The 138,154-nt window shown below is 49.8% G+C and overlaps 7 protein-coding genes, 2 long non-coding RNA genes, 2 other non-coding genes and 1 pseudogene across 20 annotated transcripts; 4 read left to right on the top strand and 8 right to left on the bottom strand.

Annotated features, from left to right (window-relative positions):
* Positions 1-1,879: 1,879 nt before the first annotated feature.
* LOC148118680 (uncharacterized) lies at positions 1,880-6,473 on the bottom strand. The gene is made up of 2 exons (XR_015735847.1): positions 5,683-6,473; positions 1,880-3,629 (listed from the first exon to the last, which is right to left on the bottom strand). It is a non-coding gene; the product is annotated as an uncharacterized LOC148118680 (long non-coding RNA).
* Positions 6,474-9,127: 2,654 nt separating this feature from the next.
* Egfl7 (EGF like domain multiple 7) lies at positions 9,128-20,646 on the top strand. Of its 6 annotated transcripts, none has more exons than XM_048452749.3 (10): positions 9,128-9,339; positions 13,677-13,767; positions 17,003-17,121; positions 17,338-17,463; positions 18,340-18,458; positions 18,638-18,733; positions 18,897-19,061; positions 19,622-19,686; positions 20,119-20,281; positions 20,396-20,646. In XM_048452749.3, the coding sequence occupies exons 3-10, from the start codon at positions 17,042-17,044 to the stop codon at positions 20,416-20,418; spliced, it is 837 nt and encodes a 278-aa protein (XP_048308706.3). In that variant the 5' UTR covers positions 9,128-9,339; positions 13,677-13,767; positions 17,003-17,041; the 3' UTR covers positions 20,419-20,646. The 6 variants fall into 6 exon arrangements, with proteins under 6 accessions (XP_048308706.3, XP_085537631.2, XP_048308705.3 ...); XM_048452748.3 differs by lacking the exon at positions 9,128-9,339 and adding an exon at positions 12,040-12,224; XM_085681502.2 differs by lacking the exon at positions 9,128-9,339 and adding an exon at positions 12,045-12,164.
* A 256-nt stretch (positions 20,647-20,902) lies between these two features.
* Positions 20,903-32,448, bottom strand: Agpat2 (1-acylglycerol-3-phosphate O-acyltransferase 2). The gene is made up of 6 exons (XM_087899839.1): positions 32,207-32,448; positions 24,985-25,118; positions 24,071-24,246; positions 23,861-23,956; positions 22,545-22,617; positions 20,903-21,734 (listed from the first exon to the last, which is right to left on the bottom strand). Exons 1-6 carry the CDS (start codon positions 32,386-32,388, stop codon positions 21,562-21,564), a joined length of 834 nt encoding a protein of 277 aa, XP_087755965.1. The 5' UTR covers positions 32,389-32,448; the 3' UTR covers positions 20,903-21,561.
* A 2,068-nt stretch (positions 32,449-34,516) lies between these two features.
* LOC146890508 (uncharacterized) lies at positions 34,517-36,462 on the bottom strand. Its single transcript, XR_014998765.2, has 2 exons — positions 36,335-36,462; positions 34,517-36,141 (listed from the first exon to the last, which is right to left on the bottom strand). It is a non-coding gene; the product is annotated as an uncharacterized LOC146890508 (long non-coding RNA).
* Positions 36,463-68,688: 32,226 nt separating this feature from the next.
* Positions 68,689-76,392, top strand: Dipk1b (divergent protein kinase domain 1B). Of its 2 annotated transcripts, none has more exons than XM_048452751.3 (5): positions 68,689-69,106; positions 72,364-72,501; positions 74,664-74,771; positions 74,865-75,041; positions 75,462-76,392. In XM_048452751.3, exons 1-5 carry the CDS (start codon positions 69,044-69,046, stop codon positions 76,269-76,271), a joined length of 1,296 nt encoding a protein of 431 aa, XP_048308708.1. In that variant the 5' UTR covers positions 68,689-69,043; the 3' UTR covers positions 76,272-76,392. The 2 variants fall into 2 exon arrangements, with proteins under 2 accessions (XP_048308708.1, XP_048308709.1); XM_048452752.3 differs by having other exon boundaries at positions 68,690-69,106; positions 72,367-72,501.
* A 568-nt stretch (positions 76,393-76,960) lies between these two features.
* Positions 76,961-79,618, bottom strand: LOC146890507 (uncharacterized). 2 transcript variants are annotated; one of them, XR_014998923.2, is made up of 4 exons: positions 79,333-79,616; positions 78,829-79,001; positions 77,709-77,774; positions 76,961-77,295 (listed from the first exon to the last, which is right to left on the bottom strand). XR_014998923.2 is itself a non-coding variant. In XM_085681500.2 (4 exons), the coding sequence occupies exons 1-4, from the start codon at positions 79,387-79,389 to the stop codon at positions 77,172-77,174; spliced, it is 327 nt and encodes a 108-aa protein (XP_085537626.2). In that variant the 5' UTR covers positions 79,390-79,618; the 3' UTR covers positions 76,961-77,171. The 2 variants fall into 2 exon arrangements, 1 of the variants encoding a protein (XP_085537626.2); XM_085681500.2 differs by having other exon boundaries at positions 78,829-78,908; positions 79,333-79,618.
* Positions 77,502-77,644, bottom strand: LOC125412185 (small nucleolar RNA SNORA43). The gene has a single exon (XR_007235513.1). It is a non-coding gene; the product is annotated as a small nucleolar RNA SNORA43 (small nucleolar RNA).
* Positions 78,651-78,782, bottom strand: LOC125412186 (small nucleolar RNA SNORA17). Its single transcript, XR_007235515.1, has one exon. It is a non-coding gene; the product is annotated as a small nucleolar RNA SNORA17 (small nucleolar RNA).
* Positions 79,619-85,067: 5,449 nt separating the features above from the next.
* Positions 85,068-90,248, top strand: LOC146890506 (major allergen Can f 1-like). 2 transcript variants are annotated; one of them, XM_085681487.2, is made up of 6 exons: positions 85,068-85,319; positions 87,025-87,158; positions 87,756-87,826; positions 87,907-88,014; positions 89,810-89,911; positions 90,015-90,248. In XM_085681487.2, exons 1-6 carry the CDS (start codon positions 85,230-85,232, stop codon positions 90,143-90,145), a joined length of 636 nt encoding a protein of 211 aa, XP_085537613.2. In that variant the 5' UTR covers positions 85,068-85,229; the 3' UTR covers positions 90,146-90,248. The 2 variants fall into 2 exon arrangements, with proteins under 2 accessions (XP_085537613.2, XP_085537615.2); XM_085681489.2 differs by having other exon boundaries at positions 85,087-85,319; positions 90,059-90,248.
* Positions 90,249-93,192: 2,944 nt separating this feature from the next.
* Positions 93,193-96,889, top strand: LOC146890505 (major allergen Can f 1-like). Of its 2 annotated transcripts, XM_085681492.2 has the most exons (6): positions 93,193-93,373; positions 94,290-94,423; positions 94,745-94,815; positions 94,896-95,003; positions 96,467-96,568; positions 96,677-96,889. In XM_085681492.2, exons 1-6 carry the CDS (start codon positions 93,284-93,286, stop codon positions 96,703-96,705), a joined length of 534 nt encoding a protein of 177 aa, XP_085537618.2. In that variant the 5' UTR covers positions 93,193-93,283; the 3' UTR covers positions 96,706-96,889. The 2 variants fall into 2 exon arrangements, with proteins under 2 accessions (XP_085537618.2, XP_085537617.2); XM_085681491.2 differs by having other exon boundaries at positions 96,467-96,889.
* Positions 96,890-120,966: 24,077 nt separating this feature from the next.
* On the bottom strand, positions 120,967-126,429 carry LOC148118679 (von Ebner gland protein 1-like). Its single transcript, XM_087900149.1, has 6 exons — positions 126,312-126,429; positions 125,730-125,866; positions 124,550-124,620; positions 122,996-123,106; positions 122,344-122,445; positions 120,967-121,022 (listed from the first exon to the last, which is right to left on the bottom strand). Exons 1-6 carry the CDS (start codon positions 126,396-126,398, stop codon positions 120,967-120,969), a joined length of 564 nt encoding a protein of 187 aa, XP_087756275.1. The 5' UTR covers positions 126,399-126,429.
* Positions 126,430-129,906: 3,477 nt separating this feature from the next.
* Positions 129,907-130,054, bottom strand: LOC148118678 (U1 spliceosomal RNA; annotated as a pseudogene).
* Between the last annotated feature and the right edge of the window lie 8,100 nt (positions 130,055-138,154).

Raw genomic sequence — 138,154 nt, 5'->3', positions numbered from 1 at the left:
CTACCTGGTCATTACGTGCTCACTACATGCTCTTTGGACTGTGCGGCCATTCCCTGAATGGTCATTCTCGTTTCTCTGGACAACACTGTGCAGTCACTGTAGCGACAATGACAACGTGGTTCCTGCCAGCATGTGCTCACTCTGGTCACTGAGGGGTCACTGCATAGATGCTGAGATCATCACGAGATCACGACACAGTCCCTGCGGTCACTGGGTAGCCACCATATACTCCTGCATGGTCATCACGCGGTCGCTACGTGCCGAGTGACCACTGTGACAGCCGCAGTCACTGTGGGCGTTCTGCCTCTCTCAGGCTGTGCCTTGTGTGAGCAAGGTCACGGAACTGCCTTCTCTGCCTGGTTTATTCTGGTGGTGTGGACGGCAGGGACTCTCTCTTCCGGGCGGTGCTCCAATGCAAGTGCGTGTCCTCACCATCCGTCACGGATGGACAGTTGGGCTGACAGCTGTGCTGGCTGCTGTCACCGTTCCACAGTGAACACGGGAGGGTGGATGTCCCTTCCAACACTGACCTCGTGTTCTTTCCCACACCCTGGAAGGGGGCTGCTGACCTCATGGTGCCCCTGCTTTGATGTCTAGAGGAGCCCCGCACTCCTTTCAGCCTGCTTCTCACCATCTCTAAGTGTCTTCCGATAGGATAAATGTGGTCATCATAACCACTCTTTCCAAAACCTTTTCTTGCCTCAAGATGAGACTTTCCCCATTAGCAGTCACCTACCATGCTCCATGCCTGTTGTAAGGAAGCTGCTTGTGGTTCCCAGTCGCCTGGCTAGTCTAGACCTGAAATAATCACGGCGATATACAGAGTAATAGGAATGAGCTAAATTAACATAAGAGCTAGCCAATAAGAAGGTAGAGCTAGGGGCTGGAGAGATGGCTCAGTGGTTAAGAGCATTGCCTGTTCTTCCAAAGGTCCTGAGTTCAATTCCCAGCAACCACATGGTGGCTCACAACCATCTGTAATCAGGTCTGGTGCCCTCTTCTGGTCTGCAGACATACACACAGACAGAATATTGTATACTAAATAAATAAATAAATAAATAAATAAATAAATAAATAAATAAGGTAGAGCTAATGGGCCACTCAGTGATTTAATTAACACAGTTTCTGTGTGATTATTTCGGGTCTAAGCTAGCCAGTTGGCCAGGCACCAACAAGCAGCAGTCCCCCTACTACACATGCCCAACGCCCAGGACTACAGAGAAGCTTTTCATGCTTCCCACACTGGACACTTCAGGCAATGGAATCACCTAGTGTGTGTCCTACACCCCTGGCTTCCTCCCCTGCCCAATTCCTCCACACTAGAGCAAAAACCAGAACTCTGATCCTTTATTTTATTTATTTAGTTTTGGTTTTCTGAGACCAAGTCCTCACTCTGTAGCTCTGGTTGGCCTGGAACTGGAAATGTAGACCAGGCTGGCCTCAAACTCACAGAAATCCTCCTGCCTCTGCCTCCCAAGTGCTGGGATGAAAGGCTTGCACTGCTATGCCTGGGCTGTTCCTTTATTTTTTTTTATTTACTTGTTCTATTCTGGGGATGAAAGCCAGGGCCTCCCATATGTTCCATAAGCCCTGCCCTGGGCCACCCAGCTGGAGTAGCAATTCTTCATCTGTTTCTGCTACACACTGTTTATCTTCCATCTGCGGGGTCCCCATCCTGGCTCTTGTGAACACTAATCTAGACCTTGGAGATGTGAGAATTCTTCCAGTCTTTTCGGAGGCTACCTGGAATCAGAGCTGCTGAGTTCCTTTAGCTCCCTCTTCCTCTTGCCTCCCCCACACATGCTGGAATCACAAATATGTTGTCCTGCAGTGTCCCGCGCTACGTCTCGCCAGCAAGAACCACGCGGTACACATAGGATCCTTCTGCAGAAAAGCTTTATGTCTCTTGGGAGCTAGAGCATAAGCCACATGGCGGAGACCCAGATAAGATGGAACCCATCCCTTATAAAGGAAACAGACCCTGCTTTGGACGTGTCATTCTTGGATTGGTCAACTGCTCCCAGTCCCAGGTGAAACCTTGGGAGTAGTGGAAAAATACCAACACGTGTGAGCTTTCTAGCTCACCTGGCGGTGCAGTGCCATCTATGGTGGAGAGTGTGGTTGCGGCCTTCTACACTGCAGCACTAGAGACAGAAGCCAGGGCTTTGTGGTCACTAGGCAAGCTCTCTGTCAACTGAGTCACATCCCTAACCACAGTCTCTTCCTTTTCATATGTGTTTGTGGGAGACAACGGCCCCTCGAACCATGGACTCCCATTCAGAAGTAACAAGGAGCACACCATGGGCACACTTGTACCATGCGCCATTTCAAAGGAGCCTTCATTGGACAGCTCTGGGGACATGAAGGTCCGCGGAGTAGAAGAGACATTTTAGGGGTTTCCTAGGGATCGAGTGGGGCATGATGGTGTTTCTGTGGAACAGAAAAAAATGTTCCACAACAGGTCCATGGTGGTGGATTACCCAAACCCAACTTCCCAGTGCTGGACCTGCCGCCAGTGCTCTTGGGACAGTGAACCCCTTTACTTGGTGCCCTGGAGTGGACATGGATCATCACACCTGTCCAAATCCAAGGATGCTCAGCACCTAGGCAATCCTCAAGCACAAAGTAGGTTCCGCATTGTGATGACCAAGTTCCTGTGGTGAGGGGCAGACACACAGAAATCTCTCCACTTGGCTCAGTTCTGCTGTGAACCTCAGTGAGGCTGATCTGTAGCCTGGGTGCCTCTCCCTGGGAGGTGGCTTGGAATGGAGCTTGCTGGTCTGTCAGTCTTCCAGACCCCCTGTCTGCAACCAAGGTATGTGTGACCGGCACCAGAGCTCCACAAATGCCAGATTTGGGGGCACCCTTTTTTATGTTTGTGAACATTAATCCAGCTGTGTCTTCCGAAGGCCAAACTCCTTCACAACCCAATCAATAAACAAACATTGATTCCAATTTTCATTGAAGAGGAAAATAAACAAGCTGTCCGTATCCTAGAGCAGCTTTCTCCAGCCACCTCTGGTCACAGGCTGGGCGCTTCTCCCAGAAGGAAGCAGCTGTGTCTCCCACCACACTCTCTCCAGGAACAGGGCAGAAATAGCTTATGACTCCGAAGGCCTTGCTGGGCTGGGACCTGGGCTTTGCATTGGGGCTCAGTGTTCCTGTGGCTGGTGAGGCTGGACAGTGGCCACTTTTCTCAAATGTAGTGTGGGCAGAACTCTGGAAGTGAACATTCTTCCCTTTTGTTGGATGATGTTTCTTCTCTCTCTTTTCTTTTAGGGTGAAAGGTCATTTATTTTTAAAAAAATTTTTAAAATTTTATGTGCGTTGGTGTTTTGCATGGGTGTCCCCTGGAACTGGAGTTACAGATAGTTATGAGCTGCCATGAGGGTGCTGGGAATTGAACCCAAGTCCTCTGGAAGAACAGTCTTCGCTCTTAACTGCTGAGCCATCGCTCCAGCCCCAGGATGTTGTTTTTTAAAAATTTACCTCTGTGTCTATGGCTAGGGACTATGGCCCTTCTACTGTGTAACAGAGACCCAGAGGAAGTCAGGAGAAGGTCAGGGGTCATTTCTGAGCCTGGCAGCCTGCTTCTGAATACCTTGCTTTCCTTGGTTTCCATATTTGGCCTGGACACACAGGAGAAAGGCCCTTTAGAGGCAACTGGGAGGGCCAGGATAGCTCACTCAAGCCACTGATTACCAGTTCCTCCCCATAGCTAATCAGTGTCCCAGTCAGCCTTCCACCAGCCCCCGCCACCCTCCAGCCCCCGCCACCCTCCAGCCCCCGCCACCCTCCAGTCCCCGCCACCCTCCAGCCCCCGCCACCCCCAGCCCCCGCCAGCCCCCGCCACCCACCAGCCTCTATCATTCACCAGCCCCTATCATTCACCAACATACTCTCACCGCCCCCCCCCCCCGCCCGCCTACTCACCAGCCAGACTCATCACCCTCTACCCACTCCACCAGCCTCCACCCACCAGTCCCCCACAGCTCCTGGACCACACGTGCCTGGCCCTGAAGCCTGAGCCAGGGGTTTCCGGCCATTGTCCAGACCAGAGCTGGCTCAGGAAGCTGCAATCCTCCGAAAAGGATGATAGTGGGGGAAGGGCTTGGGGACATCCTGACTGAGTCCAGAAGGGGCCATGTGGGATGGAATGGGGCTTGAGGGTGACTGTTCCTTGCTCACAGTGACTGCCAAGGGCTTAAAAAGGCTGGGTTTGCCACTTTTGCCTGGCAAAGCCCAGGCCCATCTCCATGTGATCGCCCTCAGGGCAAGTGAAGAGGGAAAAAGCAGGACCTAGGAGGACACTGGGGGAGCCCAGGAAGTCAGGCTGGAGGCGGCGAAGAGACCTGGCCTCAAGGCTTCTGGCTTGAGATCCTAGCACTTGAATCCTAGAATGGGGGGGGGGGGCGATGGCAGGGGCTTGGAGTGAGCAGAGGCCAACACTAGCCACACACAGCTCGGGGGACTTGTGTTCTATACAACGGTATGGCTGTATACACAAAGCAGTGGCTTGTTTCAGCCACGGGCCCCACCTGGCATGACGAGGGTTGGGAGAGCACCAACATCCACGTGATACAAAGACTGGGTGAATGGAGCTTGGCATTCCCTAAGATGAAGAAACGGGACTGGAAAGGGTGGGGTTGTGGCTGAGACTACACAGGGACCTGGGGTTCTCAGGACCCTAGCGGAACCCTGAGCACAGGCCTGACTGGAACTGGTGTTGTCCCCACACAAGGTCTGCTCCCCAACCCTCACCCATCCCGGATAAGGAGAACGTGGTCCCCAGGGCCGCAGCTGCCCTGGAGTACAGCAGCAGAACAGCAAGAAATTCTTAAAGGCAAAAATTCCGGGAATCATCCTTGGGGGTTGATGGTAGGTCCTAGTCTGGCCAGCTTACTAACCACAGTAGGCCCCTGCTAGGATTTGCTCCCCTGGGGTCTGCAGAAGGACACCCTATGTATTTGGCCCTTGGAGGTATGGCAGAGGCTGGTTCTAGGACCCAGCAGAGCCTGTGCCCGCTTCTAGTCCACTCAGCCAGGGCTCTGACCTTGGCTCCTTACCCAGCCCTGATACCCTGTCCAGTCAGAACTGTCACTCCTACCAGGACTTTGGATGCTGGGATTCCTTGCTCCACTGGCCACCTCTCCTGTAGGTGAACTTGATAGTGGGGCCCACAGTCACTGCCAGTTCACTTTGCCCGCCCCAGGGCAGGGACTTGGGCCAGTTTCTCTCTAGGTCTCGGTGCCCCAGCTACAGCAAGGTGTGATGTTATTCCTCAAGAGCATTACAGGGAGTGTGGTGGTGTGCATGGTTGTATCTGTGCCTGGCCCAGAGGAGGTCACAGCAGCAGCAGCAGCAGCGGTGGTAACTCCCTCACTTTAACCCCTGTACAGTCATCCTGACGGAATGGCGCACTGTCTCTACCAGCTGCCTCAGCCTCACTAGCTCCTCCAGATCCCCTCGAGATGGCCAGAGGCTGTGGATCGTAGATGGGGCAATGCTATGGAAAACAGCTGGGACTAGCCCTTTAAGAGAATCAGATACAGACTGGCGTTTGACCCCTGGCCTCCCAGCCCAGATGCATGGTCACAAAAGGTTGTCTGTGGTCTGAAAAACCACCGACGCCAGGTTCAGAACAACTAAAGGAGGCCATGGTCCATAGGTAAATGGACTCACCGTGTGCTCTAGCCGTTTAATGGAATGTGGCTCAACCAGAACGAAGCTATGATTCATGCTGCAACCTGGAAGAAACGGAAAAACTGTGATAGCAAAGAGGGTAGACACAATAAGTACTGTCCCGGTGGGGCTACTCTCTAGAGACAGAGACTGTATTAGAGGGTTACCTGGGGCCTGGGGATGGCCTGGCAGAACAACTGGAGCTCTCTTAAGGTGGGGACAGTACTCTAGTACTCTAGAATTGCCTATGATAACGGTCACACAAGCTCCGATTGTCCCCAGCACATTGGATCTTACACGCTAATGGGTGGACCATGCTTGTGAACATCCTCTTGATAAATTTGCTGTGCTACAAAGAGGAACCCATCTGCTAGCCCCAGCCTGGCCCCTTGTGAGCTCTCTTCCCGGGCTGCCTAGGGCTGTGAACCAGTGTTACAAGGAGCCCAGGGCTCTCTCTTTGTCAGTGGTGTCCACCCTCAACAGCCCTGCCACACCATGGGCAGCCAGAGTCAACATCCTTGAGGAATTAGGAAAGTGGGATTGGGAGGTGACACACGCTGCCTGTAGCCAGAGCCAGGGCTGGGCGCAGCATTTCCAGGAGACCCTGTTTGCTGTCTGCAGGCAAAGCGCTAGCGGAGAGTTGGAGTGGGGGAGTAGTCGATGCCTCAGGACCCAGAAACCTCCGCTTCTGCTCTCCCCCATCCTCAGTTTACCCACAGATGAAGAAAACCCTGACCCGCCAAGGACTGAGATCAGACTCTGCACCCCTGCTTCCCACCATGGAGCTTTGGGCTTTTCCTCAGGAAAAGAACTCAAGCTAAATTTATGTCAAAGACCCCTCAGGCTCACAGAAGGAGAGGTCAGGCTTCCTGCAGCCCCAGGCCCTGACGTAGTTCCCTTTCCCCCTCAATGGTGCTTCCATTGTTCTCAGGGGCCCAGATTCCCCATCACCCAACACACACACTTCCTGTTTCCTGGCCCAGAGGAAACAGAGATTTCTGGCGGGCCACAGATACAGCCCCCCCCCTCCAACTTTTAAAGGATATTAAAAATAACAAGAATAGACAGCTTGAAGCTGAGTGGCATGGGTGCTGGAGGCGAGAGGAATCTTAGGGCCGACATCCAGCCTTTGAATTTGGGACCCTGGGTCTGTAATCATAGTAGCGGGGCTGAAGATTCCCCACCCTCCCCAATACTCCTGATACTCTCCACACTCCGACCTGGTGTATGGGGAAACCTCCGTGGCCCACAATAGTCTCACAAGATGGACACTGACTCATCCCTGCCTCCCCTGACCGCTGTGGCCAACTGGCTGTCACCAGGTAGAGAGTTCTCTACCCCCTCCCCATGCTGGCAGAGACTGGGGAAGCTTCAGCCCTGGCATCCTAGACCCAGTAGTGGCAGGCTTTGTGGCCTTGAACAGCCTTTCCCTTGGGGCTTTGGTGTGAGACAGCTCCTCCCCTCCAGACGTGGCCAGCAGCACAGAGCCTGCCTGTAGGCCTGACCTTCTAGTTTCTCTCTCACCCTGCTTCTGAGTGTCCACTCTGGTTCCCTCTACCAGGGTGAGAAGAAAAGCACAGGATGGCCCTAAATGGGGGCTGGGATGCTGACCCAACTGCTAGTTCCATTGACGTGACCCAGGACCTGAGTTCTTGGGTACTTCCCTTTCTACCCTGGAGATAGAGTATTTTTTCCCTGTGGTTAAGGTCTGGGTTGCCCATCCATGAAGGTCAGCAAATTGGGGTAGGAGGAGCCTAGATCCTAGAAGAAGCTGACATAGTCAGAGACATCTCCTGCCTCTTCACAGCACAGTCCACGACACTTCTCTCTCTCTTTCCTTCCTCCGTTCCTTCATGATGTTTCTGTCACAGAGCTGCAGACTCTGGCCTGCTCCTCCTGAGTCCCCAGCACTGAGTGAGGAGCGTGGGGATCTTCTTGGGGAAATGAATCTCTTCTTAGGGTGGGATTCTGTGACTCAAGTCCCGACACGAACGAAGCAATAGTATGCACTTCCACTGTAAACTCAGCAGAACAGCTAAGAGGACTGCAGAGGGGCCCCGGCACTCCTAACGGTACAGGGAGCGCCGCCCCACAGTTTCTGCCTTTCCTGGAACCAATAACCTCCCAGTGACGGCCTAGGTGCGGAGAATACACAGATACTCAGGTCTGGGGAAAGTCTGGGCTCGGGAAGAGGCCCCACAAATCATAGCAGTGCGTGTGGGTAAACGCTGGGCTATGCCGCCACGGGCTGCAGTGTGACCCGAGTGGGGAGTGAACACGCTGACCGAGTGAGCATGGCACCTGTGGGTCTCGTGACACACCACAGGCCTATAGGGGTCAGGCCGGTGGGCAACCTTGACTGTGGCAGTGGGGGTTCTGTCTCCAGCCTGGGTCACTGGCAACAGGGCTGTGTTTGTAAAAGCACTCATGCCTGCCCTTGCTATAGTACCGATACCCGGTAACGTCAAGTGGCCACCAGCCCGGTGGGGCTTTCACTCTTTCCGTATCTGCACTGCACTGCTTTTGTTCCCCCAAGCACCCCGGTCCCTATCCTGCTCCTTGGAGGGTGGGACAGGACCCACGCAAGTAGCCCATGCACCTTCGTCCTGAATGTGGAGTGTGGAGAGAAGCTTTAGCAGAGTAGAGGAAGTAGCTCTGCTTCCGGCCCTCTGAAGCCTTGTGAGACATGAGCATGATGGGCAGGGAATCTACCGAGGCCCAGGAGGGCCTTGGTGACTTGCAGGTCGGGGACAGTGACAGGTGGAGGATGGCAGTTCCTGGCACTCTTTCCAGGGAAAGATGATGGGGAAATAGTGTAGGCCGAATGGGGAGCGGTTGTGGACACCTCCCAGCCATGGGACACTTGGAGGGCCAAACAGGGAGCCCATGGACAGTTCTCAGCCTCTGGCCTACACACGAGTGCAGAGCATGAGAAAGGTCGCCATGGATGTATGGCGGTCTCCAGGAAAGGAGCTATGAGGAGGCAGGACCAAGCGTCCCCCAACAACCGCCACTATTTATGCTTGTTCCCTACGTGCAGGGCTTGTTCCCATCTCCTGGTTCACTTCTGTGAGCTTCTGCAGTCTCAGCTGACTGGGGGAATTTTCAAGAAAGAATCCTGGACCCAACAGGACCCATGCCTGATGGCGGGCTAGCGCTGGGAGGGGTAGGGAATGGAAGCTCAGGTCGTGCCACAGACTCCATTTCTGTTTATCTAAGCCCTTTCTTCCCTCTGTTTAGCTCAACGGTGGACTAACTATTGGTCCATGCGGCACCTTACCCGGCCATGTCCTTTCCAGCCCTCAGTGAGGACTGACCATTCAGCATCCTTTGATGGGAAGTTGGGCCTAGGCTTGGCTGACAGAGCCATCCTGTCCCTAGGCCAGCCACCAAGCGGGGAGATAAACAGGAAGCCCCATTTCTCTTCTGTGCAGTATGCTGGTCTTTCCTTCCTGAGGTGCAGCTGGCTCATACGTCTGTTCCTGCTGCCCCTCGGTCTTGTACTCTCCAAGATGCCCATGCAGGCCTCTGCCGAGACCTAGGTCCTCCCTCTCCTGGGGCCAGACATTCAGCGGTGAGGAGTCCAAGGAGAGTCCTGGGAGACCAGAAAGCCTCTGTTCAGTCCCTGTCCCTGCACCCTACCTGGCCTGTGGGAAGGTAAGGCAACCATGGTCCTGGTAACCATCAACCTCAGAGCATGAACAGGTAGGCTAGGAGGTAGTTGAGATACGCGGGGAAACTGAGGCACAGTGTGGGGGAGTAGTTTCCTGACTATAGCAGTTCCTGCCTTCAGTGACGCTTTAAACAGGGTTGGGCTCCTGGCCCAGGGCTTTAGGCCCAGATATGGGCTGTGCCCATCTGGTCTCCAGTCTGCAGGAGCTGTGGGAGACGGGTGTGTGGGTGTGGGTGCCCTAGTGGCAGTGGGTGATGGCAGACCTGAGTAGGAGGTGCTTCTGGCTCCTTCCAGCCTGTGTGACTATAAACAAGCTTCACCGTGAAAAGAGAGGCCTGAAGCAGTAGGCACTCCGGGGTGAAGAGGGGAGTCCCTGATCTCCCTAGAGAGCTCCTTCTGCAGCTCCAGGGGCCTGTCAATCTACTCTTACTCCTCTCCTTGTATCCACTCCTTTTTCTGTCCCTGCCGTGCCCAGTGTCCAGGTGAGACTCCAGCCTGCCCTCTCGATCTGTCCCTGGGATTGAGGGATGTCTGTGAGTCATCACCCATGCTGGGATTCAGGTGACAGTGTGGGGGCAAAGCTGGCACACTGGGACTCTGAACCAAGGATCTCTTTTCTTGGTCATCCGTCTTGACCAGTTTGAGATAGGGGAAGGCAGAGTAGTCAGGAGAGGAAGGCGGACACACAGACAACAGACTAGCAAGACCACCCCCACTGGCTTGCGGTCCTTCACAGGTCTCCACAGGCAGACCCACGGGACTGGTTTGGAGCCTGTCTCCACACCTGTAAGTTCGGCAGTTTCCCTAAGCACTGAGCACCAGTAGGAGGGTGGATCACAACTCTGCAACCTCAGCCACTGCTGGCCCAGCCAAGTCTGATGACGAGGGAAGGAGGGAAGGAGGGAAGGAGGGAAGGAGGGGGCTGCTCCTGAGCTAACCTGTTTCATCTCTGGTCCACTTCAGTGCTCACCTGGCCAAGTCTCTTTCCTCTATGAGCCTCAGTTTCCCTTTCAGTACACAAAGCATCTGGACCTAACCAGTCCAATGTTCACTGATCCTTTTGTGGACGAGGGAAAGGCAGATGGCTCAGCACACAAGCTGGGATACAGAGGGGCAGGCCCAGGTGACGTGAGAGAGGGATACTCTGGCCCTTGTGGACAGTATGAGCCCTTGGGTGAACGGAGAGTCCAAGAAGAGCAAGGCAGTGGAGGGCTGAGGGTGGGACCAGTGTGTGTGCTTGGAGGAGGAGGTGGGAACGGGGTCTTCATTTTGCAGGTCTGAATTTAAGACAAGAACACTTTCTAAAATCTATCTCTAGACATTCAGACCAGCAACATTTGGATGCCATGAGCCCCTTTAACCATCATGACTCTGTTGTTGACCAACACCTCTCCTGTCCCTTTGGGACAAATGGGGAAACTGAGCTCTGGGAGAAGTGTATCATCCTAATTGACTGGAGCTCTGTTCCCTGCCCACAGGCTGAGTCCTTCAGCAGTCTCCTCCCCTGGCCGGGTTAGAGGGAGGGTGCTGATGGTGCAGGGTGGGGGCAGCATCTCCAACCCAACACTCCACCAGGAAGCCCCCAGGCTTTCCCTACCTCCATCCTAGCCCAAGGTGTCCGCTGGGTGGGGTGGGAGAGTGTTAACACAGAGAAAAGATGCCCTGACATCATCGGGCAGGCTGGTACCATTAGGGACCGTCAGGGGTGAAAAAGTTTCACTCTGGGTGCCCTCAGTTACCAAGATCTGGGCTTGTTCTTGGCAGCTGCCCAGCCCTTGGCACCGCATTCCTCCCATCCACTTCCACAGGGCCTCTGTGCCTGACGCGAGTCTTCCACTGCTGAGTGTCACACTGGGAACCGGGACCCTAGGGAATGACGGAGCCTCACTTTTGCCACCAAACGACCTCTCTCCCTCTCACAGCCTGCTGGGGCTAAGGGAGGGGAGGAGAGGCTAAGAGCACCCTTTGCTCCCCAGGTCGTAGGGATAGTCATCCCAGAGCCCCCGTGTCAACTGGGCCTGGAGGCTTTCAGCTACATCTGCCTGCACACCTCTGGAGACAGGGGGCTGGCTCACTGTCAGCCTGGGCAGCTCTCCTGGAAAGAAAGCCTGGGACCTAGGAGAGTCTGAGCTGAGTCTGAGCCGGTGTTTGACCCAGTCCTGGGCCTTGGGAGCCACAGAACAAGCTCTTCTCAGACCATCTGCCTGGCCTACTTCCAATTCCCATCCAACTGTACACCCCCAGCATGTGTCCTGGTCACGCTCCAGTGGGGGCAGGCTTCCCCTTTCAGGTACCTACTCGGTGTCACATCCATTTAGGGAGCAACCAAGCTCCTGTGTCCCAAAGGACCATGGAGTCTTATGGTCCTGCTACCTCTGTGTAATGGGAAGGACCTGGTCACATTTTCTGTTTCACACCTTCACTAGCCAGGTTGTCCCTGAACACAGGCTGGGTCTCTGGCTGCTTCAGGGCTAGACCCTGGAGTCCCAGGGGAACAACAACCCCCTCCTCCACAGTTTGGTCAGTCCCCCTCCCTTAATGCCCCCCTCAGCCCCTTGGCCTCCTGTTTGTTCGCTGACGGATCCCTGTTATCAGCAGAGAACACACACAGGAAGTCCGGCGGGAAGGGCCCATCCCAATCCCGATTTACACGGGATGGAGCATAAAAAGCCACCCTTCCTTGCTCGGGAGGAGCCTCTGGGCACCAGCAGGCTGCTGTGCGGGCCACGAGGAAGGCTGAAGCTGACAGGACAAGGAAGGCAGACCTTAAGAGGGGTCTTGGGCAGCAGACGCTCCCTTGAAGGGCAGGGTGCGTGACTGACTCATGGAGGCAGCAGAGATGGCCAAGGCCAGGCCTGGGCGGCATCAGGTATGCAGGATGGCCCTGCAGGGTAGAAAGTGGGTGGTGTGGGTCTTGAGTGTCCCAGGACCCAAATGAGATGGCTGTAGTACCCATCAGCTGGGTCCGCTCAACTGTGAGGTATGCTCTCCTCACTGTTAGCCGTTCCCATCTAGCTGAGGAGACCTTACGGCCTGTCAGCCCAGCACTTGTTCTGGGTGGCTCAGCCAGGACTCCACACCTCAGCCCTGGATGCCCAGCAGCATGAAACCAACCCATGCAAGAATAAGTTGAGAGCAGCTTGGCACCCCACCCACCTGCCTCCTGGCCCCACTCTTTCTCTTGAGAGGATCCCCTGGCTAGGCGTCAGAGCTCAGCCCCGTAGGACCCTCTGGTCAAGGCTTATGTCCTCTACTCAGCTAAGACAGGGCTGTGATCTCTTAAGCTTGCACTCTTGGGGAATGGGGATGCTGGCCAGGAAATTAGTCTCTAGAGTGGGAACCCAAAAGCCACGTTGTAACCAGGATGAGCTATGCACATCAAGGGGCACAGAATGGGGCGAGGATGAGCCCATCTCTTTTGGGCTTCAGGCTTAGGGACAGCTTTATGAGGTGCAGTTGGGGTCACCTGGGTGATCTTATCGGTCCATCTTGGCTCCTGGTGAAGCCTCTTGTGCTCCCTCTGCCTAGGGCCCCCCAAACCATAGAGGGGCTTCTTGGACCTTCCCTCCAGTCAGGGGCATCTCTGGGAAGCACACCTTTTTCAGACTAGAAGATGGTTAGGTCTCCGCCTAGGTAAATTCAGGCAGAGAAGACCACTAAGAGCTACCTAAGTTGCCCTCTGCCAACAGACAGTGGAGAGAGACCCGCTGGCCAAAGGTTCAGATGACGACAGCTCCAGGAACCAAAATGGGGCGAGGGCAAAAGCTGCGCAGGGTTCTCCCCGCCTTGGCATCAGGTGCAGGTGTTTACTGCTGAGACTGAGGGATAAATGTCTGTATGGGTTTGGGGGGCAGGAGACCCAGGAACCCCATTTAGAACAATAGTCCCATTTGACAGGAGGAGTTCTAGAGCAGGGTGGTAGCCAATGAACAGAGGCGAGACCTTGTTCAGAAATCCCTCCCTTCGGCTCCTGTGCACCAACCAAGGCGGGCCAGACCAGAACTCTGAGCTGCCGGGCCTTTCCTGTTAGTGTATAGTCTGCACACTGCACTCGGCTTCTTGAGGGGAAGGGGTCACCCGTTCTACTCAGCAGGGTCACATTTGACCGATGGTGGGGAGCTCGGTAGATCAAGCCCATGCTTTCTGTGGTCAGGGGCTGCTTCTGCGAACCAGGCCAGATTAACCTGGGACATGATGGGTAAACAGAAGGGTTTGCAGGTCGAAACATAGCTATACGGAAGCTTGGACTCCAAGCTTCTTCCCAGGCCCTGGACACGAGAGTAAGCAAGGCCCCAATTTGTTCTCCATTTCCGACCCACAGCCTCCAGAAGTGGCAAGACGCTGGCTGTTCCATCTGCTCATAAGAACAGCTGCCACCGGTGCCCAGGGGATGACTGGAGGCCGGACCACAGGTGAGTCCCCCGCTCTTCTGGACAGCAGTCAGGAGCCCTGCTTTGCAGGGAGCATGTCCAGAAAAATATGTTAACCCAGACATGGCTGGGGTTGGAAAAACTGACTAGGTTTATGCACCTTCAGAGCTAGGATAATCCCAAAGGTAATAGAATTGCAGAAGGAATTCAGAAATGGAGACTGGGAAAGAGGAAAAATGACCAATTCAGAAGTCTGGGGGGCAGAGGGAGGGCCTCTGTCAGCTTATAGGAGGAGCATCAGGGCTGGTTCTGACTATCTTGAATAAGGCAGTGACAAGGGGTGTCAAGAGAGATCCCTGGCAGGTCTCCCCACGTAAAGGCCCATGGCTGCCAAGGAGGCTTGTGGTTCTCATCTGGGCTCTGCCCAGTGATCTCAGACTAGTACTGGGGCTGGGTGTGTCATGATGCCCACCCTTTGCAGGGCTGCAGGACTAGTCTGACTTCACCTCTTGTCTGGCATCTAGTTGCCTGGTCAGCTGTAGTTTTTTTAATACCACCCAGGAGCATCAGTCAGGAGAGTTAGCCAAGTCCTTGTGGGAGACATTCACGACTTCCTGACTCCTAGGACCTATTTAGTCCTATGTCCCCAGAAGCCACTCGATCCTGCTGCAGGGCTGGGGACAGTCAGGATGCACAAAGGGGGCTCGAGTGACAGCACTCAGAGGCTGGATTGTATTTAGACCACTAGGGTCTGGTTTACTCGCTACAAAGCTCTTGGGATCCTCTGCTGCTGAGACTCAGTTTTCCCATCTGCTAAATGGGGACTAACGGAACTGGGAGCCCATGGGGAGGGGGTAGGGCTCCCGCTAAGGCAGCAGGTGGGGCGGGGCCGAGGGCGGGGCTGGGCGGGACTGGGGGCCCCCAACAGCGCGGCGGCTGCGGCGGCGCGTGCGCGCCCCGGACCGCGCGGTGAGTGCGGAGGGAGCCGGGGGATCGGGGCGCTGGGGGCAGGGGTACGGAGGCAGCCCAGGCGGACCTGGGGTGACCGGGACTGTCGGGTGCCAAGCTCGGGGTAGGTCACCCAGGCGACGCCGAGCGATCGCTGGGACCCGAGAGGTGAGCGCGCCGGAGCTGCGGCTGGGCCGCGCACGGACCCCACGCCCCAGCCCGGGTCCTGCAGCCTCCAGAAAAATGAGCCCAGGGGCCTTGAGAAATGGCGACCCCTGCTGGCTGCCGAAGCGCCTTTCCCCCTTACCCATCCTGGCCATGCGACCTCCACCATGGTTGCAGTACCCCCACAGTTTAGCTCAGGGGTCGTCCTAGGGGGTTGTCACACTCTGCCCCTACCGCCAAGGAGCCTGGAAAGGGGCAGGGGCAAGGCCGTGGAGAGGACGCCCCCATCGAGTCTCTCTGGTCTCTCCACACCAATCCGTGGGTGCTGATGTCCAGACACTTGTCCCCTCTTCCTACGGTGTCCAAGTCCCTCTTCTGGTTAATCTCCGCCATTGGGGGCTGCTGAGCGGTAGGTGGAGAGGGAAGATGGCTGCTAGAGTCCATGGTGATACTTGAGGGTTCATGATTACTTGTCAACTTGAAGGCCACACCACAGCCTGTGCCTGATTCATGGCAGGGGGCACATAGTGGCTGAACACCAAAGGAAATGAGCTGCCGGCCCAGTGTTGTGCTGACCTCTTCTGGCCTTGGGCAAAACATGACTTTTCAAAATTGCTTCTCTTGTTTTAAAACACAGTTCTCTTTCTAGACAGCCTATCCTAGGAAGGTGCTGTGGACTAAGATTTGTGGGGGCAATAACATCTGGAGAGGAACCCTCCGGGCCCCAGGGGCTAGGCACACAGGGATTGGAAACGTCTGACCCCCTCTCGCCCATGTCATATACTGGCTTATATCTCTTTCTAGGCACCATTCCCCAGGGCCATCCCATATTTGCTTGGCATGATAATGCCTGCCCCCTGAGGGTGCTCTCCCTTCAGGGTTAATTTTCCCAAGCTGGTTCAGATAGACTGCAGGACACACACCTGCCACGATATTTCCCTATAGTCTTCTTGCCCCCACGTTAAGTCTCCATGACTCATCTGGAAGCTCTCTGCCCTCCTTCAACGGATAGGGGGTACAGAAAGCAGGCTCCCTATCACTTTCCTGCCTATGACTGTGGTGTAGGACCGAGTGGACTCGGAGTAGCCCTGAGAAGTAGGCAGGGGCTTGCTCTCCCCATGAAGAGGGGCTGAGCTAGCGACCAGAGCTCAGTAATCATTTAATACCATCACTGATGGGGACAGAGGGGCCTCAGATATCCGAGGGGTGCTCATAGAAAGGGATTACCTCAGGCGCCTTCCCACCTGTCTCCTGGCCCATTCCTTTGGGGTAGGGGGTCTCTAGGGCCGTGCTGGGCCTGGGGAGGGGGGAGCTGCCCCTTTAGGAAGCACCTTGAGCTGAGCCCTGCCAGCCTCCCACACTCTTGACTCTGTTCTGGACAGTGGGACAGCTGCCCCTCCCCCTTTGCACAGGGCTGACTCAGTCCCTTTGGCATTGTCACAGACCATTAAATCTGGGCTTGGGGTTTCTTGCATTCCTCACCAGCCTTCCTGCTCCCTAACACACAGCCGGAAGAAGGCTGGAGATGAGCTCTGAAGACATGCTGGGGGGGGGGGGGATCCCATTATGCCCCAGATGTGAGCACAATAGAGCCACTGCCCTGGCAGCTGGGAGGTGTTTATACGCATACTCTATCCAAGAGTGCTATCCCCTGCAAGCTGTTAACCCCCTCGCTGGCCAGAACATGCACACCTACAGGTAGTAGATATTATGAAATCCAGACTGCCTTGGGGGCTTGCTGAGCATTTCACAAAAAAAACCCTAAGTCCAAAAGGACCACAAGGGATTGGAAGTCTCTTCCACAGATGGTGGAAGATACAGGAAAAACCCTCAGTCCAACTTGAGGTCTAGGTAGGGGAGGACTGGCTTAGTTGCCAAGGCCCCACCCAGAACCTGGCTTCTGGGTTTTGCACCTAATCCTAGCAGGATTCAGGTTCCTCCTGCCCTAAGAGTCCTGGTCAGCAGGCCTAGTTCTCCGTGTTTGGTGAGGGGCCAACTTGACTGGTAGAGATGGGCCAGAGGCAGGAGAGAGCTGGCATTGCCTTTGGATGCTGTCCCCTGGAGTAATGGTGGCTTCAGCACCCAGTAAGTGGGTACAGACTCTGCTGGAAGCCTGGGATGAGAGTACCATAGGGGATTGACAGGACCCAACCTTTTTCCTTAGGCCGCCAAAAGAAGGCTACTCCGCTTAGAGACGCAGACCATGTGGGGCTCCCAACAGCTGCTTGTGGCATGGTGTCTAGTGTTGGCAGCAGGTGGTACTGAGCATGTCTACAGGCCCAGGTGAGCAAGGGCTTGGGTCTTGGGGTGCTGGAGTCATGTCCAGAGCCCCTCAACCCTGCCCAAGGTGGGCCCCAATCCTTGGAGATAACTCCCTGTGGGCTCCAGCTGAAGATCCTGGTCACAGCAACATTGGGAAGCCCCCATGCCTCATGTTTCCATGTACCTGGGCTTGGAGCGTCCTAGCTCTGGTCCCCCTCCTGACCCCATCCCCTATAGCCGCAGAGTGTGTGCCGTGGGAGTTCCCGGAGGCCCTGTCTTGCCTGTCTTGGAGTCCTTTGTGCAACGTGTCTATCAGCCTTTCCTCACCACTTGTGATGGGCACCGAGCTTGCAGCACTTACCGGTGAGTGCCCATTGCCCATCCCCCTATCGCCACACAGGAGCAATCAGTCCTTGGAGCCCAAGAGCCTGCCTCACCCTGAGCCGGGGAGCTGAGGCCAAAGCAGTAAGGCATTCTTGACATCAGCGATCAAGGTGGCCTCTCAGCTTTGGAGGCTGGTACCCAAGGATGCCCAGCATTGTCCTCTGAGAGGATGCCGCCTCAAAGGGCATCCCCCACATGTATAGGGGCTTCTCATCACATCTGTACTCTACTTTCAGAGTTTACGCTTTCCTTCCCAGCATTGCTAGCTAGAAGTCCTTATTCACAGGGTCACTGTCCATGTGGGCAATCCGATGTCCCATCAGGCTAACAGAACAACCTGAGCAGCACAGGACACAGCCAAGAGGGCAGGTCCTTGTTCTGATGTGGGCAACTCAGCCTCCTCCCTGAGGAGGAGCACCCAAGGAAGGCCTAGGTGCATGAGCTCCGCCTCTGGCTCAAGATGGCGAGATTTCAGAGACTTCTGGACCTCCAAAATTACGGGAGTGCTGGAGTCAGAGAGCAACTTTAGCACCAGGGGCCCAGAGCCCAGGAAGCAAAGCAAGCCAGGTTCTAGCCAGCTCTGAAGTGGCTACTGCAGGGGCCAGCCCTGTGCTACTTCCTGGGCCTGTATGTCTGTCATCAGAAGCTTGGTGGATCGAGTGGCACACACAGGTGTATGCTGACCCTGTCTGTGCCAAGCGAGCTGGGCCTTGGAAAGGGAACCTCTGAGACCCTGGGAGTGATGCTGGCTAGATATCCCCCAAAGATGAGGGGGACAGGGTTCATTGTACCTAAAGAAGGCCTGGCCTGGACCACCCATGTTGGGCCCCTCTGAACCACATCTGTTCACCACAGAACCGTCTACCGGACTGCCTATCGCCGCCGCAGCCCTGGGCCGACTCCCGCCAGGCCTCGCTATGCCTGCTGCCCCGGTTGGAAGAGGACCAGCGGGCTCCCTGGGGCTTGTGGAGCAGGTGAGGGCAGTGTGCAGTGTCTGATGTGTGAGACCCCGCTTCCAACTGCCCAGCAGAAGCCCTGCTGCCTTCTGCCCCCACAAGCAGTGCATTCTTGCTGTAGGGTAACCCTTCCCTTGCTGCCATAGGCTCTGGAGACCCTCCAGAGCTGGTGACAGACTGGCCTCTTCTACCCACAGCCATATGCCAGCCTCCATGTGGGAATGGAGGGAGTTGCATCCGCCCAGGCCACTGCCGCTGCCCTGTGGGATGGCAGGGAGATACTTGCCAGATAGGTAAGCCCCACTCGTCTTGAAGGAGAGGTCTTCTTAGTGCCTTGTGGATCCTAGGTTACTGCTGTCTGGCGTGGGTTTCCGCTGATAGGTGGGTCTTAACAGGGGTCTGTGGCCAGGCCCTTGCCTTCTGAAGACACTAGATCGACACCTTCATTTCCCACAGATGTGGATGAATGCAGTACCGGAGAGGCCAGTTGTCCCCAGCGTTGTGTCAATACCGTGGGCAGTTACTGGTGCCAGTGCTGGGAGGGGCAAAGCCCATCTGCAGATGGAATGCATTGCCTGCCCAAGGAGGGGCCCTCTCTGGTGGCCCCAAACCCCACAACAGGTAATCTTGCTTTTCCACCCTGCTGCGACAGACTCGGGTGGTTATTAGGTTTTGAGCGCCGTTCTGTGGTTGAGCTGAGCGTGGGGGACACAGAGGGCAGCTAGCCCTGCATGGAGGTCAGCACTATGCTGTGAGGCAGGAAGGAGGTTCCTTGTCTGGGTGGAAGGGGCCACTTCCCTCCGAAGAGGTTTCTAGAAGGTACTGTAGGGGAGATAAGGCACACCTGGAGCCTCCTCTCAGCCAGTTGCATGAAAGAGAGCCTGGAGACCCCGTCTTTGCTGGTGACGGCACATTATTACTTTTGGTACGCGCTGTGACACTTCAAACTCGTACCGTGAGTAATAATGCGTTGTCAGCAGCCCAGCACCAGGAGCGCGGCGGACCTGGGTAAGGACCACCATTGGCATGTGAGACCCAAGACCTCAGCGCCCAGAGACCTCGCATCCCCAGGCTCTGCTCCCACAGCCGTGGCAGCAGACATAGGTCTTCCTAAAGCTAAAGAGCTCATTGGGGGCAGGGGCAGGAAACTCCCCTGATCAGCACCCGGATCTGCCCCCCAGGAGTGGACAGCATGGTGAGGGAGGAGGTGCACAGGCTGCGGTCCCGGGTTGATGTCCTGGAGCAGGTGAGGCTTTGTTGGGAGTGGCTCTCGCTGTTGTCCAGACCCCATAGTCTCTGGGGCTGTGGTTCCAAACCATGGGGTGGTTGGAGGTTCTACGGGGGAAGGGCTGTAGGGGTTCTGGCTTTCTTACCACGCTAGGCAGCACTGTGTGGGATTCGCCAGCCTGGAAGGAACTGAGGTTCAGAGCCCACTTAGCCGGTTATACTTGCTGTCTTGCAAGTCTCATCAAGCCACAGGCCCCATGACCCTCCAAGCTTATCTCTGGGGTCCCAGGACCTTTTAGCTAGGTTGTGGGTATGTTGTACACCTGTGTCTGCTTAGCCTTTGGGCTCCCTCTATTACAGGGCCCCTGCTGCTACAGCTTAGTAGCAGCTTACATTCTCATGGAATAGAGGTTAAGAGGGGTCACCTGGCTTTTTGCAACTTCCTTTACAGAAACTGCAGTTGGTGCTGGCCCCACTGCACAGCCTGGCCTCTCGGGCCACAGAGCATGGGCTGCAAGACCCTGGCAGCCTGCTGACCCACTCCTTCCAGCAGCTGGACCGCATTGATTCACTGAGTGAGCAGGTCTCCTTCTTGGAGGAGCAGCTGGGGTCCTGTGAGTGCCACACCTCCCCGCCCAGAGATCCCAGGGAACCCATGGGGTGGATGGAACTACCGCTGGGGGTGGGCAGATTTGCAAATTTGCACCCTCCTTCCTTTCCTGCTCTAGGTTCTTGCAAAAAAGATCTGTGATGGTATCTCACCTCCCAGGCTGGACTGAGCTGCCGCCGCTACGTCCCCTTCCAGTCAGACTTCAGGTGCTATTTGGTGGTGCCTGTGAGCAAAAGGCCCTCTTTCTCAGGAGGTTCCTAGGACAGGTGCATGGGGAGTGGGGTCTTTCCAGAAAAGGTACGAGAGCACCCTGTCCAGAGGTGAGGTCAGGATTGTCCCCATCTTTGTCATAATAAAGTTGGGACTTAAGCTGCTGTTGGTGGGTGAATTGGGACTGGGCGTGCCCTGTACTCCTCCTGCCCTGGAGGCTTCAGGTAAAGCGAACTGCCTGTCTGTGAAAAGGAGCTTCAGCAGGAAGGTACTGGGGCCCCAGTTTTCCCTTGGTGACTTGCTGGTTCCACACACAGCCTGAGGCTAAAAGGCAGGTCATGCCATCAGGCCCACGGCCTGCCCACCCTTCAGTTCTGTGAACCCCACACCTCCCCTGAGAAAAGCACCAGTGGCCGATCACAACTCATCTCTTCCAGGCCATTTGTGGGGAGCAGGGACCTTACACACTGCGGCCCCAGAGAAGGACTTGTGGGTGGTTATATAACCCCCTTATTCTGTATCCCTGGATGGAGGTCGGGTGGGGGGCACTTGCCCATCCTCTGAAAGAGACCCCTGGTCTCAAGGCACTTCTCAGAGTTCATTTATACAAAAAAAAAAAAAAAAGAACTGAGTACACCAGTGACGTGTGACTGAGACTGGACAGTGAGGATGGCAGGCTCTGCCCTCTGGTGCTGTGGGACCCAGGTTTTCTTGAGACTGGGAGACCAAGTTCCTCCTCTTCCTGATGGCCTGATGCAGGCCATGACCCAGTTCCTGAGTGTTGATCCTGCTCCGTGTTGCCCACTGCTGGCTACCTTGTGGTCTTGCGGGTCAGCCCACCTGCCGAATGGCCACATTCAGGAGACACAGGCATGAAGTGGGAAGTTACATAGGGTCCTGGGTCTAAGGCCTGTGACAGAAAGGGTTTCCTGTTTCCAGGCCCCAATGAGAGCCAGGCCAGCAGGGGAGCATGACAAGATGTTTGGTAGGTGGGAGGAAAGGGTCTTCTGTCCATCCTCCAAGCCTCTGCTTCCCACCTGCCTTCCCCCAGCTCTCCTGCCCCTGTGGCCTGGGCTACTGGGCTGGCACAACCCCAGCCTCCTTAATGGCAGAGTTCTGTGGCATCTGGGAAATCTGTAGAAAGGTGTCCCTCATGGACTGGTAGCAAGTGTCCACAAGCGTGGTGACATCGGCTTCTGTAAGGCCACTGGTAGGAACAGCATCCAACACTTGTACCCTGATTGTTCCTGGGGAGGAAGCAGCAGATGTCAGGGACATAGAGACCCCACTTCCTGCCACCCACCCTCGTCGCCTGGCCTCCTACTGCCCACCCTCTCTTCTCAGCATCCTCAGCTCCTGGGCAGGGCACATATGCTTGTAATCAAGGCAACATGGAAATGTTTCAGGAACTCCACCCTGCCCTGTAGCCACTGCCAGTGACTCAGGACATCTCTGCCCCTGAAAGGGCACTCAGTAACCCCTGAGTGTCCCTTGTCACACTTGCTCCTCTAGTCCTCCATGGTGCTGAGCAGCAGGGGCTCAGAGGCTGGAGACCTCTGACCCTGCTCTGACTCCCAAGGCAGGGTCATATAACCCACATGCAGGGTCAGGGTACAGTCAGAGAAGCCAGTGACCTAAAGGAAGAGCCAGAGGCTGTGTATGTGAGCATAGGGGAGCCCAGACGGCTTACAATTCCCATCCCTCACCAGCAGAGGTCACTACAGGTCCCTATTTGTGTTGCACAGCCTGGACCCACAGTTATCTCAGGAACTCAATTATGCTTGGAACCTGTTTTTCAGTCGCAAAAATTGAAAAACCCACTTAGAGCAATGCGATGATGCAATGCTGGGCCGATATTCATTCATTCATTCATTCATTCACCACCCAGACGTGGGAACTCCACTACTAGGGGTCCAGGACTCTGTCTGCTAAATTAGTCATCCTCTGCCACATCAGGAGTTGCAGGCCAACCGGGGGCACATGAACCCGTCTCAAAATAAATAAAAAGAGAGACCACGACAGACTGGTGAGCCCCTGTGCGGCTCTGGCGGGCTCACCTGAGGTGAAGAGTTTCGTCTTGACGTTGTAGAAGGAAGAAAAGGAGGAGTACACGACAGGGATGATGGGCACCTGTGGAGAGGGACACGTGCTGAGGGACATCACTCGGCTGCGGCTAGGCGTCCTTGTGGCTGCCCCCTCCATCCAGGTGGCCTGGTGTTTCACAGACTCCCCCTGTGTCGGAAGCTCTCGGGGCTAAGGTTGTCAGTCCCCCTCACCCCCCCCCCCCTTACGCTGGGACATAAAAGATCCTAGAAGTGGAAGGGTGGGATTCCATTTAGCACTGCGGAGGTGCGTGATGTTGATCCTCCCCTCCCCTCCCACTCTGTCTCTCATTCCCAGGAAACTAGGGGAGGGGGTTGGAGCCTGTTGGTATTTCTGGAAGGCCCAAGGGTCAACTCCAATGATGACAGATGGCACTGGGGTAATCATTAACCCTGGGTGCCAGAGCAGGAAGGTAGGTAGGCTGCACCCTAGACAGGCCCTGGGGGAGGGGCAGGACACGATATCTCTGGATTCTCCTGCCCCTACCATAGCCCCCAGTCTCTCTCTCTTTTCCCAAGATCAGAGGTCACAGTGCAGTCTACGGATCCAGCCTGGGCTTCCCAACCCCTTGGGGACTTCAGGGAAAGGGTACATGCCATCTTGTATGGGGTTGGGCCTAGGGGCCCAGGAGGCTGCCTGCTACAGGGGCAGAGGGGGCTGAGGTTTGCCGGGCAGCAAACGATAAAGCAGGATAAAGATCCCTGTCTCTGTTCCCCAGTGGTGGCTTTCCCACAGCAAGGACCCGCTGATCCTTGGCAGGCGCTCAGCTCAGCGACACTCCTGATACCCACTGTCTTCTCCCACCCCAGGCTGAGGGGCAAGGGAAGTCCAGGGTCCAGGACAGAGCTCACTTGTGCTGCTCAGGACTGGGTTTGCCACTAGCCTGTGCCTGCCCCTCAAGCCTCATCGTGATCAAGCCAGGGCCTGGGGCATCAGGGGAATTTCTAGGCACAGTCTGCCTTATTATGCTGAGCAAACTGCCTACTCACTGGCCCCACCCCTACTTTTCATGAAATCCCAAATGAAGAAGACCCCCCACCTGGCTAGCTAGGGTGTGGGGAGGCTGCTGTTCAAACTCTCGGAGCTGTCAAGGGTCACCAACCTGCTCAGGTGCTAGGGGCTGAGCTGGTGGAGAGGCCCTTTCCCAATATGGTGGAGGAGATCCCTGAAGGCCAGCAGTCCCCAGTCTGTCTGGGATATCATCTTTAACCTTAAACCATCCTGACCCATATCCCGACCCCCTACCCCAGAAGGGCACGGCTTGGCCTACCTGGGCCTGGATGGCCAAATAGAAGGCACCCTTTTTAAAGGGCAGCAGGTCCCCATTGTCGTTGCGTGTACCCTCTGGGTAGATCCACACTTTGAGCTGCCAGCAGAAAGGAGAAAGCTGCTTAGGCTGCCCCTCACCCTGCTTAGCCACCCCAGAGAGCTGGGCTGCCCTCCCCCGAAGCCCACCTTGCCGTGCTGTGCCTATACTCACATTGTCCTTGACCATGAGGTCACCCAGGTCGGCCATCAGGCTCATGGCGGTTCTGGCGCGCTGGCGGTTGATGAAGTAGACGCCCCCGAGGTACATGATGAGGCCCACGGGTCCTGTGAACAGCAGCTCACGCTTGGCGATCTGTACACAGCGCTTAGGGAGTATCTCCATGAGGCCTACATGGAAGGAAGGGGGAGAGAGAAACAGCGAGAGACAGAAACGGAAGAGAGACAACACATGGAGACAGAGACGTGGGAACAGTGAGAGAGGATGGGAAACGTAGGAGAGAGAGAGAAACATAGTGAGAGACGGAAGCAGGCAGGGGAGACCAAGGAAGCAGAAACGAGAGGGAGAGAGAGAGGGAGAAAGAGAGAGAGAGAGAGAGAAAGAGAGAGAGAGAGAGAGAGAGAGAGAGAGAGAGAGAGAGAGAGATAGAAAGACCCAGGGATGGAGAAAGACCCAGAGAGGAGAGAAAATAAGTCAGCAGTGGAGAGGCAGAAATGGAGATTGAGAGACAGAGAAAGAGATGGAGAAAAGGGGAAATGAGACACAAGAGAGAGAGAAGGGGATACAGAGGCCGAGAATGGGGGAAAAAAAAAGATAAGAAGAGAGACACAGACAAAGGGGGCGGGGTACGGGGAACAAGAGAACAGTTTCAGAGCCCAGTTTGGTACTCCCTGGGAAGGAGGGGCTGGGGGCCCACCTGTCAAGCCCCTGTCTCTAATGCAGTCCTGTGCCCCGTGTCTGGCACAGCCTGCTGCTTCTACAGCCCAGCTTGAGTGAAGCCTGTGGTTAGAGAGATGCATAGGTCTTCTTCTGCAAATCAGCTCCGGCAAGAGGACCACCCAGCCCACCCCGGGACCTGTGATGAAAAAGGCCACCATCTCTGTGGCCAAGCCTTGATGACAGCCTACCCATCATGTCGAGGATACTCTGGTGATTAGAAATGATGACACAGGGACCATCCACCTCCAGTTTCTTCTGGCCTCTGACCTCAAAGCGAAGGCCATACATGTACTTGAAGGACCGCACGAACCAGCTGATGATGCTGTGGGCAGAGATACCAGTAATCAGAATGAGCCAAGGGAGGGGTCCTAGAGGGGCAAGCTGGGGAGAGGGTACAGCAGGGAGCACAGGACAGGAGACTTGGGCAGACAGAGTCCTGGGGGTCAATTAGCCCTGCTGCCTATCCCCAAAGGGTGCTCTTTCATTCAAGAGAGACCTACAGGCACTGATTACAGGGTGGCCTGTCTCCTGCTTTGCCTACTAGAACAGGGGGATCAGAGGTGCCAACATACAGACCCCAGCACAGTCCATTCTACATGTACATTAGTAGATGCCATCACTGGGTCCCCAGCAGTCCTGAGGGAAGAGGTCCTTACAGTCTGCTGAGTACCTGCCGGGTCCCCAACAGTCCTGAGGGAAGGGGTCCCTTACAGTCTGCTGAGTGCCTGCCGGGTCCCCAGCAGTCCTGAGGGAAGGGGTCCCTTACAGGTTATAGAGCTATCTCTAGACAGTTCAACCAATTCGAAGCTGGTTCTTTACTCTTAGTTTTTAAAAAAGTATGGGGCCAGGTAGTGGTGGCAGCGCACACCTTTAATCTCAGCGCTCAGGAGGTGGAGGCAGGCGGATATCTGTCAGTTGGAGGCCAGCCTGGAGAAGAAAGCGAGTTCCAGGACAGGCCCCAAAGCTACACAGAGAAACTTTGTCTTGAAAAAAACCAAAAATAAGTAAATAAATAAATAAGTAAAGTAAAAGATGCGTGCGGTAAAAATTTCCATTTTAACCGCCTTCATGCACACAGCTTAGGATGTTAAGGTGTTAGACTGCTACCGCCACAGCCTGTCCGCGGAACTTTCTCTTTCCAAACTAATACGATGTCCCCATCACCTCCCGCTGTCTATGTCCCCCCAGAGCGACTGACTCTGGGACCTCAAACAAGCCTGCAAGGCTTATCCTCATCAAGAACCTAGCAGTGGGGAGAGCAACTCTCACCGATGGGGAAACTGAGTCTTAGGAAGGCAAAAATGCTAATCCAGATGATGCGAGTCATGACCCTAGGCCTGGAAACCTGGAACGCCTCCTCCCGGTCTCAGCCGGCTCAGCCCATCTTGTTTCCAGGCCAGACCCTCCCAACTACTGCAGGGGCAGGTAGGCTGGTTATAGACCCTCCTGAGAGAGTGGTCAGGGCTCCTCACCCATTTCCTCATTGTACGTCACAGTGGCTGGGATCCCTGGGAGGCTTCAAAGGGACAGGGAGGGCGACTTAGAGAAGGAAATGTGTCAACGCAGGAGCACCCTCCAGTCTCTCCAGCCATCAAAGGCACAGAGAAGCAGGAAGGATCCTGGCCCTTTACTCAGATGCACACTAGGAAGGCTAACAGGCGATTGCTCTCTGGGCTATAGCCAGATGTATCTGGAGGGCGGGTTGGTGGCTAGCCAGGTTCTTAGGAAGTCTCCCTAAGGCACTGCCACAGAGGTGTGGGGATAATCAGGATGTGAATCAGGGAATCTGGGAACACCAACACCACAAGGCAGAGGACGTGCAACAGTATTAAAATTGACTTTCTGAAAAGAACACATGATTTCTTGGAGAAGGTGTGTGTGCTGGGGGTGGAACCCAAAGCCTCTGGCAGCCAGCCACACCCCAGACGCAAGATGAAAGCTGAGCATCCCTAAAGCTGCATCTGAAAGGCTTCGAAGTTTCAAACTTTCCAGACAGTGTGTCACAAGTGGAAAGTCCCACACCTGAGCTCACGTGAGGGACCACAGTCAAAGGCAGGCGCCATACAGATGTGCTAGGAACTTACCTCTGGGCATGTACAGGGCACATCACACACACACACACACACACACACACACACACACACACACACACACGGTTCAAGTCCAAGATACCTCGTCAGAAATGAATAAATTCTCCCAAACCTCAAATCATCCAAAATCTAAACTTTATTTCCAAGTTTTCTTTACCCCTCCTCCTGGCCCTTTTTGAGACAGGGTTTCTCTGTATAACAGTCCTGGCTGTCCTGGAACTCACTCTGTAGACCAGGCTGGCCTTGAACTCTTGAACTCACTGAGCTCCTCCTGCCTCTGCCTCCCAAGTGCTGGGATTAAAGGTGTGTGCTACCATCGTCCAGCCTCTTTTACTCTTTAAAAAAAAAAAAGATTAATTTTTTTTTTGAGCTAGGGTCTCACGTAGCCTAGGCTTCCTAAGTAGCCAAGGATGGCCTTGAACTCTTGCTCCTCTGGCCTCTACAGCTACAATACTGGACTTACAGGAATGCAGACCACACACGGCTTTATGCATTGGTGACTTCACACATGCTTGGCAAGTGCTCTACCTGCTGCACTATCTTCCCCGTGAGTACCTTAGGTAAGGGACAGCCAGGCAGCCTGCAGTTGTCACTACAGACCCCTGTGCAGCAAGGGAAGTCTCCAGTCACCTCCAGACTGTGCCCTCTGGTAGTGGCACACACATGGACCTCTGTCTGTCTGTCTCTCTCTCTCTTTCATACTGGGTGGTGGCGGGGCGGGGAGGGGTGCAAGGCTTCCTGCAATACTAAGCAAGCATGCTACCACTGAGTTACATCCCTCAACAGCCCTCTCCAGTTTTGGAGACAAAACAGACATGGCATTTATCATTATGGGCTGGGAGCATGGCTCAGTGGCAGAAAACTGGACCAGACTGCATAAGGCCCTGGGTTCTATCCATCTATCAGTTAACAAATAAACGAGTTTTTCCCAGATGAAGGGGCCAGCTAAGTTCTATAGAGACAGTGTAGCTGGTGGACATTAGAAGTTTAGGCTGGAACTCTTATTCTAACAGGGGAGAGACACCATCAAGTACCACACCTAGGACTTCAGGCCCATCATCCTGCTCTGCTAGGACACAGGCACTGGGCAGGCCCATACACCCACTCTACAAAGGCTGCACAACAAACTCAGGTCAGCAAGGTTAGTGACCTATCCCCAGGAATGAAGAAGCCAAGTGGACCCAAGTCCACCTCTTAACACTGCTTCCAGCCAGGTGAGGTGTACGGTCAGAGGGCACTCTGGGGCAGGGCCATGGCTGCCCACATACCAATTGGATTTGTTGAGTTCCAGAAGTCCATCCTGAGGCTCTCTCTGTCCTGTCTGCTTGCTTTGCTGGCTAGGCCCCACTCAGCTATAGAGTGGCTCCCCTGAAGGGATGTGTCATTCCCAGCAGGACAAACTGAGTTGCCAGCCTAGTCTAGACTAGAACCACCCTTCTCCTTTCCCCTAAAGGAGCTACAATCCCCAAGCCCTGTACCTAGGATGAGATGCAAGGTCCTTCAATGAGCCCTGCTGCCTCTCAGCAAGGGCAGAGTCAAAGCCATTGGAAGCCCAAGTGCCTGGGGGCAGAGTGAGTGCCCAGGCTGTTGCCTTGGAAGCATGGCATCCCGGATGTCAGGCAGTGTCTCCTTAGACAACTCAGTCTGTAATTCAGAGCCTGGCTCACCGCATTCCATTTGTGACCGTACTTCCCTGAGTTTACATCACCACCTGTGTAAGGGGAAGGACGCAAGGAGCCACCTTCCACGGAGCTGACTGATGTTGTCACTCCATACTGTGGACCTTTGTCAACAGTGATTTGGTGACTGGACAAGGGCAGAGTAATTCCAAGACAGGAGCCCTCTGACCTCCTTGGGCCCCTCCCCCAGGCAGGCTGGGAAGCAGTTCAAGGTTAGGGCCCAGCTGTCCTGACCCTTGCCCTCACTTCTGGTCCTTGAGTATGATGGGTGGGGACTCGCTAGACGGTTAGATGGGAGCTTCATGGGCCAGCCAGGCCTGCATTGCTGGGAATGGGCATGTGGGGAACCACGGTTGGAAGATCCGGGTAAGGACACTTGGCAGAGCAGTTTTCTGGCAAATGTCACAGAAATGAAGTACAAGATGGGGACAGGAGCTTGGGGCTAGGGTAGGACGTCTAACCCGGGCAAACACCCAAGAGAATGAAGGCAGTAGGAGCTAGGAATCAAGAGGAGAGAGTGCAGAGAAAGCAGGAGTGGGAACTGACCTATTACCCACAGGCAGCCAGAGCTGGGCTTCAATGTCCTCAAAAAGACAAGGTGCCACCATTGCTTCAGGGGAGGAAGGGACCCTTCCTGTTGACAATGTTCTATAGAATCCTACTACGCTGCTGTTTGCCTCCAAATGGCCAAGACTTGCCAAAACGATGCTGGCTCTTATGTCCTATGCTGGAGCTAGGCAGTAGAGAAGGCGCCACATTTATTGCGGTCACTAGGGTAGTCAGTGCTCAAATTTAAGAGTTCTGCCTAAAAAGCAAGACCAGTTCCTGCAGGTCCTAGATATCCATCGTCCCCATGCCCATCCTTACCCCCAACAGGACACAATGCAGCCACAGGCTGCATCACTGCAGTTCTGGGTGGCTATCCAGGACTGGGAAGAGAGGCTTGCTTGCCCTTGTTTTACTAGGGCTGTGTGTGTGTGTGTGTGTGTGTGTGTGTGTGTGTGTGTAAATTGTTCTTGTTTAGGTGACCCAACTTTGCAGCCGAGCAAAATTCTATACACACACACACACACACACACACACACACACACACACACATCAAATGGTATAATCAAGGTCTCTGCCTCCTGTCTCCCACTCTGGTCTACACACAGCAAAGGGCTTCACGTGCGTGCACAGCCCTTCCTTGGTCTCAGTCCCTAAGCCATGTCTGACGTCAGATGTAGCTTCTGTGTTCCTAATGCTCTGTTCCTTGCATCTCAGAACTCTAGACAAATGACAAAAGGCTTCCTCTAAAATCCAGGTGCAGAGTGGGATGCCCCTCCAGGAACTTGGGATCTGGCATACAGCCCTATAATGCCCTCAGATTGTACCCACAGCCCTTAACACAACGGTTAAGTGTATGTGTGTGTGTGTGTGTGGGGTTTGAAACACCCTTTCTCAAGGGTTGCATATCAACTATTTTTAATAGTTGCTTCATAACAGTAGCAAAATTGCAATTATGAAGTAGCCATGAAATAATTTTATACTTGGGGTCACCACAACATGAGCAACTATATACTACAGGGTCGCAGCATTAGGAAGATTGAAAACCACTGCCTTAGTGTGACTGTGTCCAGCCATGGGGGCAGCAACATCACAGCTGAGCTGGCACTGAGGGATGATAACAGAATTTATTATAGAATTGCCTTCTGGGGTTTGACTCCCAGTGCTCCTTGTCCTGGCTGGGGAAGCTTGGGCCCTCACTTCCCTTCCTGCTAGCTTGCTTACTACTCAGCCTTACTCTCAAGTGGCTTTTCCCAACCTCAGTCTCATCTGTTGCCCAGGCAGACCAACACCTGCAGCCCAAAGTTGACTGACCCCGGCCAGGGAGGCCCGAGATGGGGATGGGAGCCTCTACCTCCTAGACACCCAGTCCCTTTCCCTGGCACTCACCCCTCTCTGTGGTCACACCTGGAAGATGGCATGCTCACAGGTACCCACTGTTTCTACCTCAACTCATTGCCATTATGAGGATTTAAGACCGGAACCCTGAGACAGGGTAGGGAAGTGGGGAGCAGGCTATCCACCCTGTCCTCTGGTCTTCCCTTCCTGCCAGCAAGGGCAGAACATCTGCTGTTACCCAGCCAATGTCCCAGGGCCCTAGGGTACCAACTGGGAGAGTATGCTGGAAGGTCCACAGAACCCCAGAGGAATCTGGCAGAGGGCTAGGGGCTGGGGAGGCACAAGACACTCCATTCTGGTTTGATCAGCCTGCCACATTCAGTCACCACCTCAGAAAGGCTGCCTGGATTTGACTCCTGGGCAACCATGGTAGACCACCAGGGCAGGCCACACAAGAGCACGAGGAGGGACCAACTGCAGATCTTTCAAGTCAGAGGCTGATGAAAAAAAAAAAAGGCTTAGATCAACCCCACAGCTGCAACCTGATGTTACAGGCTCAGGACCTGCTGGCCTTAGGATCAAACATGGCTTTCTGTGATCTGGTTCAGCGAGAGCAGCAGCTCCTCCAGATAAACACATACCTGGTGCTCCCCAAGCCCACCAGGTCCCGGCTGTTCTCAAGTGCCCCGGGGGGGAGACCTTCCGCTCACTTACAGCACCCCTTTACAGCACCCCCGCTCCCGCCGCCCCGCTTTAATCTCAGGCCAAGCAACAGGAAATGTAAGGGGCTCCCTGCCCGTTCCTGCAGCCTGCTCCCTGGGACACTGGATGGAGGTGATAGATCACTCCAAACCCCTGAAAAAATGAGGACCGGAACTCACAGAACATGACTGGTCAGAACAGCGTCATAACGCCAAAGACTAGCTAGGCCAGGTACAGCACAGTGTCAGAAAATAGTCCCTATAACCACCGCAGGGGAGGTGGGGCGTCAGGGGCCACAAGTCCGAAACACCCAGCCAAGGCCAAGGCCAGGACATTGCAAAACCCACCAGCTCAACAGTCCAAACGGGGCAGAGTGAAATGTAGCAACAGTCTCCTAGGAGTGTGGGCAGGGAGAAAGGACCGGAGGCCGTTTCTCTCAGGCAGCCCCTATTGGCAGGTTAACTAACTCAGCTTGATCCCCTTATATGTACCCTCTGCCTATCTACTAAGCTATCCTTCTCTGGGAGATGACCAGAGGAGGATTTGGTCACAGTCTGTCCCTTCTTCCTTCTTCGCTAGCAACCCTGGCCCAAAGGCAGCTCACCTCCGCCCCCCCCCCCCCAGCCGCCAGAAGTTAGGACAAGGACAAGGGGAACCTGTGGCTGCACCTGGGCGCAGGTGTCTTCTCACCTGCGGAGAGGTGGGAGAATGGACCGGAAGCCCGGCACCAGGTCTGGGTTTCCATGCTGGTGAAGCGGGATTGGGCCTGTCCCACCTTCGCTCGGCCCCCTCCCTCTCCCAAAGCTAGCGGCGCGCGCGCCACCCACCACCACACGTTGCGCGCAGGGGTCGCCGGAGGGCTGAGCCCCTCTGCCATGCCAAGCACGGGCGCATTGTGACGCGCGTTCCTGGGGACCCGGGACGGGAAGCCGCGGCGTCGGAGGCTAGGGATCGTGAGGACAGCGGGGCGGGCGGGGCAGGAAGGAAAGAACGCGAGGAGCACAGAAGTTAGGGAAGCGGAAGCGCGCGCCCATCCCGGCGTCCGGCCCTCTTGCCTCATGTTATCCACGGTGCGGCCGCCGTGGCGCAGCAGGCAGACGATCGAGGCCACGGCGGAGAAGGACAGGCAGAGCACGCAGTAGAGGCCGATCTTGACGTAGAACCTGGCGGTGCGGCTCAGCTGCACAAGTAGTAGCAGCAGCAGCAGCGCCGCCGTCAGCCACGGCCACAGATCCATGGTGGCCGCACCCCAGCCCCGACGGCGCCGCCGTCCGCCGCCCGCTGGCCGCCTGTGTCCCTTTTGAGGAGCCCAGAGGGTGGAGGGCGGGCCGGGCTCGCAGCAGGAGTTAGGTGCGGCCGCCCCGCCCCGTCCCGTCCCCGCCCCGCCCCTCCGGTACTGGCCCTGCCGGGGGGCACCGCGCCCCACTCCGCCCCGCCGCGTCCCAGGCGCGGACCCCGCCTCCTGCTACCCGCCGGGTGTTGCCCTCTCCGCCCCGCCCCGCCACCCTGCCACCCTGCCCCTTGTGTCCGGTCATTGAGTTTCCCTCACTCGTCCGGCGGCTCCCATCTCTGAGCAGCCGGGTGGCCTGGGCTCCGGCGCTGCCTCCCACGCCCCTGCACCGCCGCCCAGAACCGCAGCTCCCCAAGGGCGTGCTGCCGGCTCTAAGACGTGCCCATTATGCCAATCTTGTCACTACACAAAGGACTATTGAACGGCTACTGAGTGACCAATGGTGACCTGGCTGGGTCACCTGGCTGGCAGCCTTGGCCCTTTAGGTCGCCTTGAGCAGGGAGACTGAAGCCCATGATGCAACAAGCTGGGGGAGGCGGGATTAATGAGAGTTTTGGAGCTGGAGCTGGGGCAGTGTGTCACTGGGGACCTTCTGGTTCTGGGCCAGATCAGCAGAACCAGTAGCCTAGCAGGGCCTCTTGTGGATGGTGCTCACTGGGACACTTGTCTCTCTCCTCTCAGTCCTTATAGTAAGAGATCTGCCTTGGGGTTGCAGGCCAGGCATACACACCCTTCCCAAACATTCTTCAAGCAGACAACAGTGACAAAGTGCATCTAGCTTTCTTCCTGGAGAGGTCAGCCTGCCCCTGGGAGTGAGGCTCAGGACAGCTGCAGATTGCGATGTGCCCATGGGCTCACCCGTGCCCAGGCAGTCTGAGGGCATCTCTGGCCCCTGGTTTTTCTCAGATACGGAGATGATAGTTGTGACATCCACCCACGGAACTCTGCTGCGCTTTCAAAGCTGTGCCAGCTTGAAGGGTGGCTAAGGAACCACCGTGTAAGTTTCCCCCTAGTGGTGGTCTCCATTTTTCAAAAAAGAGATGAGCACAGTGCCCTCTTCATCACACCTGTGGGCATTTTGTGCCTAAACCTATCAGAGTAATCTCCCCTTGCTGTGCTCCAATCCAGCCCTTGGCTATCATTCCATCAGCCGGGGCAGCTGAGCTTGTCATTCTCCACTCGATACTACCCCGGATCCAGGCCTGAGATGGGGCTCCTGGGCTCGTGAGGCTGCTGGGAGGGCAAGCCCAGGATTCTCAGCTTCTTGGGGAAAAGACCTGGAGATGCTCAGAGAGACCTCTGGGGAGCTGATGAGCTGCTGCTAGGATCCCAGCCTGGAGGGCTGAGTCCTGAGATCCCCAAGGGCATCCAGTCCTCACAGCTCGGGAAGGGTAGGGGGCTGCTTCCTTCTTGCTCTTTTAATTCTAACCCACCAATGTGTCTTTTTATTTATTGATCTATCGTAGTTATGTGTTTTAAGTTTTTAAAGATGTATGAGTATGAGCGTCTGGTGTGTATGTATGTATGTATATATCGTCTGCATGCTTGGTACCTGAGGAAGTCAGAAGACAAGCATGCTGGGAACTAAAACTGGGTCCACAATAAAAGCAGCAAGTGCTCCTAACCACTGAGCCATCTCTCCAGCCCAGTTTGTTTCTGGGGCAAGGTAGACCAGGCAGGCTTCAAAGGCCCTACCTCGCTGAGGATGACCTGGAATTTCTAAATCTCCTGCTTCCACCTCTCAAGGACATTTGCCACCATACAGGGGGTCCCACCTGGGGCTTCGAACATTCATGCATGCCAGGCAACATGTTATTGATTAAGCTATAGCCTCAACCCTGATCATGATTTATTGTTTTGAGGCAAGATCTTACTATGTTCCCAGCTGTCCTTCTGAAGCTCCTGGTCCTTCCCTTAGCCCCCCAGATAGTCCTCCACACCTTAATGTGGCCCTTCCGTTCTTCCTGGCCCTTTATTCCACCTCGTGTTTTTTTTTTTTTTTTTTTCTTTCTCCATCCCTCTGTGCTGTTATGCCCTAGCACGTGCAACGATTCTCAGCAAAACTCACAAGAGCTAAGGTATGGCCCCATTTACTGATGTGTAACTGAGACCCGGAGGTAAGTCACCAGTCAGGGAGTGATGAGGGAGGAGTCTGGCTCCACAGACCTCCCAGCGTTTGGGGTTTGCCCTGCTCTTCTGGCTCCAGGGGAAAGAGTGGCAGCTTGAGGTGGAGGCTTTGGCTGAGGCTGAGGCTGGCGTCCCCAGAGGCAAGGCAGTTTGCCCCTCAGAGACGCAGTCTTCTGACTTCTCTCCAGTCTCTTCCCCCGGTTAGCCCACTAAATGTTGAAAGCCGCTTTCCAGCTTTTCTCCTATGCAAGGGGAAGGGTTGTTGCAAGAAAGCTTTCAACAGAGTCACATTCAAAGGCTGTCGAAACACTTTGCTTTTGGGAATGAAGTCTAAAACAAGTGCTTCTCAGCCACTGGGGGTTGGGGGGGGGGGCGTTCTTGGAGGTTCTACTCTGTCTACCCAAGAGAAGAATAGACAGGAACCCCCGGTTGGGTTGGGTAGGGAAGGTGGCCCCCACTACCCTGGAGGTGCTGGGGGTGTGTCAAGCAGTCTGTGCCAGGCAACTCTGTGTCCCAGCCTGATGACAGCTGAGAGCCCTCCTGGGCATTTGCTGGGAGGCAGCCAGCCAACACATGACACCAAGTGGCATTGTCAGGGCTGAGCTGCCTTCCTTCCTAGAGCTCGGGGCCCAGAAGGGGAGCCACTGTGACAAGAGGACACTGTGGCAAGCAAGCCTGGACTCTGGGTGGGAGGTATGCTTGTCCAGAGAGTAGACAGACAACCAAAAGCTTAGCCCAACCCCTCGTTTCCTGACAGTGTCCTTCTCAGGACCACGGAGGTCTTTATGTCTCTCTTGGGGAGCAGGGGGAGGAAAGGGCCATACGCAGGCAGAGCTCCTTACTTCCTGGAAGCTGAGGTAAAAGGCTGGGTGACTCCTGACTGTGGCATACCAGGCAGGAAGGGCAGGGTGGGGTACCCACTTTGAAGTCCTGTTGACCTGCCTGCCAGCTCCAGGCTACTTGTTTATACACACATGCAGTTTCCTCCTGTGTAAAATGGAGACGCTAGCCTCAACTAGGGGGTTGAAAGAAAACATGTTGCCCTGTGCTTCTGAAGCATCAGGTGGGGGTGCAGGTACATGCAGGGGGCCCTCATGACCTTGCCCAGGAGAGAGAAGAGACAAGACAGTTGTAGCCTTGGGTGGGATTGGAAGCAGAGTAGGAATGCCCTCTTTGAGTCCAGTTCTCTCTGGTGGGAGACTCCGGGGGATTTTGCTTCTTATGGGGAACTCAGAAGTAGAGGAAGCTGGAGGATAAAGAAGAAGAAGGAAGAAGAGGAGAAGGAGAAGGAAAGCAAAGAAAGGGGGAGGAGGAGGATGGGGAAAAGGAGGGGGAAAAGGGAGAGAAGGAGAGGAAGGAGGAGAGGAAGGAGGAGAAAGGGCATGGGAGAAGGAGAAGAGGGGGAGGGAAAGAGAAAGAGGAGGTGGAGGAACAGAGATCCGAGGAGGAGAGACGGCAGAGCCCAGAGCTCTGCAGAGGAATTGACTGCAGCCTCTCTCCTTTGGGTTCTCTTGGAGAGCTCGGGGCCCCTTGGTGGATGTGTCGTAGGAACACTGATGCCTTCCCTGCCACCTGTAAATAAAGCAGCCTGTGAATGTTTCATGGGCTGGTGCTTAAAAATGAATGAAGCGGGGAGGTATAGGGGGTTCCTGTCTGGGCAGGGAAAGGGGTATCCACGAATTCCCACGGGAACAGAGAGAGCAAGGGAGCTTCAGGGCCGGGTTCCCTCAGGCCTAGGGATATGTCCACATCTGGGAGATCATACCTCGGGAAGTACTGTCCCAAGTTCTGGGTCTCCAGGCTTGGAATGTGCTACTTTTCCCAACGCTGTGGCCATGGTACCTGAAAAGAAGTAATTTAAGGAGGGGAGGGTTTATTTGATTTACAGCGGCATCAGGGGCTTCAGGCAGCTGGTCACACTGCTCCTCCGGCAGGCGACTGGAAGCACAAAGAGTATTGATGCTCCTCTCTCTCTCTCTCTCTCTCTCTCTCTCTCTCCTCTCCTCTCCTCTCCTCTCTTTTTTACTCAGGTTGGAGTCAAGCCTGCCGGGTGGGTCTTCCCACCTCATTTAACTTAATCTAGATAAGCCCTCACAGAAGCCTAGAGGCTTCTCCCCTCAGTGGTTTTAGATTCTGTCAGGTTGGCAATCAGTACTGGTCATGGGGGTAGAGCAGAGCTACACCCAGTGTGAAGGATGCTGAGGGATTGGAGAAAGGGGGTGGGCCCAAAGAGCCAAGAGCTGGCCTGGGAGTCTAAGAGGACCTTTCTGTAAAAGTTATCCCCTGCTCAGAAGAGATGGATTCTCCCCACTGACCCCAACTTGCATCTAAGCGATACACTCAGGTGGCTAACAGGAGCTGGAGAGGGGCCCCTGGCCAGCATCAGAAAATACACTTTGTTAGTCCTTGAACCAGCAGCCCTGGTGGCTCACTCACCCAGCCCCACACTTGGACAGGTAAAGGAGGCCTGGAAAATTGAGTAGACATCCCCAGGGACCCCAACAAGTTAAGAGAACTTGTTTCATGGTACAGACCCTAAGCCCAAAGCCAAGCAATCCAGCCCTGCCACCCGTCCCCCAGGTCACCTCAGCCAGTCCCTCCTCTCTTGGTCTGTCTGTGTAAAGGGGACAGGGGCATAGATGCTTTGGGACATTGCTCTGGACAAGACGTGACTTAGGAGGGTTCCAGCATATGAGGAGGAGGCAATGACAGATGTGCCAAGCCCTTGGCAGACCATGTAAGGTCCTTAGACCACCTGACCTCTGGCCCAGCTGGCATTCCCAATGCAGTCAGCTGCGCTGGCTGTTCCGCAGGCCAGCTGGAGAGGGACAGGAAGGGAGCCCAAGCAGGCAGTGCTATCTCCCCCCATGCTGCCCATTAGGGAGGGGCTGCCTCTGTGTGGATAGTCCTGGGGTGCCTGGCTTTGACAGTTGTCACCTGATGGGAGCCCTGTCCTCTCTCCTCTATGCAGGTGGCACCCTGCCTGGTGGGCTCTGGTCTTCTGCCTCCCTGTTGTCTGGATTCTAGAGGTCACAGTGGGTGTTACCCAAGGTCAGGTCTCATTTTGTGACTGAGGTGGGGATGAGAATGGCTGGAGGGCCCTGGTCTGGTCAGCATGTAAGCCTGTGACCGCTCCCCTCCAATCCCCTCTACCTTCCCAACAACCCTCAGGGACAGACAGCTGGCTGTTTCCCACTCTCTAGCTACAACCGGCATCTCCAACTGGTCTGCTCAGGAGCCTTGTCAAAAGACTCATGAGCTCCATGGGAACCACCATCCGGCTTTCAGCTTCTCAGCTTGGGTCCTGTGTGCCTCTTCTTCTTCTTCTTTTTTTTTTTAAAGGTTTATTTATTCATTATGTATACAATATTCTCAGTACTCTGCTTGCAGGTCAGAACAGGGCACCAGATCTCATTACAGATGGTTGTGAACCACCATGTGGTTGCTGGGAATCGAATTCATGACCTTTGGAAGAGCAGACGGTGCTCTCTTAACCACTGAGCCATCTCTCCAGCCCCCTATGTGCCTCTTCTGACTAGAAGTCTAGGTAGGCCCTTTTCCCACCCAGGCCTTTGTGGCCTCCTCTGTCATGTGAAAGGAAGGACAATACTGTCCTGGCCTCGGTAAAAAGAGACTCTCCTTGAGTGAGCTGTTATTCTGGCCTTTTCCCAGATCCCCACTTCCAGTGTGACCCCCAAGTGGCCCTTACAGGCCTTCCATGGAGTTCAGAGAAGGCAGAGTAGACCTTTGTTCCTTTTGTAAGCTAAGTCAGGCTTCGGGCTGTGGGACCCATGTTTGCCTGTGTGGGCAGGGGGAGGGGGTAGCATTCATTCTCAGGGTCCTGTTGTTAGGGGCATGTGGCTTCTTGTCTACTCCTTCCCAGCCCTGGCTTAGCCCACCATCTCTCTTTCTCCATCTGGTTCAAACAGCTGCTCTGTGCCTCCCCCAAGAAGCACTCCATGAATACCCTGAGTTTGCAGAAGAATTGAATGGAGGATCCTGCCTCCCTATAGAACAGTGAGGTTGTGGGCCTGGGTGAACCTGGGAATGTGGGAGTGTCCAGAATGGCAGACCTGAGGCCAGGGTTCACAGAAAAGGATGGCTGAGGGATCTGAGGCCACATGGAGGAAGTATGGCTGGTGTTCCTCTTGGATCAGACAAGTATCCCAGCATGCTGATGCGATATTCTCTAAGGAGGCGGGGCACAGAGGTTGTGCAGGACTTCAGGGTCTCTGTCATTCTTGTCTGATCCCCCACTTCATTCTTTTTTCTTCTTTGTTCTATAGAGACCCCTTCTTCCAACCTCCGCCCCCCATGTGATTGTTCTTAGGCAAGTAGCAACTCCCAAAGGCTGTAATGGTGATTCATAGCTCCTGACTCATATTAGAAACCCAGTTAAATTCCACATGGATTCACGACACAAAGGACCCAGGGAGATTCTAACCAGAGGACACACACACACACACACACACACTCCCCATGTTGGTTTTAGAAGCCCAGGCAGGCACAGATGAGGGCAGGTGTCTGGAAGGAGAAGGAAGCTGTCTAGCCTCAGCTATACAAGCTGTGTGCTTGTATAGGGCTTGTCAACAACATGGAGTAAGAACGCAGCGGTCCCAGAGCCAGCAGGCCCACTTGTCTGGTCTTTGACCGGCACCACACCCTTCATAGCATGGAGGCCTCAACCTCAGAGTCCTAAGTGGAAGCCAATGAGCCAGGTCCTCTCCTGGTTAAGATGTGAGAGGCAAGGTCCAGGAACTCAACCCTCACACCACCTTGCCCCACCTTGCCCCGCCTTGCCCCGCCCCTCCTAAGCAAGTTCAAGAGTCAGGGCTGGGCTGCAGCATCTTCCTCCTGCTGCTCCTGCCCTGATTTCTGAGAAGCACCTTCAGTCTTCAGGGTGGCCTGTGCTGTGTCTAGGAAGCCCGCTGGAGTAAGAAAAGCCAGACCTGGTCTGGCTTTCGTTTCAGATGAGCACACATTATTGTGTTTATCTGAAATCCTGAAATTCAAATCCAGCCTGTACTTACTCTTGGTTGGAGCCAGAGTCAGGGCTAAAGGCACAGCACACTGCCCTCTATTGGATAGGTGTAGGACAGCAGGCACAGAGTATCGTGTCCCCCTCCCTCCCCCCACCGGTCCTCCAGAGCCCACTGGTCCTGGACTCTCTCCATGTCCAGAAACAGAGGGGCATCCAGAGTTCAGCAGTATCTTGCAGTGAGTGGGCTTGGGTTCTTGGTGACTGCCCTGGAGACAGTGACTAGCAGTCACTATATAGATCAGGCTGGCTTTGAACTCACTGAGTCCAGGCAGCTCTGTCTATCTCACAAAGCTACAGAGGTGGCTCCAATGGTTTTGGGTGCACTGGACTGCAGAAGGCCTCTGCTCTAACCCGTGGGTGTGCTTTATTTCCCGATTGAACTCTTAACCCTACACCCGCGGTTCTTAGCTGCTTCTAAGCAGTTCGAGCCCCCTGCCTGTGGACAGAAAGCCCATCCTGATGTCCACACAGAGGAGGATAAAGCACTGCTGCCCAGGGCAGTGCCCTCCACCTCTGCCCTCCCTCAGTCTGCTCTGGGGACACTGAGCATGACCTCTGCCCTAGTTTTCACAGCTCCTAGGAATCGCTTTCCCTCTTCCCCCCTCCCTCCTCCTTCCTTGCCTTTACCCCGCATGGCCAGTGCTCCCCTGAGGAGGCCAGAACTGTGGTGTGTCTTCAGGGGTCCTGGGTCTCTACCTCCACAGAATAGCAAGAGTGCTCCCTGACCACACAGGTGCCAAAGTGGACAAATCTTCAACTCTATGTAGCCCTGACTGACTTAGAATTCACTATGTAGATCAGGCTGGCCTGGAACTCACAGAGATTCTCCTGCCTCTGCCTTACAAGTGTTGGGATTAAAGGCATGCGCCACCACCGCCTGACCTTTTTTCTTTGATTTTAAGAGATGAAACAGTTCCATCATTCATTCTGGGTTGGAATACAGCTTAAAAATCACTAAGGTCCCTGGCATCAATCCAGGTTATTCCCCGCCAGGCTCCACAGGTGACTGTGTGTGCCTCTGAGATGCTGTGCAGTACCCCTGCGCCTGGGTATCTGGTGGGCAAGTCACTCTGTCTAGGATCCTCACCTAGTCTGAAGCTCTGGCTCCATTCCTCTCACTGGGTAGGTAAGAACAACTCTCCACTTCCCGTGCCCCTCAGATAGGCATCTCTACAACCCCGTGGGGGGTGTTAGGAACCTCAGTAGATCTCCCAACCTCTGCCCTAGCCTTGAGTACCTGGGGGAGAAAGTTGAGTGGCCCCTACACCTGTCCCTACTCCTAAAGTCCTGCTGGAGGGGATGGCATCTCACAGTGCCAGTCTGCTGCTTAGGGATGGTGTTCACCACCTTAGTGGAATTTACCTAGTCCAGGTTTGCTGGTCTACAGCTCCCAAGGATACTGGCTCCCTGGTAGCCAAGCAGTCCTGGCTCAAGAGTGGGCTCAAGAGTCAATCTCATAAGACTGTTAGACCCGGGGCTCTGCATATGACTCCAGACAGCTGCTACCTGCTGCCTGTGAGTCCTGGTCTCCTTATCTGCACAACTGTAGGCCAGTAGACCTGAGACTGGTCACTTTTCTGTAAGCGACTTTCCCAGTCACAAGAGGTCAGTCTCTTAGCTACACTCAATGGTCAGATTCCTTATAGGACTAACAGGGGAGGCCTATAGGCTTATTCTCCAGGGATTGCATTCTTTCTTTGTTCCTTTCCTTTCCTTCTTATTTGTTTGTCTATTTACTTTTTGAGGCAGGATCTCACTATGTAGCTCTGGCTGCCCCAGAACTGTCACTATATAGACCAGGTTGGCCTCAGCGATCTGCCTGCCTCTGCCTCTATTCACTTTTGTTGACATTAAAGGCGAGCACCACCACACCAAGCTGTCCAAGGCTTTCTTGCCCGCTTCCTGGCCCAAAGGTCCTGTGTATTCCCCTGGCCTGTATTAAAAAGTTGTTCAGTGCCAGGCGGCGGTGGTGCAAGCCTTTCATCTCAGTACTCGGGAGGTAGAGGCCAGCCTGGTCTACAGAGCTAGTTCCAGGACAGTCAGAGCTGTCTGGAACACCCCAGAACAAACAAATTAATTAATAGTTGTTCAACTGGACAAGATGGCTCACACCTTTAATAATATTGCTTGAGAGGCAGAAGAGGCAGGCAAACCTCTGTGGGCTCAAGCTAGGTCAGCCTGGTCTGCAGGTGAGTTCCAGGTTAGCCAGGCCTACATAGTAAGACCTTGTCTCATAAACAAAATCAACCTGTTTTGGGGGTTAGGGCTGCAGTTCCACGGGCCAGAGCATGAAGGCCTGGCTTTGATTCCCAGAACTGCAAAAACAAGATGTGATGGTGCACATTCGGGATGTGGAGGCAGGAAGATTAGAAGTTCAAGATTATTCTTGGCTACACAGAAAGTTTGAGACCAGCCTGGGATACATGAGACCATGTCTCAAAACTGAACCTTTTTAATCGGGCTAACCATGTCTTTGCTTCCTCTCCTGGAAGAGGAAGTGTCGGGCATTCATGACCAAAAAGAGAATGCTCATGAAATGAACGTTTGTCTTTGACTTGGGGACATCGGTCCTGGGACCTGCGCTGACATGACTGTGCCCTGTGTGGGCACAGGGGTCCTGACTTCTGGGTGGGCTCTTAACACTTTTCATCTTTCTCCCTGGGTCCTGAGTTTGTCAATGTTATAGATCACTAGAGCCATGATTGGCTTTTAAGAAATACTGTCATTTAGCAGAGGATGGTCCCTCACAGTGCTAAGGACTGCACCTAGTGTGATGGTCTGGGCCAGGCACCAAGGGTCCCTTCTATTATTCCTCCATCTGGGCCAGGACATCATTTTTGTGCAGAGAGACAGAGAGGTGGGGTTGGGGAAAGAGACAGGAGAGGTACTGAGACCCCCTGTGTCTCAGGATGCTTGCTGATCACTCCTAGGACTGAAATGACATCTTTCTGCTGAGGACCTCAACTTGGTTGCCTTCCTACCCCCACCTCCCTCCCCAAACCACCACCCATACCTACCCATTGTCTCCTGTGGCTTCTTCATGACTTACTGATTAGAATTCCAAGAACAAGAAAAAATTCCTGTTTGCTGCTGGGACTCAGGAGCAGGCCAGACTAGAGCTGCTCCTCACCACTGTTCTTCACAACCCTTCCACAGGCTGGTCCTCAGCCATTCCTAGCCTTCCTGGACACTCCCACTGCCTGCTGGGAAAAGGTGGACTCCTGATTTCCAGCTCCTGCCAGGGCTAAGAGACCAGTGCATCTCTGCAGAAGGTACCCTGGGTTGAAGGATGTTGGGATGCAGGGGACTGGAATGGCTTATCTCAAGGAATGGAGACAGGCCAGCTGGCAACTGCTGTATACAGCCCACTACCAGGAACACAGGCCTTGCAGAGGTACCCTAAAGAGCTGGGTTATCTGATCCCACCTCTCCTGCCTACTTCCCTTTCCTCTCCTCTGCTTCTGCCCCCTCCCTCTCTTCCCCCCTCATCTTTTCCTCCCCCACCCTGCATTCTTATGCTCCATGACTTCTGCCTCCAGAGACAAAATCCAAATCCTTTATCTTTCTAGACTTGGGTGCTCAGGGTTCTGATCACCTGCCAGTTCCTTATCACCAATCCATCCCTGTTGCCTCCACACCCTGTATTCCAGCCTGGGGTGACTGATCATGGGCTAGTCCTCAGCTTCCTTCTTGGCAGGGAGACTCTCACCTTCATCAGGCAGGGACACCTAGTATGTTGACAATGTGTATCTTCCATCCACTGCAGAGTTCTTGTCTCTCTGTGCCACAGTGAAGCCATCTGATCTGATCTCCTTGCTACCTTGTGAGGTTCTGCCTACTCATCTTCCCAGCCCAGCTGCTGAGTTATAGAAAGAGTGAATGAATGAGTGAATGAATGAATGAGTGAGTGAATGAGTGAGTGAATGAGTGAGTGAATGAATGAGTGAATGAGTGAGTGAGTGAGTAAATGAGTGAGTGAGTGAATGAATGAGTGAGTGAATGAATGGATGAATGAATGAACAGATGAGGGAAACCAAGGAACAGTGCTGATGCTTCCGGAACTGGAGGGTCAGAGGATCTGCCAAGGTCACTCACCAAGCACATGTTGCCACCCACCTGCTTCCTTGCCAGGGCAGCATGCTCTGATTAAACACACGGAGAGACTGCTGCCACTCAGGACCAGCACATGCCTTTGTCCATGCAATACACAGCTTTGTTCCAAAGGGACAGAGGTCACTTATTCTGTGCCAGATATGAATGACTATGACCCCTAACATGGATTCAGATTGCCCTGAGCATTTCAACATGGAAGAGGAAGTGTCACATTTGTTGCCACAGAATAGAAGAAAGTGACTGATGTAAGTGGCTATTGTAAGTGGCTAAAGACAGCCAGAGGTGATTTGGCTTCTCAGTCTGGCACGTTCCAGCTCTCCACAGTCACAAACTTCAACAGAGTTGTGACTTCTCTTCCCCCTGTATGTATGTGTGTGTGCCTGTGTACATGTATGAGTGGATGCGTGTGTGTGCACATACAGAGGTCAAAAAAGATGTTAATATAAGTAAAGAAGAGGGCACCAGATCTCATTATAGACGTTTGTGAGCTACCATGTGGTTGCTGGGAATTGAACTCAGGACCTCTGGAAGAACAGTCAATGCTCTTAACCTCTGAGCCATCTCTCAGCCCAATAATGGGTTTCATTATGAAATTGCTGTGCTGGTTGAGTTTTGTCCCTGGCACAAGGGACATCTGGGAAGAGGGACCCTCAACTGAGGAAATTCCTCTATTAGGACGGCCTGTAGGCAAGTCTGTGTAGCATTTTCTTTTTCTTTCTTTCTTTCTTTCTTTCTTTCTTTCTTTCTTCCTTCCTTCCTTCCTTCCTTCCTTCCTTCCTTCCTTCCTTCTTTCCTTCCTTCCTTTTATTTTTTCTTGTTTTCTTTGTTTTTCTTTTCGGTTTTTTGAGACAGTATTTCTCTGTAGCTTTGGAGCCTGTCCTGCAACTAGCTCTTGTAGACCAGGCTGGCCTTGAACTCACAGAGATCCACCTGCTTCTGCCTCCCGAGTGCTGGGATTAAAGGCGTGTGCCACCACCACCTGGTTTGTGTAGCATTTTCTTTCTTTCTCATTTTTTTTATTAATTGTGTATACAGTGGATCTATGTGTATACAGTCTGCATTTATGCCTGCAGGCCAGAAGGGGCTCCAGATCTTATTATAGCTGATTGTGTGCCACCATGTGGTTTCTGGGAATTGAACTCAGAATCTTTGGAAGAACAGCCAGTGCTCTTAACTGCTGAGCCATCTCTCCAGCACCGCATTTTCTTAATTAATGATTGAGGTAGGAGGGCCCGGTCCCAATATGAGTGGAGCAACCCCTGGACAGGAGGCCCTGGTTTATATAAAAACAAAAACAAAACAGGCTGAGCAAGCTGTGGAGAGCAGGTCAGTAAGCAGCATTCCTCCATGACTTCTGCTTTAGCTTCTTCCTCCAGGTTCTTGCCTTGAGTTCCTGCCTCGACTTCCCTTTGTGACGGACTGTAAGCTGTGAGATGAAATAGCACCTTTCCTCCCCAGGTTGCCTTTGGTTCTATCTTTGGTTCTATCACAGCAACAGAAACATGTGCCAAGGGGTTTATGTATGCAGTCCCCATTACCCTCTCCGGTCCCCATTCTCTTTCCTGTTGCATCCTTTTTCTCTTCCCACGCAGACTCACTTCTGTGTTCATGCCTGCGTGTAAAGTCTCATGGGGGTGGGGCTCTAGGAGCTCCCTCTACCTTTTTTTTAATTTTTTTTTTTGACATGGTCTCCTACTGAACTTTAAGTTCAGCAATTTGGTAAACTTGACTGGCTAGAGAGTCCCGGGGATCCTCCTGTCTCTTTTTCCCCAGTGCTGGCATTACAGGCGGGTGCCCTACTCCTGGTTATTTCCCTGGGTGCTGGAGATCTTGGCTCAGGTCTTCAAACTTGTGTGGCAAGAAGCATTTAATCGTTTCTTTCTTTCTTTCTTTCTTTCTTTCTTTCTTTCTTTCTTTCTTTCTTTCTTTCTTTCTTTCTTTCTTTCTGTCTCTCTCTCTCTTTCTCTTTTTTTCTTCTCTCTCTCTCTCTCTCTCTCTCTCTCTCTCTCTCCTTTCTTTTTATTTTTTCGAGACAAGGTTTCTTAGTATAACAATTCTGACAGTCCTGGAACTTGCTCTGTAGACCAGTCTGACCTTGAATTCACAGAGATTCACCTGCCTCTGCCTCTTGAGTGCTAGGATTTAAGGCATGAGCCACCACTGCCCGGTGTTTTTGTTTTTTTACCTTTTCAACTGAGCCAGCTCCTCAGTTCCTCTTCGTGTGTGTGTGTGTGTGTGTGTGTGTGTGTGTGTTGTGTTATCTGTAGCTCTGGAGCCCAGGTGATGAGGAAGGGAACTGGAGGCTCCAGGTCCATTGGGAAGGCCAGAATTGGAAGATCTTGAGTGACCTGTTGGATCTGTTGGATGGAAGGCCTCCAAGTGAGAGGTCCCAACTAGGACTTTTGGGAGCAGAGATACTCGTGGGGGAGGTGGCCCCAATAGTATCTAAAGGTAGTATCTGAGGCAGGTGAAACCATGCCTTCCATATAGGTTGGGGAGCGGTGGCATACCCTGAGCCTGTGATCAGAGTTCCAGAATGCGGACCCACTGGGTGTGAGCCGAGCAGTTCCTGGACTGTGCTCCAAAGTCAGCTGTGACCCCGATGGACTGGACAGGGGTGCCTGGAGTCAAATAGTTTCTTTTGAGACAAAGCCCAATTATGTCACCTCAAACTGTCCACAGTTCTCCTGCCCCAGGCTCCTGAGTGCTGAGGTTAGAGGTGTGTGTCAGCATGCCCAGCTCAAAACACAGCTTGCAATCCTTGCTTTAGAATTTGTGGCTCTCCAAGAATAAGGTTGTGGCCCCCCTGTTCTGTTACAAACAAACAACACCTACAAAACCTGAGTCAAAGAAGGGGGAAACTAGACGTAGCTCCTGCCTTCAGGAGTCTGAGGCAGGAAGATGGCGACTTTGAGGCCATCCTGGACTACAGAAAGAGAGCTCATCTGAAGTCCAGCCCTGGGGGAAGGGAGAATAGGGTCCACTCTGTGTAGTCGCACATCCATAGTAACTGTCTGCAATGTCCTGCGCCTGGGGCCACCGCGACACCACTTGTCAGATTGTGGAATTACAAGTGACTTGATCCTTTTTTTTTTTCTTCCCCCAGACAGAGTTTCTCTGTGTAGCTTTAGCTGTTCTTAGCTGTCCCGGAACTCATTCTGTAGACCAGACTGGCTTTGCACTTACAGAGATCCTCCTGCCTCTACCTCTTGAGTGCTGCTGGGTTTAAAGGTGTGTGTCATCACAGCTTGGTTAATCGTTTTACTTAAAAAAAAGATTGAGGTCCAATTTGCAAACACACAAGTGACATTAGGATCCTATTACATGTATTTATTTGCTTGTGAATGTGTATATGTGTGGGCACGCACGCGACACAGCACCCTGTGGAAATCAGAGGACATCTTGTCAGTGTTAGTTCTTGCCTTCTGTGGGTTCTAGGGATGAAGTTCACCTTGTTCACCTCACCAATCCAATCTTCATAAAAGTGACACTTTGGAGTGTCACTCGGGGGAGATCCAGAACTGACATCACTTTGCTGCCGAGCGCTGTCCTCTCGAATAACGGCCATTGTCATCCTCATCACAGAGGCTGTAGTTACTTGCAAGAGCCCCTGCCATCAAGGTGGTTGGCCTTCCCTCGTGGAAGGAGGAAGCAGAGAGGGGTCCCTCCCTCCTGCATCTCCCTGCCAGCTGTGTAATGCTACCCCAGCTGCATGTGGTATGGGCGGTGCTAGGACCTGTGGACTGAGGAAAGTTAACTGAAGAGGTAACACTCCATCTATGCAGCTATGAAGATGCACCATTATCCTGGAGCCTTTCTAACCAGTCATGTGCCTGCTTGGGAGTGTGTGTCACCTGTGAGTCTCTGAGCATGCCTAATAGACTCCACTGGTTCACCACACCAGGCTTGGGTGCAGCTGCTGCTCTGGTCTTTCCTGATGCTGATTGCTCATGTCCGCAGGAAAAGTTCACGCGACACACCCCAATCTGCACCCACTAGGCATCCCTCTTCCTGACGTTGTCCCGGTGCCTGGCTCCTGACTGCCAGTCTGTCTTGTGTCTGGGTCTGCCCATCCTGGATATATTTCACAGCAGTGGAACCCCACAGCTCCTGACCTTTTATGTCTAGCTTCTTTCCTTCAAAGTGGCCTTTGTGCGGCCCACTGGTATGTGGCGCGTGCCAGTGTGCCAACCTTCCCGTGGCTGAACCGCATTCCACTGCAGGTACAGACAGAACACTCCTTATTCGTCACCCAACGCTTGGTGGACAACGAGACTGATTTCACAGTGGAAGGAAGTGGCGGGGGGTTGAGGAAGGCTGCCGGTCCAAGTCACACCCTCCTAGGGTCCCTACCTACTTTTCCACCCTCAACTCCGGCTCCCATCACCTCCACTTGCTTCCCATCAGCATCATCCCACCACAGGCAGTAGAATTTGCGAGAAAGTCAGAGGTTAAAACTGTGCACTGGGCCAGGTGGTGGTGGTGGCAGCAGCGGCCGCACAGGCCTTTAATCCCAGCACTCAGGAGGCAGAGACAGGAGGATCTCTGTGAGTTTGAGGCCAGCCTGGTCTATAGAGTGAGATCCAGGATAGTCAGAGCTACACAGAGAAATCCTATCTCAAAAAAACCAACCAACCAACCAACGAACCAACCAACCAACCAACAGCAACAACAAAAAAACCCATACAAAAAACAAACTCTAAAAACACCCCCAAAAGATTTATTTTATTATATATGTATGTGATATATATATGCATAAGTTTAATATATATATAAAACATATATACATATATATGCAACAAATTCCTGAAACTGGAGTTATGGATGATTGTGAGCTCCTAATATGATGTTGAGAACCAAACTCAGGTCCTTGGCAAGGACAGCAAATGCTCTTAACCACTGAGTGCCCCCTCCGATCCACTCCTTATTTGTTTATTTGATTGTTTTTTTTTTTTTTTTTAGTGTTTGTTTTTTGAGACAGTTTCACTATGTAGCTGTGGCTGTCCTGGAACTCACTACAGAGATCAGGCTGGCCTCAAACCCACAGAGATCACCCGCCTCTGTCTTTATTCCCAAGTGCTGGGATTAAAGGGTGCGCCACTGCTTCTGTCTCCACCCTAAAGCAATGTTTAGAGAGAACCGTTTAGTGGTAGGCAAGCGCTCTACCACTGAGCTCCACCCCCAGACCCAGACCGAGCTCTTCATGGTCAGGGGACCAGGACACCTGATTACCCCAGGCTGCCTCCTTGCATAAAAGCAGAAGGAACTTTTTATTCAGGAAGGGCTGTTTGGGAAATATGTGGATATAACATAAGTTATATCACTAAAATCTTGATTTCCAACTGAGACAAACACCTCTGGAGTTTCCTTGTTGGCCAGGAGTGTTGGAATAGACATTCCATTTTGACTTTTAGCCTGGCCTGCAGGGCTCAGTGCAGGATCCTAGACCCAAACACTGGCCTTGTTTTAATTTAGCAGGAGGAAGGGAGGGCCTGAGTCACCACAGGTGGGGCCACCTCACAACCCCCTTCATTTACCACCCAAGGTCCTACCAGTGAACTGAGACACGATCCCCCCCCCCCCGCACCCCACCCACCGTTTTTGAGACAAGCTTGTATATAGTTCAGGCTGGCCTGGAACTCAGATATCTACCTGCCTACCCACCCCGCAAGTGCTGGAATTAAAGGTGGGTTCCACCATGCCCTTCAGACTTTGGGTCTTCCTGCTCCCACCTACCAAGTACTGAGATTACGGGTGTGCACCTGACAGTGGCCTCATAATCTGCTTTAAATCTAAGGAAAAGACAAAATCTTTGGATAACAGTAAATATGCAGAACCATTTAACTCAATCTTTTTTTTTCTTTTTTTTTTTAACTTTTATTGATTCTCTGTGGATTTCACAACATGCAATCTGACCCCATTTATCTCCCTGCTCCCTTGCATCCACCCTCTGCCCCTGCAACCTCCCCCAAAACAAAACCAAATTTAAAAGAAAACCCCAAAAACCAAACCAAACAAAAAAGGAATCCTGTGGAAGCTATAGTGTGGCCCGTTGAGTCACACAGTCTACCCTTTGGTCCATTCATCTTTTCTTGCGAGTATTTATTGCTGTGAGTCATTGGCCTGGCTGGAGGCCTCTGGCTTCTACACCACCACCTCCACCGATAATGGGCTCTCTCTGGGGCTCCTCTTGGCTATCTTGTTGTTGTCCTGTGTCATGGAGATCCTGCTGTTTTGAATCTGTAGGTTCTGAAAAGTTTTTGCATCCCAATAAACCTCTCTGCTGCTGCAATAATCCAAATCAGACCAAATCAAACCGAATTAGAAAAAGCCCAGGTTTAATGGATACCAGCACTCCTGTGGCAAATGTTTTTTTTTTTCTTCTCAGTTTTTTTTATTGATATTTATTGAGCTCTACAGTTTTCTCTGCTCCCCTCCCTGCCTCTCCCCTCCCCACCTTCAACCCTTCCCCAAGGTTCCCATGCTCCCAATTTACTCAGGAGATTTTGTCTTTTTCTACTTTCTAACTTCCCATGTAGATTAGATCTATGTAAATCTCTCTTAGTATCCTCATTGTTGTCTAAATTCTCTGGGATTGTGGTTTGTAGGCTGGTTTTCTTTGCTTTATGTTTAAAAGAGTACATGTGATAATTATCTTTCTGTGTCTGGGTTACCTCACTCAAAATAATGTTTTCTAGCTCCAGTCATTTTCCTGCAAAATTCAAGCTGTCGTTATTTTTTCTGCTGTGTAGTACTCCATTGTGTAAATGTACCACATTTTTCTTATCCATTCTTCGTTTAAGGTGCATTTAGATTGTTTCCAGGTTCTGGCTATGACAAACAAAACTGCTATGAACATAGTTGAGCACATGTTCTTGTGGCACAATTGAGCATCCTTTGGATATACACCCAAAAGTGGTATTACCAGATCTTGAGGAAGGCTGTTTCCTAATTTTCTGAGAAATCACCACACTGACATCCAAAGGGGCTGTACCAGCTTGCATTCCCACCAGCAATGCAGAAGTGTTCCCTTTTCCCCACAACCTCTCCAGCATAAGTTGTCATCAGTGTTTTTGATCTTGGTCATTCTTACAGGTGTAAGATGGAATCTCAGAGTTGTTTTGATTTGCATTTCTCTGATAAGTAAGGATGTTGAACAGTTCCTTAAGTGTCTTTCAGCCATTTTAGATTCCTCTGTTGAGAGTTCTCTGTTTAGGTCTGTACCCCATTTTTTTATTGGATTATTTGTTCTTTTGATGTCAAGTTTCTTGAGTTCTTTGTATATTTTGGAGATCAGTTCTCTATATGATGTGGGGTTGATCTTTTCCCATTCTGTAGGCTGCCTTTTTGTCTTGTTGACCATGTCCTTTGCTTTACAGAAGCTTTTCAGTTTCAGAAGGTCCCATTTATTAATTGTTTCTCTCAGTGTCTGTGCTGCTGGGGTTCTATTTAGGAAGTGGTTCCCTGTGCCAATGCGTTCAAGTGTACTTCCCACTTTCTCTTCTATAAAGTTCAGTGTGGCTGGCTTTATGTTGAGGTCTTTGATCCATTTGGACTTAAGTTTTGTGCATGGTGATAGATATGGGTCTATTTTCATTCTTCTACATGCTGATATCCAGTTATGCCAGCAGAGTACAGTTCTTTTGAGGACTTTGAAGAATTTTGCTGGGATTTTGATGGGCATTGCATTGCATCTGTTGTGGCAAGTGTTTTACCAACCAAGAAACTGAGCCATTTCCCAGGTCAAGGAGAAGGTTTTGAGATGAGCTCAGACAGGGTGAATTTCACCCTAAATCCAATGTCCTTGAGGAGAGAAGACAGAGGCAGATACTGGGGAGCTGTGGCCAGGGGACACTAGAAGCCACTAGGCCCTGAATAAGTAGGAAGGGCCCTCTTCTAGGGCACCAGTGTGAATATAATCCTGAACACACCTGACTTCTGACTTCTGGCATGAACCCTTTTCCCAAATGAATCCACAGCTCAGATCCTAGGGACTAGGGTGTAGGAGAGACTTTTGGAAGGGCAGCCATTGGATCATTCCATCTGCCTAAGGGGCTGAGGGTATGGCTCAGGGGAGACCATTTGTCTAGCATGCACAGGATCATGGATCCCATCCTCAGCACCACACATGTACATATGTAAACACACACATACATGCATATATGTACATGCACATACATGTACACACAAACACACATATACACGTACACCCACATAAATCACATAGCTGAGATGAACTAGATATTTGTGAAAGCTCATTGCAGACAGGGAATAATAGAAGGGCAAGCACATAGCACATGCAGGCACTTGACATGCAGTGGGTACCAGTGCAAAGGCCCTGCTAATGTGGGCATGCCATCTAGAACCATAGTCCATATTTCAATCATGATGTTGAGCTGCCATCCACCCACCCCTTCGCTGAAGGGGACTTGCAGGCTGAGATCCCAAGACCTTAGAGTCTGTGGATTCTTTTTCCCAGAGTTTCTCCTTGTCATTGACTATCTTGACAGTCAGTTCTTGGGATAGGGTGGGATTCTACTTGGTTTCAACCAAATTCCTTCCCAATATATGTGGAGATATTTATTATCAATGTACACGACATTTAGTTGAACCATGCAGTTACCATAACAACTACAACTCAAGTACAACAGCCTGGGTGAGGCCCTTCAGGAGACCTGCCCACGGTGCTGTCATCTTCAAAAGCCTACGGACTTTGGACAGTAGCTGTACAGTTGGAACAGGAGCAGCAAAGACACTTGGCTGGGGAAGGGAGAAGTCTGATTCTGAATCAGTCTGTTATTTCACTAACAGAGGTAAGTTATTTCCTAGTTTTGGGAGGAAGTATTTTCATCTTGTGGAGGAGGCTGGAGGCTCATCAGTTAGGAAATCTACAGATGACCAGTCATCCCAGAGTCAGGCCTGGAGTGCAGGATGCAGTGGTCCACACCTCTCAGCACTTGGGAGGTAGAGGCTGGAGGATCGGGAGTCAAGGGCAGCCTTAGCTACATCTGGAATTTGAGCCCAGACGGGACCTTGTGAAGACCTGCTTTAGACTTCCACCTCCCTGAAAGGTTTTTTCCATAACGTGATGAACTCAGGAAGAGTTCCCTTGTTCTCCCAGCACCCTCATAATGGTTCACAACCATCTGAAACTCTAGTTCCAGGGGATCTGTTGCATTCTGACATCTGTGAAAACCAATCATATGTGCAAACAGACAAAACCCACACAGGAAATAATGCAAAGGACTCATAGTTTTGTTTAAAGCAAGATCTCATTTAAAAAAAAGATTAACTTTTATTTTATGAGTATGGGCGTTTCACCTGCTTGTAATGCAAATATACTGTGTGTGTAGCACTGTCTGAGGTCACAAGTGGTGTTGGATCCCTTGGTGCCGGAGTAAAGGGGTGGTTGTGAGCCACCTTGTGGGTACTGGGAACCAAGCCCAAGTTCTCTGGAAGGGCAGCAAGTGCTCTTAAATGCTGAGTCATGTCTTCAGTCCCAAGTGCTCATTTTTAGCCCATGTGGCCTTGGACTTGCAGCCTCCTGGGATTACAGATTATGTGTCATCAATCTGGCCAACTGTTATGTTTCTATCCAACATCAGTGAAAGATAAGAATCCAGATAAACAGATGTCTCCTGTAGGTACCCAGGTCTTTCCCCCTTTTCTTCTTGCGATTTGCAGGGCTGTTTGACCTCTGGCTCCCTGGCTCTCCTGCACTAGCACCAGCCTGAGGGTATAGCTTAGAAAGAACTTGGCTCTCTTTTGTTATGGTAATTCCACCTGTGAACAAGGTTCCAGCAGAGGGCCCTATATGCCTGCCACGCCTGCCTCCCCCAGCTGCTTCTGGCCTGAGGTGCCGGGCACCTGTCATTTTCTCCCACTGCTCCTGATGGGAGGGGGCCTTGCCGTTTTGCCCCCTTTGCCCACTAATATAAATACCCAACTTGAGTTTAATAAAGTTGCCATTTGCTCTTTGGTGAATGAGCAGGTCTCTTTGTGTCTGTGTGTTTAAACCCTTAGGACAGTCGTCCATTCTCGTGGACTCAAGTCAGGAAAGCGCGCGCCTGTTTCGAGGTCTGGGTATTCACAGAAAAGTGCGGAGGATAACAGTCTCCAAGTCCTGCTCTGGTGTGAAAGACAGGCAGAGTGTCCATTCCTCAAAACCAAACAGACTTAGCAACAATTACACGTCACAATCTGGGTATAGAGTGAAAAGAACATAATGGGTGGTGGTGGCGCACGCCTGTAATCCCAGCACTTGGGGGCAGAGGCAGGTGGATCTCTGAGTTCAAGGCCAGCCTGGTCAATGGAGTTGAGTGCCAGAGAAGCCAGGACTAGATAGAGAAACTCTGACTTGAACCCCCCTCTCCCAAAAAGAGCACTTATTGCTCTTCAGGAGGATCTGGGTTCAATTCCCAGCACCCTCATAATGGTTCACAACCATCTGAAACTCTAGTTCCAGGGGATCTGTTGCGTTCTGACATCTGTGAAAACCAATCATATGTGCAAACAGACAAAACCCACACAGGAAATAAATCTAAAAAAAATTTTTTTAAAAAGGAATTTCTGACACATGCCACAATCTAAACATCAGGATTCAGACGCTCAGTAAAAGAATCAGTGCTCCCCTGCTGTGGGACAATGGTTTTTACCCTGTAAAGATTTGTTTCTTGTACTTGTTTAATAAAATGCTGATTGGCCAGTAGCTAGGCAGAAAGTATAGGCAGGGCGACCAGGAAAGAAGAAGAGGCAGGGCAATGAGAACAAGGGAATACTGGGAGGGGGAAAGATTCAGTCTGCAGTTGTCACCCAGACACAAAGGAAGCAAAATGAAAACGTCTCGCTGATGAAAGGTACCAAGTCACATGGCTAACACAGACAAGAATGCTGTAGGAAATCCTACAGCCAGTAGCCTTTAAGTTACCTGCCCACTTGGTCGTGGCCTCTTATACCATTTATGCCCATGTAAAGCTCTTTTGGCCTCTTTTCTGACTGTGGGATTTGGTTGCTGTTCTCCATGCCAGCAGAGGATATTGATTTGTGAGTCTACCCCTAAATAAATAACCCTCTATTATTCTCAATTCTGAGCTAGTGTGTAACATGAAGGGGCCTGCTTGTTGGGGTATCTGTCCCACGCAGTACCCCACAACCAGCAAGCCCCAAAGAAAATCACACACAGGACTCCATAAGATTATAAACTGATTGGCCCATTAGCTCAGTCTTCTTATTAACTAATTCTTACATCTTACGGTAACCCATAATTCTTGTCTGTGTTAGCCATGTGGCTCAGTACCTTTTCCAGCTCTCAGCTCACATGTTGCTTCTTCAGTGATCTGGGCAGGAGTGGAGGAGGGCTTCCTGCTTTCCAGAATTCTCCTGTTCTCATTGCATCACCTCTACTTCCTGTCTGTTTTTCCTACCTATACTTCCTGCCTGGCCAATCAGCATTTTTTAAAAATACGATTAACAGATTACAGACAATTCTCCCGCACCATTAGTGTGGGATTTCTTTTAAGCATCCTTCTTCATCTGGCACCCATGTAGAGTCAGACTCCACACCTACTGGGTGGATGGCCTAAAGGCCTAATTGGTCCATGGCCCAGAAAGTCTCTCAATCCTGCCAGCTTGGCTTGCTTTTACCTAAGCTTTTTTTTTTTTTTTTTTTTTTTTTTTTTTGTAGAGACCCCATCACAGTGGCGCTTACTGTATGTGGCAACTTGGAAATTTCCCAAGTGCACGTATGCCTGCACCTCACCCCACTGCCGCCTTCCCTGGGGTGGTTCCCTGGCGCAGTTCTTTGCCACGTGGCGTCTCTTATACAGCTTCTGGTTTATGCTCCCTGACCGTGAATTCTGGGTTTCTTGCTCCATGTATGGAATTGATTTAATCGCTTTTAATTTTTCAAGAAAAGCATATTTCTCAGTATTTAACCAGTGCCAAGGCAGGAAACTAAAGCGGCTCAGGACCGTTCCTGATGCCACCAGTTGCCTTGCTTCTAGTCGCAACTCTGCAACCATGACACCTGCTGGACAATAAAGATTATCGCACCTAAACAATTTACCAGATTGTTATTAAACAATTAATAACAAGCAATTAGTAAATTAACATGGCAGACTCCATTAATATTGAAACTTTTAGTAACTTTTTTGCTAATACTATAAATTGTATTCTGCGAGGCTTATATGGTTATGGTGATACATCAATTTATTGTATATTGGGATTCATTTTTTTCCCTCATATTATATCATTAAGAAAGAATGTAGTGCTTTTAGGAATGATACAGTCTTTACAGACTAATAATGAACAGCTAGTTAACAGGATTAATACCATCAAAAATCAAAAGTTACCTGAAAAAATTAATAGTATTGAAAAGGGTAACATTAATCTGACAGACAAAATTGAATCCATACCTAAGGTTGAGAAATTATTTGAAAGAATTCATACTGTTGAATTTGGTAATCAAAATTTGTTAAAAAGTTATAATAGGCTAGCAGATAGAGTATCTCTCCAGGATGGCAATCTGCACGCTATCCAAATAATGTCCAAGGATGAGGAGTTATCTTTAAAGGGGAAACTTCAGATCTTGGAATCACATGTGTAGGATGAGGATCAGAGGCTAGGTGCCTCAATGAAAGCACTAGAAATATATATAGACCAGGAGATTCAGGATTTACAAAAGACAATAGTAAAAAGATTTGAAATGATTGAGGAAATTATTGGAGCTGATGAACAGGGAAAGAAGGCACAAGGGCAGGATTCAACATTGCCAGTACCTGTCAGAGATGATTTACCCAGGGTTTTAGCTTCCTACCCTGTAATCTACTCTGACAAAGCATCAATTTCTAAAGGCCCAAAAGGATCCAAAGAAGGAGAATGGATACCTATAGAAATGAATGATCTAAAAGAAATTAAGCAAACTGTCATAACTTATGGCTTGCATTCCACATTTGTTAGGGAGATGATAAAGTCTTGGGCTTCTAACATTAAAGTAACACCACATTACTGGCTTCAGTTAGTTTCAGCAGTCCTGGATTATGTGCCCCAGTTGATGTTTAGATGTTATTTCAAGGAAGATGCTAAAATTCTAGAGCAACAGGGAAAATCAGAAGGACTTGAGACTTTCCAAGATCAAATTCTTGGTGAGGGCACTTATGCTAACCCACAGGCTCAAGCTCTTTACAATGAACAAATCTTGTCCCTATGCCACAAAGCAGCCTTAAATGCTTGAGACAGGATTCAAGAACTAGGAAGATAAATTGAACCATATACCAGGGTTAAACAGGGCCAAAGAGAACACTTTAGTGACTTTTTACAAAGATTAACTAAGACTGTACAAATAGGAGTAACAAACCCAGATGCAAGATGAATACTTATTGAGTCTCTGTCTTTTAAAAATGTCAACTCAGAATGTAAAAAGATACTTGGGCCTTTCAAGATTAGATCAGCACCAATGGATGAATGGATCCTGCATACAATGAACATTGAGACATTTGACGATAATACTGAGTCTTGGGTAGGAGAAGCAATTTCCAAAGGAATGAGAAGACATCAAAATGTCAAATGTTTTAATTGTGGTAGAATAAAACATCTGAGAAGGAATTGTAGACAAGGAATTTCCAGGAATAATATCTCCTCTGGGAGCTGGGTGGTGGTGGCGCACACCTTTAATTCCAGCACTCGGGAGACAGAGGCAGGTGGATCTCTGTGAGTTCGAGGCTAGCCTGGTCTACAAGAGCTAGTTCCAGGACAGGCTCCAAAACCACAGAGAAACCCTGTCTTGAAAAACCAAAAAAACAAAAACAAACAAACAAACAAAAACTCCTCTGGGAATGGCAAGAATAGGAGAACTCAGCCTTCAGGTAGATGTAGAGGGTGTGGCAAAGGCTGGCATTTGACCAAAGAATGCAGATCAACAAAAAAAAAGACAAGGCAACCTGATACCATCAGGAAACTCCTTAAGGGGCCTGTCACAGGCCCCCAAGCCAAAAGTGGCCCAGTCATTCCCAATCATTGTGGAAGACATGTCTCACCAGGAAAATTAAAAAATCCAGAGCCTTCTGTAAAAGACCATACCATTCTAGATGATGGGATAAACTTGGGGGATAAATAAAAAAAATTCCAATGGGAAACAGGAAATGCATAATCTGGCAGACTTCCATAAATGATCAAAGACCAAAGCTAAGAGTACATATAAACGGCATTGTAATTGTGGGTTTGATAGGCACAGGTGCAGATGTGAGTATCATTACTCCAGAATCTTGGCATCCAAATTGATCTTCAAGAGGCAGATTTTCAATTACTAGGCATTGGAACCATATCTCAAGTTAGACATAACATGAGTTGGATTGATTGCCTAGGGCCAGAAGGTCATAGAGGGAAGCTGAGGCCATATGTGGCTAATATTGCAATAAATTTATGGTGCCATGACCTGCTGCAGCAATGAAATACCAAAATTAACATTCCTGCAGTTCCAGGAACTCATAATTCTGGGAAGGATAGTATAAGGTACTATACACAAAGGTCATCAGCTTTTCAGGCTGTACAAGAACATAAAGTAACTAGCAAACCTTTTAGAGGTACCAACAGCCCTACCTTTAAAAGGGTTAACTGAGAAACCAATAAGGGTTAAACAATGGCCACTAACTGAAGAAAAGCTGCAGGCTTTAGAACAGTTGCTACAAGAACAACTAAATGCTCACCATATTGAAGAATCAACCAGCCCTTGGAATTCTCCTGTATTTGTTGTTAAAAAGAAATCTGATAACTGGAGAATGATGACAGATCTAAGAGCTGTCAATAAGGTGATTCAACCTATGGGCCCTCTGCAATCTGGAATTCCTCTGCCTTCTCTGTTACCAAAGGGATGGCCTCTTATAGTTATTGATTTAAAAGATTGTTTCTTCACTATACCTTGACAAGAAAAGGACAGAGAAAAATTTGCTTTCCCAGTGCCTACTTATAATAATTCTCAGCCTACTAGGAGATATCAATGGACCATCCTCCCACAGGGAATGCTCAATATCCCCACCTTGTGTCAATATTTTGTAAGTCAGCCATTGGAAATAATACATAAGCAATTTCCTAAGTCTGTAATTTACCAATACCTGGATGACATTTTGCTATCTGATTCAAACATAGATACTTTAGAAAGAAGTTTGAAGAAGGAAAGAAAGTTTTGCCAAAATGGGGATTACGAATTGTTCCTGAAAAAATACAGAAAGGAGATTCTGTCAATAACCTAGGATATAAAATAGGTTTACAGAAAATTAAAACACATAAAGTACAAATTAGGAGAGACCTGTTGCAGACTCTTAAAGACTTTCTTTTATATACATATATATTATAATTATATTATTACATTATAATATATATATACATATACATATATATGTATACATATATATATAGGCACCAGATACCATTACAGATGGTTGTGAGCCAACATGTGGTTGCTGGGAATTAAACTCATGACCTCTGGAAGAACAGCCAGTGTTCTTATCCTCTGAGCCATCTCTCCAGCCCCCTCTTAATGACTTTCAAAGACTGTTAGGAAACATTTCTAGTCTACGACTGACTGTTTGGATAACACCTGATCTAATAATTCATTTAAAAAAAATTAGATGGTGATAAAGACTTGAATAGTCCCATAGAATTAATAGCTGAAGCAGAAAAGGAATTGACAACTGTTGAGGGGAAATTACAGGAGGCACATATGGATAGGGTGAATCCAAATTTTGGTTGTATTCTAGTCATATTGCCTTCCAGAATTTCTCCTACAGGAATTTTAATGCAGGGACGATATTATCTTAGAATGAATCTTTTTTTTTTACCACATAAACCAAGTAAAAAATTAAAAATTTATTTGAAAACAGTCTCTGAATTAATTATAAAAGGTAAACTGAGACTTTGTCAATTAGCAGGTATAGATCGAGCAGAGATTACAGTGCCTTTTATTGCTGATGAACTAAAAAAGTTATGGGAAGACAATGAACCCTGGCAAAGGGCTTGCACTAATTTTTTTTGGAGAAATTAATAGCAACTATCCCCAAAGCGATAGACTTAACCTTATAAAGAGAACTTCTTGGATTCTTCCCTGAATTGTATGTGATGAACCAATAGCAGAAGTCCGTACATTTTATTTTTTATACATTTTCTATTGATATTTATTGAGCTCTACATTTTTCTCCGCTCTCCTTCCTGCCTCTCCCCTGCTACCTTCAATCCTTCTCCAAGGTCCCCATGTTCCCAATTGACTCAGGAGATCTTGTCTTTTTCTACTTTTTACTTCCCAGGTAGATTAGATCTATGTAAGTCTCTCTTAGTGTCCACATTGTTGTCTAAGTTCTCTGGGATTGTGGTTTGTAGGCTGGCTTTCTTTGCTTTATGTTTAAAAGCCCGTACATTTTATACTGATGCAAATAAAACAGGGAAGGCAAGTTACAAATCAGAAGAATTAAGTAAGGTGGAACAAAGCCCTTATAATTCTGTCCAGGAGGCAGAATTATATGCTATTCTTATGGTACTAAAGGATTTTTAAAGAACCTCTCAATATAGTTATTGATTCATAATATGCAGAAAGAGTTGTCTTACATATTTAAACTGCTGGATTTATACCAGATGATACAGAATTGACTTCATTGTTCATCCAGGTGCAAGACATAATCAGGAATAGGCTTTGTCCTATATACGTAACACACATCCGATCCCATACAGGTCTGCCAGATCCTCTAGCACAAGGTAATGTAGAAATTGATCAATTATTGATTGGAAGTGTGTTGTAGATCTCTCAACTTCATAAAAAATATTATGTCAATAGCAAAGGTTTAAAGAAAGAGTTTTCTATTACACGGCAACAAACTAAAGAGATTATAAAGAGGTGTCCTACTTGCTCTTTCTATAACCAAACACCATTGCCTTCGGGGAGTAACCCTAAGGGTATCTAAAGGAATAAAATCTGGCAGATGGATGTGTTCCACTTTATGGAATTTGGTAAATTAAAATATGTACAACACACCATAGACACATATTCCAGTTTTTAATGGGCAACTGCCTTGAGCTTAGAAAAGGCTGATTCAGTAATCACACATTTACTAGAAGTTATGGGCATCATGGACATTCCTGCACAAATAAAGACAGACAATGGTCCAGCATATGTATCTAAGAAAATTAAAGCTTTTCTTTGCTTATTATAATATTACAGAACTCCTCAAACTCCAGATCTGCCCGCCTCTCCCTTCTTCAGCAAATTCTACCGGCCCACACCACCAGAACCAGCACCTTGACTTTTCTTAACGCTAATGAGAAAGGGACAACAGCAGCAGAGAGACATTGGATAATAGAAAAGTCTTCTGTATTAAATCAGCTGGTTTATTTCAAGGATGTGTTGACCTCACAGTGGAAACCAGGAGATGTGCTACGTTGGGGAAGGGGTTTTGCTCTTGTTTCCACAGGAGAAGAAAAATTATGGATACCATCAAAATTAATAAAGATTCATTTTGAAGAGGAGAAACCTCTTGAAAAAGAGAAATGACAGCTCATCCACAATGTGATAACCATACAGGTTGGGTAAGGAAAGCCATATAGGGCTGAGGCAGGGTTCTGCTCTTATCTTTGCAGGAAAATTACCCGCCATCAAAAATTCAAGAGACCCTGGATGTTTTTCTTTTAATATTTATTTATTTATTATGTACACAGTATTCTGTCTGCGTGTATGTCTGCATGCCAGAAGAGGGCACCAGACCTCATTACAGATTGTTGTGAGCCACCACCATGTGGATGCTGGGAATTGAACTCAGGACCTTTGGAGGAGCAGGCAATGCTCTTAAACATTTAGCCATCTCTCTAGCCCCGACCCTGGATGTTTGAATGCTGACAGAATGAAAAATAACTATCCACTAAGGATCATCTAGAAAACAGAATATGGATTATGTGTAATGGTACTGGTTACACTTACATTTACACACACACACATACATGCATATATATATATATATATATTAATATATTCAGCTGGTTTTGGAGTTGGGAAACGGCTCTGTACTTCTCTAAATCCAAGTTTGTTGTTAAAAGAAACATTCAGAGTTTCTGTCTCATATCGGGGGCCATCTGGTATGGGACAGAAGAGAGGCTTTAGGAAAAAATTTATCTTCTCCATGCCTATTTTGTCTATATCATAGTCTTCATTGTAGATATGTTTATATGAATGATGTTTAAGTTTCCATGATGAACAATAGATTTTCCTACAGATTCTTCTCCTGCAATAACCTTTGAAGTTTACAGGAAGAAGATGAGGCCCCACAGCAAGCACTCCACCTAATTGAGATGACATCGTGATGCAGAAAGTTCTAATATAAGACCACTTTTTTGGGTACCAGCTGCTGAAATGGTGCACCTTCTCATATTCTGGCCAGAACTCCAAATGAGAACTTTGAAAACAAAACTTATTGGGCTGGAGAGATGGCTCAGAGGTTAAGAGCACTGCCTGCTCTTCCTGAGGTCCTGAGTTCAATTCCCAGCAACCACATGGTGGCTCACAACCATCTATAATGAGATCTGGTACCCTCTCCAGGCCTGCAAACATACAGATAGACAGAATACTATATACATACATACATAAATAAATCTTAAAAAACCCTATTGACTGATCTGAAATTGTTTGCAACTATACTAGACAGTAATTTTGGAACTTAACCACCACTTAATTTTTGCAGGATCCCATTTAGGAGAATATCACCCCATGACAGTGGGAAGCAATTCTAGAAGGCAACACCCCCATCCCAAAAAAGTTTATCCATAGGGTTGGAAATACTGTTTAGGGGTTGTTGATTATTACTTGTACTAGATAGAGGATTGTGGTGAAAATTATGTTTATTCAAAAAAAGGCGGGGAATAGTAATATTGGGTAATAGAGTGAATACTTGTGAGCTATTATTTATGGATAATTTATATTGGTATAGTTTTTGTATACTGATACAAGTTCAAATTATATTTGTTACTTTTGTTTACATTATTTGTACATATATACAAAGTTATATACAAAGTTATTTTGTCAGATTGTATATATGCAAGTTTCTACCTTGGTTTAGAACATTTTGTATATTGATACAACTTTCAGGGTATATTTTCATATTATAGGTCAATAGTTGTTCATGTTTGTTGTACATACAGTTAGATCAATTAGGTTTTTTTTTTAGATACATAGAGATTGTATTCTGTCTAGATAGGTATTCTTCAATCACTTCAAGGATCTGTGGAACATGGCATTTAAATAATTTAGGATTCTGTTGACATGAGACATGATTGCTAGTTCCAGGACAGGCACCAAAAACTACAGAGAAACTCTGTCTCGAAAGTCAAAAAAAAAAAATTTCCTGCCTCTGAAAATGGTCTGTCAGTTAGTTACACTAGGCCTTAGCCAAAGTTGGTTGCTTCAACATTGCACAATGAGATTTTGGGTGATTGCTCAGGTAGCTAATTGTCTCCTTCATATATTGCTCACTTTGGAAGCTACTTGATTGTACTTCCTGCCTGCTCAAGTAATATTATCTCTCTTCTCAGGCCTTTGATGGGGTTGAAGATTAGATAGTCGTAGTTACTGTACTCTTATGAATTAGCCAAGCCATTTCCTATACAAGACTTAGACTCCATAGGATAGAATGTTTATTAAAATATTTAGCATATGTTCTTTGCTTAATATTGCTTATGCCTGATGTAATTCTAATTATACTTGATATCTGTTCCTAATGTATATTGTTTTGTATTGGGTTTGGAACGCTCTTATTTAAAAAAAAGGAGAGGTGCTGCGGGAGCACATTCTGCTCCTTCAATCAATAGCCTTTAAGATACTAGCCCACTGGGGCGTGGTCTCTTATACTTTAAAAAGCAGTGGGAACTGGGAGCTCTCTCTCTTGCTTCTAGGCTCCCATTCTGGCTGCTAGACTCTCTGTTTCCTGTTTGCACCAAGAGGACTATTGTTTGGGACGGTGATCTATAAGTTTTTCCCCTTAAATAAATAACCCTTTTTATTATCCATAATTCTTAACTGGTGTGGGATTGTTTTGGGCTTCATTTCATTGAATATATATGTCTGTACATGTGTATATAAATAATGTTTAAGTTTTCTACAATGAACAATGAATTTTCCTGCACTAATCTTTGAAGTTTCCAGGAAGAAGATGGGGCTCCACAACAACAACTCCACCTGGTTGATATGACATCATGATGCTGATAGTGCTACTATAAGACCTGTTTTGGGTACCAACTGCTCAAGATGGTTCCAACTTGGTTTGTTGAAATGGTGCACTATTTTTACAGTGTTCTGGCCAGAACTCCAAATAAGAACCTTTGCAATTATACCAGACAGTAATCTTGAAACTTAACCATCATTTTACTTTCACAGGATCCCATAGAAAGAGCATTGCCCCCATGACAGCTGAAAGTAATTTTCTAAGACGACGTCTCCTCTCCCAACAAAGTTTTTCCTTAGGGTTAGGGACATCATTTAAGAGTTGATTATAATTGGTATAGGGTTGGAGGTTGTATACATGCATGCTTCTATCTCTGCTTAAAACATTTTTGTATATTGATACAATTTCAGGATATATTTATCATATTGCAATGCACAGTTCTACCTCTGATCAAGATATTTATACATTGTTTACATTTTGAGGTCATTGTCCTCATTTGTTGTATGGTTGTTTGTTATATAATATTCTAATATGAAGTCTTAGTCTTTAAGTTATATAGGTATTAAAAATTATAGATCAATAGTCATCTGTGCTTGCCATACTTATAGTAAGACTAATCAGGTTCTTTAGATACATAGAGATTTTCTGCATAGATAGGTAATCTTCAACCACTTCAAAGAGCTGTAGAATATGGCATTTAAATAACTTAGGGTTCTGTCGAAATGAGACACTATTGCTCCTGGCAGCACTGATCTATTCCCATGAGAATGTTGAGCACTGAAGACACTCCACTCGGAGTTTAAAAATTGGCCTTTGGGCAAGGAACTGCCCATGCCTCAACCACTGGTAAGGTACATGGTATCCGGAAATGGATATGCAGGACACAAGGAAAAAGACTGTTGAATCTTGCCAAGACAGGGTAAAATGGCTTTGAAAAATTTCCTCCCTCTGAAAATGGTCTGTCAGTTACTCTAGGCCTTAGCCAAAGTTGGTTACTTCAAAGTTGCAAATGAGACTTTGGGTGATTGCCCAGGTAGCCAGTTGTCTCTATCATTTGTTGCATATTTTGGAAGTTGCTTGATTGCACTTCTTGAATACTCAAGTAATATTATTTCCCTTCTCGGATCATTGATGGGGTTGAAGACCAGATAGTTGTAGTTACTTTCCTCTCATGACTTGGCCAAATTATTTATTATACAAGACTTAAACTCATTAGTGTAGGATAATTATTGAATATATTTGTTCTTATTGTATATAATTTTGTATTAGGCTTAAAACTCTCTTATTTAAACAAAAGGGGGAGGTATTGTAGGAAATCCTACAGCCAGTAGCTTTTAAGTTACCCGCCCACTTGGATGTGGCCCCTTATACCATTTATGCCAATGTAAAGCGTGTCTGGCTGTGGGGTTTGTTTGCTGTTCTCCGTTCCAGCAGAGAATTCTGATTTGTGAGTCTACCCCTAAATCAATAACACTCTATTATTCTCAATTCTGAGCTAGTGTGGGATTTCTTTTACGCGACCTTCTTCACAAGAATTACGGGCTAATATAAGTTATAAGAGTTATAAGAAGCCTGAGCTAATAGGCCAACCAGTTTATAATTAATGTAGACTTCTGTGTGTTTCTTTGGGGCTGAACGACTGCAGGACTAGGCGGGACAGAAACCTCTGTCAACACTCTCCTTCTGGGAGGTCCTTTGCTGTGGAACAATCTTTTTGTACACTGTGAATATCTACACAGTAGCTAATAAAAGACTGACTGGCCAATAGCTGGGCAGGGAGAGGTTTGGCAGGATTTATAGACAAAAGGGGAGGGGAGAAGTGTGGAGTCACAGAAGTCACCAGGAGACTGGGAGAGAAACAAGATGAATATACCATGCTGGAAAAAGGTACTGCCACATGGTAACATGTAGATAAGAAATATAATTTCTGTTGAAAGAGCCAGTTTGTAACAAGTATAAGCTATTGGCTGAGCCTTTTTAATTAATATTAAGTCTCTGTGTGGTTATTTGGGGAGCAGGCTGGCAGGACAGAGATGACCAGTGATCTCCAATGAAAAACTCTGTCTACAGTCCTTAGAGGTATCAGCAACTGAGAGAAAGTAGCGGAGTGGGTGTCAGGGACTGGGAATGAGGCAGGCAAGAGGCAAGGAATAGTCTCAGTAGGAGATGAGAATGTTGGTAACCACAGGGATGGGAGTAATGTCTGCTGTGCTCCCTTATCACAATAGAAAAAGTAAAGGGAAACAGACAGACTTCAGTGTATCCAAAGACCATACTGTGCAATCAGCAGTTTCAAGCAAGAGTCCAGTGGATGCCTTGTGAGAAGGTAAACAGAGGTCAAGGAACACGGCATGACCATGACCACAGTGTCACTTCTGAGATCCATATCAATTACAGAAGGAAGCACAGTGACTTCATAGTTGGAAGACCTGACAGTCCTCGCCCGAGGGACAAAGGAGTGAGTGATGGCCAAACCAGATGGCTCCACTCTGAGCACCGAGTACTCTCTCCTCCTTTCAGATCTCATGGAGCCCAGGCTGCCTTTGAGCTCCCTTTGTAGTTGAAGATGCCCTTGAACACTGATCCTACTGCCTCTACCTCTGGGATATTGGGTTTACAGGTATCTACTACAATGCTCATTTTATATGGTACAGGGATGGAACTCAGGCTCCTTGCCAGGCAAGCACTCTACCCACCGAATGACATTCCCAGCCCTTTCACTCCGTGGTCTCTAAATTTTCTGCCAGACAAACACACTTGTGTCGTAAACAGGTTTGAAATCCCAGCAACTGGGGGGTGGAGGCAAGATGATCAGGAGTTCAAATTCATCCTTGGCTACACAGGGAGTTTAAGGCCAGCCGAACGACATAAGATCCTGTCTCACAACAACACAGTAAAAGGCACAGTTGGTATTGCATCCAATCTATCTGATCATCACTTAGACACCAATTCCCAGGAGCCATGAGGTGGTGGGCAGGAGGTAGAGTTTACTCAAGAATGGGTACCTTGAGAGACTGGAAAGCAATCTTCCCTCAAGGGTGGGGTGGGGGCAGAGCCTGGGGAAATGACTCAGTGGTTAAGAGCACTTGTTCTTGTAGAGGGCCTACGTTCAGTTCTCAGTACTCATGTGGCAATTCACATCCATCCATAACTACATTCCAGGGGATCCAAAGCCTTCTTCTGATCCCTAGGCCACCAGATATACATGTGGCACACATAAGTGCAGGCAAAAGTCTCAGATGCATGAAATAAAAATGAAATAAAAAACCTTATAAAAATAAAATGGAGAGGGAGAAACACATAACACAGATCTTTGGCTTCCACACATATATGCATGCACACATGAACACGTATGTGTCTATGCATATCACAGACAATACAGATGGCCAGACTTGTACCCCAGAAGACCAGACTGAGAAATAAAAATAGTTAACCCACGACACAAGTCCGTGTCACCAAGCTTAATGTTTTACCTAAAAAAAAAGATTTATACATTTATGGGGTGGTAGTCATGCATCTTTGTGTGCACATGGAGGCCAGAAGTGGGTGTTGGGTGCTTTATTCTATCAGGCTCCATCTTTTCCTTTGAGGCAGGGTCCCCTTGACCTAGGGCTGGGTTTCCCCAGCTAGACTGGAAGCCAGCAAGTTCCAGCAACTATCCTGAACCTGCTCCCATTAAGCTGGGGTTACAGGTGTGAATAGGATGCCTGACTCACTACCTGGGTGCTGGCATTGGAACTTCAATTTTACGATTTTACAATAAGTGATTTTAGCTGCTGAACCATTTCTCCAGCCTCCTTGCTACCAAACTTAAACTACACTGTTTATTTGACCTGAGAAATTAAGATTAGAGACATAATAGGCAAACCTTCTAAACAGGGAGAGTATAATTGGTGCAGTAATGAAATAATCCTTCTTTTCCACTTGTTCTCTCTCCCCTTCCTTCCCTCAGTCCCTTCCTTGAGGCAGGGTCTTCCTTTGTAGTTCTGGCTAGCCTGGAAGTTGTAACATAGGCCAGACTGGTCTTGAACTCATATTGATCCCTCTGTTTCTGCTTCTTGGGTTTTGGGATACAGATCTGATGTTATTTTCCTATTGTTTTGTGACCTGCTCTTGGCTCCAGCTCTCTTTAGCCTTTCTTGCCTGTAAATCCAAACTCTTCAGCAGGGCTCATGGGACACTTGCTCCACTTTATGAAAAGAAAATTGACTTGGTCCAGTAATTGCGAAGTAATTAGCATCCTTAAACTAAAACTGTCTTTTAACACTATTTTGCAAAGCATGTATATGGGCAGCCCTGAAGCACAAGGGAAGTCGTTCAACCTCCTTATTCCCTAGAGTGCAAACGACAACGCCATAGAACCCCTACCAAAGGTGTGGGTGAGTATTCAGGTCAGCTGGTGCGCTTGCGGGCGGGGGAGAGTAATGAAGCAGGCATTCTGGCCATTGTTAAGTTCAACAAGCCCCTTACCCTGGGGTCAGCCCTCCTAATCACCCTAAATGGGAGTCACATGAGAGGGACGCGTCTGTTGGTGGGCAGAAACCAGAAAAGACTGACTCTGCTGACCGCGGGGGCTGTGGGTCCTTTCCCACGCCCCGGTGCAGCCAGGACTGCAGACGCTGGGTGCCAGAGAGCGGTGGTGGCCTCCCTACTGACCGCACGTGCAAACACGGAAGGACTGGGGGCAGAGCCCTGTCTTTTACCCTTGAAAAGGTGTACGAAACGCGCAAGCGCAGGCCGGGCCCCCCGCAGGTCTTCGGCGTCAGCCCTGCTCCTGCGCTCCACGCTCAGTCCCGGTCGCCTTAGCGGGTCGCGGAGCCCGCAGGGGCGAGGTCCCCAGCGGGAGGGCGAGCCTGGACCCCCTGCGCGCGCACGCTCTTTTCATTTATCTCTGCGCGCGTGCACGCCCCCTCTCGTCTGTCTCCCGGCGCGTGCACGCCCTTCCTCTCCGCCGGCTCCCCGCGCGTGCGTCCCGGTCGGCCGTCAGAAAGGCACGCGCCTCGCCTTTAACGCGGGCCGAAGGCGCGCCGCCGCCCGTATGGCTTGCGAGCCGCGGCCGGTGTGGGCCTGGCCGGGCCTGGGCTGAGGCCGAGCCAGCCGCGGGGTTCCGCAGCCCCGGACGGCGCCCATCATGCGGCGGCTGCGGCGCCTGGTGCACCTGGTGCTCCTCTGTCCCTTCTCCAAAGGCCTGCAGGTAAGCGGTGGCAGGCCATGTGCGGCCACACGGGGAGGGGCTGGGCGTGGGATGGCGAGGGTCGATGGGCGCGTTGCGCACCCAAGTCTTTCCTTTCTTTCACTACTTCAAAATTAGGCTTGTTTTTCTGGGGTAGCAAACTTGGGACATACCCTGCCCATGGCCATCCCATGAGCCGGCTGAAACCTGGTACTGTGGTGACCTTGGGCCATTGAGGGCCAGCTCCTGTCTGCAGAAGAGGCTCCTCTGCTCCTTCTTTGGGATGACGGGGTCAGGCCTCTGGTTGCCAGGGTTCTCAGAACCTGCAGGAAGGAGCCAGCTCTAGCCAGCCCGGCCCAGGTCTGCCTGGCCTCTCTGCAGGGCAGGTCCAGAGGATGCTGGAGGATGCTGCCCTGTGGGCTGCGCATTTGGCCCAGGGCCTGGCCTGCCTTGCATTTTAAGGAATGAAGACTGAAACCTACTAGGTGCAGAGATCTTCCAGGCCCAAATGCCCTTGTGTGCTCTCCTCTGCCAGGGGCTTTAGCGTGTGCTGCGGTCCATGCTCAGCCCCTGGCTGGATATGAACTGAGGAGTTTGGGGAACTTCCTTGTGCCAGGAGATGGTCCCTATCCCTGGCTCAGAAGGACAGGCCTGACTCAGCAGTGGGTGGGCCTAGGAATGGCAGGAGAGGGGTTTTGGCCAGTTCCCAGTGGGGTTGGTTCAGGGGCAGTACTGACTGAGCCTCAACCTGCTCTGAGCCCATGAAACACCAGGGTGCCTGGCACATGGCCTGTGCTTCCTGGGCAGGGAGGTCACTGTGCAGTTACCATCCCTGTAATGACCCTCTCCACTTCTCAAGTGGCTTCTCTGGTGCTGGACTATTTATTCCTTCAAAGTATGGGCCCAGGGCTTGCCAGTCTGCTCACCACCGAGTGGCGGAAGACTACATGAGTAGCCACTGTGGTGAGACCTGCCCTAGAGTGGGGATATGCAATGGTTCAGGGACCCTGGGAAAGGGATGGGTCTGCCAAAGGCTAGGTAGACCATCAGAACTAAACCAGGTAATGATAGCCAAAGGGGTTCAGTGGAGCCCCCTGTACCAGGGCCCAGTATCCTGGGAGGGGCCTGCCTGGAGTGGGCCCTGGCTGGCAGGTTTAGCTCTATGTCACTTGGCCCAGCCTAGGTCAGCTGCTGGCTCTGGTCCTGGCCCTTTGCTCTTGGTGTCGCTTGAAGTCTTTCGGTCTAGTCTCACAGCAACAGTATCCCTGTTGTTTCTCAGTCTTCATGTTTGCATTTTGGACAAGTCTGAAGGAAGCAGCTGATTGCCAGGGCCAGGCGGGCCCAGGAGGAGAGGTCCACAGAGCCATGCCCCAGAAGAGGGATCATCTACGGGAAGAACCTTAAGAAGCGCTGGGCGTTGTTCTTGTGAAGGAGGTTCCTTTCTGCTCTAGTCCTGAGGGAACTAGGGCAGAATGTAGATTTGCGTTCAGCACGACTCCCAGATCCAAAAGTGGGGTGTCGGCTGGTTCCCTTCTCAGACTCTCTGGCAGCTGATCGTTAGGAGGCCACAGGAAGCCCTTGATATCAATCAGTCTGGTCCTCTCACCCTCTCCGCCGAGCAGCTCTGGGGCTGATTCCCCTTGTCTTTACCTCAGATTGGGACATTTGGCCCTATGTGGCAAGCCTGTCTGGAAATCCAGTCCCTTCCCCCAGAGATGCTATTTTCCAAGGTGGGCACTGGGTCGGGAGGTGGCATCCAGCTGTCTCTGACTGTCAACTTTGGACCCTGCTTGGAGCACTCAGCGGAAGTCAGTGTCTTCAGCACCTAGACGGGATCCCTCCGCACTCTCCAGTGCTCTTACCTGTGCCCTGGCACAGAGAGGGCAGAGGGGTGAGGATGATGGCATCCTGGAGCCTCTGCAGAAGTGAAGGTCGTAGGCCCGTCCTTGTTTTGGGTTGTGACCAGGACTGCCTGCCTACCCCCCTCCCCCTGATTTCTGTCTTGAAACATCTTTTTAAGACTTAGTTTATGTGTATGAATGTTTTGCCTGAATGTATGTATGTACTTGCGTGTGTGCCTGGTGCCAGAGGAGGTCCGAGGAGGTGCTGGATGCTGTGGAACTGGAGTTACACCAGTCACAACTGGTGGTTGTGAGTGGGTGCTGGGAACCGGACTGGTTTCTTCTGCATCAGTACCAATGTGTCCGTCACACACACAGCTTTTTAAAAGGAATTGTGGCAAAATACGTAGCATGACGGGCAGTGGTGGCGCAGGCCTTTAATCCCAGCACTCAGGAGGCAGAGGCAGGTGAATCTCTATGAGTTCGAGGCCAGCCTGCTCTACAAAGCAAGTTCCAGGACAGCCAGAGCTGTTACACAGAGAAACCCTGTCTCAAAAAAAACAAACAAACAAAAAAAACCAAACCAAAACAATAACCTCCCCCTAAACCCAGCAAAACTAAGAACCCCCCACCCCACAGCATGAACTATCCTATCCTGCCCACCTCTCCTTTGTACAGTGGTGAATGGTATATTGAGAACTGCTGTGGAGCCCCTGGCATGGTCCATTCACAGAAAGCTCCCCTTCCCTCCCTGACCCTGTGTTCCCACAGCCTACCCTGCCCCTGGCACTCACCTTCTCCTGTTTGCCTCTATGCATTTGAAGACTCTGGGGACTCTTTGGTTGGAGTCCCACAGGAGGTGTCCTTCTGTGACATTCATCCTGGTGGTGGCAGGTACCAACCAGACTTAACATCCTGCTGAGGCCGAGTGGTATTTCTGTCCACCCTTGCTGTAGTTGATGCTGCCACTGGGAATGTGCGTGCATGGACCTGTGTCTTCTCATTGCCTCTCAGGGTGTAATAGAGTTGGGTTGTTGGGCCCTTGCCCTCCTCCGTACCCATTTTCCTGCTGGTCCTGACTCAAGGGGACCGGTGGGAAAAATGAGGGTGGCTGAACTAGCCCCAGCCAATGGCTCAGCTGACCTTATTTGGAGGCAGGAATGTTAGGAAATGAGGGCATTTTAGGGGAGCGGGTTGTAAAAAGTATCTTCATTAGGCTTCATTTTTCCCTCCTTTTGAAATGTCTTCTTGTCTCTGATGGAGAGCCCCTGGATGCAGACCCTGGCATATGCCCGATAATGGTGGGGTGCTGGGCTTGGCGCTTCTCATTGCTGGAGGTGGTGGGTGCCAGCTGGGTTGGAAGGCCGTGAAAGGTCCAAAGCAGTGGAAACTGCCCTTGGTGATGATGGGCACCTCCTCACCTGATCCTTCCCTCAGCAGGGCCGGCTCCCAGGCCTCAGGGTCAAGTATGTCTTGCTGGTCTGGCTGGGCATCGTCGTGGGCAGCTGGATGGTCTATGTGCACTACTCGTCCTATTCGGAGCTCTGCCGTGGGCACATCTGCCAGGTGGTGATCGTAAGTCTGCCTGGGCCCAGGGGCTTGACCCATGTGAGGCCCTTAGAGATATGACGGGAGGTGGGCTTGGAGGCGGGCCAGCGGAGGACTGGGGGTCGGGGGAAGCGGTGAAGTTCTAGCTGCTGCTGCATGTGCTTGGGGTGGGCTGTTTAGCAGGGAGACAGGAATAGCCTGGAGAGGGCTGCCCTGGCCAGTCCTGAAAGCAGTCCTGAAAGGTGGAGTCTTTTATGCCTTTCCAGGGAGCCATTGCTGCTGTTGAGCGAGGATGCCCCTGTGGGTGCACATGTGGGCGGGCATGCTTATGTGAGTGTGCCCATGAGCCTCTTGAAGCTGGTACCTCGGTTCTCCGTTCCTTGTGACTGGTGACAGGGACATATTGTCCCTAGGTAGGGTACATTGCCTCTTTTCCAGAGGAGATCTTTCTCCACCTTCTGGCCATGCAATCGTAGCTACTCCAGACTCTCAGCATGGAGGGAGCTACTCAGTGGATTCCCTACCCTGGCCCACTCTACAGATGGAGAAACTGAGGCTTGGAGACATAGGGGCAGCAAGAATTCTGAGGAAGGCTGAACATACTGCCCACCTTAGTTTCTTTTTCTTTTTAATTTTTTTCTTATTTTTTCAAGATAGGGTTTCTCTGTAGCTTTGGAGCATGTCCTGGAACTAGCTCTTGTAGACCAGGCTGGCCTCAAACCCACAGAGATCCACCTGCCTCTGCCTCCTGAGCTGGGATTAAAGGCATGTGCCACCACTGCCTGGCTAATTCTCTTCTTTTTAAAAAGGTATATTCTCTTATTTGTATATGTGTGTGTGTGTGTGTGTGTATATATGTGTACACACATGTGCCATGGCCTGTGTGGAGGTCAGAGGACAACTTGTGGGAGTTGGTTCTCTCTTTCCACCTTTACTTGGATTCTGGGGTTTGAACTCAGGCCATGAGACTTGGTAGCAAGCTTCTTTACCTGCTGATCCACCTTGCTGGATCCTACCTTGGTTTCTGTTGAATTTCCTCTCAAACTGCTGTTCCTTCTGCCACCTTGGAATGCTGAACAGGGCCAGTAGGCTCCTGCTGGCTCCTTCAGAGCCATCCCAACTCCCTCTTGAAGTCCTGTGACTAGTGTTGATGTGTTATCAGCACAGAGTCCTGTAGTGAAGGACTCCGGCACAGCCTTGCCGCCCCATCGCTAGCTGACGAGCCTGTTTCATGTGGCCACTCTATCTTTGTGGCTCACATGGCTGAGTCAGTGCTTCGGATTGACTCAGTCTCTTGGATGGTGGGGTGTTGGGAACCTCCCTTCCCCCATTTCCTCCAAGCCTGGCTCTGACCAGTGCCAGGCTCCATGGCAACCAGTGATGTATATTCAGGAATTTGCCCAAGTGAGAGCCAGCAGGCCCTTTACCCCAAAACTAGGGGCTGGGTAGTGCAGATTTTTAATCTGTGTGGAGAGGCTCTCCAGCTAACGAGGTGGCCTGGGGCAAGCCTGGCAGGAAGAAAGGTCAGCAATTGTGGGTCCCCAGGCTGCCATTTCTTTAGGGATGGTCAGATAAGCCTGACAGTGATCAGTAACTGGAGCATTTGAGGACCCCCAGGGAGCACCTTCGGGGTTGGTGACTGTGAGTCCAGCTGGATCCAGAGGTAGACATCCAGGAGAGGTCCTACCATTGGGCTCCTCCTGCCTCAGCCTACTGGGCAGGCTAAGTCAGAACAGCGGTCATAGTAGATGGAGAAACACTGGATGGTGGGGAATGTGGACACCTTCTTAGAGGAGTGTCCTGAGCTGCCTTGAAAGTTCCTGAGGCTTAGTTATTGCCTGTGACCAGGACCCTCTCATGGGACTTGTGGCTTTCATCTCACCCTGGTCCAGGCTGCCTTTCTGGCCATAGCTGTGTTGCTGAGGGCCCAGCAGTGGAAGCCTATTAATGGGGGCCTGCCTATGGCCCTGGCCACCTGTGGATTCTAGTTGCAAGGTCTGGCAGTAGACTTGTGGTACCCTTCTCTCAGGAGTCAAGTCAGCGAGAGGAGGGGACAGAAGGGTTGCTCCTGGAGACAAGCCTATCCCCAGGCCCATGCTGCTGGTGCCTTTTCCTTTTCTCCTGGGGGTTCCTGGAGGGGTGTAGGGCTGTGATCACCAAGCCCCATACCCTGGTGCCTGTCTCCTCAGTGTGACCAGTACCGCAAGGGCATCATCTCTGGCTCCGTCTGCCAGGACCTGTGTGAGCTGCAGAAGGTGGAGTGGAGGACCTGCCTGTCTTCAGCCCCGGGCCAGCAGGTGTGCAGCTGGGCATGGCTGGCAGGCTGGGTGTGGGCTGCGGCTGGTGCCAAGCTGGACTTCTATAGGGAACATACCCATGGCTTTGTCTAGGTATACAGTGGGCTCTGGCAGGACAAGGAGGTGACCATCAAATGTGGCATTGAGGAGGCCCTGAACTCCAAGGACTGGCCAGATGCAGTCCTGCGGCGGGAGCTGGTGCTGTTTGACAAACCCACACGGGGCACCTCCATCAAGGAGTTCCGGGAGATGATCCTCAGCTTCCTCAAGGTTAGTCTGCTCTACTAGGGGTACTCAGACCTTCACCATAGCCCACAGTTGGGATGTCTACAAAGACCTGAGTAGGAAGCAGGCAAGTAAGCATCTTTCCAGGGCTTGTGGGAGGATAGACTGGCAGAGTCTGAGGTGTGGTGAGGCTCAGGAGACTGTGGACTCTGCACCCAGTGTGGTAACAGTAGGAACTGGTAGGAGATGTAAACAGGGTTCCAGGGTTAAGTGATTAGTTCTCCAAGACTCAGTACAGCACTGTGGCCTCTACTCATTCATCCTTCACCGACCGAGGCAGAAGGGATTGAGTGTGTGGCATAGGCAGCAGGCCTTGGTGACATTCTAATGTCTAGAGACTAGGCTAGACCCAGTCAGTGTTCTGCCAGCTGAGGTGGGCACCAGGGCGTGCTTCTCTGCTTCCAGGCGAACCTAGGAGACCTGCCCTCCCTGCCAGCGCTGGTTGACCAGATCCTTCTCATGGCGGACTTCAACAAGGATAGCAGGGTTTCCCTGGCGGAGGCCAAGTCCGTGTGGGCCCTGCTGCAGCGCAACGAGTTCCTACTGCTGCTGTCCCTTCAGGAGAAGGAGCATGCTTCTCGGCTGCTGGGCTACTGTGGGGACCTCTACCTCACTGAGGGCACCCCCTATGCCTGGCATGGGGCAGTGCTGTTGCCTGCCTTGCGCCCCCTTCTGCCGTCTGTGCTGCATAGGGCTCTCCAGCAGTGGTTTGGACCTGCATGGCCCTGGCGTGCCAAGATCGCCATTGGGCTGCTGGAGTTCGTAGAGGAGCTCTTCCATGGTTCCTATGGTACCTTCTACATGTGTGAGACCACACTGGCCAATGTGGGATACACGGCTACCTATGACTTCAAGATGGCTGACCTGCAGCAAGTAGCACCTGAGGCTACTGTGCGCCGCTTCCTTCAGGGCCGCCACTGTGAGCAGAGTTCTGACTGCATCTATGGGCGAGACTGCAGGGCCCCTTGTGACAGGCTCATGAGGCAGTGCAAAGGTGACCTCATCCAGCCCAACCTGGCCAAGGTATGTGAACTGCTGAGGGATTACCTGCTGCCTGGTGCTCCTGCAGACCTCCGTGAGGAACTGAGCAAACAGCTGCGCACATGCACGACACTGAGTGGACTTGCCAGTCAGGTGGAAGCCCACCATTCACTGGTGCTTAGCCACCTCAAGACCTTGCTCTGGAGGGAGATCTCCAACACCAACTACTCCTAGTGCACAGGATCCAGCCATGGGTGGAGCACCCACTTGGGAAGTCTCCCCTACCCCTCTCCAGCAACCCAGCAGATGGGGCCATTCCTCTGAATGTAAATAAATGGCTTTTATGTGACCTTGAGCATTTGTATCCCTTGTTAAATATGAAGCAGCCTCCCAGCAAGTCTCTATTCTAGAGCTCCTGTCCAGGGATCAGTGGAGGACATCAGGGACGTGTTATGGGCCCGAGAGCATCTTGGGCTCTTTTGCACAGCCCCAAGGATCCAAGCTGTGAACTCTTGTGTCCTGGCATTCTTACTACCAGCACTCCACTCAACCACTGAGCAATATTGCCAAGCCTTTCTTGTCCCAAAATGCTGGTGGCACACAATGGTAGCCCCACTCTATGTTTCTGACACCTTTCTCTAACCAGCACTTCTACAGCTCAGCTATCCAACAGCGAACAGGCTGAACATGGTGCCTGTGCCCTACTCAGAGTATGCAGTCTTTCCCTCCCATGACATCAATTTGTCTGTACACCAGCAGATTTAGCTCCTATTAATGCTTTTGGTATAAGTCAGCCAGTTCCAGCCCAAACCCTTAAATCTCAAGCCTGGCAGGTTTCATTTTCCAGGGGAGACAAAGGTAACTCAAATGTGCCGTTTAACCTAAGATGGGGAGAATGCTGATTGATAGCAAAGACTGCAAGCTTCAAAAATTAACAAGTTTATTTGTGCTACCCCCATAGTGTGGGGCAATGTGCAGTTTGGTTAGATGGAAACACAGTCTGAGAAGGCCCGGCCACCCCTATTGCCAACTGCATAGAGCTAATTCCACCAGTCTTGAAGCAACAGTTCAAGCCAACACAAATGTGGTCAGTAACTTAGGATGTGGGCTGTTAGGACATAGGTATGGAGCTGCCTAATGCCTGTGCGGGTGGCTCTGTAGGTCCCTGGGGAGGTCGGAGGCCACACTGAGGCCTATACTCATGTCCTGCTCAGCCACGTGACCAAGAGTAGGCTTTCTTCTTCCTAGGCTTCTGGATCTGAAAAGTGAGAAAGAATGGATAGTTTCTTGTATTTCCTGACCCCTGAATGCCTACCCCTAAAACTAGTTTCAGATCCCAACTCTAGAGTTCTATCTTGCTAAAATGCTGACCATGTAACCTTGGGGGAGCCCTTGAGGACTCTGATATCATGGTCTGGCCAACAGCAAAGCCACACCCCAGTACCACCTTACCACGGCTCTGCAGAATGTCAGGCTATAAACCATTCTTAGTGCTCACTGGCTTCTGAACACTGAGCGTAGAAATAGCCACTTGCTCTCTGCCCTGCTGTCACAGGCACAGCGGAGTAGCTGTGCTATGCCTGTAGTGCTGACAGACCCAGGACAGCATCGTCAGGGCAGCTGCACACATCCCACCCGAGCATGCTCCAGTGTGTCCAGCCCACCTCTTACCTCAGCGGGGCCACTGCTGGGCATTCAGCATGGAAGTTCACACCACAAGCAGAGCCGCTGGCTTTCCTGTACCAAAGAACACCAATCAGCGTAGCTCCCTCCTAGTCCAGAGCCCTGTGTCCTTTTTTGTACTTTAATGCATCCTCATCCCCCTAAACAAGGGCTACAGCAATGTGCTTATAAGTTTTTCTAATTAATATGACAAGCAGGGAAGGGCACCATGGGGAGACTGGGCAAAAGGGTGGTTTATGCCTAGGGTGGGACAACCTAAGACCTCACGGATATTCTTGCCAACCATAGGTAACTAGTGCACAGTGGAATCTCACGAGAGGGCAGTCACCACCGCCACTGTTAGCTGTGCTACCATACCCCATATCTCAACTCATTCCCCTTGACCCGCGCTGCATGAACCCACTACCAGACACCACTCTTGGTGGTGCCAGGGTTGGAGACCTAGGCCTGCACCTCGCCACCGAGCTGTACTAGCCCTGCTGGTTTAAAAGCCTTGGCAAGTGCGGGCTACAGAAAGTGGAGCCTGCCTCTCTGGCATCAGGCAGCGACCAGTGCTGCAGATAGCCAGTTTGTAATGCCATTTCCTTCCATCAAGACAGCTGGCCAAGAACCTTACATCATCAGGCAGTAACTCCACTCATCTCAAAGGACAGCTTTGATACACTCCTGTTTCCATCCACTGTAGTTTACCGAGGCAGTCTTTTGTCCTTCAGCCCAGGCTGGGTGAGCATTCAGGACTACAGAAGTCTGTGCTATGATCGCCTGCTTCCCAGGACCTTTTGAAGGTTACTGGCTTCATGATTTCCAACAAGCCAATTTATCTGAAACCTCCTCTTTACAGACTGACCCCCGCTATTGGTTTGTGCAGGGCCATCGAATTACCTAAACCTGTCCATCAACTAGGAAGGGGGTCCCGCTCTAGCTTCAGGGAGTGTTAGGCTACTAATCATTCAGATGTTCACAGGTCAGAACACTGAGCGTAGACATAGCCTCTCTCCTCTCTGCCACCTACTGACGCACGTGTGACACAGCAGCCACACGTGCAACGCCTCTAGGGGCAGGCCGTTGATGAACCAAGTACCCGGAATCTTACTTCGAGTCAACTTACCCAAGACCCCAACATGTCCTCAGTTTTACTTCCAGCCGACAAACTTCGTAGAGAAGGAAAGCAATCACGTAGCACACATTCTTGGCAAGATCACAGCAGGAGACTACATTAGGCTTCTATTTTATTCCAATTCCAGTGGGCCCACAATGGTTTGGTCTCCTTGCTAAGGGCTTCTGTAAGTAACGTAACAATCAGAAAAAAACGTAACCATTCCCTGCTCTTTCTCCCAAACCCAGTGGCACTGCGCTAAACAGACTGGATACTGTCTCGGGTCTGCGTTAACTCGAGTCTATTCCCAATGGTTCTAAATAGCTGTCCTTCCAATAAAGACCTCTCCATCTCCTACATTGGCAAGCAGCAAATGCAGACAGGCACTTTCCCTGGTGTTCCTTAGGCACAGGAAGGGGAGACTGGGGTCGAGCCCCACTCAGGGATGACCACAGAGGGATGCCTAGGAAGCTCCCTGCAATGCACTAGCCCAGACGCAAGCCTCGGTTTTCCTACCTGGGCCAGGGGTCCGGGGTGGGAGTGAGACGTCCACACGGCCCTCGGGCACATCATGAACTGCTCTTCCTCCTACCACAGCGTTAGTCTGCTGCACACATTAGGGCGACTGAGCCCTCGGTGGAAAAGCACGCGACTATTTTTTTACAATCGACAGAACGAGACGCAGTCATCCCGCCAGTAGGCCAAGAGCTATGGAGGGTCATCCGCGGCGTCCCAGGTCAACCACCGGGGCGAAGAGGACAAAAACATGCACGCCGCCAGGGCCGCCGAGAGGCTGAAGGAGACTGCAACACGTCTTTTATAGAAGCGCCTACGGAAGCCCGCGAGGGACGTCGACTGTCCTCCGGGTGCAGCGCCATCTAGTGGACTATCCGCTCCTCGTCAGGGCTTCTTGTAGCCCCAGGCCCCATTATGTCTAGATCTTGCCTTGCCAAGTGGATCTCAGCGACTAATTTTGCGTGTTGCCAAGTTCGCAGGACTTTTTCAAACCACCCATAGAGTCCTGCGCCTTCTTAGGAAGCTCCCTGCTTCCCAGGTTCTTGGTAATGCCAAAGCTTCCACGTAGAGAAGAAGGGCCAGATCTGACTTACCGGTATTCATGGGCTTAGGAGGTGACATTTTGCTTCCTCTTTTTACAAGGAAGCTTTGGGGATGGATCAGGAAGGAGCTACAGGGTGTTCACGGATCCGAGATGCTTCTGACTAGCCCCACCTGGGGGACTGTGTGTGGATCTGAAGTGCAGGGCAGTCTCTTGAAAGTTGACTGTCCTCTACTTCAGGATGGTACTCAAAGACACAGATTACACCCACAAGACTAGCTAAGTGCTGGGATCTGTGCTGTGTCCCACACAAGTACACAGCCCACATCTAATGAGTCCAGAAACTCATGAGGACTCCTGGGTGATGGGTGTGAATTGTGGGCCTGGGGACACATCGGTGAGCCCTGCTCTGCTACCCATGGGCCAGGCCAGCCATACTTGCTGATGGTCCCGAATTCTTGGATCCTTCCTTCCTTTTTCCTGCCTTCCTTTATTACTTCTTGCCTGTCTGCCCTCCTCTCTCCATCCCTCCCGCCTTCTTTTCCTTTCTGTCACCCACTCCTCCCCGAGACAGGGTTTTTCAGTGTAGTACTGCTTGTCCTGAAACTTGCATTGTAGACCAGGCTGGCCTCGAACTCTCTCAGAGATTTGCCTGCTCTGTCCCTGGGATTAAAAGCGTGCATCACCACCACCTGACTCCATCCCCCACCCCCACAGGGTTGCTCTGTGGAAAAGTCTTGGGTGTCCTGGAACTCACTCTGTAGACCAGGCTGACCTCAAACTCATAGAGATTCGCCTGCTTCTGTCCCTCAAGTGCTGGGAGTAAAGGAGTGCGCCACCACTGCCCACTCCTTCCTGGTTTCTGATACAACGTCTCACATCACCTACACTACCTTTAAACTTGCTATGTGTTGAAATGACTTGAACTTCTAATCTTTCTGCCTCCACCTTCCAAGTGCTAGGATTAGAGGAATGTATGATCAGGCATGGTCCAAATCCTTGCATCTTTACAGTATGTGTGAGTATGGGCCCATCTCCACTGTCCAGAGGGGAATTGAGACATCAGAAGTTAGAAAACGTTCCCTAGTCACATGACTGCAATGGCGGGCCTAGGAAGGGGCATTGGAGGTATGTCTGGGCAGCAGAGGTCTGAAGGAAGCTCTCTTGACGGGCTGAGCATTGGCTAGGTTCATCAGTGAGAACAGTTCTGACAACAGATCTGGAAGGAACAACAAAAGGTGATGTCCCTTCTTGATTCACTCCTGCTCTAAGGCCCAAAAGATCCGGGTGCCCAGCATATCCTTTGTTCTAGTGTTTGTGGTTGAGCTAGATCCCATGCCAGCAGAGGCTCCTGCCTTGGTCCGGAGCAGAAAACACGTCTGGAGCTGTCTCCAGATGACAGAACCAGAAGGAGAAACTGCTGGAGCCCCATCCGCAGAGGTGCAGCCAGCCAGTCCAGAACCAACCCCAACACTGTCTCCAGATTCAGACAGTAGCATTGCCTAGGCCGGCCATAGCTCAAGGCTGGCTCTTAACTCTGCATGGAGAGCCAGTTCCCTAGCCAGCTACAGCTGTGGAGCTGTGCTGGGTCAGGAGTCAATCTCAACTGCAACGAGATCTCCAAAGACAGAACTAGAAGGGTTTGGACTGCCACCTCTGCCTCCAAATCCAACTTTATCACAGACTCCTTTCAAAGAAGGCTCTCACATCATCCAGCACCGACTTTAGATTCAGAACCTCCTCACAGCTCCAGAGAGAGACCCCACGCTAGACTCCGAGCTACCAGGAGTCGCAGAAGCACTTCTAGTTCCAGTTCCTGAGCTAGACACAGCCCCGGGAGCCTCTCAGGAGCCAGTGTTGTCTGCACAGAGCCAGTTCCAGTCGAGGGCCTGTGGCAGCCTCCACGTCGGAGCAGAGTCCCGCCCTACACCGCAGTCTGAAGAACTGGTTCCGTCTCTGTTTCTTCAGGTGTTTGACAAGTCATCCATGCTCCTGCTTCAAGTGTTTAGGAAGAATAAGCTGTGGCCAGCTGGCTTAGGCTTTTATTTATTGAAGAATTTTGAGTTACGAAACTCTTTCCTTGTTATAAGACATATTGTTCAGGACATATTTCTCCATGACAAAGAACCACAAGATGTAGGCACAAAATACTTGGTGGGTAAATATCATCTCTCTGTTATACAAATAGATTTATATAGATGAAGCATTGAGAGGGACTTATTTCAAAGAACTGACTCTTAAAGTACATAATGGCTAACCTTTTCAAAGATTTATTTATTTTTATTTTATGTGTATGGGTGTTTAGCCTGCATGTCTGTTTGTGCACCATGTGTCTGCAGAGCCCATGGAGGCCAGAAGAGGGCATCAGATCCCCTGGAACTAGAGTCACAGGTGGTTAGGAACCGCTTTGTGGATACTGGGACCAGGATCCAGGTCCTCTGCAAGAGCAGTCAGTGCTTTTAACCATGGAGCCCTCTCTCCAGCCCCCAGTGACAGTTAATCTCGACTGTCAGCTTGGCTGGGGGAAGACATTTAGGAGATTAATACAAAACTTCTTCGAGTATGTTTGCAAGGGTGTTTCCTAAGAGGAACAGATCATGAGGACCCTCACCCGATCAATGTTTTAATCCATTAATGGATTCTAAATTTGGAGAGACTATTGGGAGACATCCAGTTATGGGGTAGGGCTTTGTTGGAGGAACTGGGTCACTAAGAGGGCATGACCTTGAAAGGTATATCTTGGCTCTAGATTACCCCCCCCTTCCTGGCTACCATAAAACATGCAATCTATGCTACACAAGCAAAGGGTCTCACAAGCCATTTCTCAGGGATTCTCACAATCCACCAGGCTGGCTTGGCAACAAATAGCCATTTAACAGATGATTACGCCAAGGTTCAGAACTGAGCAGGGCCAGGGCCCTATGTCTGTAACCTCTGTGTACACTGAGCTCTCTCTGTGGCTGGGGTCCTGAACCCTGTACCCTAGGGACTGCACCCTCAGAACTGATACCCTTTTTGCCTAGGCTGGAATGGACGTGAGAGGGGCTGGTCCTGGGCCATGGCCTGTCCATGTTCTGGGACCTGTCTCTCTAGGCATACAGACGGTTGAAGCATCTGGATGCAGCCTCCTTTAGTGGGCCCCATGGGTTCCATAGGCTCTTGGTTGAAATCCTGGCTCTGCCACTCTGCAGGACAGAAACCCAGTTCCTTATAGAGTCCTTGCTTCCTTCTGAAACCTCCTGAGCTGGGGCTTCTACTGTCCACTCTAATATTTTCTCGGAATTCTTATACTCTAAGTGCCCATCAGGATCACCCATTAAACTCTGCTTCCAGGATTTTAAAGCCTTTTCAGACCCGAGGTTCCAAACTTTGACACATTCTTGCTGCAAACAAGTTTCAAAGGCCTAGGAAACACAAGGTCATCTTTTTTATTTTATTTGGTTGAGCTGTACATTTTTCTCTGCTCCCCTCCCTGCCTCTCCCCTCCCCTTCAACCCTCTCCCATGATCCCCAATTTACTAAGGAGATCTTGTCCTTTTTTTTTACTTCCCATGTAGATTAGATCTATGTATGTCTCTCTTAGGGTCCTCATTGTTGTCTAGGTTCTCCGAGAATATGATTTGTAGGCTTTTTTTTTTACTTTATGTTTAAAAACCACTTATGAGTGAGTACTTATGATAACTCTTTCTGGGTCTGGGTTACCTCACTCAATATGATGTCTTCTAGCTCCATCCATTTGCCTGAAAATTTCAAGATGTCATTATTTTTTCTACTGTGTAGTACTCCATTGTGTAAATGTACCACATTTTCCTTATCCATTCTTTGGTTGAGGAGCATTTAGGTTGTTTCCAGGTTCTGGCTATGACAAACAATGCTGCTATGAACATAGTTGAGCATATGTCCTTGTGGCATGATTGAGCATCCTTTGGGTATATACCCAAAAGTGGTATTTCTGGGTCTTGAGGAAGGTTGTTTCCTAATTTTCTGAGAAATCACCACACTAATATCCAAAGGGGCGGTATGAGCTTGCACTCCCATCAGCAATGCAGGAGTGTTTCCGTCACCCTACAACCTCTCCAGCATAAATTGTCATCAGTGTTTTTGATTTTTGGCCGTTCTTACAGGTGTGAGATGGAATCTCAGAATTGTTTCGATTTGCATGTCTCTGATGACTAAGGATGTTGAACATTTTCTTAAGTGTCTTTCAGCCATTTTAGATTTCTCTGTTGAGAACTGTCTGTTTAGGTCTGTACTCCATTTTTTTTATTGGATTATTTGTTCTTTTGATGATCAATTTCTTGAGTTCTTTGTATATTTTGGAGATCAGACCTCTGTCTGATGTGGGGTTAGTGAAGATCTTTTCCCATTCTGTATTCTGTCATTTTGTCTTGTTGACCATGTCCTTTGCTTTACAGAAGCTTTTCAGTTTCAGGAAGTCCCATTTATTAATTGTCTCTCTCAGTGTCTGTGCTGCTGGGGTTATATTTAGGAAGTGGTCTCCTGTGCCAATGTGTTCAAGTGTACTTCCCACTTTCTCTTCTATGAGGTTCAGTGTGGCTGGCTTTATGTTGAGGTCTTTGATCCATTTGGACTTGAGTTTTGTGCATGGCAATAGATATTTGTGTTTATACAAATAACTCCATAGGTGACATTAAGTGTACCCTACAGGTTTACATGCTGATGACACAAAACAGCCATTAAAAAGGCCAAAGGAATGCTTGCCATAGCCACAGGAGGTGTGGGTGTATTTTGGCTGTAAGCATGGTTCATAACCTTGTCTGTGAGGCTCTAGCCCTGTGCAGACTCAGACCAGGTCCCTGCAGAGCGGCTCCTTTCTCTTCCTGTAGTCTCTTCATTCTCTTTCTGTTTCTGTCCTGCCTTAGGAGGATGCAGGAGGTATGGAGACTTCACTCAGGGTGAGAGCTGAGGTCTGGACATAGACAGGCAGGTCTGGGGTGTCCTTCTGCATCAGGGCTGATCCTGGCTCCTGGGGAGAACGAGAGCACAAGGGGCCCTTGTGTTATGTATTCTCCTGGCTCCAGATTCCTAGGTGGGGCACTTCCGACTCTGAGAGCATTCTCAGTGGACAAGGATCCTTAGAAGTGCCAAAGGCAGTCATGAGGTTAGTCCCACAAAGATAGTTCCTTCATTCCCATTCATCCAAAGAAAACCGCAATCTCCTGGACACAGTGGGGTGGACAATGAGTTTGGTGTGTGTGTGGGAGGGCAGAATTCTGCTTCCAGAGCAAACCACTCTGCACTGACTGCAGCTGGAGCAGCAGCAGCAGTGGTGGTGGTGGTGGCGGCGGCAGCAGCAGCCCCAGCAAGGTTAGGAACATAGATCTGAGCTGGGACCATGCAGCTGCTGAAATTCACCATGGGGCTGGCTCTGCTGTCTGTGGTTGGAGCCATGATGCCTCCGCTGACTCCTGCCCGTGCTGAGCAGGTGATGGACCTGGAGTGGGGGGAGGATTGAGGGTAGGAACTGGCTTCTGATGTCAGACTGTGACCTGGGTGAGTCTCAGGTTTACTGATGGGAGTCACACGTGTCTGCTGAAGTAGAGCCCCGCGTTCTGGGTTTGGTGGGGTTTGTCAGTAGCATGGGGAGTGGGAGCTTGGGAAAGCAGAGTAGCCAGCATCTTACTCTGTCCTATTTGAAGAGTTCCCAGAAGCTGAGGGAAGGCTTACAGAGGTTTTGCCGGACAATCCTGGCCAGTGTGAACAATACAGACATCCACAGATATACCTTTTTCCTCTCAATTTGTGGGCTGGAGAAAAGCTTCTTCCTTTTTGCCGGATAGGTTTAATTTAGAATTTCTATATTCAAAGGAAAGGCTCATGCTTGTTCAACTGCGCAAAGCCAGAGATTTTCCAAGATTTTGTTGTTGTTGTTTTGTGTTTTGAAACAAGATTTTACTGTGTCATAGTCCTGGCTGTCCTGGAATTCACTTTGTAAACCAGGTTGGCCATGGACTCAAAACATTGGCCTGTCTCTGCCTCCCGAGTGCTGGGGTTAAAGGCATGTGCCACCACACCTGGCTAGTTTTCAAAGCGTTTTGACTGTAAAACTTTGGAGCGTTTTATGAGAAGAGTACGCCTTGGAGATGACCAACCACCCTTCCAGGCCCTGTGACTGATGGATAGAGAGCCTGGCTTCCCTGATCTTTCATATCTACACCCTGGAGGTGAAGCTGACTTGGCTCTAGAGGTCTCAGGGCTCAGACAAGTATCCTTCTACCTGGATACTTCTAGTAACTAGTAGTAACTACTACTACCTGGATACTTCTAGTAACTAGTCCTTCTAGTAACTAGTCCAGCCATAGGGTCCTCTACCCATACCTCATGGCTGTCTCACAATGATGTCATGTTCTCTCAGCATCAGGAGCTGCTTAATTGTTGGTCCCACTCTTTGCCTCCTGCTTTCCTGTACCCAGTCCTCTTCTCTGTTGTTTCCTCTCCAAATTCCTTCTTGGATTCTTCCTGTTCCCTCACAAAGAAACAGGACCCAGTCACCCCAGGCTTCACTCAGTCCCTGAGGCTCTGGACACAGGTCACAAATGATGCAAAACGTGTGCGGGTCCATGAGCTAGAAACATGGTGGTTGCTGGTGCTGAGGCTGGCGTGGCCTCTGTGCCAGTGTTGATAGGGCCATTGCCTTGATGAGTTCAGTCCTTAGAAAACCGGCAACCATAGGAGAAAAAGACAGGTCCTGCACTTTGGGGTTGGCCACTCCCTGGAAGGGTGACCAGAAACTGCAGCCGTGCACACACGGTGAGAGCTCTCTTGTAACTGGGCAATTCTGGAGCTCAGTCCTCTCTGGCCCCTGCTCTGCCCTCTTATCTCATCCATTCAGTGTAAAGGTTGATCTGCTCCTTCTGATGATTCTCCTCAACATCCCCTGGGCAGTTGTGTGGCATTTGGAGGTCTGGTCAGGGTCCCTCCAAGGAGCACCCCTGCACCAGCCTGTCTGGCTCTATTGATGATGGAGAAGGGCTGGTCCTCCTGACCAGCAGGTGTCTCAGGCCCTTCCAGCCTGCACAGAGACCCTAGCCAAGCCCCTCCTACCTCTGTTCCCACGTTAGCTCCAGCCTGGGACCCCTTTCCCTGGCTTCTGTCACTGCTGCCCTCTCAGGTACGGCTCTCTTCTTCAGATTTTAGGAAAGTGGTACTTAAGGAGCTGGGCGGGAAACATGCCGATTCCTTCGTGGAAGTGGAGTGATCCCCTGCCTCCTTTCGCATTTGAAAGAAACCATCTTGGTGAATTGGAGTTCAGGATGAACCTCACGTAAGTTGCTTGGCTGCTGACTCCCCTCTCTGCTGTGGTGTTGTCTGACCCTAACCCTCCCTTTCCACATGCTCGCTGACGAAAGTCAGTCTCTACACAACCATATGGAATCCTGTTGTATTATCTTAGCAAACTGACAGACGACTCCCATAACCAAGAGAATAATTCTCACATTGACATGATGCTGAAACCAGAAGGATCATGGAGGCAACTTGCTGTGTTCTAGGCTTTGCCCATTGGAATGAGATAGCCACTGTTGGATGGTTCCAGAGAGCCCACCATAGGCTGCATGGGTTCTTGCTGGTGCCTGTGCTTCTGTTAGGTGCTTTGCTGACTGGCTACAGCCATCTGTGCCTGTCACAGGGACCCTCTGTTGCCGTCCTCAGCACCCCTTGGTAGCTGTAGGCTCAAGACTTTGGGCACCTGAGTGAGCATCTCCTGGGCCCTCTGCCACAGAGCTGAAGAGTCCTGGCTTGTGGGAGGTTTCATGCATCAGGAGGTAGTAGGAGGTGACCTCACGGCTCTGGCCCCATGACTGGAAGTAGGGAAGAACTATGGATGCCCTGGGGAAAGCCATACTTGGACCCTGCATTCTAGGAAACCCATTGGCTGCATTCCATTCAAGCTGCCATTATATGAGGGAGAGGACCTTGGCATGTTCCTTACCTGTAAGTAGCTAGGGTCCAATTCTTATTTCAGTAAAGTCCCAAAGGGAGGCCTGCTGGTCACATGACTGTGTTGCCCACAGGGTGGAGGCACCTCATCCACATCCACTTCCTGCCGGGGAAGAACTTCGCCATCGCCTACTTCAGGGGCAAAATGAACTATCAGTACTACCAGATCATGATGCTCATGGGTGCGTTCCAGATCCTTCTGTGTTTGAGCATGGAGTCCTGGGCACAGGCACGAACTAGGTCTATGTCTTCCTGCCTAACTTGCTCCATTCTTCTCCTGGGGAGCCATTCATGAGCTTCCTGGACTCACCAGTAAGGAGATTTGTAAGCGCTTGACTTTTTTTTTTTTATCTTAAGTTCTCATATGACTAATCTTAGCATCAGAAGTTCATGTCTACTGCTGACCCAGCTAGTCCCTGGTTACTCCCTTCTCCCATTGGTCAGCCTTTGTAAGGTTCTGCTCTAAACAGGGGTCTGATTGGAGACGGTTTGTCACTGGGGACATCGGGCTACATATGCACTTGTCATGGTGGGAGGGATTGCAGTATTCAGAGAATGGATACAGGAATCCAACCCAACACCCTGCAGGGTATAGGATGCCCCCCACCCCCGCCAAGGAAAGTCCTTTTTTTCAGGGTCAACAGTGCCAGGTGGAGCCATAACCTCCACCTGCCAACACTCTCAACCCAGAGAGCAATGTGTCCATCCTGCAGTCCTCACCACACATGTCACCTCCGCCAGCATTCGCCAGTCCTGCACTTATGGTCCTTTCTCCCACGGGGTGGTGCTGGGCTGCCCCCTTCTCTTTCACCCTGCTCTTCTCCTCCCATACTGCTCCCATTGAACCCACCAATTGGAGGCTCTGGGCCTAAAAGTCCCCCAAAGTACCCTGTGCAGGGTCTTAGGCTACAACAGGGGTGGAAACACCCTGCCCTATTGCTCACAGATAAGAACTTCAGAGGCTCATGGAGCTACCTGAATTCTCCTTAGTATCCTGAGGTCACTGCTCACTACCTTAGTAGACAGAATTTCTCATGTTCTTTCCTCTTTCTGGCCATTATGATATCATTGGAGGTACAAACCTCTGTAGAAAGCAGGTTTTCTGGTAAAGCTGTAATTGGAAAGTGCCTTGAGCTGGATTTTTTTTTTCAAGACTGTGTTTCTCCATGTAGCTTTGGAGCCTGTGCTGGAACTCACTCTGTAGCCCAGGCTGGCCATGAACTCACAGAGATCTGCCTGCCTCTGCGCCCGAGTGGTGGGATTAAAGGTGTGCGTCACCACCGCCTGGCTTTGGGTTGAATTTTGGAGTGATGTGCATGTGTCCTGTCAGGAGGGACATCTAAGATACAGTACCCCAGAGGAGAGGCCTGGACCAAGGACCCCCTAGGGGCCCTAGAGGAGCTCAGGACATACAGGGACTCTTCTACTGCAGGATAAGCCTTTCATAGGTGGGGGAATAGACTTTTATGGCCCAGGCTGGAAGATGGGGTTCCACTAGGAGGGGCTGGGGCCTGGTTTTGAGGAAGGACAGTCTGAGCACTAAACCCTTTCTTTGTCTCCTCACCTGATGTTCCTTCAGTTATGGCGCTCAGGGCTTCCGTCCTGGAGGGGCCGGAACAGTATGGGGAGGGCATCCCTGAACCCGGGAAGAGTGGCTGTGCAGAGAATCCTACATCTGTCCCCTGCTCACCAGGACTTGGAATGGGGCAGGCCTGACCTGTGGAGCCTTAGACGGGCGCTCTCTTGGGGGTTTCAATCCCCCAGTTGTTCCTTCAGCCTAGTGACTGGTGTTCCCAGTAAGAGGCAGGCGATTGTGCCCGAAGGCTCCCTATTAGGTCTGAGTTGAGGAGACCCCACCCTGAATACCCTTGGGAGAGTAGTTCTTGGGAGGAGCTACCTGCTTCCAGCCTGGAGTGAGGCTCCTCCCCTCTTCTCCGTGTGGTTCTAGCACTTAGGGGAACCCCATGTGCCCTGCAGGCCGTACCCTGGAAGCAGACCTAGATGCTGTGAGGATCTTCAAGGAGTTTGTGGAGAGTCAACTCCCAAAGACAGGAAAGATCATTACCCCTCCCCACGTCGGTAAGGAAAGGGTTCCTCACGTCCCCTCTTCTCCGTTTGCCTCCCCGGGTTTGTGCTCTGATATTTCTTCTGTAAATGGTGACCATATGTTTTTTTCTCATAGCTCACTCAAGTTTATTCTGCCCCTTGTCCCTCTTGGATCTACAGAAGCCTGTGAGTTGGCCCAAGATTCCTAGTGCACAGATAGCATGCTGTGGAGTCCACGCAGGAAGTGGAAAGTGGAACCCTGGCTGACCTCTGCTCCTGCAGGCAGAACTCACAGTGCCAAAGAGCACAGAGCCCAGCGTCTACACCTCCACGAATCTTCGTTCAATAAAGTTGGCAGATGTCCACTTGATCATGAGTCTCCTGGGGTACAGTGGGCCCCAGTTTTGTGTTCATCAGATGTGGGTAGATGCTCAACCATGACTGTGGTCATCAGGAAGGAAGGACTTTGATTTACACTGACAGGTCCCCAAACAGGTGCCATGTCTCAGCACATATGGCCACAGCAGGGGACAAACTGGGCAGATGGAGAGAGGAGTGGCGGCAGAGCTTACATGGTGGTTGGTGGCTGAGGGAGGGGTGGACAGGGTATAGGGAGGCAGAGATAGGTTGGCTAATGTAGGGCACTGCAGAGCTGGGACATCAGGATGTCCCTAGTGGTTGGGCACCTGGTGCAAGATGGTTGCTTAGACGTGAAGTGATGGAGCAAGGCGGATGTGGGTTCTGTGCACATGGAAGGCAGGCCTTGCAGACAAGGGACTCACTAGCTCTAGAAATTAACTGTGTGGGGGTGAGACCCTCCATGGTCAGAGAGACCCAGAGAACCCAGAGACAAGAGCTCCAAAAATCCAGAAAATAGAAAACACGAACATATAATTTACATGGCTCGGTCCTGGGTATACAAGATGAGAAACTGATTGACATCTTCACAGGAGTTCCCACAAATATGCCCAGTGTTTACACATTATAGCCTTTCTCCTGGGCACAGCCAGGCTACATTCAGAGGATACCCAGAACCCCTGAGAATGTCTGCCCAGCACCAGGGAAAGAAGGGATGACAGAAGGGACTCTGGACTAGCTTTGCTTGACCTGGGAATGCGGTTCCTTTGGGGGCAGGGCCTTGTACAGTTGGGGCTGTTTAAGAAGCAGATGCAGTGGACATGCTGAGTAGAGGAGGGAGGACCTCAGAGGACCAGGACAGACCGTGGGGGAGCATATCCATTGTAGTGGTATTCCACTTGTGTTTTAGTAAATAAAGCTGGCCTGAAGATCAGAGAGTAAACAGCCCCGCTGGTCAGCCTTACAGACCAGGCAGTAGTGACACAGTTTTAATCCCAGTAGCCACACTAGTTGGCCATAGAAGCCTGGGCAGTAGTGGTGCATGCCTTTAATCCCAGCCCTACAGAGGAATATAAAATGGAAGGAGACATCTCTCAAACAGTCCTGTTCTGAGGATTCCTGGAGGCAGGATCACCATTTCAGGCTGAGGTAGAGGTAAGAGCCAACGGCTGGCTATTTTGCTTTTCTGACCTTCAGGTTGAACCCAACTTCTGTTTCTGGTTGTTTTTTTTTTATTAATTATTCTATAGTCCATGGACCAGTCTGGAAAGTGGTTCTCTCGAGACAGACTAGACTCAGAGAGAGGAGCCTCCTCCTCCCACTGTCTTGTCCTCTCCAGCTGTGGGTCCTGAAGCGCCAGCGGTATTGGGAGGCAGGATGTCCTCGAGTCCAAGATGGATTCGTGTAGTAAATTCTGCACCCTTGCCTTGACCCAGAAATAAATCTCCACCCTAGAAATAAATTTTCCAGGTTTGTGGGGGTTGGAGAGATGGCTCCGTGGTTAAGAGCACATGCTGCTTTTCCAGAGGATCCGCGTTCAATTCCCAGCACCCACATGACAGCGCACAACTGTCTATAACACCAAGATCTGACACCCTCTCACAAGCATTCATACAGGAAAAACACCAATGCACATAAAGTAAAAAAAAAAAAAATTTAATTAAAATTTTTTCCCCAGGTTTGAACCCTGTTGTTTTCCTCTTAGCTGCTGGGGCAAGATGTTGACAGTAGATGGCGCTGGAGGCTGCTTTCTTGCCTATTTTTTTTTTTTTTTTTTGTCCTGTGGATTCTGGAGGGCAAATGTCACGACTACATTTTCTTCACCCTGTCATTCCCTTCACCCTGTGTAGAACTGTCTCTGGTTCAGTTATTTCTACCTTCTCCCATGTGTTAGAAATAAAACCTGGCCCGGCAGTGGTAGCACATGCCTTGACTTTAATCCCAGCACTTGGGAGGCAGAGGTGGGTGGATCTCTGTGAGTTTGAGACCAGCCTGGTCTACAAAGTGAGTTCCAGGACAACCAGAGCTACACAGAGAAACCCTGTCTCAAAAAACTGGAAAAAAAAAAGGAAGGAGGGAAGCCTGGCTGTATTCAAAGCTGCCTTGAGTCGGTTTAGATCCAGCTACAAGTGAACAGAAAACATTAGACCCCTGCGAATGCAGGATAGTCTAGCTACCCCTCTCCCCAGATCTGACAAGCTACCCCAACACACCTGAACTCTATGTTTAGAGTGGAAAATTGCTAACATCTAAACTTGCCTGGACTCTGCTGTGATCGTTCTTTGGTCTGTTGTTGGTTCCTGATTTGGGATGAACAGAGAAAAGTCTCACCTAGCAGCCTGTCTCCCAGGTGACCCTCGATCTCATCAGGCTGACAGTGGAGATGAACCATCACATCCCATCTAGGAACTTCAGCTAATCTTTCATCATGCTGCATTCACATTAAAGCATGGTTCATAACCTTGTCTGTGAGGCTCTAGCCCTGTGCAGACTCAGACCAGGTCCCCGCAGAGCGGCTCCTTTCTCTTCCTGTAGTCTCTTTATTCTCCTGTTTTTGTCCTGCCTTAGGAGGATGCAGGAGCCATGGAGACTTCACTCAGGGTAAGAGCTGAGGTCTGGACATAGACAGGCAGGTCTGGGGTGTCCTTCAGCACCAGGACTGATTCTAGCTCCTGGGGAGAACAAGAGCACAAGGGGCCCTTGTGTTATGCATTCTCCTGGCTCCAGATTCCTAGGTGGGGCACTTCCCACTCTGAGAACATTCTCAGTGGACAAAGGGTCCTCAGAAGTGCCAAAGGCAGTCATCAGGTTAACCCCACAAATTAGCTTCTTCATTCACATCCATCCAAAGAAAACTGCAATCTCCTGGACATGGTGGGGTGGACAATGAGTTTGGTGTGGGTGGGGGAGGGCAGAATTCTGCTTCCAGAGCAAACCACTCTGCACTGACTAGCAACTGGAGCAGCAGCAGCAGCAGCAGCAGCAGCAGCAGTAACAGCAGCAGCAGCAGCCCCAGCAAGGCTAGGAACATAGATCTGAGCTGGGACCATGCAGCTGCTGACATTCACCATGGGGCTGGCTCTGCTGTCTGTGGTTGGAGCCAGGATGCCTCCGCTGACTCCTGCCCGTGCTGAGCAGGTGATGGCCCTGGGGAGGGAGGACTAAGGGTAGGAACTGGCTTCTGATGTCAGACTGTGGCCTGGGTGTGAGTCTCAGGCTTACTGATGGGAGCCACAGGTGATAGTGAAAAGGTACGCTCTCTTATGGCCTTGGTGAGATCTTTTGGTGTGGGAGTGAGGCTTGAGCATGCATCCAAGGTCACAGTCACACCTTGTTTCTCACTATGGGCACTTAGAACCCAAGAGGCCATTTAGGGGGTCTTGTTAGTTGGTCCCTGTCCTAGCTGTAGCCAACACTGATATTCAAGAACAGGCTTCCTTCTCAGTTTGTGGACTTTAGAGAAACTTCTTCATATTCTTCCAATAAGTTGATTCCAGATTCTCATCCATTTCAAGGTCCCCGCGACTGTTGTGTATCTGTGGAGTTAGCACTAACTGCTGGTTGAGTTCAGGTGAACGTTGATGAGTTCATTCCTTAGAGGAGGCAGCACAAACAGGGGAATGAAGCAGGGGCAGGAGTCTTGGGGCTTGTGACACCTTAGCAATTTGACTCTGCAGTTGGTGGAATCATGTTTATCTCTGGTGGCCTCCTCAGCACCGTCCACTTTGCTCTATCGTCCTGCTCAGCATTCTGAAATTCAAGGTCAACCCTGTCCTCCAGATGACATTTGACAAACCCCTCTGAGTGGGTGCGCAGGGACCATGGTCAGAGCTCTTCCCAGGAAGTGTTTCCTCCCAGGAGGCCTCTGTCCTGCTGCCTGGTTCTAGGTGCTGATGATGGAGAGGGACAGCCATGGCCAGGACTCCTGCCATCCCAGCATCTCAGACCCCTCCATCCTGCATTGAGACCCGACCACATTCTCCTCCTGCCTCTGACCCTTTTCCTGCCTCCCTCTCTCCCTGCAATCGTGTGTCCTTGCGGCCTCCTACTCCAGCTTTTAGGGAAGTGGTACATAAAGCGCTGGGCAGGTGACATGCCTATTCCTGAACGGAAGTGGAGAGACCCGCTGCCTCCCTTCGCTTTTGAAAGAAACAATCTTGAGGAGCTGGAGTTCCGGATGAACCTGACGTGAGTAGTCTCTGCGGAACCAACCCTTTTGGCTGCTGCTGAACAACTCCAACCCTTGCTACACACATACGGTCTGACCTCAGCTAGTCACCCAGGGAATATGGCATCCTTTTGTGTTGCCTTGACAACACATCAGTTGATCTCAGTACCATGGGAATGATGCTCTCAGGACACTGGGTCAGGGGTCCCACCTGCTGTGTTCTGTGCCAGTGCTCAATAGGATAAGAGGAGAGGAGTTTTCTAGCTTGCTTCTCTAGAATTGGGAGTAAGGAAGGAGAGTGGATGCCCTGGGGAAAGCCATACTTGTACCCTGCATTCTAGGAAACCCATCGGCTGCATTCAGTTCAAGCTGGCCCTGCATGAGGGAGAGGACCTGGGCACATTCTTCACCTGTAAGTAGCTAGGGTCCAGTTCTTATTTCAGTAAAGGCCCAAAGGGAGACCTGCTGGTCACATGGCTGTGTTGCCCACAGGGTGGAGGCACCTCATCTACATCTACTTCCTGCCGGGGAAGAACTTCGCCATCGCCTACTTCAGGGGCAAAATGAACTATCAGTACTACCAGATCATGATGCTCATGGGTGCGTTTCAGATCCTTCTGTGTTTGAGCATGGACTCCTGGGCACAAGCATGGACCGGGTCCATTTCTTCCTGCCCAGCTTGCTTCACTCCCCGCCCCCTCCCCGGGAGCCACTCCTGCACTTCCCAGATTTGGCGCGGTGGGTTGTAAGTCCCTGGTCATCTCATTTTCAGCTCTCCCATTATCAGTCACTGTGACTGTGTCTTAGGTCCGCTTTGATCCATCCAGCGCCTCAACGCCTCCTGCACCCCTGACCCATTCAGTTTTTGGTATGGTCCTACAGGGATCTGATCTGGTTGAGGCTCATTTGGCCCCAGGGACACTGGGACATTTGAACATTCATCTAGACATCTGAAGGCATGCACAGGTGCCATGGTGGCAGGGATATGGAGATACGGCATCCAGAGGGTGGATCTTGGCACATTGCCCAATACCTGACTTGACACAGGCTGCTCCCAGGGAGAACACTCTTTTCCAAAGGTCGATAGGGCTAATCTGGGAGAGCCACATGTCCGTCCTGAGCCCCACAACTCTCACCAGACTTTTAACCTCTGCCCGTGTTCTCCAGTGCTTGGCCCTGGAACTTTCTGATGTATAACTTCAGAGGGCTGCCTCCCTGGCTCTGTCCAGCAGTCTTTGTTCATCTCCCCGAGCTACTTCTTGTCTTTAACCTCATGGATAACAGGTCCCAATAAGGAGCAATCCCGGGTCTTGGTATGGATCAGGGAGATAAGGACAGAAACACATGCCCACTGGCCTTACCATAAGATTATGAAAAGAACCGTGGGTTGGATTTGGAGGTGATGCAGATATCTCTGGACAGGCAGGACTCAGGGTACAGCCTCTGAGACTCAGTATTCCAGGGGAGGGGGACCAGGGATCTGCCAGGGGACCCTGGAGGAGTGGAAGATATCTCTCTGTATGATGAACCTTTCTTGGATGGGGGATGGGCTCTTATGGCCCAGAAGATGGGGGTTCCCCTAGAAGGGGCTATGGCCTGATTTGAGGAAAGGAGTCACTGATGGCTTGCCTCTTTCTCTTCTTACTCAGTTCTGGAGTTTAGGCCTTCTGCCCTGGAGTCGTGGGAGCTGGGTGGGGGAGGGCATCCCTGAACCCGGAAAGAGTGGCTGTGCAGAGAATCTTACATCTGTCCCCTGCTCACCAGGACTTGGAATGGGGCAGGCCTGACCTGTGGAGCCTTAGACGGGCGCTCTCTTGGGGGTTTCAATCCCCCAGTTGTTCCTTCAGCCTAGTGACTGGCGTTCCCAGTAAGAGGCAGGCGACTGTGCCTGAAGGCTCCCCCTTAGGTCTGGGTTGAGGAGACCCCACCCCGGATACCCCTGGGTGAGTAGTTCTTGGGAGGAGCTACCTGCTTCCAGCCTGGAGCGAGGTTCCTCCCCTCTTCTCCGTGTGGGTTTGGGGCCCCTGCCTTCCTAACTCAGGGGCACCCCATCTGCCCTGCAGGCCGCACCCTGAATCCAAACATAGAGTCTCTGAGGATCTTCAAGGAGTTCATGAGGAGTAAAATGGGGCAAACAGCCCAGACAAAGAAGCCTCCCCATGTTGGTAATGAGGAGTTGTTCCTTATTTCCGTCCCGAGCTTCTCAGGTTCTCTGTATGGCGGCGGCGACTACACAAAGCCTTTCTAACCCTCATCTCCCTCCGGGTCTATAGAAGCCTGTGAGTTGCCCGGAGATTCCTAGTGCAGGAGCTGCGCGCTCCAGAGACTGCGCAGATGCAGGAGTGGGGATCCTCACTGCTCTCTTCTTCTTGGCCAGACCGCTTAGTGTCAAGAAAGGAAAAGGAAGTGCCCAGAGCCTACACCTCTTCCCAACAGGTCTTGGTTTTAAATAAAGTTGGTCAGTGTCCCCTGGCCATAATATCTGATGGACCCAGGCTTAATTTTTTAACTTGAAAATTTTTATTTATAGGCATTTCATGTACGTGGATGCATACCTGTATGTGGGTGCATGTGTGATTTGTGTGTGTGTGCCTATGTAGAGGCCAGAGATTACCTTTAGATACTGTTCACTTTAAAAATGAGTTTTTTTTTCTTTTTTTCTTTTTCTTTTTTTCCCGAAACAGGATTTCTCTGTGGCTTTGGAGCCTGTCCTGGAACTAGCTCTTGTAGACCAGGCTGGCCTCGAACTCACAGAGATCCACCTGCCTCTGTCTCCTGAGTCCTGGGATTAAAGGCGTGCGCCACCACGGCGGGGCAGAGAAGCCTTATTTTATTTTCACTTCTTTGTATTTATGTATCTGTATGAATGCATGCACATGTATATGGGTTCTCACAGAGATCAGAAGAGACTCTCAGATTCCCTGGAAATGGATTCCAGGCAGTTGTGTGCTGCCTGATATGGGTGCCGTGTGGGTGCCAGGAACCAAACTGGGGTCCTCTGGAAGAGCGGAGCTGAGTCAAGCTGTCTATTTGACCCCCACTTTGATTTTTGAGACAGGGTCTCTCACTGGCCGGGAGCTCACCAATCGACTTAGCTTTCTGGGTAGTAAGCCTCAGAGGTCCTTCATCCCCGCCCACTGTAGCATTGGACTAGGCGTGCCTGCTACCCCGCCTGACTGCTTATGTGGATTCTGGGAACGGAGTCCAGGTCCCCATGCTTGTGAGCAAATCCATTATTGGGACGTTCCTTCAGCCTCCCTGACTCCATTTTTAAAAGTGTAGACAAACACCCAGTTGTGAACATGATCATGGACTAGGAAGGAAAGACTTCCCTTCACGCTCTCCAGTCCTCACACAGGTGCCACAGCACACAAAGCCACAGGGCTCAGCCTGGGAAGAAGATGGAGATCAGGATGGTGTTGGAGCCTGCGTGGTGGCTAGTGAGGGAAGTCAAGGGTGGGCAGTGTCCTAGGGAGGTAGGTGTGGGTGGCTAGTGTGGGTTACTGCAAAGCTTGGGTTCTTGGGATGTCCCTACTGGACTGACACCTGGTGAGGAATGGTGGCCCAGATCTGAGGCCACGGAGGGGGGTGGGGATGGGCTCTGTGCGCAATGAAGGCAGGGCTTGCCGAGGAAGTAGTTCTCTAGGAACGAGTGAACTTTGGAGGATGCGGCCATCTGGGGACAGGTCACCCAAAGAATTACCAAAATGTAAAGCAATAATAAGTAAACACAAACACATATAAACATATACAGAACTGTAAAAGTATGAGAAATAGGAAAACGTAAGCCAAAACCAAACAAAGACAACAATGTAAGACAAATCACGATGCAGTCAGATTCAGGGGGAAGAGGTAGAAAGCCCATTTTCCCACAGAGAAGTCCCATAAATGGTCTCCAGTTGGTCTGCATACTAAAAGAAGGAACTCTGGCCAGCCTGGGCCTGGCAAACATGGCTCTGGCTGCTTTTGCTCTTCTCCCCCATACCCTCTGCCTTGCTAAAAACTGGTAATTACATTCCAAAAGCTAGCCAAGGTCTGTTCCCTTATCTGGCCACTTCCTCCTTCTGAGACTGACCACCAAGGTCCAGCTATCAAAGTGCTGAAGTCCAGCAATCCAAAGACCCTTTTGGTTTACTTAATTAACATGCCCAATTAAAATTAAACATTCATTCTAACACGGGGCTTCCCATTTTACCTGTATAAACTGCTATTTGCCAACATGAGTGCCTGTCTCCCCTCTACCCAGAGGCAGTCCTTTGTCCCTCCTGGACTGTGAGGCCCTGTCCTCCCTGTTCCTTGAGGCCAAAACACAGGATGTAAATAATGTTTACGCTAACCAGCTAAGCTTCCTGCTAATTTCCATGCTTGCTTCTGCTACAGCCTGGTGCAATAGCCTGAGGGATCTATTTTACTTTAAAATGGTAATTTCTCAACCTGCCTGAAAGAAGCTAAGGCCCCAAGGCCCATCTACCCTGTCTGACATTGCCGTGCTCACCTCGACCACCTGCCTGAGGAGTAGCCCCCACAGACGTCAGTTTCCCCAGCCCCCTCTGGGTGGGAGGAGTTTTTCTTTACTGGGGCCAAAAGTATTTAACCCTGGATTAAGTTGAATAAATTGGGCATTCTCTTCTTGAGGATGACTGGAACTCTCTATCTGTGTGTGTGCGTCTTGTGTTTTAAGGACCCCTAGGACAATATGGAACTCGTGGGAGGTGGGTGGCGTGGAACGGCAACCCCCACACTGGACAAATACCCCTTCCCCTTCTCTGTCATCCTTTATCTCCCGTCTTTGTCTCTTATTCGCTGCCTCTGTCCCTCTGGGGCAAATAAATATCCTTGTGCTGAGAACTTGGCCTTGGGTGTCCTGAGCGGATACCTTTCATTCTCTGAAGCCTTTTCTCTGAGCACAGCAATTTGCCTCAGAGTACACTCACCTGCTCCTGACCACCTCCGAGGTTGGTTTGTTTTTCTCCTCTTGTCTCCTTCTCCTTTCCTCAATTTTGTTCTTTTGTAGTGGTCCCTAATTCTTAACAGCTATAGCATAAAAACAAGATCAGGCCATAAGCTATACTGTTTACAGATCAGGAGTCCCTTCTAACTAGACCAGCTAAAACTGGCAGGGCTTGGAATGGCCACACACGTGAAGTCTCTGTAGCCCAGGCTGACAATGAATCCTGATCCTCTTGCCTCCACATTCTGAATGCTGGGATTGCAAGCATGCACCACCACGTCTGGTCTGTAATTTCTTTTGGGTCCCAAATCTCTCAAGATCAAAAAGTAAACAAAGACAAAGGAGGGAATCATTGTGCAAAAAAAGCTGCATCCCATAATATGTCCTCACTAAGACACCAGAGTCAGCTCACATATCTGTCACACAGTCTTTCGGCAGAGCGGTAGTGTGTGCTTTTGGCAGACTTCAACATCAGTGATCCTGGAGACCACTCGGCCGGGCTGTATCCCTTACTCTCCCAGCAGCCTTGCTGTAAGATAGCACTTCTGACTTGTGGGTTCTGAGCACAGTTCCTAGGTTTAGTTTTCTTTGGTAAAAACACAGACTTCACTGGGGCCTGCCAATGTCTGATGAGACCTAATACAGGCAAAAACAAAAACCACTTCCTACTGGGTCTTTCACACCTGCTGTCTTAACCTTTGGGTCGTATTTTCATAGACACATTGGTCATCAAAAGCATTGTTTTGGGGTTGGAGAGATGATGGGTCCACAGACACACAAGCATGAGAACCTAAACTTAGGTCCCCAAAACTCACTTAAAAACCTGGGCATGGCGGTGTATGTCTATTCCCCCAGTACTTGGGGGTGGAGGTGACTGATAAGAGCTCACTAACCAGCTAGTCCAATAAAAGGGTGTAATAGGTAAGGTCCAGGTTCATTGGAAGACCTTGTCTCAAAAGCTAAAGTGGTGAGCGATTGAGGAAGACACCTGAGGAGGACATCTGGCTTTCATATACACACACACCGCCAGGAAAGTCAGTACTGCAGCTGGTGCTGCTGCCACCGCCACCGCCACCGCCACCGCCACCGCCACCGCCACCGCCGCTGCCACCACTACCCCTCCTCTGCTCTCTACCTCTTCCTCCAAACCCAAACTAGAACTTAGTGGCCCAGGCCTGCAATCACATTATGGGGGAGGTGGAGCTAAGTGGATCCCTGATAATTGCTGTACTGCCAGTCAAGTCCTGTTGGTGAGTTCTAGGGTCGTTGAAAAACCCTGTGTTTGTTGTTGTTTGTTTGTTTGTCTTTGTTTTTTTTTCCTTTTTTTCTCTTTTTTCTTTTTGAGACAGGGTTTCTCTGTGTAGCTTTGGAGCCTGTACTGGAACTTGTTCTGTAGATCAGACTGGCCTTGAACTCACAGAGATCCACCTGCCTCTGTCTCCCGAGTGCTGGGATTGCTGGGAATAAGGTGTATACCACTACCACCCGGCCAGAGAAACCCTTTCTTAAAAAGTAAGGTGGTGAGGGGGCTTAGAGAGATGGCTCAGAGGCTAAGAGCACATGGTGGCTCACAGCCATCTGTAGTGAGATCTGGTGCCCTCTACTGGCATGGAGGTGTGCAGGCAGGAGGAACATTGTATGCATCATAAATAAATCTTAAGGAAAAAAAAATAAGGTCATGGTGAGCAACTGAGGAAAACACCTGATGTTGATCTCTGGTCTCCAAATGCACTCTCACACACTTGTGTGCACCCTCTCTCTCTCATATATATACACATGAAGATACACACACACAGTGATGTTTTACTCAAGACAAAATTCTGTGAACTTGGCTGTTGCTTCTTAGACATGGTACCCATTTTGCTACCCCATTCTTAGTTTTGTTTCAGCAGCTTGAGCACTCATAGTCGTTTAGATCGACCTCAGGTTCCAAATCTAAGTCCAAGATGCAAGGCAATGATCACAGCATCAGGAGGGGCTCAGCTGTTCCTAGGCTGAGCTGACCAGCATCAGCCTGAAGACCTCGAGCAAGGATGCCTGCACACAAGGGGTTCATCCTTTGAAACCATGACCTGGCCTATGGGGAATTAACCAATGGAAGCTTGCCCTTTCCTCTGTTGCATGTGGCAGCCTGATTATCTCTTTGGGTCATGCTAGCTTCTTTCTGCCTCTGGGCTAAAGTCTCAATAATGTGTTGCCTGTCTTGTTCACATTGGGTTTACTCTCATTTCTTTTGTTTTCAGCCTGAAAGATCTGGGAATCAATTTCCAGTTTCTGCCACTGTCTTGTCTTCTGTGTTCAAACATGTCACCTTGGCGATACTTCCATTAAAACACAAATATCACCTTGTCCCTAAAGTGGCTGTCCATCTTACTCTATTTGCTGTTTCCTCATGCACCTATCACCTTCTGAAATAATAATGTATAGTTATATGAATCAATGTTCAGACTGGAGACAGACAGACACAACAGACTTGACTGGGATAATTAAAATAATGAACAGTAGTGAATAACACAAGAGTGAGAACAACTCTAAGGAATAGTTTGGGGTTGCAGGGTGTGATTTGGGGGTGGAATCCTCTCCACAAGGCTGAGTTCAGATCTGGGAGAAGGTGTGACTGTGGCTCAGAGTTAAAGGAATATCTGTTGGGCTGCCAGGGTCAGAGCTGATCAAGGTCAGGGCAGAGAGAGGCAGAATGGCCAAGCAAGTGGAAGCCTTCAAGGTGCAGGTGTGTTGGAGCCATGACACCTCCAAGCCTCACTAGGGATACACTTGCAGATGCCACTGAACCTAAGTGTTAGTAAAAGGGCATTCGAAGCTACCCACAAAGTACTGTGCAAACAAATGCCTTCTAAATCACAACTTAATCACCAGTTAGACAGTAGGCGCAGGATAAAGAAGTGGACGCCCTTTAGAGCTGGGAAGGAAGGCTCTGTGGTGGCTAATCTTGGCTGCCACCTTGACAGACCTGGGAAGATGGAACCTCAGTTGAAGGATTGCATCCATCAGAATGGCCTGTGGGCACATTTATGGGAATTTTCTTGATTGACAGTTGTGTTGTAGGAGGTTCCAGCCCACTGTGGGTGATTCCATCCTAGGCAGGTGGATCTGAGCCGTGACTGAGAGGCTGGAGAGATGGCTCTGCAGTTTAAGAGCACTAGGGTTCTTTAAGAGGACCTGAGTTTGATTCCCAGCACCCAAGTCAGGTGCTTCACAACCACCTGTAACCCCAGGGGATCTGACACTCTCTTTCCCTGGGCACTGCACTCATGCATGTACGCACTGTACACACACACACACACACAGAGGGATTTTTTTTAAAGATTTATTTATTGTTCAGTCTCCATGTATATCTGCAGGCCAGAAGAGGGCGCCAGATCTCATTACAGATGGTTGTGAGCCACCATGTGGGTTGCTGGGAATTGAACTCAGGATCTCTGGAAAAGCAGTCCGTGCTCTGAGCCATCTCTCCAGCCCCCTGAACTACATCTTTAAAATATATTCACGGGAATGGAGAGATAGCTTGCTTGGTAGTTAAGAATATTGACTGCTCTTGCAAAGGATCCAGGTTTGATTATCAGCATTCACTTGGTGGCTCACCTGGCTGTAACTTTAGTTTCAGGGATCCAACACCACAAGCAACAGAGTTCATGCAAGAGGTTTATTGGGGGAGGGGAATGGAGAGAGTGAAAAAGCAAAAGGCCATGTTGGAGCAGGGACATGAGAGAGGCAGGCAGACAGCCAGACAGAGAAACAGAAGAGGGAAGAGACTGGAGGAAGAAGAGATGCAAGAGAAGCAAGAGAGGTGAGAGAGGAGCAAAAGGCAATGAGCGAGCGGTGCCTGGTGGGCACCTTTAAGGGGTGCACATTCGCACAGCTGATGGTAGAAAGGCATCTGGCGACAGGTGATGACGTAACTGCTTTGGTGGTGTGTTTTCTTAGTGGCGTGCCTTGGCAGCTCCCACCAAAAGGTACTCACTTCGCCTTTCCTTTTTCATCCTTTCACCTACCCCACAAGAGACATTCATTTTCTTCAACAACTGAGATGAGGGAAATGGTGGCCATGTAGGCTCATGGCCTTGGAGGATTCCAGGGCTGGAACTAGGCCACCATTCCAGTTTTAATTGACTCTTGAGGGGAGGTGATGTAGATACCCAGTATCAGCTACCAGCAGGTTCTGGGACAAGGACTTGCATGTCTTTTGAGCAATTATTCTGATTATATGTGTTCTGGTGGAAGCTCTGCCTCGGCTTCCCCTCCTCCCATTCTGGACCCTACAGGGTATTGAAGACTCTAGACCTGCCACATGGTTTCTCCTCTCCCCACCCAGAGCCCCTGGGAGTAGCTTTGCTCAGATTAAATCTGGTTTTAATAATTCGCCTGATCCGATTTATTGCATTGATGGAGAGACTTAATATGGAGAAAATTCATTTCTAGAAAAATATAAAAGTAAGTAACCTGAATCCGAGCTTTTTTTTTTTTAAAAGAAAACAAACTACCTTTTTTTTTTTTTAAATTTTACATACCAATCCCAGTTCCCCTAACCTTTCCCCTCACCTCACCCTACATCCACTCCTCAGAGATGGTAAGGCACATTGCTTTGGGGAAAGTCTAAGGCCCTCCCTACTATATCTAGGCTGAACAAAGTATCCATCCAAAGAGAATAGGTTCCCAAAAAGCCAGTACATGCAGTAGGGATAAATCCTGGTGCCACTGCCAGTGGCTCCTCAGTCTGCCCTGGCCATGCAACTGTCAACCATAATCAGCGGGACTAGTTTGGACCTATGCTGGTTCCTTCCTTGTCTGACTGGAGTTGGTGAGCTCCCATTAGCTCAGGTAAACTGTTTCAGTGGGTGAACCCATCATGGTTTTGACCTCTTTGCTCATATTCTCACTCCTCCCACTCTTGAGCTGGACTTTGGGCACTCAGCCCAGCACTCTGCTGTAGGCCTCTGCCTGTTTCCATCAGTTGTTGGATGAAGTTTCTATGGTGACATTTGAGATATTCATCAGTCTGACTACAGAGCAAGTCAAGATCAGGACTCCTTTCCTCTATTGCGTAGGGTCTTAGCTGGGGTCATCCTTGTGGGTTCCTGGGAATTTCTCTAGTGCCAGGTTTCTTGCTAGTCCCATAGTGATCGAGCCCTTGTTTTTGTTAGGGCATTTATCAGATGCAAGCTCCCTCTGACAAATCACCATGTTTGTTACAGTGCTGCTGTTTGCTGTGCCCTGGTCTGGATAGCGGTGCCTTCATAGACAGTGCTTCTGAGTCCAGTCAGAATCTTTCTATGAAGTTTCTAGGGGCTTAAACGAGCATGCCCAGTGAGTTCCCCAAAGCAGACATCCTTTGCCCTCCCAGTGATTGGCAGGGTCCCTAGTGTATCCAGAAGATCTCTTAAGAAGTCGCTCCTGAGCTGTCATGACCCTGTATAGTGCACATACCCAAAGCAGGGAAGAAGCATGGCAAGGCGTCCAACTTAGCTTTAACTGTCAACTGGATGTAGCCTAGAGTCCTCTGAGAAGAGTGTTCTAATGGACAGATTGTCCAGATTGGCCTGTGCACTGGTATAGCATGATTAATAAAAACCCAGAGACAGAAATTGGACTTCAAATTGAAGGTCAGAAAAGCAAAACAGCCAGTCATTGACTTTTACCTCTACCTTAGTCCAAAATGGCGACCCTGCCTCCAGGAATCTGAGAATGAGGCTGTGTGAGAGAGCTGTCTTTCATCTTATATTCTTCTCTAGGGCTGGTATTAAAGGTGTCCACCACTACTCTGCGGTTTCTATGGCAAACTAGTGTGACTATTGGGATTAAAGGTGTGTGTCACCACCACCTGGTCTGTAAGGCTGATCAATGTGGCTGTTTTAGTCTCTGAACTTCAGGCAAGTTTTATTTATTAAGATACAAATGAAATATCACTACAGATGGGCATGTTTGTGGCAAGTGTCTTCATTGCTAATTGATATAGGATATCTGGATGGCATCATCCCCTAGAGAGGTGATCCTAGGTTACATAAGAATGCTGGCTAAGCATGAGCCTGTCTGAACCAGAAAACAATGTTTCTCCATGGTTTCAGTTCAAGGATCTGCTTGAGTTCCTGCCTTGACTGACCTCAATGATGGCCTGTGACCTGGAAGTATAAGCCAAATAAACCCTTATATCCCCCAAGATGCTTATGGTCACAGTAACAGAGACAGAACTAAAAAAAAAAAAAAAGGGTTGAGGAATGTTCTAGACCTGGGGCCTGTAGAGTGATCCTTCCATGAAGTAAGAGCTGCAGTGTAGAGGGATTGTTCTAGAATATGCCTCTATATGTCTGGCACGCACTGTATGCATGCACACATAGACATGCACAATTATATGAATGCACACATGTGCATTTAGATTATATCTATATGACACTCATACACAATAACACACAAGGCACACACTTATACATGGATATCGACAACTAAGCCTAAATGCACACGTAGAAAAATACATACCTACACACAAGGACAACCATAAAGAGCAGATGGGATCTACTCACACATGTGTACAGAAACACTAACATTTAGTTATATACACAGAGACAGATTGCACGCAATATGCATGTTCACACACATGTACACATACATATACAGGGACACACATGCCCTACATACTCACAGATGCAAAGGTGCAAGAAAATGCAGTTGCCCCATGGCATAAAGTCAGTGAGTAGGAAGGAAGAAGGAGGGGAACCAGATAACAGCGTGGGACTCAGTGAGTGGCCCATCTTTTGAACCCTCCCAGTATTTGGAGGAAGTAGGGGGAAAAGAAGAAAGAAGAGGTGTCTTGGGAGAAAGTGCCAGACCGAAGGCTGGTGGGAGGTAGAACTATGGGTAGAAACAGTCAGCAAACTCTGCAGAGTTCTCCGAAGTGGACAGAGGACACAGAGGTTAGGGCTTTGGAGCACAGCTACTGGGCCATGCCAGACACCCAGAGAGAGGTCTGGAGAGAGGCTGTACAAATATGTATGGTACTGGAAGGTCTGGGAAGGATGGGTGGGTATGGAAACTTTGATTTAGGTGGGAATTGGGCCTTAGGAAACACCCCAGGACCACGGTTGAGCATGGTGGCTTCTGAGAGGGCAGGGATACAAGGAGTCTTTGCTATCTGGCCGGTTCCAGATCCCTAGGTGGTGGCGCACTTCTTATTTGGTTAACATTCTCTCTTGGACAAGGGTTCCTCAAGGCAAAAGCACTCATGAAAGCTAATTTTGATATTTAATATCTTCCATTCACTTCTATCCAAACACAATGATGGCAGTACCCAGAGTACAGGGAGGGAAACATTTGTATAGACCAGGGTTTCCAAAATGCAGTTCAGTGTCTTATGGCTTCTGGGGAGGTGTCCATAGGCTAAGAAGTGGCATTGGAAGTTCTCACTATTTTGCTTTACCTGGGTGATGTAAGAGCTTGCTAGGAACATGCTATAGTGATTGGCCAAGCAGTTATTTAATTAAAAAAAAGAAGGGTGGCCAGGGAATGAACAAGCAGCCTCCCACAACAAATTGGTGCCCCAACGTGTGCTAGCTAAATGCACATAAACCCCGAGAAAGCTTGGAAAGGAATTCTACACACGAAAAAACGAAGTTTAGCTACATTTTTTTTTTTCCGGATGGGCTCTGCTTGCTGACAGCATGCTGCAGCTCCTTTAAGAGAGGGCTTTGTCATTCAGGGGTAGTAAAACAAAACAAAACAAAACACAAAACAAAACAAAAAAACCCATGTAATTTCAAAACAGCAGCTTCTTGGCTGTGCAGCCAGCACTAACTCTGGCTCTTTCAGGAGGCTGAGCACTTGAATGGGGTTGGTGGGCAGACTGCTGTGAGTTACTTGGTGGTAGCATGGGCTAACTGGTTACAAGAGTTGAGGTGATGAGCGTAGATCCCACCTGGTAGTCTCAGAGACAGTGAACAGACTTGTGCCATGTTGGATTGGGTGGAGCAAGCCGGCAGGGCTGTGTTTGCCCTAGCAATGCTGCCACTTAGGTTTTAAAGAAGCACTTAGCATTTTAAGAAGCTGTCCTGGTCAGGAAAGAATTACAGATACTCAATAAGGACAGATTCATATGTAAAAGACACAGTGCATTTAAAAAATGTATGTAGGAGAGAGAAGAAAAAGAGCAAAGAGACAGTAAATGTAATATAAAAGAGTACAGCTAGTCATAGGCTAAAGGAGTACAGATAATAAAATAAATATTAAACTTGTAGAAAAGGTAATAGAGTAAGAAAATAAGCCACATAAAGATGGAATATACACACAGAGTCTGGATTATGTATATTATTGTGTTTTCTTTGAATTTTTTGACTGTGAAGGAACTAAGTAACCAACATATATGTTTTAAAGGTTTTAAAGACATCAAAATTTGAGTCTAAGATATGCTACTTTGGAAAAGAGGTTCTGCTTTTGTTTCCACAGAAGATGAGAACCTGTGGATTTCTTTAGACAGATGTGGTTTGATTGACCAAGACCCCCCCCCCGAAAGGTTGCTATGAACACCCCCAAAATTATTTTGTCCAACAAAAAACAGGAAACAGTTTGGAAAGAACTATGCCCAAATTCCTTAAATGATTGTTTATAAATGTTTGTTTACATTTAAAGGGAGATATGCTATAGAGATTTGCATTGGTATGGATCTTGGTTTATTGATACAAGTTTAAGGTCAATTTTATTATAACTGTATTTCTGATCTTGATTAAGGTACAGATGGTTGTAAGTTACCAAATGGGTGTTATAGATGGAACTCGGGTGCTTTTCAAGAGTAACAAGTGTTCTTAACCACTGAGCAATCGCTGCAGCCCATAGTCAGGATTTTTATTTCCCATAAAAGGGTCATGCTTGGCTTGTGACATAAAACTGGATTTTCTAGAATCCTGACTTGACTTTATTGCAGTGTGTTTTATGATGAGACATACGGCTCTGGAGGACTAGCCATCCATGCACCAATCCGTGATGGAGAGTAGAGACTGGATGAACTTCTCCTGATCTGTGATGTCCCATCCTGGAAGTTAAGCTAACCTGGTCCAACAAGTCCAGAGACAAGTCCAGTGTTTTTGGTACCTTGCTCCCTATAGTGACAATTCCAGTTTTGGGGACCATCTATCTCAAAGCTTCACCCGGCCCAAGGTGACCCCAAATCCTCCATGCTTCTGTCAGAAAAATGTCCAGTTGCTAGTCATGTTCTTGACTACTAAGTTCTGGGGCTCCCCCACCTTCCCTCTCTACCCTTTCCACACTAAACTCACGAACCATATCTTCCCTGTGTTCTTACAAAGAGATAGGTGTCAGTTGTCTTAGGCCTCATCCATGGCCCTGAAGCCCTGGGTACACAGGGCAATTGAGGTCAAGGGTCTGAAGAGATGAGGAACAAGGCAGAAGCTATAGTTCAGGCTGGGGTGGGCGTCATGAAGTTGAGACCACCATGACTGTCCTGTGCTCTGTGGGGGACCATGGCAACTCTGTCATTTGGTTCCAAGAGAAGGCTGGTGTGTACACATATTTAGAGAAACCGAAGCCAGAGGGGGAAGGTGGCAGGCACTGGATCCTTGGTCTAGCCATAGCCCGCTACGGTAACTGAGGTTATTTAAGAAGTCCACAAGCTTTTTGCTGCTGCTCCAAGGACCAGCTTTCAGCAGCTCAGGAATTGAGGGGAGCCACAGAGTCTGTGGACTAGTCACTCAGTTGACTTGTCTATCTGAGGGAGTAAAACTTAACTCTCTGTGGCCAGGGAGTGGGGTGAAACTTAACTCTCTAGGGCCAGTGAAAAAGGGAAACACACACACACACACACACACACACACACACACACACACACACACCCTCAGGGATCTCTCTATCATCTATATGTCTTTATTTTTCCATTATAGCTTATATAATCTTATTATATATTATATTATATAGCTTATTATATATTATATTATATAGCTTATTATATATTATATTATATAGCTTATATAATCCCAGCAAAATCTTTCAAACAGTATAAAAATTACAACGTGGTTACATTCTATTTTTCAAGTGAATGATTGCAATGAATACAGGTGGAAGCAGCCTGTTTCCCATGTCCCTTACATGATTACATTTTATGCTTTACAGGTGAAAAACAAATCATCCCCAAGAACCCACATACATTCATCTCCAAGCAACTTGTTATAGATTAACAAAGTGTAAGCAAGCAAGGTATTTTTCTCAGTCAGTTCTTTTACTGGCGGGTTGTGTTTTGCAGCTACAAAGAAAGGACCAATTAATTTTTATTTATCTCAAAAGATAATCTTATAAAAATCTTTAAAAGAGTCACAAATCTAAACTTTTACATATAAAAAGCAATCATTCAGCTCTACTTTAAATCCTCAGGGTGCATACCCAACCATCAATAGTTTTTTTTATATCAGAAGCTGAGGGCAGACAAGGGGACAAGGAATTAATCATCACCTTTGATCACCAACCCATCCCAACAAGAAAGTTACGTCAGCCAGCAATAGCCAGGCTGCCACTGTTTTTGTCCCCTGACCTCAATGAGTCACTTGCTCAACTATTAGAAGTGTGCCTTTCTAAACTTTGAATCATTCCCCAAGATTTTCTACCTCAAAGTCATTAGCAAAAACATTTTAACCTAACCTAAAGTTGCTATTGAAAGCTTTGTTTTGGCTATGATGCACACCAAAATCTATGGATACTTCTCCCAACATTAAGATGAAAAGAACCTGAGCTAGCCTAGTTTCTGGGATTGTTTTCCCTAATTATTAACCTAAGCCACAGCCTACATAGTTCTTCAAGGGAAACTCATAAGTCCTAGCTTCATGACACTTCCTTGTTTTTATTTTCTATGCTCTGTAGTCCCTGACCTATCAGGGGTGGGGGCCACATTATATCCTACCTTTGTCTGTATTGCTTTCCCCGCTAAACTAACCTCTATCATAATCTCTTACTATATTTGTTAGAAACCCTTAATCATCAAAATTCTACTTAAACTAACACTATCATTATATAAAATCATTACTTCATTTAAACAGTAGTACAGCTTCAGAGGAAATTATCTTCATAATAATCCATAGGTAAAAATGCCCAGTAGAACAGGATACTTCCAAGAGATAATCACACTATATTAAAGACAGTAAGTATCTCCTGACACCCATTCACACCATGCCAGATAGCAGAGAAAAATGGCAACCACAAACATGTAAAGGCACAGCAGTAGCAAGAGACATTCTGGAGCCAAAGCCCTTGGGACCTTGTCTATCTGAGATTCACCCAGCAGCATTCTGGTGGGCCGAGCTCCTGAAGTCAATTGCTGCCCGCTGTTCCTCTGACATGCCCACTGGCAATCTGCCCATGACTGGCCATTTCCAGAGAGTTTTGTCTCCTTTGCCCCAGTTTCTGTCCTTTCTTAGCCTTATGAACATAAAAAACCGACCCAGTCTGTTAGGTGACTTTTCTCCTCTGGGTGGCTTAGGATGCTGATTTTTCATAGCATCCTCATCAGAGTCCCGCTCAGCAGACCGCTGCCCCCAGTTGCCCGGCTTTATCTGCGGCTATCAAGGAGCTGGCCACGAGGCGGACTTCTGATCCTCCATTGTTTCAGATTCCCCCGGCTTTCCTTGAGACCCTACCTAAGACCCTTCTGTCTCCATCCCTGTTTTAGCTCCAGCCTGGGACCCCTTTCCCTGGCTCTTCCTATCTCTGATGCCCTGCCCAGGTATGACTTCCCCTCTAGCTCCTGGAAAATTGTTCGTAACTCGCTGGGCAGGAAACCTGCCTGCTTCTGCAAAGAAGTCCAGCCTGCTGCTGCCTTTCATGTTTAGCAGAAACAAATTTAGGGTTTCTCTGATGAACGCTGATGGGTGAATCTCAGATAGACAAGGTCCCAAGGGCTTTGGCTCCAGAATGTCTCTTGTTGCTGCTGTGCCTTTACATGTTTGCGGTTGCCATTTTTCTCTGCTATCTGGCATGGTGTGAATGGGTGTGAATGAACCTCTGGTGAGCTGTTTCCATTTTCCGTTCCATGTTCCTCAGGCTCCCTTACCTTCTGTAGATCCACAAACTTAACTTGTCCCCGTATCTTGGCAGTCATGAAATGATGCTCACAGAGACACTGAGCTCCGCACAGGAGGGGCGCCTGCCACACTCTAGGTTGATGTTCACTGGCCATGCTCTGGGTTGGTGCTCACTGGCATGGACTTCCTGGTACGGGGCTTATTTCTGTGCAAGAGCCTTGGGCTCTTCAAGATTCTGTTGCAGGGGCTGGAGAGATGGCTCAGAGGTTAAGAGAATTGCCTGCTCTTCCAAAGGTCCTGAGTTCAATTCCCAGCAACCACATGGCCTGCGGGCATACCTGCAGACAGGATATTGTATACACTAAAAAAAAAAAAGATTCTGTTGCATTTGGTGACCAGTGAGGTGTTGGGAGGCCCTGTAGGTTAAAGGTTGCAGTCCACCATGTCTGGACAGCTCTCTCTGAGCTGGACCCATGATGAAGGACCCCCCCCCCCAACAGTGGTTTCCTTCTCTCTCCTTGACCTTATTTGGAGACTGTCCCTGAGCCTGGATGCCTGACTTATCTTAGGCGTGACCCTTGACGGAGTTCCCTGCAAATTCTCTCCCCTGTTGCCACACAGAGTAATCAGACATTGTGCTAGGATCTCTATGATAGGAACGTGCTGCTAAACGCAATTTAGGTGTTGTCCCCACTGCTATTCTAATCCTGTATATCTCCCTGACTCTGAAGGAGAACTGGGCTGCGACACTGAAACTGTCTCCCGAAAGGCTATTTCTGTCGCTCTCACAGGCTGTACAAAGCCCCACTGGCGGCTTCTATTCCTTTTCTCCTTGTGGCCTGGAGGCCAATGGATCTCAGGGAAAAAGGAGAACCCACAGTGAGGAGCCCAGCAGGGGTGGGGGTGAAGGGCCGGGTGGGCTTGAGCAGGCCTAGAATCCTGTCATCTGGGATATGTCTTTGGAGACGCATTTGGAGACCCAGGCAGAGTGTGACCTTTATAGTGGACATGCCCAGGTGGGCTATGGGCCAGGCTAGCCTGAACCTGGAGTATGAGCTGGTTATCAGCTCTACCCGGTTTCTTCTTGATGGTGTCACCTGGAGTATGCAGGGAAAGAATATGGGGTTCACTGAGCTGGACCCATGATGAAGGACCCCCCACCCCCAACAGTGGTTTCCTTCTCTCTCCTTGACCTTATTTGGAGACTGTCCCTGAGCCTGGATGCCTGACTTATCTTCTTCTGTGAACCATGTCTCAGAGCTGTTGCTTGTTGTTGTAAATAAGGATTGGCCAGGAAGCCCTGTCTTTGTTCTTGGAACTAGGATAATAGTCTTCAGAAGGCTTCAGAAAAACCGGCTTGTGTTGGGTGGGACATTGTTTGGGTCCATGTTTGTGCTTTGTCCTGACTGATCTTCACTAGTCTCTGATGCTTCAACATCCCTGTGTGCCTGTAATAGGGACCATCTAAAGCTACACTGGGTATTCCGTGAGTAATCTGCCAGTGGATGTTCAGATGTCTGTGCTTGCAGAGTTGAAGGGTCTTACTTGACTACTGGGTTAATATGCTTCCATGCTCTGAGAGAGTTACAGCAGGGAAGAGTCTGTCAGTATCTGAAGCAGAACCATGTTTCCAGGAAACCAACTGGATGCATTTAGTTCAAGCTGCCCCTGAATGAGGATGTCAAACATGGCACCTTCTCTACCTGTAAGCAGCCAGATAAAAATTCTTTTTTTTTAAGCTGAAGCTCAGAAAGACACTTGAGGGCTGCATAGTTTGTGTTGCATGAAGGGTGGGGGCACATCATATACACCAAATTCCTGTCTGAGAGGAATTCTGCCATTGTCTACTTCGAGGACAAAAATATGGCTGCAAGATGATGATGGTTATGAGTGTACTCTGGTGCTTTTGTGTTTGTTGAGTTTAGATGTGGATTTTTAGGAACTCAGATGGACAAGGATCTGCTCTGCCTCACTGCCTAGATCCCTCTGGTTTCCATCTAGGGAGCTTCTCCTAGCATTGCTGCTTTGTAGATAGGAAAAAGGGTTTATAATTGGCCTGTCTCACCTTCAGCTGTCATGTGATCAATCCCAGTATCCTAAGTCCAGATGGGTAGACAATAAACAGTTAAGATCAATGTTGAAATCAGTGAAATAGACACTGAAAACCAATACTTAGAAAAGATAAAGAAAGTGTTGATTCTTGCAGAAATTCTTTGCACTGTGGGGATTTTTAACATTCTTCCAAGGACCTCCAGGTTTTCTTTCAGATACTTCCTGTGGTCAGAGGTCAGATGAGCAGTGGGGGTGTGACTGTATAGCCCTGCAGGGAGCCAGTGACACAAGGACAGGAACGGTGTCCAGCACCAGGGTGTAACATGAGGGCCTGCTTGTTGGGGTTTCTGCCCCACCCGGTACCCCACAACCGGCAAGCCCCAATTAAAATCACACACAGGACTCCATAAGATTATAAACTGATTGGCCCATTAGCTCAGTCTTCTTATTAACTAATTCTTACATCTTACGATAACCCAAAATTCTTGTCTGTGTTAGCCATGTGGCTCAGTACCTTTTCCAGCTGTCAGCTCACATGTTGCTTCTTCAGTGATCTGGGCAGGATTGGTGGAGGGAGCTTCCTACTTCCCAGAATTCTCCTGTTCTCATTGCTGCACCTCTACTTTCTGTCTGGTTTTCCCGCCTATACTTCCTGCCTGGCCAATCAGCATTTATTTAAAATATGATTGACAGAATACAGACAATTCTCCCGCACCACCAGGGCTTCTCCCTACAGCAAGTAGCAGCAGGACAGGAGGCAAGACCTCAGAGTGAAAATAGAAGCAGATACAAATGGAGGAATGGCCATGTTCTGGCTGACTGGTCACATGGACGTGATACCACCTAGGCAGCCATGCAGTGTAACAACACGACCTAGAAAATTCTATCCCCTGGGTATATTGGTCTGTATCCTGTATAAGGGATCTAAGGGATCTTACCCACCAAGGGCATCTGGTAGGACATAATTCCTCAAACTACTGTGTCATGCAACCTGAGAATCCAGGAAGTAGCATTTCATGATTTTTTTTTTTTTTTGGGGGCTGAAATTTCCAGCCTAAGTGGTCAAGGCTCTAAGAGTCATATCAACCCTCATCGCCTAAGTACAGGCTCAGCTGATTCCTCTCAGCATCAAATCTTGCATGCTGCACAGAACTCTGTGCCCAGTCCCAGAAGATCAGCAGAAGAAACTGCCTAGTCCCCAGGTCAAGGCTGAAGCTGCTGCACATTCCGCTGGTGTCTGGTAGTGGAGACCATGCAGGAAGAGGGGTTCCTGATGCCTTCACTGATGAGCTTTTCCATATAGATTTACCTCTCAAATAAAGTCCATTCACTGTAGAAGATGTCGTGGTCCTTTACCAGCAGCTTGTAGATGTATGTGACACTCCTGCCCCAAATGTAGATAAACAGAGAAGATGGGTCTGTAGTGTTGTGTTCCAGACACGGGAGCAGAGCTGCTGGAGAATGCTGACAAAGGTGAGAAGTGTCCTGAGAGCTGCAGGGCTCAGGGTGGACACACGGCTCTCAAGGGCTGGTGATGTTAGCATCTGGAGGCTTGGGAGCTGTGTATTCTCCTTGGGTACCACAGTCTCCATAGCTGCTCTGTGAGAACAGAAACAGCCTGGGACACTGGACTGAGACATCCCTTGTTTTCAAAATGTGATTGACAGTCTGTATATTAGCTAAGTATGCACAGGCTTTTGCTAGCTTGTGTGTGCATCTGTGAGGGTCAGAGAACAACTTGTAACAGACAGTTCTCTCCTTCCACCATGTGAGTTCCCAGGAACTCTGTTCAGATTTGGCATCAAGTACCTTTATCGACTGAGTCATCTCACAAGCTCTCTTTCTTTTAAACTGTTTTTTAAAACTACTTTGTGTCTGTATGCATGCCAGATGTGTCAATCTGTGTGGACATATGCGTTTGTATGTGATAATCATGTGTGGGTGTGCTTGTGTACATGGAAGCAAGAGGTCGAGATTACATGAGTTCCTAATTTCCTCTAATTTGTTAGTCTCTCAGTAAGCCTGGAGTTGGGTTCAGCTAGGCTAGCTGCCCAGTGCACCACACCCCAGGATCCTCCTGCTTCTGACTCCCATCAGATTACAGCTGCACCAATACATGCAGGCTCTCATGCTGGAGGAGTCAGCACCTCTGACCGAGCCATCTCCCCAGCCTTCCCGTTTTCTCAGGATAGGATGGTTAATTAGGGTCTCAGACCTGTCTGCTCAGAGGGGGACGTCTTATACTTGACAACGTGCTGAGTAGTGCTCAGGCCTCCACACTCCGGAAACCAGGATTTCACCCCTACTGCCATGGCAGCAGCACAGATGTACCCAACCAGATGTCTACTCAGAGCAGGACCACGACAGAGGATGAAAGGAAAGGAGGGAAGGGCTGGGGCTGGGTGGGTCAGGCGTGGTTGTGAGTCTCTGGCTTCAGGTCTGGTCTCACCATGGTTGAGGACTCCCAAGAGCTTACAAATCCCTCTCTCAAAGAGCCCAGGAACCTCAGGCATGGGTTGGAAGCTAGAGCAAGGGGAGCAGGAAATAGACACTCACTCTGTACCCACTGCCCAGGAATGTCATGCCCAGCTCTCACGACTCAGACTGAGCAGGACACACCTATGAGAAGCAACATCCCGATGGTGGTCCTGTCTGTCTTGTTCCAACAAGTTCAACAATGTAAAACACAAAAAATTTTCTAGATAAATCATGGGTTTCTGGAGTTCATTTTGCATGAGCCTTAAATCATAAATTAAAAATTCCAAAAAGAGCACTTTTGAAGAAAGACAAAAGTTGGGAAGCTACAAAACAGGGACAGTGTCCTGTGATGTCAGAGCAGGCTTCCCTAAGCCATTCCTCAGTCTCTGGATGCTCCCCAGAGGATAGGCAGACACCATGTTATCCCCCCCCCCCCCATGGGCTGCTTGGTGTAATGTCATTCTGTACAGACATCAGCAGGAAGGTAAGGCTATGCAGCTCATGACATCCAGCTGTGACTCTCCTCAGCTGTATGCAATGCTAATATTGTTCACAAGCCTCACCCCAGAAACTCCAAGTCTTACCCCGGCTCCTTAGAGCTGCCAGGGGTCACCAGAGGCCATTGCTTTCCTCTCTCATGTTGGGGGCTGCAAACCCCTGGTCCCTTGACTTTCTTTGCCTGCCTCAGACCCTTTGCCTGCTGGAGTGAACCAACTTGCTTTCCTGTGCCTGCAGCTGCTTTGAGCACAAGACCATCAAGAATTCCTGATGGCAGGGGAGTGATTTCTGGTGGGTTTTATAGCGGAGAATTCCAAGAGCTGGGGCGTGGCTATCAGTTAAGGATCCCTATATAAGCTTCCCTGGAGCACAGTAAAGTTGGCATTCTTGTTTCAAGGATGACCTGTGTCCCTATGTCTCTGTCTCTGTGTGTGTGTTTTTAAATCTCCAGCCTAGTTCCCGACTCACGTACTGTCCCATAGTGCAGGCGCTACACTCTCAGGCCTCAATCAGCAGGAGCAGCTGCACGGTCTCCATGTATGAGCTATGCTCCTGGCCTCCCTGCAGCTACTTTGTCCTAAACTGAGTGACCTAGGAGGCAGGGCCTGCCTGCACTCACTGCACAAGGATCCTACCATGATTTTCATCTTTGTTAGCATGGAACAGAGTGGACTGTGATAAGTATTGGAATTAGACGTTCTGACTATCATTGAATGTGAGGAAGCTTTGTCCCAAGAGAGAGTGCTCTCAGAGAAGGGCATGCCTAGTCTTAAATCTAGAACCTCATTCACCAACAGGCAGCTCCCTCCCTGTCACAGGGCTACACCTTCAGCTCAGGCTGAAGTTGGTCAGCTCACACTCAGCTGTCAACAAAGGAGGCTTGCCTGTCTTCCTTGAGATGTGTGACTTGGTCTCCATGATTGTTCTATCAGATCCTGGCACTAACTATCAGTGCAGAGCTACATGAAGACGATGATGTAATTCTCAGTTGTATTACCTCCAAAATGAGTATTGTTTAAAACCAAGCACACTTTTTAAAAAAGTAAAAATGAAGAAAGATATGGGGTTTACTGAGGGCTCCTCTGTCCAGAACCAATCCCAGTGACACCCACACTACACAAACTGTGGCTGATGCAGGCCATGGAATAGTGCTCAGCCATGAAAAGAATGAAGTTTTGACTCAAGGATTGGAGGCTAGGGAGTCAGAAGGGAGGGGAGACCTGGGATGTAGAGAGGGAGAAGGCTGGAGGAGGGGCATATGAGTCTAGCTGGGTCTCTGAGGAGGAAAAGAGAAGGTGGCCTGAGGGTCCTGAAGATGCCTTGGTCATTGCCTTTCATTGGCTGTAATGGGTGCCATCCTCACTATGCCTGGGCACCATCACAGCTGATCCAGAAGAAATGTCAGGATGAAGTTGATGACCTCCATAGGTCTGTCTCAGCTCCGGCCATTTCTAGCCTGTGAGTTGGATCCCAGTGCTCAGGAAAACTCAGCAGACCTGAACTGAAGCCGTCTTTGGGGAACAGTCCCAGGTGCTGAGGAGATTCCATGCCCCTTCCTAAACACACAGACTGAAAGAGAACATAGACAAGGCAGCACCGCCCCCAATGCCCACAGACTGAGTAGGAAGGGGACTTCCAGGTGTGAGGACAAGCAGAGTCCCTGGAAAGTTGAGGGGTTGAAATAGGTGGACTACACAAGTCAAGCAGACACACTTGGAAGAGTCCTGTGGTCTTATCACTGTTGGTCATCTTCCTAGGGTCTTCTGGGAGAGATAAAGAGGCCAGTAAAGATCCTGGACAGGAATGCGGCATCCATGAACAATTGTCAGAACCGCTTCTGAAGCTGCCTATGTTAGAGGAATCCAAGGCATTATGGGACCCTCACTGGTCTTTTACTATGTAAGTTTTTGTGTAGAAGTTTCTTTATGAAGAGTTCATTAAGAATCTGATCTCAGGGGCTATAGAAATGGCTCGGCCATTAGGAGCACTGCTTGCTGTCCTGGAAGGTTCAATTCCCAGCACCAGTACAACAGCTCACAACTGTCTGTAACTCTAGTTTAGGGGCTCTGACACCCTTAAACAGACATATATGCAGGTCAAACACCAATGCACCTTAAAAAAACAAAACCAAAAAAGAATCTCTGATCTCAGCCAGGTATGGTGGCACACGGATTTAATGCCAGCACTCTCTAAGCAGAGGCTGGTGAGTCTCTGATAGTTAGAGACCAGTCTGATCTACAGAGCAAGTTCTGGGACAGCCAGAGGAAGTTTGTTTCGAAAAACCAAAAAAAAAAAATCTTTAGGTCAGTCTTGGTACCAGTCACCTCTTCTGGAGGGCCTGCACTAAACCCAGGAAAAACCCAGCCTCTATGTCATGCCATTCATCAGAACCATCATCCCAGAGCCCTTCCTTATAATGGATCCCAGACTTCAGTTGTGTCCATTGTCGACAGGTAGACTATCAGAAGCCCTGCTGCTCAGAGGAAAGATGATGCCAATAGACAAACCATGCTGGGCCCAGGATGGCCAGAGCAGGTGCCTACAATCTGGGTGACTTCCCTCTGATTACATCTGCTGGAAGACCACATGGATGGAAAGATGGAATGAGATGAAGAATAATTACTACAAAAAGACAGTGCCAGCAAAGGCCGGGCAGGTGAGGCTTCCACAAGAATAGGTAATCTTCAACCACTTCAAAGAGCTGTAGAATATGGCATTTAAATAACTTAGGGTTCTGTTGAAGTGAGACACAATTGCTCCTGGCAGCACTGATCTATTCCTGAGAGAATGTTGAGTACCAAAGACATGCCACTGGGAGCTTGTTTTCTTCTTGGCACAACTGGTCTTCTATTCTTCTATTCCTTGACCACTAACAAAGTGCATGGTGTCTAGACTGGACAGGCAGGATACAAGAAAAAAAAGACTACCAAACCTTACCAAGTCAAGGTAAGTTGGTTCTGAAATTATTCCTGCCTCTGAAAATGGTCTGTCAGTGACTCTAGGCCTTAGCCAAAGGTAGTTGCTTCAACATTGCAAATGAGACTTTGGGTGATTTCTCAGATTGCCAGTTGTCTCTGTCATCTACTGCACATTTTGGAAGCTCCTTGATTGCACTTCCTGTTTAATCAAGTAATATTATTTCCCTTCTCAGGCCTTTGATGGTGTCGAAGATTAGATAACCGTAGTTACCTTATTCTTATGATCAGGACAAGCCATTTCTAATACAAGACTTAGACTTCTTAGGATAGACTGTTTATTAAAATATTTAGCATATGTACTTTGCTTAATATAGTTTAATTTATGCTGGTTGTACTTCTAATTTTATACTTGAAATCTGTTCCTAGCATATATAGTTTTGTATTGGGTTTGGAACTCTCTCATTTACACAAAAGGGGGAGAATATGGAGAACCTCCTTTGGCCAATGACATTTAAGAGCCTGGACCAGGTTGAGAAATGACTCCTGGGTACCCAGAGAAAGCTGCCTGCCCAGCCATCTCTCTCTCTCTCTCTGTCTCTCTCTCTCTGTCTCTCTCTCTATCTTTTACTTTCTCTCTCTCTCGCCCTCGCTCCATACCTTGAGGTTGTACTCACATTCCTGTTTCATGAATTTTCTCCCTTACAATAAAGAATAATCTTAGAATACTCTTTTGCAGTTAGCTTGGAATCATTTTACTCATGATTTCCCTTATTGGATGTGTTCTGTTTCAAATTAACTTATATGAAGAAGAGGACAGCCTCTTCAGGGAATTGTGTCAAAGGTTATACTAGAAATAAATGACTAGATCATGCTAGAGTTAGGTATCCAGGTCTAGAGACAGTTTTCAAATAAAGTCAGGTAGAGAACAGGAAGCCTTATGCCAGAGGGGGATGGAGTCCTCAACACTGTCAAGCTTGGAAAAAAAAAACAGCCAGGCCATGGTGGACTGCAACCTGTGATCAGCAGGACATCCCAGTAATGGGTAACCTCCAGATACATAAGATTATGTCAAAGAGGACTGCATAGATTAGTCACAGAACTACAAACTCTTCAAGAGGTCTTCTGAATGGTCTCCTGATCCTAGAAGAAACCAGTACCTTAATGAATGACACCCCCATTCCTGCCATGGCCACCAGGTGATTAACACCTGCCATTAAGCCCTCCTGGGACCTCATTTCAGGCCTGGAGCCCCTAACACCCTTCCTCAAACTCATCCCATCACACACCAGCTGGCTTTGAAAGGACACAAGCAGAAGTTATGAGAGGCTCCAGGGGAACAACAGCTTAGAAGTCCTGCACGCAGGCCGTTATGGCCTTTGCCCAGAAAAAAACACCGTGAGAACCAACAGGAAGCTGGGAACACCCATCCATCCTGCCACTTTACCACACCTCCTGCTCCAAAATAAGAGCCAAGTCTCTGGGCATGTGAGGGCATCCTGCCTAGACCCCTCACCCCCCACAGACACACAGGGACACCAGGGAGATGATGAAGTTCTTTAATGAGAAGCAGGAGAGTAGGAGACAGAGGGAAGGGGTGGGTGAAGCCAGAAGGGAGAGGGAGAGAGCACTTCTGTGTCCTGCGCTCAGGAGGTCTGGGTGCAGCAATACTCTGTGGCAGCCTGGACCCCGGCATCACTTGCTGTGGAAAGGAGGAGAGTCAGTGGAGCCAAAATGATTCATGCAGGGGGAAAATGTTAGGATGCTGGGGTCTCCACTCACCAGATCCAAATAGGACATAGGTCATTTTCCCCCTCCCCTCTGTGAACTGAGTACCCGCAATTCTCCATGCTCATGTGTGAAAAGGGGACAGATGGTTTCAGGGCAAGAGCATGGCAAAGGGGTGACAAGGATATTGTTGGGCTCAGGCTCTGCCCGCACATGCGCAGTTCTCCATGGGCATTTTGTAGGTACCCAGGTCTTTTTCCCTTTTCTTCCTTGGCATTTCGCAGGGCTGTTTGATCTCTGGCCCCTGGAGATTCTGCAGGAGCACTGGCTTGAGGGTAGCTTAGAAAGAACTTGGCTGTCTTTGTTATGGTAATTCCAAGTAGCTGATTCTGCCTGAGGCACTGGGAATGTATCAATCTATTCTACTGCTCCTGATGTGAGGGGGCCATGCCCTTTTGAACCCTCTTGCCTCCTGGTATAAATACCCGACTTGAGTTTAATAAAGCGCTTTTTTTTTACTCTTTGGCAAGCGAGCAGGTCTCTTGCGTTTGTCTTTTTAAACCCTTAGGACAATCGTCCATTCTCGTGGCCCTGGTTCAGGAAAGCGCGCTCCTGGATTAGGCCTGGGTATCCACAGAAAGTGCGGAAGCTAACACATTTTTCTGGACTGCATCCCCCAAGCATCAAAGAGAAACCTAGGAAGGCTGCTAGACCCCAGGCATGGCTGCCACATCCTAAAAACAATCCATGCTTTGAATAAAGTCAACTTGGTAACTGAAAAGAAGGGAGCCGCAAGGGAGGGATTTCACTTTTGCACAGAACTGCAGGGCATGCATGCAGAGAGGTATTCTCTCCAGTTGCAAACCAATGGTAAAGTATCTGTGAGGGAGATTCCTGACGTCCAGGAAACAACACTCCTGAAGGGATCCTGAACAAAATACCCACAGGTAGAGCGTGTCCCAGTAGCATAGGCTGTACCTGCCCACACAGGTAGGGAAAGGTTAGAACACAGGGTCTCCAGAAGCCCTGCTGACCCCAACACCATGATTTCCTCAAGGGTCCCACAAAAATGAACACTTACCCTACTTGCTTCCTACAGAGCAGGTTTCTGTCCAAGAAAGAAAAAACATGATTCAGAAAGTGCAGGGAATTCAGTCAGAAAACCACAGCCCCTCCACCAGCCAGCATGTGCCCCATCCCCAAAGGACAAAGCTGAGTGAGAGGCAGCCTGTTGTCCTGAGTGACAGGCTGCCTCCTTTGCATAGGGCAGGAGAGCATGGCGGCTTGCTCCCTACCACTCTGCCTGGGGATGACGATGCTCTCTGTGTTGAGGCCTCCAGCTCTCACAGCATTCTGAAAACCTTCCAGGGCATCCTGGTGGACGTCAGGGTCTCTGCCTATAGGAGCAGTCAGGAGGGACAGGGTGTCAAGGACTGAGTTGGGGGAGCTGACAGAGCTTCCCTCCCAGCCCAGGGAATCAAGCAACTTCGGGCGAAGTGTGAGGCATGGCCCACCCAGGTGGGGATGTGACCCTGGACCTGGACAAGAGAGGAGAACCCAGGTGGGGAGGGAGGACCTGACCACCATGACCATTCCTCCATCTGACCTCGAGGACACGGCACTGTGCCTTCAGCTCACCTGAGTTTCTCTCAGGCCAGTTGGGGACACTGTGACCAACCTCACTCTGGAGGAATATGTCACCCTTGGCTGAGGGCTCCATGCTGCCTCTCTGCTCTATGTGGGCAGTGCCCAGTCACAGGGAGGGCTCAGGAGGCTCTGGGGCTCTTTCGCAGGCAAGAAGGACACTGGTATGGGCTGTGATTGTGGCTGGTCTTTATATGATGGATCCTGTTCTGTACCCATCCTTATTATAGCTGGAACCCCAATAGTTGTGAGACCCCTTTCACCCTGTGAACCCTTGGCCCACATCACAACAATGGGACTCACCCAAGAGTTTTGCAATTCGGAAATGATCCCCTTGTATGTTGTGTATCCAGTAGAAGATGAAGTGGTCCTCCACAATAGATGGTACGATGTAGAGCTCCTGAGTACCGCCAACTGGGGAGGTATAGAGACACAGATCCTTAATAACCACCCTGACTATTCAACAAGGATCTAAGGGTGTCCTGGAACCCAGCCTGGCACCTCTCAAGCTGACTCCTGCCCAGTTGCTTGGTTCTTACTGTCCCAGCTTCTCCACCATGCCAGAGCCTCAATTAGAAGGAAACTCCATATCCACGGGAGCCACATACATGGAATGGCCATGTCCCCAACTTGTGTGTCATACAGGAGGGTCTGTCTCTGGAACCAAATGCACACCTTTCCTGACCCCCTTCATGAGTTCTCTGTGGAGGGCCGCAACCACATTCTCCATTACTTTAAGGGGCAGAGGTAGTTGACCTCTGTGACTTCAGGGTGTGGCAGTACACACCTTTAATCCCAATGCCTGGGAGGTGGAGGTACATTGACCTCTGAGACTTTAAGGGGCAGAGGCAGTTGACTTCTGTGACTTCAGGGTATGGCCGTACACACCTTTAATCCCAATGCCTGGGAGGCAGAGACAGATCTCTGTTGGTTCAAGGTGTTGTAGCACACACCTTTAATCCCAGCATTGGGGAGGCAGAGACAGTGGGACTATAATGCGCATGTGCTTGGTAACTTTCCACTACTGCGTCCCTGCCTACTCCCGAGGCGTCAGTGACACGTCCGAAGCGAGGACTGTTTCCTATATAAGGGATGGGTACCCCTCATTCTGGGTCTCCACTTTGTAAGCTTATGCTCTCTCTCTCAAGATGCAATAAAGCTTTTCTGCAGAAGGATCCTAAGTGTGCAGCATTGTTCTTGCTGGCGAGACAGTAGCGCGGGACAGTTCTCCATAGCCAATGGGACACCACTGGGCAGTTCTGTTGACTACCTTTATGTCAACTTGACACAGGCCAGAGTCATCAGAGAAAGCCCAGTTGAGAAAATACTTCCAGAAGACCAGGCTGTAGGTTGGCTTGTAAGGAATTTTCTTAATTAGTGATTGACAGGGAGGGCCTAAACCAAATGGGGCCACCTCCATAAGAAAGCAAACTGGCAAATTTGAGGAGCAAGGTGGTAAGGAGCAAGCCTCTATGGCCCCTGTATCAACTCCTATACCCTGCCATGTTTGAGCTCCTGCCCTGACGTCCTCTGAAAATGAGCACTGATGTGGAAGTGTAGACAAAATAAACCCTTCCCTCAGCTTGCTTTTTATCAAAGGGTTGCGTTCTGACAACCATACTCTAACTAAGACAACAGCCGATTCTCATGTAGGGACCAATCTACCACACCCGATGTAGTGTTTGGTGTCGGCTGTTCCCGGCCCATCAGGAAAACTGTCTAATGGGACCCTTCATGGGTATTAACAGATTTGGAAGAAGCAAAGGTTCTCAGGCCATGGGGCCCCCTGGGATGGCCGCAATAGTCTCATGTGTGTCAAGGGAGGGGGGTACAGCCCTCACAGGCCCAGGGACTCACAGGCTGTGTATTTTATAGGCACATCTGTCTTCTCTAGGACAGTATTCATCTTGTGGCATCGTCCTGCAATCCTGGAACACAAAAGGTCTGTGAGACACACTGCCCAGACATACAACTCCCCTCTGCAGTACCCACAATATTGTCAAGAGATATCTGGTCCCAAGGTGACCAAGGAAGTGCAGGCTCCACTGGGTCCCATTACATTACTAGCAGGCCTCCTTAGTCACGTGCTCAAGCCCCCTGAGGCCCACAGTGGCTCAGTTCTGTGTCATGTCACCTTCTGGCCGCACCCCGACAGCCCCTTGCTCACACCCTCGGAGAACCTGAGCTACTTGGTTTGTAGACATCGTCTGAAACAAATCCTCCCTTCCTAACCTGCAAGCTGTGTGTCTTCTTGGCTCACCCTCCGTCTCTGGAGATACTTAGGGATGAACCCAACAATCCCTGTCACCTGGCCATTGAGGAAATTACTCTGAGAGCAGGACTGGGGGAAAAGAACAGAGGGCTCATTCCAGGGTAACTGACAGGGCAGGGGCTGCCCAGATGCCAGACCTTGTAAAGATGGCTCAGACACTGTCTACTTCAGGAGCCACTAAGTGAAAGGACCCCAAATATGGGATAAGACGAAGAGGTAGTGGCCACATGAATGGGGAGTCACACAGGTGTGAGACAGCACAGGTAAGAGTCTTCAACGAGAAGAGGTCACACATGACAGGTCACCCCAGTGACTGGTCCCAAAGGTCCCAAAGATCACACCAGTGGGAATAGGCTGGGATTTCAGTGTCTCTGCAGACCCTGATAAACTTTCTCCCTGGGGTTCTGTACACCTCTTGAATGTTGTGAAATCCTGGCCCCTGCCTCCCTTACAGGCAGAATTTTATGCTGGAGAGAAAAGAGACTCAGACTGAATGTTAACGTGGGATTTGGCAGTGAAACCCTTCTCCAGGGCCTGGGTCACTGACAAAGGACGTCCCGTCAGCATAGAAAGTGGGTGCCACGTCCATCTGAGATATTTTCTCTGCACCACGTACTGTGCCATGGTCCTCTCTAAACTGAGACACTCTCAGTGGTACTGTTGGCCCAGGCCCCCAGTTCACCCTGTGCACCCCACTCAGCCCTCAGGTCTCTTATGTGGCAAAGGCCAAGAAGAATGCTACCAACTCAGTTGGCACACACTCACAAGACAGTGTACTCCACTTGTAGTTTGCCCTCTTCCAGGTTCGTGATGGTCACGGGAGTCACAGACATAGACTTTAAATCCACGCCAGGAATCTCCTTGTCAGATGCTGTAGCTTTCATATACCACGTTCCTGACAGCTGGAGAAGACCCCTGCCCATCAGGACTCAGGTAGACCGCAGCGCTGCCCCTAGTCCTTAGCCCCTCTGTCTAGCTTGCCGCCATGTTTTGGACATGTGACGCTTTTCCCCTTCTATGAACCCATCAAATAAGCTAGTTAACCAGGGCCACAGCAGTGTGGTTCACCAACCCTTGCAGGTGTGACACTATCACAGACCCCTGCATTCCCAGAGAACAGTGAGGAGACCTGGACTCTGGACTCTGACCTCCTCCAGCCCTCTGCACCCAGATCCATCTGACCAGATTCCTTGTGCTGTGTCTGGCATTCCCTGAGAGTAGGGGTTCAAGCCTGGTTCTAAAATGATGTCTCTTTAGATGAAGAAGGAATGAGCCATCTAACCAACAACCTTAACCTCTCCCCATCAGCCAGAACCCCCCTCCAACCCCTGCCCGTCTCAGCCTCACATCTTGATGCTCCTTCGTGGCAGGGAAGGTCTGGGCCTGCAGGGCACCAACAAGGCCGAGGCCAAAGAACAGGATCAGGGCCTTCATGTCCAGAGTCTGTGTTCGCAGGTCCCCAACAGGTCACTGGGCTGGCTGAGAAGGCTGTGTTGGGGCTTCACTCAGCTGCCCATTTATACCGCTCTGTCCAGGGTCCCCGGGAAGTTGGCAAGGATGACTGACCAGTCCCTTCCTGGACATTCAGCATGGCCAGGTCTTCAGTGGACCAGATAAAGGTCATCATTGTTGGAAGTTTCTAGAGAATCTTTAACGCCCACAGGATGATGGGGCAGGGCTACTTGTAGATTTGCCCTGGCAAGAAAGTGAGTCTGAGTTAGAGATGCAGCCTCCCGTGTCAGGAGCCCCTGAGGGTAAGAAGAGCAGGCGTGAACCCCTCCTGCACACAGTGTGATCTCCAGCTGGCTGACATGCTCATTGACACAGAGGAGGCCACTGAAGCCAGACCCTTCTGAGCTCCATTCTCAGGAACCTTCCTGAATCCCAGGGCAGGACACTGAACCTTAGATTCATCTTGAAAAAAGAGGAAAGTGGGAGCCTAATATGTGACTCTCAAAATGTGTGCCTAAAGATGTGTCCCCTCCTCAGCAAGGTGTGCACTAGTCCCTGCCAATATGCAGAACAATCATGGCTCAGACATAGAAAGAAAGCAAGGAGGCCTTGTGAGCTCATGTGTACACAGCCATGGGACAGAATCACAGACTGGAGCTGGTGGCTCAGCTGTTAAGAGTCCTTTATGCTCTTGCTGAGGACTTGGGTTAAGTTCCTGGCACCCATATTGTGATTCACAACTTCCTGCAACTCCAGTTCCAGGGGATATGATGCTTTCTCTGGGTTTTTAATTACCTTCATGCATGTACTACATATAAACTCAGAGGGACTTACAGTCTGGTAAAGGCCTAAGGCACATGGTCTCCTGTCCCTGAAGCTTCAGATGGCCAGGGGTCTTTTTCCTAAGCAGTATGAGAGGAGTCCTGATACATTAAGGAGCCTAGAGAGCCTTCCTCTGGCTCTGATACACCACTGTTTATAACTTACTCTCCTTGTCTCCAGCACCTTCCAGGTCTATGTCGTTGTCTGGGCAACCGTGTTGTAGCATGTTCACTCTCTGTGGCCTTTTGGGTGAGGTAAGACATCTCCAGTTCAGTTCTAAAGCTCTTCTACTCAGCCTTGGGTCAGGAATTCTGTGTAAATGTCCTCCTGGGAAGGGCGTCCTTGTTACCATTTGTTTGATTTTGCTTTTCAAATTTTTCTGATTCTCTATAGTTTAAATTCAAGAACCTCATGCCTGAGTGGAGCACTGCTACAGAAGTCAGAGGCACTCTGACTTCCCATGGAATGAAGACTGCAAGGCGACAGAGAAGGGAAGAGTGGGCAGGCAATATGACCCTCTCCTAAACAAAATACTGGACAAAAGCAACTTCTGGTTGGCTTACTGGCTAGCAATAAATGTCAACTTGCTACGACTTAGATTCACCTGGAAAGAGAGTCTCCATTTGGGAAATATCTAGATCAGGTTAACCTGTAGCCTTGTTTGTGGGATTGTCTTCATTGTTATTGACAGCCCACTGTGGGCAGCACTGATGTGTGATTCCTTTCTGTCTATGTGTGACTTTCATTGGTTAGTGAATAAAGAAGCTGCTTTTTACTGTGATAGGGCAGAATGGAGCTAGGCCTGTGTGCGTATGTATGTACACAGGCACAGATGTACACACAACAGCAGTGGGACAGAATCACAGACTGGAGCTGATAAGGTGACTCAGCTGTTAAGAGTCTTTTATGCTCTTGCAGAAGATATGTGTTCAATTCCTAGTTCTCATATTATGGCTCACAACCTCCTGTAACTCCAGTGTCCGGGGTACTGACACTCTCTTTCCCTCTCCAGGCCCTGACATGCACATTTGCATATAAACTTATGCAGCCTCATATAGATGCAAACAAATAAAAAATCAGTGAAGGAAAACAAAATAAAAAACAAAACACAGGGTGCCAAAGGGCCCTAGGCTTATGACGCCTAGGCTGGGTGAACAAGTTATATTAGTATTGTTGTAATGAAACCCCATAGCCAAAGCAACTTGGAGAAGAAAGTCTCTATTTGGCTTACACCTCCATAGCACTGTGTTCATCATTGAAGAAAATCAGCACAGGAACTCAACCAGGACAGGAACCTGGAGGCAGGAGCTGATGCAGACGCCACTGAGGATTGCTGCTTATGGGCTTCTTCAACATAGCTCACAGAATCCAGGACCTCCAACCCAGTTTGGCCTCACCCACAGTGGACTGCGTGCTTCCCAACTACTTAAGAAAATGACCCACAGGTACAAGGTTGCCTACGTCCTGATCTTTTGGAGGCATTTTCTCAGTTCCCGTTCTTTTCTCTTGGGTGACTGTAGCTTGTATCAAGTTGACACAAAAGTAGCCAGCCCTTGTCAGCTTGACACACAAACACATCACTGTTAAGCCACAGCTTTTCCTTTCTTGTTCATCGCCAAGTAAAAAATAAGGTGAACACTTTCTCCCTTCAAGAGGGAAGACCTAGGGTACAGTCACAGCCTGAATAAAGGAAAAATGAAACTCCATGTGTGTGATCAACTCAATGACCAATGTCTGGGATCCACTCGCTATCTTCTGGGCTTCTTGGGTCGCTTCTCCGGCTCTGCCCTCTGCAGCACACCCAGCCTGTCTCCTCGGCTCCAGCAGGCTCCTCGCCACTGCTGCTGCTGCTCGTGGTGGTCATCCCACGGTGCTGGCGTCTCCAAACTGCTGGGTCTTCTGCTGCAGCTGGGCTGCACTTTCACCAACGGCCTCTCCTGGGCTTTCTCTTCAGGGACTCCTGCCCTGCCACACAGTGCCAAGCCTCAGCTGTTCTCCATGACCCCTGCATGTCTTGAAAAGCAGTGTCTCCTGGGTGACTCTTACAGAACCAAGTTTGGCTGCCAGCGAGAGGTACCACCTGAGCTGCCTCTGGAACACAGCTGCGTGCTGACCCCGAGGAAGCACTTCCCAGAAGACCTCACCTCAGTGATGCTGCTCTCCTCTAAGGCCTGGTTACCTTCTCAGCTACATCTGACCAGACGCCACAGATTCTTCACACAAATTGTCCAGTAGAATCTTGGCTTCCCTCTGAAACCTCACAAGCCAGGCCTCCATCCTCTGCACTGCTCTCAGAACTCTTATTTTCCAAGCTGTTGCAGAACGTCTCACTAATTTTGAACACTTAATGACTTTTCTCATCCAAAATTTCAAAGTCTTTCCACAAGCCTCCCAAAAACCCATTGTCAGGTCTGTCACAACGATACCCCACAATCTTGGTTCTAACTTCTGTCTTAGCGAGGATTACTATTGCTGTAAAGAAACAACATGGCCAAAGGCAACTTGGGGAGGGAAGGGCTTGTTTGATTTACACTTCTACATCACCGCTCATCACTGAAGGGCGTTAGTTTGCCTGATGCAAACGCCATGGCGGAGTGCTGCTTACTGGCTTATTACACATGGCTTGTTCAACTAATTTTCTTTCTTTCTTTTCTTTCCTTTTTTTTTCCAGGGAAGAGAAAGAATACCGTCCCACACTACCACAAATTATGCAGGTGAGTTCCCCAAGTTTGAGAAAATCACAGAGTGTAATGAATAAGCCTCCCCCTGGGAAAATCACCTTCCCAATCACAGCACCGCCCCTGCTAGGTAAGTAAGTATTCAGCTGTTTCTTATAGAACCCAAGACCTCCAGCCTGGAGATTGCCCCACCTTCAATGGGCTGGGCACTCCCCCATTGATCAATAATTAGGGAAACACCCTATAGGCTTTCCTACAGCCTGATCTTATGGAAACAGAGGGAGCTCCCTTCTCTCCAGTGATACTAGTTTGTGTCAGGTTGACATAAAACTAGCCAGCACAGCAGTGGTCTGTCTCTTGAGGAGTGAGAAATGTCTTCTGGCTGCAGGAGAGGTGGGTAGTCCTTCCATATGGATGGGGTGAGGGGTGTGAACTGACTAGTTGTCACTGTACTGAGGATGGGGAGGAAGAACGCTCTTATTCCCCCCTCATCCTCCCTTCCCATCCGCTCTGGGTGCAGCTTCCAGCGCTGAAACTGGGAGAAGGCAGTGTGTGATAGGTGGCAAAGTAAGCGAAGAATTTTCTGCAGACAGTTTGGAAAAAGCCAGAGACACGAGAGTAAAGGAACAAAGTCGGTGAGAAGGTGAGGGAGAGAAGAGGCCACCCGGAATGCAGTGCCTTGTGAAGAGACTGCACATTGATACAAACGACTGGTTAGACCTCAGCGCCCCGCGGCAGACGCAGTGTGATGAACGCTGACAAGATGAGGCGGCCAAGCCCTCATCCGGAGCCTGCTGTGCTGTGTAGGCAGACCTACGACCCTAGGTTCTGCTGTCTCCTATAGACTCCAAACTGTTCCCATGTGGGCCTTTCCACGCACAAGCAAGGAGTCCATGTCTCGTGTGGTTTTTGTGGCATTTGCCAGAGTCATCTCTCTCTGTGGTGAAGGTTTTTAGGCCACAGGGTGGGCAAAACCAAGAGTCACATCAGATTACACCCATCTTTACCACGTGGTCTCGGCTTTCAGGAGCATCCCCAATAGACTTTGTGCCAGAACATCTGGTATCCTGTCCCAAGGGTGCTGGGCCTTGAACCACAGCAGGATCTCACTGTGCAGCCTCAGGTTGATGTTATATCATGAAATAGAAAGGTCACATTTATCATTTACTGGCAGAATTTACAAGGACATCTGTGCCAGAAGCTGCATGCTTCGCTCATCCTCTCAATTAATGAGGAGAAATGATTTTATTTTGAACTCCATAGGCAGCAAAGGCTAAAACAGTTCTGTTTGACGTACAGGAAATAGTATGATGTCAGTTCCACAGGAAGCCGGAATTAAGGAATAGTGGTCATAGGTCAGAAGGAGTTTCAAAGAGGCTAGCCAAGGTTATGTAAGTAGAAATGATCCAACCATGTTATCCTGTTTTTTGGAGTTCTAAGTTTTCTTTTTAAAATTAGCTTATTTTTATCTTATGAGTGTTTGCCAATGTATGTATATGTGTGGCTACACACATGCCTGTTGCCTAAATAGGGCTGAAAAAGGTATTGGATTCCCCCAAAACTGGTGTCACAGAATGTTATAAGATGCCATGTGGATGATGGGAATCAAATCCGGGTCCTCTGAAAGATCAACACGTGCTCTTAACTGCTGAGCCATCTCTCCAGCCCTGCCATGTGTTGTGTTTAATGGCTATTGAAAGTTAATGTCCCAAAGCAAGAGTGCAGCAGAGGGTCAGAGACTCATTGTGAGGGGGCTGTGGACAGTCTTCCCCATGCCCCAGACAGACATACACAGTGGCTGATAGGACAGGCTTTAAGCAAGAAATTTTAAATTTCTGAGGACAAGTCATGCCAGTCCAAGGGTAAAGATTGTGTTCTTCTTCTCAGACACGGATCCCTTCCAGAAGCCTCAAATGGACTGCAGGGAGCTAGCTGAAGGCTGTCGTTAGTTCTGCAGTTGATCCACGACCACACAGGACCGAGTGACCACACACTGAACATGAACAACTATCACTCTGCTTCCCAAGGTCCACTGAGCTCCTAACTCCCCTGGGTAGTCTGTGTCAGTGTCTCTATCAGGACTCCTGTCCCCTTCCTGTCCCCAGAGGAGTTCACAGTCCTGAAAACGTGTCTGACAGTCATGCCAACTCTGTGTGTCTCTCCCATACTTTCTGCAGCCCTCTGCACCCCCAACACATTGTCTAACTCCTTGCTTCCCTGAGTCAGGAAGGACCTGACTATTCAGGCTTCAGGGAGATTAAGAGCCTTGCCCAGTCCCACTCGTTCCTCCACCCTACGCCTGTCTCCATCACAGGCCTCACTCCTTGTATCAAGAGGTACCGCCATGTGGGCAGGTCAGGACCAACCAGCAGCTAGGCCCCTCATCTTTCCAGACCGAGACTCAGTAAATGCTGTCTGGACTTCGCTGGACTACAACACAGGTGACTGAGGAGATAGGATCTAAGTTTGCTTCGGGAGCTGAGGGTGGGGTCCCGACCGGAGCGTATTTGTGTACAGAAGGAGCTGTGTTCAGGGAAAGGCTGTGTTTGCTTTCCGGCTCTTTCTCCTTCAGTTCCTCCCGACTATGGCTAATCTGAACACAGGACACTTTATAGAATGGCTTGTGCCATGTCACAGTAAATATCACACAAATGGGAACATGCCTGGAGGTTACTTCACTCAGGAACCAAGTCATGTCCATGGATGTTGTCTGGCGGCAGCTGTGTCAGCCTTACCCTGGGTACCTAATGCTGGAAACTCGCAGTCACTTACCACTGTTCCAGAAGCCTGGGCATCTCCTGTGGGGTCATCCTGACCCTTTGACCCTCTAAGCCATGCTAACTAATGGAAAAGAAGGGGACCATTTGGAAACACACACAGTTCTTCCCTTCCTTGATCTCCTGGAGATCCAGCTTAACAACCACCCCACCCTAAAGTGTACAACCAGGGAGACACTGAAGTCCCCAAGAGTAAGGGGAAGGGAAGCAAAGGGAGGGAGGCAGGGAAGGAGCCACTAAGAAAGCAACACTGAGCCTCTCATGAACATCTCCTGGGAAACCAAGGCTCATTCAAGCCTGACCCAGTCTCTTCCCATCTGGCCTCCACCTCTTCACACAGGCAATGCTTATGTGGGGGCTGGATGTGGCCAGGGAGGGCTCTCCAGTCCATGAGCCGTGTGGGAGACGTCCATCGTGCGCGCCTCCTGCCACCTGAGCCGGTTCCCAGACAAACAGCAGAAGGTTCTCTGTGGGGTAAGCCCCATGAATGTGTCAGTGCTGTGGTTTGTCAGACAGGCCTCTGGAAGAGGAAGGGACCAAGTATTATGGCTATTTAAGTGCCTCATTGTCTAGCCAGGGTTCTGCCATCCTGGACCCCTTTTCCAAAAAAAAAGGAAGGCAAGGTTGAAAATAGTGAGCGAGGTGCTGGCCCACCCAGAGGCTCGCCAGATTCCAGATTCACCATCGATCAGGACACAGAAATGCCTTGATTCTTGCCAGACGCTACCACGCAGATCTCCTGCCCCATGGCTTCCACAGTAGGGCTCCCATCCTCCTTCTGAAGAGGCATCCAGTGCCGAGCATGGCTGGGGTTCCCACTTCTCTACAGACTCTTCCCATCCCACATCCAGGGGTCTGAATCGCCCACCGTTTAAGACCGTCTCTCTCTCCTTTCTTCTGACTTTGTGAGGCCTGAGCTGTGGCCACCCGCCAAAAGCCAAAGTGCTCACGGAAAGGCTGTGTGTCACATAGTGATCTTCAGTTCCCACTGTTGAAATTTCAGATTTTCTGTTGATTTGTACAATCAAACACAGAAAGTAAAGTTCATATATGTATAAGTATATATATATATATTTGGATTATAGATAATTTTTAGATTTTTAAGAAAAAAGTGAGAATTGTGCATAAACTCAACCCACCCTGAACTCTCCGCTGAGTCTGAGCTGGGTCACCATGGAGCGTGTAGTTCCTTGGGAACAATTGCCTTTTCACCGTGGTTTCTTGCCCGTCTTTTTGATCTGCACTCAAGTTGTGGAGGTGACCACAGCCACCTCCAGGGCCACTGGCCTCTACTATCCATGTCCTGTGTACACTCTGGGTCTCTTTGGGGCTGGTGGAGACACTGTGAGTGGCTGCCTGGCATCCATTTCCTCTCTCCTTCCTCCCACATAGGCCAACGTCCTCACGAAAAACGATGCTCTTCCATCTACAGGGAGTCTTTGATCCATATACCCTGACCTGTTCCTCTGACTATGCTGCTGGGGCTGGCCAGAGAAACACACAGGGGATGTCTCAGACAAACAAGGGGGAAACACACTGGGTATGCCTGAGAACCCCAGAGGAAGACCTGTGAGAGAAGTCTACTCAGGAAACTCTTGAACAGAGTCAGGAGAACATCCAGGTCCCGCATGACACCACGAAAGCTGACCCAATACCTAGATTCTGGTCCAGAGAGCAGAGGTTCAGGCTGTGGGCTAAGCTTGCGAGGCAAGCAGTGCCCTGTATGGAGGCTGTGTGTCAGAGGACAGCTGTACCATGACAAGGAACAATTAGAGTGATGTGGATGTCAGGGGAAGGGAGGTGCAGGATCGTGAGGAGTCGGGAGACGTGGAGCTCAGAGTGGCCCCCTGCACCATCATAAGCAGTCCTGAGTAAGGAGCCATGACAGGCAACAGGATGTGTCTTTAAAGCCGTAGCGGCTGACCTTTCAAACATCAGCAAAAGACACGCTCATCAATGACACTGTCCAAGTCCTCACCCCCAAACAACTGTACAGGGCTTCCCTTGAGCACCAATCTCAGATCTACATCGTTCCGGCTTCAGCTGGCTTGGCCCTTCCACAGGGAAGTGAGTCTCCATCACACAGTTATCTGCGTCTGTGGAGAGCCAGCCTCATGGCCATGCCGTGCTGGCTTCAGATGGCTTGGCTCCTCTATGGGGAAGTAGGTATCAGACAATTATTCCATTTTCTGCATCACTGCAGAGCCAGCTTCATATCTGTGTTTTGCTGGCTTTGAATGACTTAACTATCCTGAGAGGAACTGAAGCTTGGGAGCTGACTCTGAACCTTCAGGACTACAGGGTACCAAAAACACCCAAGAAGTCTACAAGTTTGGACAATAAGCACAACTTTTCTGTGAGCCACAGGAAGCCAGAACTTTCTATCCTTGTTCTTAGAATTCAGCAGATACTTGAGGGGGGAACTTCTGTGCCCTCATTCATAGGGAGGGCAGATAGTTCCATACAATGACTTGGTACTAGGCAAGCCATTTCTGAAGATAGTCTCACAACCCATCAGGTAGGCCCAGAGTGATTGTGAATCCTGTCTGAGATTGGATTAGATGGAGAAGGACCTAGGACATTAGCAAAATATGACTCTGGACGCATCTTTAAGGGAATCCAGAGAGGATTAACTAAAGTGAGGAGAGCAGCATGAGAGAAGATGATCTCATCTCTCAGTCTGAGGGGGGGATGGAGGGGAGGAGATAATGGGTTCTGAAAAAGGAGTCGCCAAGAGTGAAGCCCTCGCTGTGTTTCCTTTACAGTGCAACAAGGCTGGTTTGCCATGCCTTTTGCCAGTATAAACTGAAATAAATCTCTGAAGCAAGGAACCAAATGGACCCTAACTACCTTTAGATTGTGTACACCAGGAGCTGGGGGGATGGCTCAACAGGTGAACAGGTGAAGGTCTCTGCCACCAACACTAATAAGCTGAGTCAGGCCACTGGGGCTTACGTGGTATCAGGAGTGAACTCCCCTAAGCTGTTGTCTGACTTCCACAAGCACTCCATGTGACCACATGTGTTCATATATACATTAAATAATGTGATAAAAATCTGAAAAAAAATTCATTTATTTAATATGTATATAGTATTCTACCTGCATGTGTTTCTGCAGGCCAGAAGAGGGCATCAGATCTCAGTATAGATAGCTGAGAGCCACCATGTGGTTGCTGGGAATTGAACTCAGGATCTCTGGAAGAGCAGGCAGTTTTCTTAAGTTCTGGGCCATCTCTCCAGGCCCCTAAGAGAGTTAAAAAAAATAATATCGGAGAAGTGGGCTTGTTGCCATGGCTACCTGACAATGTGGTTCAGGAGCCTTTGTAACTAGTTTGTGGGAGAAATCTGACAAATTTGGAGACTAGATGGCTAGAGAAGCCCTAGAATTCTGAGGAAAAGATGTAAGGAGTGTTCTTGTGAGAATGTGAGACCAACAGTAAAGACTGCACTCACGTGGTGTCAGTGAAAATGACATCGTTATTGGGAACTGGGCTTGAGGTAGTGTGTGTCACACTGTGGGAGAGAACTTGTTTATGTCCCAGGTCTTTGGGAAAGGCTGAAGTAACTGTGACATACTAATTAATCTAGTAGAGGAAGCCCAGAACTGAGACCATAGTATGGTTATTGTTGGTTGGGTACACTGAGAGAATCAAGAACAAAATGCAGAGTAGAAAGCTTTGGAAAAAAAATTACATTTTCGTCATAGAAGCTCATGGAAAGTTGCAGCTGAGAAAGTCACTGTATCTGAAGAAATCACAGCCATTGAAAAGAAACCAAACAGTTCTAATTGAGACAATGGGAACCATACCTTAGTGAACAGGCGAGGCCCCACTTATTGCAGACTCATGGGCTCAAAAGAGTGAATTCATTTGAAAGAATTTCCTTGACATGGATAGATCGGCCTCAGGCGTTGGTTTCCCCAGATCCATTTCCCTCAGTAACCCAGGTACTTAGAGGCTGCTAGTACCAAGGTGGCCCATCTGCTGTCCTGTTGGCAGGACCAGGAACTGTGTATGCAGTGAGGCTTTTTCAGGCATGCAGGATCCACGTTTACCTAGAAATGGAGGCTTGCACCCAGGTTTCAGAGAAAGTCCTAGGAGGCAAGGCAATGATCAGCAGGCTCAGGATTCCTGCAAGCAGCTCCTGGGAGAGTAACTATGAGGACGATGTATTGCTTACCTTGGGAATTTACACATGTAGGGAACAAAAATTACCTGTTGATAAGAGCTCCAGATAGCAAACAAAACCAGCCCCAGAGAGGTATCCCCAAGACAGGATGTACCTACCAGCATCTTAGGAGTTGGTTTTCCCAGGATTATCTGAGCTGCTATGACCACACTGTGTGACTCAAGAGCTGGACATAGATGATAGGACTTAATGATTTCCCATCTGGGTTTCAGTCTTGCTTTGATCCCTTGCTTCCTTCTTATGAGTCCTGGGGAACAGGGATGTTTCCTCTGTCCTATTTTGTCTTGGCAGTATGACATTTTCTGTTTTTCTTTTATACGGACATAGAGCTAAGGATTTACCTTGAGTCTCATGGGGAATTTTGCACGACAGACTTTGAAGGCTGCTCCAACAGTTACAACTTTGAAGATTCTTGGATGCTTTTTGTATTATGAGACACTCATGACTTTGGGATTTAGGGGTTTAAATATGAAATATCTCCCATAGGCTCCTGTGGTATGCTCTTGGTCCTTAGCTGTTGATAATATTTGGGAAGGTTCTGGTAGCCTTAGGAGATGGGACCCAGTTAAATGAAGTAGTAGGTTACTAAAAGGAGTTTTTGAGGAATGGACCTGGTTTCTCTTCAGTTTCTCTATTCAGATTCTTTTATCATGATATAAGAAACAAACCAAGTGATTACCATCTTAATACCCAAAACACTAAGTAACCACACTCTAGGTCAAGATATCTCGTCTGGTACCCACATCTTAAGTTAAATCTCCTGTCAATAACCTTGAAAGAGGAAGAATAGGCTTAAACTCTCTGACCTTTAGTCAAGGTGGAATGGATCCACTTCTGTGGGCTCCCACATATACTTCATGTTACAATTATAATTCTGCTGGCCTGCCCTGTCACCTGAGTACCCTGTCCCTTTAAGAGACAAGCTCTGCTTACTCCCAATCTTCTCCTTCCCAACAAGGCAAGCCTACTCTCTTCTTTCTCTCTCTGTCCTTCCGAAGAGGCCAACTCTACCTCTCCCTTCCCCTCCTCCCCCCTTTTCCTTCCTCTATTTCTTCGTCCCTCTATCTATTCTCTCTCTTTCTCTCTTCCATTCATGACCCCCTTACCCTTACACACTTTCCCATACCCACTAAATAATCTATACCCAAGCTCTCTCTGTATGGCATATCTGTCTGTCTCCCAACCACCATGGCCTCAGGTCACCTACTTCATAAATCGTAACACTTAGGTGAAGACTTGGGTGGCCGGCAACTTCAGGGGAGAAAGCTGCAGTA

The sequence above is a fragment of the Myodes glareolus genome, chromosome 21 (assembly GCF_982192425.1).
Source record: "Myodes glareolus chromosome 21, mMyoGla1.1, whole genome shotgun sequence".
Classification (NCBI taxonomy): Eukaryota; Metazoa; Chordata; class Mammalia; order Rodentia; family Cricetidae; genus Myodes; species Myodes glareolus.
Note: the sequence above shows the minus strand (reverse complement) of the source record. Positions and strands in the feature narration are given on the sequence as shown.

Excerpts from the sequence above, each read along its gene's own strand:
- LOC146890505 (XM_085681491.2), top strand. The coding sequence starts at position 93,284 with ATGCAGCTGCTGACATTCACCATGGGGCTGGCTCTGCTGTCTGTGGTT. Across the intron at positions 94,816-94,895 it reads CCTGGGCACATTCTTCACCT|GGTGGAGGCACCTCATCTAC; the intron begins GTAAGTAGCTAG and ends TGTTGCCCACAG. Across the intron at positions 95,004-96,466 it reads CCAGATCATGATGCTCATGG|GCCGCACCCTGAATCCAAAC; the intron begins GTGCGTTTCAGA and ends TCTGCCCTGCAG.
- Dipk1b (XM_048452751.3), top strand. The coding sequence starts at position 69,044 with ATGCGGCGGCTGCGGCGCCTGGTGCACCTGGTGCTCCTCTGTCCCTTC. Across the intron at positions 69,107-72,363 it reads CCTTCTCCAAAGGCCTGCAG|CAGGGCCGGCTCCCAGGCCT; the intron begins GTAAGCGGTGGC and ends TCCTTCCCTCAG. Across the intron at positions 74,772-74,864 it reads CTTCAGCCCCGGGCCAGCAG|GTATACAGTGGGCTCTGGCA; the intron begins GTGTGCAGCTGG and ends GGCTTTGTCTAG.
- Egfl7 (XM_048452749.3), top strand. The coding sequence starts at position 17,042 with ATGTGGGGCTCCCAACAGCTGCTTGTGGCATGGTGTCTAGTGTTGGCA. Across the intron at positions 17,464-18,339 it reads CGAGCTTGCAGCACTTACCG|AACCGTCTACCGGACTGCCT; the intron begins GTGAGTGCCCAT and ends TGTTCACCACAG. Across the intron at positions 18,459-18,637 it reads CCCTGGGGCTTGTGGAGCAG|CCATATGCCAGCCTCCATGT; the intron begins GTGAGGGCAGTG and ends TTCTACCCACAG.
- LOC146890506 (XM_085681487.2), top strand. The coding sequence starts at position 85,230 with ATGCAGCTGCTGAAATTCACCATGGGGCTGGCTCTGCTGTCTGTGGTT. Across the intron at positions 85,320-87,024 it reads CTCCTGCCCGTGCTGAGCAG|ATTTTAGGAAAGTGGTACTT; the intron begins GTGATGGACCTG and ends TCTCTTCTTCAG. Across the intron at positions 88,015-89,809 it reads CCAGATCATGATGCTCATGG|GCCGTACCCTGGAAGCAGAC; the intron begins GTGCGTTCCAGA and ends TGTGCCCTGCAG.
- LOC146890507 (XM_085681500.2), bottom strand. The coding sequence starts at position 79,389 with ATGATGTGCCCGAGGGCCGTGTGGACGTCTCACTCCCACCCCGGACCC. Across the intron at positions 77,775-78,828 it reads AGGACATGTTGGGGTCTTGG|GAAAGCCAGCGGCTCTGCTT; the intron begins GTAAGTTGACTC and ends TCTTTGGTACAG. Across the intron at positions 77,296-77,708 it reads CCAGCAGTGGCCCCGCTGAG|ATCCAGAAGCCTAGGAAGAA; the intron begins GTAAGAGGTGGG and ends CTCACTTTTCAG.
- Agpat2 (XM_087899839.1), bottom strand. The coding sequence starts at position 32,388 with ATGGATCTGTGGCCGTGGCTGACGGCGGCGCTGCTGCTGCTGCTACTA. Across the intron at positions 25,119-32,206 it reads CGCACCGTGGATAACATGAG|CATCATCAGCTGGTTCGTGC; the intron begins GCAAGAGGGCCG and ends CTCTGCCCACAG. Across the intron at positions 21,735-22,544 it reads GACGAAACTCTTCACCTCAG|GAACAATCAGGGTACAAGTG; the intron begins GTGAGCCCGCCA and ends CTTCCTCCCCAG.
- LOC148118679 (XM_087900149.1), bottom strand. The coding sequence starts at position 126,398 with ATGAAGGCCCTGATCCTGTTCTTTGGCCTCGGCCTTGTTGGTGCCCTG. Across the intron at positions 123,107-124,549 it reads GCCTATAAAATACACAGCCT|TTGGCGGTACTCAGGAGCTC; the intron begins GTGAGTCCCTGG and ends ATACCTCCCCAG. Across the intron at positions 122,446-122,995 it reads CCGAATTGCAAAACTCTTGG|GCAGAGACCCTGACGTCCAC; the intron begins GTGAGTCCCATT and ends CTGCTCCTATAG.